We start from the raw sequence: 134,765 nt of genomic DNA, 5'->3' as shown, positions 1-134,765 counted from the left end.
TCTTTATAAAATTCTCTTACACTTCCGTACACTTGGTCAGAAATATTGAATGGCTCCCAAGTGCTTGCTGATTAAAATGCAAACTAAATCTGAATTCAAGGCCTTCTAAAACTTTTTCCAACTTTGAGACCATCAGAAACCTGCTCCAACTAAAACGGGTTTATTCACTGCCCTAACACATTTTGTTTTCTAGTTGGTCAGGTTTGACCCTTTCTTCAAGGTCCATTTCAGATTCTATGAAACTTTGTTGGACAAGTCCAATCCTGAGCAACCCCACCTTTCTTGGAGCTTTAGTATTATTTACAGCGGGTCTCACCCACTTCTAAGTACAGGCTCACTTTTGAGTTTAAATCTCATTCCCCCAACTTAACCTGAGACCTCAAAAGTGGGAACTTCAAATCCCTGGTATGTAGCATGTCGGGGAAGAAAAATCATCCTCTACTCTTCAAGTTCTTCTGGATGGACTAATAATCAAATTAAGACAAGAATGATTAGCAGGAGAAAGACAAATTTAACTTTAATAACATGTATAATGTCTGTATATATGGGAGAGACCCAGGAAAACTGAGTAACCAATATGGTGGCAGCCATCACCTTAAATGCCACCTTCAGCTGACTACGAAGATACTGGGGGTGAAGAGTAAGTTCCTGGAGGTCCCAGGACCAGCACAGTAAACAAGGAGAATATTGTTATGCAGATTTAAGTCCTAGCCTACCTCTTGATAGTGATGACAGGCCTGGTACAGTGAGGGAAACACCCTTACAAACGAAGATTTCCTTTACAAAAGTAAATATCCTTTACAAAGAGTAACTTCCACTTGATTTTCAGAGCTCCTCCCATAATCAATATCCCAAAGTGACATATTTGGGGGTGGCAAACTCTGCTCCTCTTTTAGCGCAATGTCCATTTGGTTTTCAGTAATGTTTGAGGATGAAGGTAGGGATGAGATGGGGGATTGTAATGGTGGCACTAAATCTTCTATTTTGAGGTTTGGACCTGGTATCATTCGATTTAACAAGTGTAATTTAGCTTGGGACTTTTTAAAAGTTTTTTCTCTTTTCTTTGCCTCCTTTCTGCCAAACCTTAATGACTGTGCACTATACATGCAGACCAGTTTCAATGTTTCTGTTTACTTCTTCTGCCATGCAGGCCCTATGACTTGGGAGAGGTTTTGCATCTATATGGGATCCACTCCTGGTTCCAACTTAAATCTACATAACAAACTCCTATGCAAAGGTTGTGATAAACACTTTAACCGCACCTTCCCCCACCCCACCTGCCACCACCCCAACAACAGGCCTGAAGCAATTTACATCCCAATTAGAAAATATAAAAGTTCAGACAAAGACTCAACACAGTAGTCTCCAGCAGACTCTGCCTAGCCCACCCCCCCCCCTTACTTTAATAAATCTTCCTTCTGTATTTCTGCCTGCCTCGCGAATGCTTTCACAACCCGGAAAGCCAGCAGCCACAGCTGGTCGCACTTGGACTGAACATCCCCCAGAACTTCCAGTGTAGTTCTTTAGCAAAAGGTGAACCCAAACGACAATTCTCTCATAATAGCCCCAGGAAAATGTCTCTGTGAAGTTCCAAACCACAGCTGTGGGTACTTCCCATGCTCTTTATCGCCAAAAGACCGAGACTAGAGCAGCCAGCTTGTAGAAGTTTGGCTGAGGCAGGTGGCCAGGGTCTCTCACTGGGGACAACCAGACTGGATGTAAGGTAGAGTCACTTTCCAGACTTTGTCATGTTAACAGGCCTCAAGACTGGCCCTCCTGAGAGAACACATGCAATCACTTCAATCAACAAAACCCTTCAAGTGTCTATTATGTGGGAAGCATGGCTTTGGTTGAAGAGAAAAGATATTCCACAAAAAAGGAAACCTGACATTTTAAAGGCTGAGCTTCTGGTCCAAAAAGTGAATTCCAAAGAAATTCAGAAAAAGAAAGAGATCACTCTGGACCTTCCAATATTGGGCCCTCCTTTCACTTGTTATACCTTGATCGTTCCTTTCTCTGCTTGTGGTGAGAGGGTGCTGGGGTGGAAAGGAGTAAGGGACCAGGAGACATTTGTGGCTCTCCTTTCTCCCTCTTCTGTGCTCCCCTGCTTTTCAGACTTCTTCCTCCAAATTCATTATTGACTCCTAGTGATTTCACAGCAGGGGAGGATCTGGATTTTGAGACACAAATTGCATTTTCGATCAACTAAGCTAGCTGTCATCCTCCCTCAGGTCCAGAACTAAGTATGTGGGTTGAGGTAGTGACAAATTTTGGTGACAATAATTTCCACTAATGTCTGTTCACTGTTAGATTGATTTAACTGGATATTCATTGGTTGTTCTGATGATTTTCACTATCCTTTTGCTCTCGCACTACAGCCCTGGCTCCTGGCTCAGAATGGCCCATAGTCCCCTTCTAGAAATTGCACCCGGAAGGAAAAATAACTTCCATCATGCTACCTGTAATACTGATGGGTTGAGCTTTGGTCTTTGTCTTAACATGAATGTCAGAGTCAGATCAAACCACAAAGTTTCTTCTCTCAAATTACAGAGGCTTTGTAAGATGGGTCAAGCTAAGCTTTCTAAAATGGGCCAAGCCTAGCCCAGGGGCCAGAAAATTCTGGTTTGTAGAGAGTTCAAAAGGGAAAGGTGTCCAGTGACCACTAGGTATGGTAGCAGAACTCTTGGATCCACAGCCATTCTTATTCTAGTCTATAGGGACATCAAAACATAGCAAGTAACCCCATGATCCAGTGCCACCCTTCCCATTTCCTAAAATCTGACATCTACATTATAATGTGGCACATCTGAGCTTACAGAGCACTTTTACATCTATATCAGATGTGTCTACTTCTCACTACTAAATGAGAACGGCAGGGGATGTATTCTCCATTTATAAACAAACTTCGTAAGCTTCAGTTTCTTCAAGGCGACCTGCACCAATTTCACATGACCAGTAATTGATAGAATCAGAACTAGAACCAGAAGTTTAGCCTCTGGTCCTCTTTCCATTGTACCCAGAGATCTCCTCCCTCTCTGGCCTGACCTCCCATAGTCTATGCCCATGCAGACCCTCGCTCTTTTCTCTTTTACTTCTGGAGCTTCTCTGCTATTCAAATGTATTTTATGGAGATACATTGGTAGTGGAAATTTTGATGATAAATCAATGTGGAGGGAAAAAAAAGGGTTCTGCAGAAAGTAACCTCACAGGGTGATCTGATACATTTCTATCTGGGCAGGTCATGATGGGTAGTCACACCCCAGTCCTTTAACTTCTTTACATAGTAAAAGGTTTATCTTTGCATTAAGTAACCCGTCTATTGTTTCTGTGCATCCATGTTAACACACCTTTGAAATAAGCCATAACCACCCTCAAGAGAGCACATAATCTTGTTGTTAACTGTCCTGTAATCCAATCTCCCCTTGCTTTCTCCTACTTCCATGTAATCTCCCTTCTGTTTCCTCCTTAATTTCAAATGCATAAAGGAAACTGCAAACTTGTTCTCTGAAGCATTTATCTCAGTCTGCAAGATCTTACATCTAGGTGTATTCCTGTTTGGCTCAAATACATTTTTATAAAAATTCTCTACAGGTTTGGATATTCTTCCATCGACATCAGTGAAGATCTCTAGGCCATCACTACACCAGTATTTTAGACTGAGACATGGGAGGACTGAGTTTCTTTGAGCGAATTCCTAAGAGAGAAAAGAACAGTGCTAAAGCTATCCCCAAGGGTCATGGTGATCTTGGCAAGCATTTATTTGTTTTATCTCTCACAACTCATGTAAGTCATCCATACTTAAAGCTGCAGGTTTCACTGATTTCATTTTACCGATAAGGAAATGGGCTTAGGGATTTTAAATAACTTGCTCAAGGTAAGGTAGGAGACTCATATCTTAGATGGGACTCAAACTCAGGTTTCCTAACTTCAGATCCAGTGCTTTTTTTTTTGTTCCTCCTTTGCACATGTTGTTTCCCTGTGAGTTCCCCTGGGGAAACCTATTCACCCTGGAAACTCTGAGCTCACTTGTAGCACATCAATAACTCACCCAGCCACATGATAATTCTCATTTCCCCGCCATCACCACCCTCTTCAATGCTGCCTGTTCTGCTCTTTACTGACGAGATCTTTTCTCCTATCCCTTCCTTCTGTACAAATCTTTCTGTAGAGTTTCTACTATGGAGGCCAATCCCAGAAGAAGACAGAAACTCTCACTGAATGCTTCTTAGTGGCTGCTTCTCTTGATTTCCAATACATTTGGGCCCTTCCTTCTAGATGACGGAAAGAATTTTGAGCTCTGACCAAGCCTTAGTTTCTCCATCTGTGGTCCTAAATATTTGCATACCAGATAGGGAAACAGATGAATATTGACCATCCCTATGGAAGAACATGTGCAAGATTGCATCATGAAGAGGCAAAGATGTTATGCTGAACAAAGCGCATTGGCTAGAAACGATCCCAGGCATTTCACATACTGGGTGCTTATAACTTCATCTTCCTCCCAAGCAAACTAGTTGTTGATACAGTCCTTAAGCATGAGGTGTGACCTGGACATGCTTCAAAGCTTAAGCTTAGTACCCATTCTGAGTCTTGCTTCCCTTTCCAGTCTGCAGTGTGGGTGCCTCCAATTATTACAACCTCTCCTCCTGCCTTCCTCCCCCTGGGAAAAGGATTCCCCAGCAAGTCAACAGACAATTAATTATCCAAGTCAAAAATTAACTTTGACTTGTGGGTTTTTTAACTGAGTAATGCCAATTATTTGCCTCCACTCAGGTTTGCTTTGTTGCTGGGAAACCCACAAGAAGAAAGAGTGACTAGCACTTTTGGTTGCTCATTAGTTGGTGCTGAAACAGAGGCTAAATGAGTCTTCCCTGAGGGTCCACCTCTCTCTGACCAGTATACCCCACTAGAAAATCATCTCTGCTGCCTGCACGCCGCAATCGGCAACTTCAGGTAATGGTGAGGGGCTTGTAGTTAAACCAAGGCACGAGGACCCCCAGCTCCGAGTAGCTGCTCACATCCTGGCACATGTTTGATGCAAGAGGCTGTGTGGCTCACTGTGGATCAAGGCTCACGGTCCACAGTGCCCACACCTCTGAGTGGACTCTTGGTACTTCCTTCTCTCCCAAGGACATCCCCACCAGTGCGAACACACAGCTGTACACAGATGACAGGCTCATGGCAGCTTTATTGCCTTAGCTCTCTGGCACCACCTTCTGCAGCACTGAGGATGTTCTCAGCATTTTCCAAGTAAGCTTTAGGTCTCTAGGCCTCGGAGCGAAGCTGGATTTCCTACCTCTGTTCTTCCATCCTCGAGAAGGGAACGCTTCCATCTCCCATTCCTGACTTCCCCAGTCCCTAACAGGGCTTGCCAGTGACCACATCTGTTCTACGTTCAATAATCTGTACTCCTTTTATAGTGTCCAGCAAAGAAGGCATTCAATAAACACTCCGTAATAATGGAAGAGGTTCTCACTCTTCTAAAGCCCATTCCTAAGAGGCTCTACCTCTTCTAAAGCCCACTCACTTAAGGATGCCTTCCCCTAATAAAGCAGAAGTGGAGCATGGAGCTTCCCTCTCTTGCCTCAAACACAATTGAATGCGCTCACCTGTTGGGAATGCCGCAGGCAACCCAGCGAGTGGACAGCATGGCTTTAGCCTACCTTATGGCTTTGCTACGGGAGAACAATGATCCTAAAGCCCGGTCAGTACATGTGCAAAGTGCCACCAAACAGCTCAAATGCTCAAGCCCCAGACAGACTTTCTGAAAACCTTCTTTGTCTAAGTTCATAGGTCCAGGCTACAAACTCTGATGAGAGAACCCCAGCCAGGCCACTTAACACTCAATCACTGTGGCATCTCTGCAACACGTCTCGGTTTCCAGACGGTGATGCTGGGCACTGATGAGAGTCAGAGCTGTTGGTTTCGGGTTTCTCAGCCATGTTATCTAAGGACCGGCTGCTTGGGATTTGATCGGGGCTGGTTTGGGAGAGAGGCAGACGCCGTCTTTTCCCCAGAACAGACTACTCTTTGAGCTCTGCCGCCACCCGGACTGGGGATGGAAGAAAGAAAACAAAAATCCCCACTGTATGTGGTTGTCCGGAATTTAACTTGGCCCGGGAGAGGGAAAATTAAAGAGTCACACTGCTCTCCTGCTCTTAACGCCCTCTGCAGGCAGCGAACCTCATTAACACTGAGGCTTGTAAGGGGTGTGAAGGGCTTAGGCGCAGGACAAAAAAAAAGATTTCTGACCCTCTGAACCGTGGGGGAGGCTCTCATCTCCTTCCTAGGTCCACACTAAGTACCCAGTGGGGGGTCTGATTTAAAGTCAGTTTGCAAAAAGTCATTGAAGCAATATTCTCATCTGGCTAAGCTACGTAAAAAGGAGATGAACCTAATTTAGTGATTTGGACCAAGGACAGTTAGTGAAACTAGTGATGTGAGGAGAAGGTCTTTGTTTTGTTTCCTGCCCCGTCGTGTATTAGCCGCATACGCGGGGTGTGTGTGGTAGAGGGTGGTCAGGGCAGGTGTTTGGCATCAGGAACGGTTTTTTTGGAGAAAGCAAAGTGTGGAGTTCTTCCTAAACGTTCGTGTTACCCTGGCGCTTCTAAAAAAGTTTTTCGCCTTGACATTCTGCTCTTCGGCCACGCTCTTACCCTCAGTGCAGGTCAATGTGAGGTGTGCATGGAAAGACTTTTTGTTCTATCATTCCAGGTCTTTTTAGGAAACATTCACACTCTCGATTTTCCTTCAGAGTATTTAGAAAGTGAACTCAGAAACTTCAAATCACTCTCTGAATTACTTTTCACATCTAGGTCAGCTACCCTTTGCTGTACATTTTCCAATCTCTGTGTTATCTTGGCTTTCTAGGTTGAATATTTTGCTGTGAGGTAACTTTCCCCTTAAATTCCGTAGTATTCTCAAGGAAGATTAGTCCCGATGGTAGAGATCTCTAGGAAAAGAAACTCCCCAAACATTCTTACCATTAGTAGTTGGAGTCATGGAAAAGCATGAGATCACACAGGCAGAGGACATGGAAGACTAGTGGAGAGAGCCCAAGTCAGAATCCTGGGAACAGCAACACTGAAGGGATGAGGGAGAGGAAAAGGGGCCAGAGGAGGAGCAGTCACGGGAGTCAGATGAGGCCAGACAGGTAAGGAGCAGGAGAGCAGGGGCAGTGTCTGTGCAGGAGTGGGCAGGGTGGCACCCTCAAACGCCACTGCTCAGGAGATGAGGCTGGGCAACTAGCTGTGATGCACGAGGAGATGGGGAGGGAGGGGCTCCAGGGGGGTCTAGTCAGACTGAGGTGAAGTCAAATGCAGAATCCCAGAGATGTTACAAAGGGTTTAAGCAGAGAACATACAGAGAAAGAAGAGTTTCTTACAAGGTCATTTTGTGGGGAAAGAAGTTCATTGCACTGGCATGAAACAAGGACGAGAACATAGCTATTTTCTGCAGAAGCTTAGGTGGTGGCCTTCTCGGGGGACTGAGACAGGAGATGTAGGGCTGAAGTGGGGGATCAGTCTAATTTAAGTAAAAGAACTCCAGACCGACCAGTTTAACCTTGACTCATTATTGAATTTGGGGCCACATGAAATCTTATGAAAGTCTCATGACAATACTACATTAGAATCATTCGGATTCTAGATCCCTTTATTTAGTATTTTATTATCCCTTTCCAAATGTCAAGGCAAGGTTGCCAATTAAGAGGCTCTGGACCAGTCAACATAGCAATAGCAAACTTATACTAACTTAAAATTAGCATTGATATTGTTAAATATTAAGGTGCTTTGTGGATATGACAGTCGTGAGCCAAAAGGGGAAGAAAATGTCAAAAAAACAAACAAAAAAAAAATCACAAAACCAACCCAAAGCCCAACCGAAACTTCGTGGTCCAATCTGGAGTCATTGGGATGCAAGAACTAGAGACGAACCACGTGGGGATGCAGTGGCTGACTGGGGGGATTGGGCAAAATGTGCACAGAACTGCTCTGATTTCTTACAACCACATGTTAATCTACAATGATCTAAGCTGGAAAGATACACTAGCCCCCCCCCATCTACTCCTGGGTGTACTTTCCAAGATGCCTGAAACCACAGATAGTCCCAAGACACACACACACACACACACACACACACACACACACACACACACATACACACACACACATATACTGTGTTTTTACTATGCATACATGCCCCTGCTAAATTATGCACAGTTACAACAATATACTGTAATAAACATTATGTGAATGGCTTTGGGGCCATCATTAAGTCAAATAAGGGTTACGTGAACACAAGCAACTGTGATACCATGGCAGGCGATCTGATAACTGGGACGGCTTCTAAGCATATACAGCCTGGATATGCTGGACAAAGGGATGATTCGCGTCCTGGGCAGGACGGAGTGGAACGGCGGGAGATTTCATCGTGTTACTCAGACTGGCATGCAATTTAAAACTTATGAATTGTTTATATCTGGAATTTTCCATTTAATTTTTTTGGACCATGGTTGACTGTAACTGAAACTGGAAAGTGAAACCACAGATAAGGGGGTACTACTGTAGATAGATAGATAGATAGATATGAGTGAGTTGACTTACCAAGTATATTATTTTATAATAAATATTTGTCCAAACTAAAAAAAATACATATTGAGCACCCCAACTTGAAATGACTCTGTAACAATAACCTGAATTCCAATATTAAAATGGCCTATTTCTCAACTTCATGTTCTTTGCTGTGTTCATATTTAATTAAAAAGGAAAAAAAAAACACAGAGGCTGGATCAATCTTTTTTTTTTTAAAGGCACAAGAACCAAAGAGGAAGAGATGCGAAGATCTGCAAACAAAAGCAGTAATGGCTGCCACTTGAAAACCAAGCTTCCAGCGCTCTGTTATGGCAAAGGCAGTGGGCTTCTCAGAAAAAATCTTACCCCACACATACTTACATACCATTTAAGATGTGAATATTATCATCTGGTAGTTCAAAAAAAAGGGGGAGAGAGGGAGTACATTGTTTCCAAATGAGGATGTCCTATATACAAAAACGAGGGTATACTGTGATGTCACCTTAGACATGAGGTGAGTAAGTAATTGCTCAGAAATCCAGGTTGTGTTCACACTCACTATTTTGTAGGGCTAAATTGAAATTAAGCTACCAGTCAGTCCAGGAGTGGAATCCTTCACAGCTTAGAGCCATAAAGCAATGCTTTCATGTAAAGTCTTAAAAATAAATAAAACAAAAAACAAAAAAACCAGCCCTTTCAAAACATTTTCTCATAGTGCCTTCCTTCAAATGGCAGCCAAACCCTCCCCCAGCTCCACCTCTTCACCTGCCTGTTTCTTACTAGTCTGCCCATTCTAGATCCACATTGGCTCTGCACCCTTACCTACTTGGGAAGTGAGGATGGTACATGAAGCCGATGTGACTTGCCGCAATCCTAGACATTCTGGCAGTCAATTCACCATAATAACCGCCTCATCCAGACCTGCCCGTAACAGTTCTATCACTTGCCCCTCATCGGCTCCCTTCCATCTTTCCAAACGTTCACTCTTCTCATCAAGCTCATCATCGTATCAACGCCCCATCTCACTTTCAATGGATGGCCTTGACTTTATTTCCTCTATGAAAAATGAGGCAATCACCCCTTATCTACTCTTACTGCCTCCATTAGCCCTGGCTCTCATTCTCCTCCAGCATCTCACTTCACAAACATCCCCTCTCATTTGTCTATCTTCAATACCTTTCTCTGCCTTTTTCTGTTCAGTCTATAAATATGATTACATTTTCCCCAACCTAGAACCATCAAAACTCCTCTTCTTGGTTTTATCAGCTCTAAAGCTACTTCCCATCTTCCTCTTTGTCTCATCTCTCAACCTAATATGGGCCGACCTCCATCCCCACTTCACTGAAATTGTTCTAAATTCACCTGTTACTAAATTGCCAAGTCTCAATTGTAATATACCTTATTTGTCTGCAGCATTTGACACTTCCGGCCTCTTATTCCTTCAAGTTCTAATTCCTCTAGGCTTCAAAAAAACTACTTTCTTGTTATTCAGACCATTCCTTTATTACTAGGTAGCTCCTTTGACCAGTACGTTCCCCCTTCTTGGTCCTCTTCTCTTATTTCTATATGTTTCTCATCTCTGATCTCATCCACATCCATGGTTTGGATCCATAATTTCAATTATTTTCTATATGCTAATAAATCTCAATCTTTAATCTTTTTTTTTTTTTCAAGAAAAAGAAAAATTGGAGAAAGGGAACAGGACTTTATTGGGGAACAGTGTGTACTTCCGGGACTTTTCCAAGTCAAGTTGTTGTCCTCTCAATCTAAGTTATGGAGGGCACAGCTCAGCTCCAGGTCCACTTGTCATTGTTAGTTGCAGGGGGCACAGCCCACCATCCCTTGCGGGAGTCAAGGGGTCAAACCAGCAACCCTGTGGTTGAGAGCCCGCGCTCCAACCAACTGAGCCATCTGGCCACCCAGTAGTTGAGTGGCAGCTCATTGACTTCATTCTAGTTGCAGAGGGTGCAGCTTGCTGGTCCATGTGGGAATTGAACCGGCAGCCCTGTGGCCCAGAGCTCGTGTTCTAACCAACTGAGCCATCCAGCTGCCCCCTCAATCTTTAATCTTAACTTCTCTTCTGACTTCCATTACCCTATTCCCAAATGTATTCAAAACCTACTAATTCTCATATATGCTAAGTCTCAGTTGATGGTGTCACTATACACATGGCTCCCCAAGCCACAAACTTTGGATTTAGAGAACTATCCTTAATTCTTCCCTAACCCTCACATCTCATCCATCACAAAGAAATGTTCATTCTACTTCTAAATGTTTCTCAAATCTTTCCTTTCTTCTTTATTCCTAATGTCTCCATTTAGCCGAGGCCTTGAGATTCTGTTCTGGATAAAGTCTATAGCCATCTCCTTTCTTCTGTTCCTGTATGCAGTGAGTGATGACAGTACAATCTGCTTTGTTGCAAATATTACAGTAAATCTCAACAGCCCAACAAGTGTGGTGCGGGTGGAGAAGCAATGAGCATCCTCAAACTGGGCTGAAAAGAACATAGTCAGAATCTATTTTATGTTTTGAAAAATCACACAAATTTCATGGATAAAAACATGACTTATTACTAAGTGACTCATACATAGGCTATAAATTTTAAAAGGCAAAGCAGATGACACTCATCGCTCTTAAGATCTTTTGCATCACCCTTTCCCTTGTTCCTGCAGAGACCGCGGTAAATCCTGGTGTTAAGTGCCTGTGCCTTACCTTGATCTTCAATACAGGATTTCCCAGGACATAAATAGTGCATTTATTTACTATTGTGATGCTTCCTCTCCACCCCTCATTTTTAAGAGTTTGTATTCCAAATTCTTTTTTTCACGTATGAATTGATATTACTAAGTATTTCTGATTTTGGTTAATTTGGGTTTTTCCTATTTTTATGTAAACTCAAATGTTTTGAATTGATGCAAAAGATCATGAAATATTTGACGAATTGACATTACTGTATTAAGTGAAATTTCATACATTTCTCGTGTCTTATGTTACGTGACTTTGTCTCCTGTCCTTGTACTTCCCCATTTTCTGCCATGCCTTCACATATTGTCCAAACTCTTGTCTGACTCCGAATTCACTTTTAAGATTCAGCTCAAAAATGACCTCATTTAAGTCATCTTCTCTGCTTTCTATCCTATGCGCCTTAACACTTTGGAGCACAAAGATTATTTTCATGTTCTCTGTAAACTTAAGATCCAGCTCAATTTCTAGTACATACAAAGCACCTCAGAATAAAATGCTGAATGAAGGAATGAATGTATCTTGGAATCTGACAATGCTGGGCAATTGAAAGGAAGTCAATTGAAGCCAAAATATGGATGATAGTTAATAATAACTGAACGCCCACTGTTGGCTAGGCACAAGACTACAGCCATTTTATCACCATTAATTCTAGAATATCTTCATCACCCCAAAAAGAAACCCTACACCTATTAGCAGTCACTCGTCATTCCTTCTCTTCAGCCCCAGCAGCCACTAATCTACTTCGTTTCTATGGATTTGCCTATTGTGACATTTTGTGTCTATGGCATTATATGGGGCCGTTTGTGTGTGGCTTCTTTCCCTTAGCATAGTGTTTTCAGGGTTCACCCATGTTGCAGCATGTGTCAGAACTTCATTACTTGCTATGGCTAAGTAATATTCCATTGAACGGATATACTGCATTTTGTTTACCTCTTCACCAGTTGATAGACATTTGGGTCATTTCCACTTTATGGCTATTATGAATAACGCTGCTATCAACATCTAGTTACAGGTTTTTGTGGGGATGTTTATTTTCATTTATCTTGGGTATATACCTGAAAAGTGAGATTGCTGGATCATATGGTAACTCTAACTTTTTGAGCAATGGCCAGACTGTTTTCCTAAGCAGCAGCAGTGTTTTACCATCACATTAGCAATATTTTAGGCTTCCTCGTTTCTCCACACCCTCTTAGGACTAACTTTTGTATTACAGCATCCTAGTGGGTGTGAAGTTGTGTCTCATTGTTGATTTCCATTTCCTTAATAACTAATCATGCTGAGTATCTTTTAATGTGCTTATTGGCCATTTGCCTATTTTCGATGGAGAAATGTCTATTCAGATCCCTTGGCCAATTTTTGTGTTATCTTTTTATTGTTGAATTGTAAGAGTTCTTTATATATTCTGGATACTAATTTTCTCTTTCTTACTCCCACCATCACATGCTGAAGCAGGTAGCTATATCTCTATTTTATAGAGGAAGAGACTAGAGCCTGGAGATTTTTAGTAAGAGGATGACTGAATCTGCATTTGTGATCCTCCAAAGCCCAGGCAGGCTCTTTCCACTCCCCTATACTGCTTACTGGAGATGGAGTAGCTTTAACTGACTGTGAGGGCTAGAGAGTAAGTACATCGTGGGTGGTTAATATGAAGCTAATCACTGGAATTGAGGCCTGGATGCTAGTAACTATCAATAGATTGCTGGTCAATGGTGGTAGGCCTCAGTCATATATAAATTAAAAAGTGGGATAATGATTCTTTCTTACTCTGAAAGATTCTTTCAGAGAATCTTTCTAAGATTCTTTCTTACTCTGAAATTCTATGATTTAATAGTCCTTTGTGTTTTGCCTGGCATCAAAACAGCAAGTTATGAAAAGCCAATTCCTTAAATGTTAGGAAGAAAGGGTCATCCACTTACGGATATGTACCTCTAAAGCCCAGGACTGGTCCGTCTGCGAATTTCCGTCCAATTCACCAGTGAAAAAAACCTGATCTGGGGGGCGGCCGGATGGCTCAGTTGGTTAGAGTGCAGTGCTCTTAACAACAAGGTTGCTGGTTCCATCCCCACATGGGCCAGTGAGCTGCGGCCTCCACAACTAGATTGAAAACAACAACTTGACAGGGAGATGATGGGTCCTGGAAAAACACACTGTTCCCCAATAGTCCCTAACAAAAATTTAAATAAAGAAATGAATAAAATTAAATTTAAAAAAGGTAGCATTTTATTCCTACTGACCATTTAATCACCACTTTCCTTAACACAAATATGAAAACCTGAGCTCTTTCTTTGTCCTGGGCAAATCATGATGATGCCATACCAAGCTAGGACCAACTGATCTCGCAGAGGCTGTCCACAATGATACACAGTCATTCTGCCCCAAACGCACAGCATTTTGCCTAAAAAGGATATAGATGAGACAAGTGGATCGAGTTCTAGTGCCATCACCGCTATTACCTTCAACCCCAGGTGATTTCAAGGGAGGCGTTTAGGAAAACTTTGATACCTGTACAGGACTGCAGAGATCATGGAACAAGTAAACTGAGTCATTAACAAAGTATGTGGTTTTAACAAGAAATTATATCAAATATATGGTGATGGAAGGAGAACTGACTCCAGGTGGTGAACACACAATGGGATTTATAGATGATGTATTACAGAATTGTACACCTGAAATCTATGTAATTTTACTAATAATTGTCACCCCAATAAATTAAAAAAAAAAGAAATTATGAAAGAACTCGGAGTCTATTTTCAATTATATATTTTATTGAAAAATAGTTAATTTAAAATATATAATTTTTTTTTTAAAAAAAAACATGTTATTGGTAAAATACTGAACTTTTCATACAAGGATCATTTAAGTTTTACTCACTCTCACCAAAGTGGCATCATTTTGCTTAAGAGTAGGGTCTCCAGCGCCCTCTGGTGAAACTTCCTGAGATTGGGTCCAAAAAGGAATTCAGGCCCCACAGCTCATGACTGAAGAAAGTTCAACAGCAGAATTACTGCCTATTCACATTTGACAGTTGTGCTCTGTTGCCTTTCCCGTCTGCCTAGAGAAAGGCAGCCTCAATGATGCCTTTATCTCCACAGGGAAAGTGTTCCTTCTACTGACACTCAACAAGCTCATAGCAAAAGTCCTTTCTTCCTAAGTTTTCATCGTCACCGGCTTTTTAAAATTTTTATTTACTGATTTTCAATTAAAGTTGACAGTCAATATTATTTTATATTAGTTATGGGCGTACAGCATAGTGGTTAGACATTTATATAATTTATGAAGTGATCCCCATGCCCCCAATTAGTCTAGTGCCCACCTGGCACTATGCAGTTATTACATTACTGACTATATTCCCTATGCTGTACTTTACATCCCCGTGACTATTTCGTAACTATCAATTTGTACTTCCTAATCCCCTCACCTTTTACACCCAGCCCTCAAACCCCCTTCCCATCTGATTGTCACTGTCTTCTTTAAAAAAGCAAAAACATGTCATTATAAATAGAAATAAGGGGTAAGTCTCTAAGTAATTTAGGTTATAATCTAGGCCAAAAAAACCCAAAAAGGTTAACAGGACAGCAAAAATTATTGATAAAGCTTAGCATGAGAGAAAGGCTATTTTGGTGGTCCCAGATTCTTCACCCTATCTTTATAACAATGGATACCACCACTCTAGTCAACTCTGCCTCGTTTCTGGGAGAAGACGGCCGTGATCTCGGGTTTCAGAAAGCAGACTCGGTACAGGAGAGGGCCACTTCTAAAACTAAACATCAGCAAAGTCTAAGTTCATTCTCCAGACCAAATAGTTTGGACTTGAGGTTCTTCAGTTCTCCTTGGATCTTATGTGCCCGTCTATTGCTGTCACGGACCTCACACAGAATGGCGAGATCCTGGTTTGCCCGGGAATTAAGAGTTGCCTAGAGATTTGAAAAAAAAGAGGAAATGGTTACAGCATATGCCAGGGGAGAGACATCAGCCATAACGACTAGGCTACACTGGCTCCTTTTTATGAGACTTTTGGCACACAGGATAGATTTAATCCTTCGTTTCTTCAGTGACTAATTAAAAGAAGGAAAACATAGAGTAACATTAAAGCAAAAAAGGCAGGAGACTCTCTGCTTTCCCATACAACAGGAAAGGAGCCTTGAGATAGAGATCAATGAACAATTAACAATGAGTAAAAAGAAGAGACCAATATAAACATTACTGGTAAATTTACCAAAGAATGAAAGAAAGCACCTTTTCTTTTCTATAATCAACTTTGTTTGGAATGTAGTGATCACTAGGATATGTGGACGACTGGTTCAATCTCTTTTAAGAAGGCGTTGAGGCAACTTTGATTCTAAATAAGGCTGAATCTGAGAGGGAAAAATTACTTTTACTCAACTACTCACTTTCCCCATTTGTAAAACAGTTTTTTTAATCTATTAGGTTGGTGCAAACATAATTGCGGTTTTTGCGTTGTTTGAGTGTGCCTGATATTGGAATACATTCTTAAATAAATGTAGTTATATTATATATCATTTTAATGCACATTTCTCGCTTTATGTTTTTTTGCTAATGACTTATTACTTGCTGTTTATTTTATATTTATTTTAGACGATGGAAATGTTAGAAAAAAAGCAAATTCGAGCAATTTTCTTATTCCAGTTCAAAATGGGTCATAAAGCAGTGGAGACAACTTGCAACATCAACAACACATTTGGTCCAGGAACTGCTAACAAACGTAGAGTGCAGTGGTGGTTCAAGAAGTTTTGCAAAGGAGACGAGAGCCTTGTGGCTGGCAATCGGACCGTAGTGGCCAGCCATCAGAAGATGACAACGACCAATTGAGAGCAATCATTGAAGTTGATCCTCTTACAACTACACAAGAAGTTGCCAAAGAACTCAATGTCGACCATTCTATGGTCATTGGGCATTTGAAGCAAATTGGAAAGGTGAAAAAGCTCGGTAAGTGGATGTCTCTTGAGCTGACTGCAAATTAAAAAAAAACGTCATTTTGAAGTGTTGTTTTCTCTTATTCTACACAACGACAACAAACTATTTCTCAATCAGATTGTGATGTGCAAAGAAAAGTGGATTTTATATGACAACCGGCAATGACCAGCTCAGTGGTTGGACCTAGAAGCTCCAAAGCACTTCCCAAAGCCAAACTTGCACCAAAAAAGGTCATGGTCACTGTTTGGTGGTCTGCTGCTGGTCTGATCCACTACAGCTTTCTGAATCTCAGCAAAACCATTACATCTGAGAAGTATGCTCAGCAAAATCGATGAGGTCACCGAAAACTGCAATGCCTGCAGCCGGCATTTGTCAACAGAAAGGGCCCAATTCTTCTCCATGACAACGCCCGACCGTACGTTGCAAAACCAATGCTTCAAAAGTTGAACAAATTGGGCTATGAAGTTTTGCTTCTTCCACCATATTCACCTGACTTCTCGCCAACCAACTGCCACTTCTTCAAGCATCTTGACAACTTTTTGCAGGGAAAACAGTTCCACAACCAGCAGGATGCAGAAAATACTTTCCAAGAGTTCGCTGAATCCCAAAGCTCGGATTTTTATGCTATGGGAATAAACAAACTTATTTCTCGTTGACAAAAATGTATTGATTGTAAAATGTGTTGATTGTAATAGTCCCCATTTTGATTAATAAAGATGTGTTTGAGCCTAGTTATAATGATTTAAAATTCACGATCCAAAACTGCAATTACTTTTGCACCAAACTAATGCTTCTTGAATCGGGATAAAAATTTCTAGGTTTGACTTAGATGAAAGTATAATGATGCAGTCATTCAATTATTTCAGCCTATTTTTGTCCTCCCTCTACTGTGTCCTTGTTAAACCGATTTTAGTGAGGCTTACAGGATGGTGATCCATTAGCACCCGCCATCAGGGAAAGAGCACATCTTTCTTCATGACGTATTGTCTCACTTGCACCCCTTTTCTTCCTTTTAGTATTCAGGATCAGCAATTACCTTATAGAGCATTTGCTCCAAGTCCTTCAGTTTCTGCCGGAGAATCTTAATATCTGTCTTAAAACCTTCGACTTCCAAGATACGCCGCTTCTCCAAGGCCTCGTAGCGTTTTGTCATTACCTGTAAACGCTTCCCCATCTTGTTAGAGCGATCCTAAATTTTGGGAAATGAGAAGGCATTTATGAAGATGAGGGAAGCACTTCTTGAGCCATTGCACTTCCCACTCCATCATAAGTGGCCGAGAATTTTGTACCTTGAAGATCTCTTTCCTCACTCCTTCTTCCTCACGAATTCGTGCAAGTTCTTCTTCTAGGGAAATGCACTGCGTTTGGTACATATTAGACAGCTTTTTCTCTTGCAGTAACTTATCCTTTAGTGACTGCAGGTCAAAAGGGAAAATAATACTCAGTTCTATAATTTAGGTCGTTTAAATAGCATTTATGTAAAGAAAGAAAGGAAAGAAAGGATTTCCAGAAGTACAAAATGAGTTAAGGAACAAGAGAACAAGGAACTTCGGAAAACATTTGAAAGAGGATTCTCTTAACCTTTTTCTAAAGTGTACACAGTAGAAATTCTTTAAAATAAAACACATTACTTTTGGCTCTGGAAGAGTAGATAATGGAGCTCAGAAGTATCCCAAGTAAGCATAATGACAGTCGGCCCTCCAGCAGTACCCACAGGTTCTACATCCAGATTCAACCATGGAACAAAAATACTCCACAAAAAAGTTACGCTGTTGCTGACATGTACTACCTAGTTAGGACTACTGAACATGTACAGACTTTTTTTTTCCTTGTCATTATTCCCTAAATAGTACAGTATAACAACTATTTTCATAGCATTTACATTGCAGTACGTATTGTAAGTAGAGATGATTTAAAGTATACAGGAGGATGTGCATAGGTTATATACAAATACTATTCCATCTTATATATGGGACTTGAGCATCCATGGGTTTTGGTACCTGCAGGGGGCGGGGAGGTGTCCCGAAACCAATCCCCTGCAGATACCAAGAGACTACTGTATATGTTTGGGACACGTATCTAAAGTTCTTCTTTAAAAAGGAAGAAACATCAACAATGCTTACTATACATGTTACACTGAGTACCCAGAATGATCTTAAAAAATCCAAATTGGATCATGTTACTTCCTTACATACAGGCCGAGGGGAAGAGCATTCCAGGCGAGGGAAGAGCAAGTTTAAAGGCTCTGGAGTATGTTTAAGGAGAAGGATGTCACGGTTATAGAGAAACAAGCAAGGAGGAAGTGGAACACAAAAGGAGATTCTAGTGAGCAGCTGCCAATCACAGAGCGCCACCCCTCCAACCTCCTGGGTACCACTTCCTCCTTTAGCATACTCCGGTTGAAACTTGCTCTTCTCCTACGTCTGTATGGCAAGCTCAGTCCCATTTTTCTGGTCTCAGTAAAAACACCAGACTTAAGAGTAACCTTGTGCTTCTCTACAGAACTAGACTTCCAGTAACTACATATAATCTTCAAATACTCCTTTTAATTCCTTAATACCTTTTTAAAAATAATCTATCACTTTCTTGGTTGTTAATGTTTCTGTTCTTTATCATCCATTAACATGTAAATGCCATGAAGGCAGACCTGATGTAACTTATTTACTGCTGTAGCCCCAGAGCCTAGTCCCTAGTAGGAGTGAAACAAATATTTGTTGAATGAATGAACCAACAGTTTCATTTTCTAAATCCCCACACACTGTAAAGAGCTACTCTTTGAAACCTATTTCTTGAGGTTGTTGCTACATCTGCTTACTGTACCGAATGGATCTTGTATGACAATTCTTAGGTTCTTTGGAGTTCTGAGTTTTTTCAACTCTTCCAGAAAAACACACAATTTTTGTAAGATATACGGAAGCTACCTTAATATATTCATTTTGCTTATAATGACTCTCATGAACTGGCCAAACTTTTCCAATTTTATCTTCTTTCTTCTTACACTGTACCCTGTATTGCTTAATCTTTGACATCAAGTGATCCTTTTCAAGCATCCATGACTTCTCCTTATTTTGGTTTTCAAATCTGAGTTGCAAAAAGTCTTTGGTGCTCTCATAGAGCAGTTCCTGGGTATGATGGAGACTATGAAAGAAAGCACAAATGTGGACATGCAGACGCATACACAGCAATATGATATACAGTTATTCCAAAAAAGGTATGTTCTTTAAAAATTGTACAATATGTAAATTCTGTAAAATATTACTAGCAGTTTTTAAAATATGCTTAATCTGATCACTGGGAATCTTACATTTTTTTAACTAGATAAACTATAATGTATATACCCATACTCACTGGTTTACAGACTGGTCTTTACAGATATTTTCCCGAATGCTAATTTCAGGTTATATAATTAGAAGGACTATAGACATATTCACACATAGTCTGCATAAATATGGACTATTCCAAGGCACTAGACTTTATAATAAAGAATGAAATCATGGTATTCTGACTGAGAGTTAACACAAGTTCTAAAATGTCAAACACAGCTTTGCTTTTTTGGTTTATGCTGTGCTCCACACGTAACTGCCTGATAGCAAATCTTGTCTTCTTTTCAAGATCAACTTCTTCTATGAAATCATCTCGACAACTTTAGTCCACTTAATTTCTTTATTCTCTGAAATTCTTTATCAGTTTAAATCTGTACTCTTGTGTTATAATTCAACACTTGCTTCTATACTATGTCATGTTTTAATGGTCGACACGCATGTTTATCAACCTGAGTGAAAGTGTACACTTATTTATCATTCATTTTTGCCCTGCAACCACCAGATTGTCAAGGATAGCAGCAATTACTGGACATACACAGGGTACTAAATAGATTCCTGCTGACGACTGAGATTTAGGAATAGACAAATAATGTTTCTACCTTCAACTAAGAATATCCTTAGAAGTAAACAACCCATCAGTTTAACAACAACACTTAGAAAAATACTGTCTCAAATAATCAAACTGCTTGTTTGCAAAGAGTATTAAGTACTGTGAGGCAATCACTAGTTTTCCACTGAACAAATGTCAGATCCACTTAGTTCTTTTCATGAGTAATAGAGTACACACATAAGGGGAAAATGATAGCATGATGCTAGGCACAAAGGAGAGTAACTGTCAGCAGATGGGGAAAAAAACCCACATATATATATGTATATTTTGTATTATTTATACACACACACACACACTCATATATGTATGTATGTATATATCAGGTATATGTATGTGTGGATAAAGGAGAGATTGATTCAATTACCACAAGGCTATCTCTTGCTTTCAATGAGTTATTTTATTCTACCTGACATTATGTTCTCAATTACAAACTGGGAAAGCATGGTCTTGTTAATGTACAAATGGTTTGAAAGTGACACTGAAAGGTCACTCATTAATGGTTTTGGATTTCATGCCATTCAATATCCTTAGGATGATGTAATAGAAAGAACTGATCATGTACTCAGATATGCAGACGATGCTCAACTAGGATGGTTACTAATATTCTGGAAGACAAATATAAAATTACAAATTACTGTGACAAAAAATATTGTTCCCTTAGGCTAGGGGGAGGGGGAACAAGGACATAACTACAGTAGATGGTGATAAGTGCCATCATAGTGCTAATCTTTATGGGAATGTGGAGGAAGAGAAAATTCTGCCCGGGGAAGTCTTCAGATAGGGGTGACATTGCATAACAAGGTACCTGCCACATAGCAAGTGTTCCATAAACAACAGATATTACTAGTTTGGCTGAAGGACAAAGTGAACTACAGCGACAGAAAACGAAGTGAGACTGAAAGGTTAAGTTGGTGCCAGGTGACAATGCATGCTAAGGTATCAGGACTTTATCGTAAGACAAACAGGGAGCTATCAAATGTTTCTCCCCAGCTGATAAGTCCTAATGGAGGACCTAACTCATAACAGTGAGGAAGACTACTCAGAGGGAGCAGAGACGGGAAGAGCACTTATATTATTGCAACCATTCAAACAAGAATATCACTTGAACCAATAGAGTAAGAATGAGAGGGCAGAGAATGGATTTGAGAGGCTTCTCAGGGTTACACTTGATAGGGTTTGGAATTAGGGAATAAGAGTGGGGAGTTGAAGATAATTCTGAGGTTTCAAGCTTGGGAAATTGGATGGATGTGGTATCATTAAACTAAATGAGAAAAACAATGTAGTAGTAGGTTTGAGATGGTGGAAGGAGTGCTTGTTGGGACAGAGAAACAGTTTGGTCTCAATCTTGGTAAATTTGAGGTGTTCAAACATATTCAACTGAAGATGTCACAGCACAGATCTGGCCACTGGAGCCAGACAAAAGGCTGAGGAGGGTTAGATAGGTAGAAGAACCAAAAAAGACAGGTGCTTCAGAAATCCAGGGAGATTAATTTCAAAGAAGGAGTGATTAGAGGTGTCGAATACACAGAAAGATACTAATTATAACGACAACTGTAAAGAGGTAACTGGTCAGAGAAATTACAGATGACCTCAGAGTGACATCAGAGAAGTCACTGATGACCTTAGAAAGGGCATGCTTAGTAAAACGGTGGGAATGAAATAACACTGCAGAAAGGTGAGGGAAGGCGGGCAGGTAAGGAACCAAAGCTGTGAGTACAGAGAACGTGTTTTCTTTTTTTTGTTTTGTACAAGTATATAAAGTCACATTTTTCCATACTCATGAAAGGCCAAATAAAAGAAAAGGGTCCCAGTGGCTCAGGTGGTTGGAGCGCCGTGCTCCTAATGCTGAGGTGGCCAGTTCTATTCCCAATATTGGCCAGTGAGCTGCGCCCTCTACAGCTAAGATTGTGAACAACAGCTCTCCCTGGAGCTGGGCTGCCATGAGCAGCTGGAGGTTGGCATGAGCGCCGTGGGCTGCCGTGGGCTGCTGTGAGCTACCGTGTGCCACCATGAGTGGCCGGCAACTGCCAGGGTCTGCTATGTGTACATTTTTTTCATTTTTAAAGATTTTCTTGGGGAAGGGGAACAGGACTTTATTGGGGAACTGTGTGTATTTCCGGGACTTTTTCCCAGGACTCATCAGCTCCATCCAAGTCAAGTTGTTGTCCTTTCAGTCTTAGTTGTGGAGGGTGCAGCTCAGCTCCAGGTCCAGTCGCCGTTGTTAGTTGCAGGGGGCACTGCCCACCATCCCTTGCGGGAGTCGAACCGGCAACCTTGTGGTTGAGAGGACGCGCTCCAACCAACTGAGCCATCTGGCCACCTGGGAGCTGAGCGGGGAATGAAGCCCATTGACTTCATTCTAGTTGCAGAGGGCGCAGCTCGCTGGCCCATGTGGAAATCGAACTGGCAGCCGTATTGCCCAGAGCTCGCGCTCTAACCAACTGAGACACCCGTCCTCCCCCGTATTGCTTTCTTGAACACTCACTTTTTGGTAAGCTCTTTGATTCTGTCCTGATTTCTCTGGTGATGAACTTGTATTTCCTCAAGGCGAATCCGTCTGTCCTCCATAAGCCCTTCAACTTGCTCTTTAGAAAGTCTGGTCTGTTCTTCCAGCTGAGCCTGCAGTGCTTCCACCTAGATAGGCCATGGGGGAAGTGTCCAGTTCTGCCTTGCTTCCACTCATTTCTTAACTCTACAAGCCAGCCTTTCTCCAGAAAAATTTAAAAACAAACCAAAAACCCACAAACAAACAAAAGCACAGCAGCAAAACAAATAGAAGAAAAGCCTCAACTATATTCTTCATTTAGTGTCACAAATGAGGTTAGGCGACACAAGAAAAGACTGCTCACATGCAGCAAAGCACCGACATCACACAGAGACAGCTAGAAAATCCGTTTCCCCACCCCAAGACTCTCACCTCTTCCCCACAGCCCTTTTTGGACTTTCAGGACTGTCTCCCTTTTAAGACTCCTGACTTGCATAGACATGGAATGACTCTTCTCCTTGTTTTTAATTTAAAAAATGGAACAAAGTGAGTATAATGTAACTTCCTTCTCTGAGTCTGGCTATCATGATATTGGCCACAGGTACAACCTGTCCTTTAAATCAACAGAGCCCCCTGAGAATGACAGGAACTTGAGGGCAATGAGATGAAAAATCATGGTTGCAAATGATACACAATTACCAGGTGGTAAGAAGGTGATTCATTACTTCCTTAGAACATATGCACTAAATAAACTGACATACCCTTAAAGGTTGATCTATCAGCACAGACAGCTGCACGTCTGTTTATCCCCCAGGCCAACCACAAAGGGAATTCTTACTCTATGATGGTTTTGTTGCCTAGGGCATAGCATATAAGCGGAATGAACTGAAGATTCAGAATAGCATCTCCAGAATGGTTGAATACAGAATAATGGTTGTAAAATATAAGCTGCTTTAAATTAGGAATATTCTCAATTTTCTTAATTACATGATGCCTAGATGTAACATGTGTCCAAGGAGATACTTATACGCCAATGAAGGTATGTCACACAAAGCTAAGCTCGTGGACAGAAACTGTCTTGGTCTGACAAAATTAATTCTTTACCTGTAGGATCAGTGTTTGTATATCTCTTTGGTATTGCTCAGAACTTTCTTCCTTCTCTCTCACTGCTGGTTTTCTTTTGCTTACTTTACAATCTAAAAGAGAAAACAAAAATGAAGACCTTTACTTAGCTTTTCTTTCTGATATTCAAGTATCAGCATTACCTTTGCAGACTTCATTTTCATTTATCTATAACAGAAGGAAAGGAAGAAAAAGGAAAACATACAATAATTCTAGCGCTTAATTTTTCAATAAGGGAACTCTGCTAGGATGTCACCTGGATAATAATATCCATTTTTCTGAAGAATAAACTACGAAATTTTCCTTTGGAGTCGTATGTATTTTCTTTGCAAAGTCTTATTTAATCAGAAAGGGTAAGGAATACGAAAAACTAAACCTAAACATTTTGGTTATGATGTATCACCCAATTTTTAAAAGACAAAATTATTTTACAAATAAGCAACACTAAAATTGCATGGAACAAAATGTAATTCCTTGGATAATTCAAGAAGCTCATGCTAAGAGAGTAGATCTTAAAAGTTCTCATCACAAGAAAAAAAAATTAAAACTATGTGTGGTGATGGATGGTAACTAGACTTATCATGGTGATCACTTCGTACTACCGTGTTTCCCCAAAAATAAGACCCAGCTGGACCATCAGCTCTAATGCGTCTTTTGGAGCAAAAATTAAAAGACCCGGTCTTATGATAGATAAGACTTATATCATAGTGAAATAAGACCAGGTCTTATATTAATTTTTGCTCCAAAAGACGCATTAAAGCTGATGATCTGACTAGGTCTTATTTTCGGGAAAACACGATATATACAAATACCAAATCATTATGTTGTACACTTGAAACTAATATAGTATTATGTGTCAATTATATATCAATAGAAAGAAAGAAAGGAAGGAAGGAATGGAGGGAGGGAGGAAATTGGGATTTCCATTAAAAGAGAGTGAGAAAACGACTGAGACTTAGAGAGGCTAAGTAATATTTTGTGATTCCAGAAGTTGTCCAAATTTGTTTCATGACTTATCACCGTAAGCATGTTAATTATATATTTATTTCTACTCTATTAAAACATCATGGAAAGGTTTTTAAAAAGCTCAGTAAGATCTTAGACTACCATTCATTATCACTGTACACTAAGAAAAAATTTCTAATTTGCAGTTTTTGAATTCTGAATCAACGAGAATTTATAATATGGTTGGTACCTGCTCTGAAAGCTGACGATTCATTCTGTTCACATATACCTACAGCCTTCATAGTCTTTTGGAGAATGGTGACCTGAAAAAGCAAAAAGAAGGTATAGAAATAGCCTTCTTGTAAATGTAATTTTTTAGCTTTAGTTCCACAGATCAAACACTATTCATAAATGAAATTGGTCAAAACTGACAAAATCATATGAGAACGTCATACATATGAGACAAAGTAGACAAAGTAACAAATTGGATAAAACCCAGGATTGGTGATTTAAACTAAAAAAATAAAACTTCAGGGTAATTTAGCAATACCTGCTTTAAAAAAAAGGGGTCTTTGACAAGGGCCTTTAGGAAAGTGCTGGAAACACAGAAGTATACACATGCTCACTGAGGCACTGTTCATAGAAGTGAAAAATGAAATCGTATACACACATATAAATATTTCTATATGGATGGAAAAAGAACTTTATCTTTGGAATACAGATTATGGGAGCCACTACTTTTATGGTAGATTTCTGTGTGTTTGTTTCTAACAAAGGCCCTTCTTTACTTTTGTAATAGGTATAAATGAAGATTACAAAAGAAACCTGAGTATTGAAACTTGCTCCCACATTAAATCTGCTCCCGTTTTCCTCTCTCATCTCATCTAAAACACATATTCCTCTGTTGCTTTAGGTTTCCAAGTGGTGAAATGGGTAAAGAGTGCTACTTCCCAAGGATTGTGAAGAAAAGAATAAAATCATAAAGCTCTTTGTAAGTATAGAAAATGCTTTGTAAACAGGGAGACACGGGAGGGAGTACAATAGCTAATTCTCCTAACTTCAGCAAGCACCAAAATTGCTCTGATTCTGGACGCTAGCCTGTATTCTGAAAAAGCCATGTTTACCCTGCTGTCTGTAACAAATATTACTTACTTTGTTGGGAGGCTCCTTGTAGAAATAGGTCACTTCTCCAGTGTCAGTTCCCACAAGAGCCAAGAGAGTCTGAATCTTTTTCTTGTCTTCTAGCTCCCTGCAATTCTCATAGAGAGTAAGCACACATTGTGTCCACAGTAAGTAAAATTTTCTGTTTGAAGGTCTCTCTTCTGACTTTTTAAAACAATAGTAGCCTCAAATTAAAATTGAATAGGATTTATCTAGACCTTAGCTCTAATTTTTAAAACCAGGTACTTATATTTAGGAATTCAGAGAGAAGTGGCCAGAAACAAATTTCTCGGCTCTAGAAACGCAGTAGATGCTGGGATACACTGCTCAGGTTCCCCTCCCACGACTGACGGGTTCATTCTCCCAACTGCCAGCAACGTTGCAAACTGATGGCTCACACCTCAATCTGTGCCCAGAACTGCCATGGGTTGAGGGCGCCTGCCTTACTTGATTACATGCCTCAGGGACAGCCTGCACCCAGTGCCTGGCTAATGAGGGGTAGGAAAGCCCAATCTCCTTGCCTCGATTCAAGATATTTCAGAAGGGCCTTCCCAACTTTAGAGCGCCCTGTGGTATTGGCTGAGTCTGGGTGTAACTGAAGCACAGTTCAACTTCTGCCCAATTAGACTTGCCTTATTCCCTCATAGGCAGTTATTCCTGAGAGCACTCCCCAAGAAATTTCCTGCAAGTAAATCTCCTCTGTTTCCCAGGGAACCCAACCTAAGACAGTTATATCAGAAATGGAGCAAGGGGGACCAGCCCGGTGGCTCAGGCGGCTGGAGTTCCATGCTCCTAACTCCAAAGGCTGCCAGTTCGATTCCCACATGGGCCAGTGGGCTCTCAACCACAAGGTTGCCGGTTCAACTCCTTGAGTCCCACAAGGGATGGTGGGCAGCGCCCCCTGCAACTAGCAACGGCAACTGGACCTGGAGCTGAGCTGTGCCCTCCACAACTAAGACTGAAAGGTCAAACAACTTGAAGTTGAACGGCACCCTCCAGAACTAAGATTGAAAGGACAACAGCTTGACTTGGAAAAAAGTCCTGGAAGTACACACTGTTCCCCAATAAAGTCCTGTTCCTCTTCCCCAATAAAAATCTTAAAAAAAAGAAAAGAAAAGAAATGGAACAAGGAAGCAAACTCTAAACTCTAAAATGAGATTTCGGAGCCTGTGATATGGAGATGACTTATAGGATACAATGTTCTTAGCAACAAGACAGATGGGTCAACACGGTATAGCTTAAACAATGAAAATAAATCAAAGATGGAGAGAGGCTGAGTGCTGTGCCCCATATAAAAATCATGATCTCTGACCCATTTTCCACATCTCAGCCAGTTTTAAAACCCAGAGACTATTACCTGAAGGAGGAACTAGGTCTCCCAGAAGGTAGGACCCGGTGACACCACAATAAATGCACACAGTAATGATCCGCCCCCATCCTTCCCCAAAGGGCCTAGGGCCAATTATTCAAGTAATTGTACACGTGGCAAAAGGAAATACACAGGCATTCCAAAGATGACTAGATATGGTCTGAGTTCACACTGACACCTGGTGACCCAAAGCATTATCACAAGATTGGGGCTATGGGGACCATGGAATAAATGAAATTTTGGCCCAGGTGCAGCTCACAATAGGTCCACTGGACCCAATTATGGTCATTTCCCCCATCTCCAAATGAGTAACTGGAATGAACACATTTGAGAGTTGGATAAACCTCCACATTTGTTTCTTGGCTTCTGGGTTAAGGCAAGTAGAGGCCTCTGAAACTGCCCCTCTTCACCCCAGCCAAGAGGATAAATAAAGACCTAAAGGATGCAGGGCTGGAGGTCTCCATCAGACCCTCACTTCCCTCACAAGTATGACCTATGCAACACCAAGTGGGTACCAGTAGACTCATACAAAGTAGGCCCCAATTGCAGTCGCTGTGTCAGACGTAATATTTGCTAGAGCAGATTAACCTGGACTTGGGTACGTGGTATGTGGCTGCCCATTAAGCTAACGTACTTCTGTCCATTCCTAATAAAGCCACAAGCAGTTCTCAGTCACGTGATGAACAACACTATTTGTTACAGTCTTTCTTTAGGACCATTGTTAACTTTTCTGCTCTTTATCCAATCAGTCCAGAGGGCCCAGGATCTGGCCATTCTAAGATCACATTCGTTCACTATTGATGATATCACATTAAATTGGAACGGATAGATAAGAAATGGCAAGCACATTAGGACCCTTGGTAAGATACATGTGCTCGAGAGTGTTGGAGGTAAACCTTACAAAGCACATCAGTGAAGTTTTAGGGGTCCAATTTAGGCATGCCAGGATATGCCCTTGAGAATAAAGGACAAATCATTGCATCTCACGCCTACCACTACCAAGAAGGGAGCATAATTCTGAGAAAGACTCTTCAGGTTCTAGAGACAACATGTTCCATACTTTGGAATACTGCTCTGGCCTACACTTCAAGTGACATGGAAGATGAGATTTCAATGTGGCTCAGAGTTGAAATACAGAAGTTCTGCATCAGGTCAAGGCTAAAACTATTAGGGAGACTGAATCAGTAATCAAAAACCTCCTGACAAACGAAAACCCTGGACCTGACGGCTTCACTGGTGTATTACACCAAACATTTAAAGGACTAATGTCAACCATTCCCAAACTTTTCCAAAAATTGAAGAAGCGGCAGCACTTCCTATCTCATTCATTTTATGAGGCCAGCATTGTCCTGATACCAAAACCAGACAAAGACATTACAGGAAAGCTACTACAGACCAATATCCCTTTTGAACATCGATGCAAAAATCCTCAACAAAATACCAGCAAACCAAATTCAGCAGCAAAATAAAAGGATTATACACCATGATTAAGTGGAATTTATTCCTGGAATGCAAGCATAGTTCAATATATGAAAATCGATCAACGTGATACACCAAATTAACAGAATGAAGAGGGAAAAAAACACAATCATCAATTAATACAGAAAATGTAATTTACAACATTCTACACCCTTTTGTGATATACGAATTCTGACAATTAAGTTCACAAACTTGTTGCAACGATATTGCTAACCTTTTATTGATATCAGAGGGATTCTTCATTATGAATTTGTATCAACTGGACAGTTAACCAAATTTACTATTTGGAAGTGCTGAAAAGACTGTGTGAAAAAGTTAGATGACCTGAGCTTTTGGCCAACAATTCAAGGCTCTTGTATCATGACAATGTACCAGCTCACATGGCACTGTCTGTGAGGGAGTTTTTAGCCAGTAAATAAATATTACAACACCCTCCCTACTCACCTGATCTGGCCCCCAGTGACTTCTTTCTTTACTCAAAGAGAAAGGAAATATTGACAGGAAGACATTTTGATGACATTCAGGACATCCAGGGTAATATGACGACAGCTCTGAAGGCCATTCCAGAAAAAGAGTTCCAAAATTGCCTTGAAGGGTGGACTAGGGGCTGGCGTCACTGCATAGCTTCCTAAGGGGAGTACTTCGAAGGTGACTGTAGTGATATTCAGCAATGAGGTGTGTAGCACTTTTTCTAAGATGAGTTTGAGAACTTAATTGTCTGACCTTCGTAAACGCTCAACAAACTAGGAATAGAAGGAAACAACTTCTACAAAATAAAAGTCATATATGAAAAAGACCACAGCAAAGTCAATGGTGAAAGACTAAATGTTTTTCTCTAAGATCAAGAACAAGACAAAGACGTTCACTTTCACAACTTCTATTAAACACAGTACTGGAAGTCCTAACCTGAGCAAATAGGCAAGAAAAAGAACGAAAAGACATGCAAATTGGAAAGGAAGAGTAAAATTATCTTTGTTCACAGATGACATGATCTTATATGTAGAAAACCTCATGGGTTCCACCACAAACAAACAAACAAACCACAAGACACAACTCTTAGAACTGATAAGTGAATTCAGCAAAGTAGAGCACAAATTCAACGTGCAGAAATCAGCCACATTTCTGTACACTACAAGGAATAATCCAAAAGGAAATTAAGAAAAGAATTCAATTCACAATAGCATCAAAAAGAATAAAATATTTAGGAATTAACATAACCATGGAAGTAAAAGACTTGTACACTGAAAAAAGTGCTGAAAGAAATTAAAGAACACATAAATAAATGGAAAGACATCCAATGTCCAGGGATTGGAAGACTTAATACTAAATTGTCAAGATTACCCAAAGCAAACTATAGATTCAGTGCAATTCCTATAAAAATCACAATGACATTTTTTGCAGAAATAAAAAAATCCATCCTAAAATTCATATGGAATCTCTGGAGACTCCAACATCAAAACAATCTTGAAAAAGAACAAAGTTGGAGGACTCACACTTCCTGATTTCAAAACTTACTACACAGCTACAGCAATCAAAACAGTGTGGTAATGGCATAATGACAGACATATAAATCAATGGAATAGAGAGCCCAGAAATAAGTCCTACATATATGGTCAAATGATCTTCAAATTTCAATGGGGAAAAGACAGTCTTTTCAACATCTGGTGCTAGAAAAACTGCATATTCATATGCAAAAGAATGAAGTCGCACCCTTACCTAACACCATATACAAAGATGATCTCAAAATGGATCAAAGACTTAAATGGAAGAAGTAAAATTATAAAACTCTCAGAAGAAAAGATAGTGATATTGCAGGCAACAATTCCTTGAATATGACACCAAAAGCAGAAGCAAGGAAAGCAAAAATATGAAAATATGAAAATTGGACCTTACAAAAATTAAAAACTTTTGTGCATCAAAGAACACAATCAACATAGTAAAATGGCAACCCTCAGAATAGAAGAAAACATTTGCAAATCACTTATCTGATCAGGGATTAACATCGAAAATACATAAAGAACTCCTAAAACTAAACAACAACAAAAACAAACAACCCAGTTCAAAAATGGGCAAAGGACTTGCATAGCCATTTCTCTAAAGATACACAAATGACTAATCAGCACGTGAAAAATGCTCAACATCACTAATTAGGGAAATGCAAATCAAAACAACAAGATACCACTTCACACCCAGTATGATGGCTATTATTAAAAAAATAGAAAACAAGTGTTGGTGTGCATGTGAAGAAACTGAAACCCTTGTGCATTGCTGATGGGATGTAAAATGGTGCAGACAGTGTCACAAAATTAGCATCTGATCCAGTAATTCCACTTCTGGCTAAATACACAAAAGAACTGAAAGCAGGAACTCAAACAGGTATTTGGGCACCAATATTTATAGCAGTGCTATTCACAATAGCTAGCAGGTGGAAACCACTCAACTGTCCACCTACAGATGAATAGATAAACAAAATGTGGTATGTCCATACAATGGGATACTATTTAGCCTTAAAAAGGAATGAAATTCGGACATATGCTACAACTTCGATGAACCTTGAAAACATGCTAAGTGAAATAAGCCAGACACAAAAGGCAACATACTATGATTCTACTTTTCTGAGGTTACTAGAATAGTCCAACACATAGAGACAAAGCAGAATAGTGGTTACTAAGGGCTAAGAGGAGGGGGAATTATTGTTTAATGGGTAGAGCTTCTGTATGAGATGATGAGAAAGTTCTGAAATGTAGAGTGGGGTATGGCTGCACAAAAATGTGAATGTACTTAATGTTACCTAACTGTACACTTAAAAATGACTAAAATGGAGGCAGCCGGATGGCTCAGTTGGTTAGAGAGCAATCTCTCAACAAGGTTGCTGTTTCAATTCCCCACGGGATGGTGGACTGCACCCCTGGCAACTAAAGATTGCAAACGGTGACTGGACTTGGAGCTGAGCTGCGCCCTCCACAACTAGATTGAAGGACAGTGACTTGGAGCTGATGGGTCCTGGAGAAACACACTGTTCCCCAATATAACCACCCCCCCAAAAAAAAGTAATTGCAGTTTTCGCAATTTTTAAAACAAACAAACAAATGACTAAAATGGTCAATTTTATGTTAAGTATATTTTATCAGAACTAAAAAGAAGTGCACTGCGCTGGCCACTCAGATGCCACCGTCAGGACCAAGACACCCCCAAGGTGCTGAGTGCTTCTCAGGACTTGGCTTTGGCTGACGGGGGCTGCCTCTCCAAAGTTCACAGCCCCTCCCTGGTGGCAGCCTACATCCCACGACAGATCTCTGTGGGGGTATAAAGTCTGACTCCGTGGCCTCTGAAAGGCAGTTTTGCCTCAGAGTTCCCCATGGGGTTGGCTAAAGCCTGCTATCACGTGTCACAGTTCAAATTTTCCCTTTGCCCAACTCTGCTCACAGATGCTATTCCTGCGAGCCTCCTTACTAACCATCCTGCAGGCAAATGTCCATCTCAGTCCGTTTCCTGGGGAATACAACCTGAGAGTTACCACCGAGAACTTGATCTTGTCGCGTGTAACTTAGAACTATAACTCCAACATTTCCCTTCTCCCACTTGGTACCTGATTCTCAGCCGGTCATTTTCTGAGTAGAGGCGCAAAACATGTTCCCGTTCCTGGAAGAGACAGACCTGCATATCACTCAGAGCTTTCTGCAGTTCAGCAATCTCCTTCTCCCTCTGCTGCAAATCCCATTGTAGTTTGTGCTGAAGGAAAAAAAAGTAGTTGAAAAGATAATGGGTTTCACAGAAGTAATGTCTTCCTGGATATGGAAGAGTCAGTTTGTGTAGAAATATTACAAAGTGAATGGTCTCACTAATACAGAATTCAAATAACAACAAGTTGTGTTTAGACTCGACTTTAAAAGCTATAGGGTAAGTGTGATGTATGCATATAATGACAAAGCTCTCTTATCTTCTTTTTAGATGACAGAACCCAGAACACCATATGATTCACCCTTCTAGTCACACTTAAAAAAAATGCTTTCTATGTAATAAGCATTATGAAATTATTGAAAATAAAGATAAAAGGTATTTTATGGAGTGACAGACATGCAAACAATGAAAATTACTTAATGGAGGAATACACATGGTAAAATGGCAGAGAAAGAAAGTACAGCAGGAGTAAAATCTCTGATCCAATCAGGGCCCCAAAGGGTAGGTAGCTCTGCCTTTTTGGAAAGTCAGAAATCAACCTACCAAAAAGTTAAAACTTGAAAAATGTAGACAAGCAGAGGGTGGGCACTCTCAGGAAAGAGAACAGGAATACAGAACCAACAGACTCTTATATGTTTGAACAACTACGAGTTTTTCCGTGTTACTGGACTGAAAAATGAGAGACAGACTGGAGAGGTGTGAGACTGGAAGCTGGGATACTGAGTAAGGAGAACATTTCAGTGGCTCAGGTGAGATATAGTCTGAAGTAGGGTGAGGCAATATGATGAGCATGTTGGAATGGATTAAGGGATATTTAGGAGCAGAATCAACAGTATTTACATGATTGAATGTAGGGGCTGAGCGGAATTGTAAGCAATGATACCACTAACCAAGACGCAGAATAAGAGAAAGTTAAAAATAAGGGATGGAGGGAGGGAAAATGGTAGTGGTCTCTGTGCATGTGTGGGCAGAGTGGACAAAGCGAGAATAGTTCACATATGTACATATTGTCATGGAGCTCAGGAGAAAAGTGAGTCAGTGTTAGTTATTTTGTACATAATCACCCCATATGGAGTAGTATGGATAAAAATGAGATCATTTATGGTGGAATCTGGAAGAACTTTGACATTTAAGACTGATGAAGGGGAACTGTCAATGATGACTGAGAAGAACTGTTCAGAGAGGTAAGATAAAAACAAAGAAAAATGACACAGAAATCAAGAAAGGAAGAGTTTTCAGAAAGCAGAGGTCAACAGTGACAAACACTGGAGAGGTCACAAAGAGATCATTCTGGCAAATGGGCACTGGAGACCACAGGAGGAACAGTTTAGTGGAATAGTGAGGATGAGACCAAACTGCAGTCAGAGCGTCATGAGTGGGTGATAAAGTCACACGATTCCAGAAATGGGACTGGGAGAAGAAAGAGCCATCTACAGCAGAGAATAGGTGGAGAGGGAAGCACAACTCAAGAAGTGGTTTTTCATTAAAAAGTCAGCAAAGACGAGTATGTTTATTATATACAGTACTGAGGAGAAAAGGCCAATCTAGGCAAGAGGTTAAAAATAGAACACACAGAGAAGAGCGATGATGAAGGGTTTCTTAGGACAAAAAAGAAATGGGGCCAGGGACAGTGGTGGACCAACTCAGCTTGAAGAGGCAGAGATATCTTATCCCTGAAGGTATAAGAAAAAGAGAGATGGGGAAGATGTAGGTAACTGTGGGGATGGGCAGGAAGGAGTTCACGCATGATGGCTGGTGCCTCCTCTGTGACCTAGGAAGCAAGACTGCTGCCTGCTGAGAGGGCTAAGGGGCTGGAGGACAGCAGGGGATGTATGGTGCACATGCCGAGGGAGAAGGAACCAACTGGACCGCTAAGGAAATGGTTGTGGAGTGACTGAGGACACAGGTGAATTTCTTTACCATGTTTTATTCTTTAATGTTTTGTGACCTTTCTAGGACAGTGGTTCTCAACTAGGGACCATTCTGCCTATACCCCAGGAGAAATTTGGCATCGTCTGCAGGCACATCTGATGGTCACAACTGGAGGTGGGTGTGTGTGTGTGTGTGTGTGTGTGTGTGTGTGTGTGTGTTACTGGTATCTAATAAGTAGAGGCCAAGGAGGCTGCTAAACATCCTACAATTCAGAGCACAATCCCCACCACAAAGAATTATCGAGCCTAACATATCAATAGTGCCAAGGCTGGGAAGCCCTGCTGCAGAGACTAAGGTGCAGTTCCAGCGAGGGTTTTGCTATGGAAGTGGAGCACGAGAATAAGGCGTAGTTATTGCTGAAGTGAAACACGACAGGGTTCAGGTTAGCAGGGAAGGACCTAACGTCAGAAGCTGACATGCAACACTCACAAAACTGCCAAGTCAAGGAGCCATGGAGGTAATAATGAAGTTAAATGAAGTCAGGTGAGAGGGGGTGAAAGAACCAGAAGTGAGAGAGAGACTGAGATGTAAGAGTTAAGATTTTAGAGGTGGCTGGGGTGGCCGGGTGGCTCGGCTGGTTAGAGCGCGAGCTCTGAACAGGGTTGCCAGTCCAATTCCCACATGGGCCAGTGAGCTGTGCCCTCCACAACTAGACTGAAGGACAACGACTTGGAGCTGATGGGCCCTAGAGAAACACACTGTTACCCAATTAAAAAAAAAAAAAAAAGTTTCCCTGTGTTTTGGGGGAAAAAAAGATTTTAGAGATGGAGCAGTTTGCGGGGGATTATGATCCAATCAGGGCCCCAGAGGGTAGGTAACTATGCTGGGGTAGAAAGGAATAAAAAAGAATTTTTTTAAATAAAACATCTACTTATGATACAAACTAGTACTTCTAAGATCTTCTCTGGTAATGAATAAACCTAAGTAGAGTCCTAAGAGGGCATGTAGCATCTTTTGCACCTGTCCTTCACAAGCTTCTCTATACAGCTCCAGTTTCTTCAGTAGGTCCTCATTTTCTGCCTCACACTCAGCCATCTTCTTTTGATAATATTCCAGAAGCTCCTGAGAAGGGCAGAGGATGGCCAGACGATCTTCGATGGAAGGCAAGGGAGTTGACTCCGGTGAATCTGAGAAAGACACTCCCTTCCACCTGGTGGAACCACTGAAGGCAGCACCATGTTTGGAGACAGTCGTCGGCCTAAGTGAAATTAGAAAGGACACGTATTCATTAAACTGTCTAAACGTTAATGAGACATTATAAGTTCTTACATAAAACAGGGGTTTATGTTCTTAAGGTGCTTATAATTAAGGTGCTCATAAACCTTAAAAATTTGATGCTACAGGTTAGTGAATAATCTTATGAACTGCTTTCCAAGTATTAGAGGTTTAAAGTTGAATGCAAAAAATACATGTAGAGTATAAAAACATCATTTAAAAAAACAGAATATAAAGTAAAAAGATGCAACAGAAAATTTAATACCACAAGACATACAGCACCAGGAACACTTATACATTGCTGATGAAGTGTAACTTGGTGAAACTGCAGAGTAAACTGGCAGAAGCTACTAAGACTGCAATTCCTCGTCCTAAAGAAACTCATGCACCTATGTACAAGGTGACACATAAGAAAATGTTGACAGTAACATTATTTGTAATAACAAAAACAGTAAGCCTTCCAAATGTCCATCCAATAGGATAATAAACTGGGGTATGTTCATTCAATGGAATATTATTCAAAGTTATCAGAAACTGTGAAATAGATATACATGTATACATATGAATGAATCATCCAAACAATACTAAATGGAAAAATGTATGTAGACGCATATATAAAAGATATTACCATTTATTTAAGATTGGAACTTGCAAAATGCAAGTATTTTTAGGTATAGGTATACAAGTGGCAATATTAAGGAAGGGAATGATAAATATGAGAGTCACAATTAGAAAATATAGCCTAGTTACAAACCACACAACCACATCAGGTCGTAATGTCTAGCACTAGAGACGTCTGAATGACACAGACGAAGACTAGACAAGAACTAAGGCCAATCAAAGGCTGGACAAGAAGTTTTGTTCTTTGTTTGCTTTTAGCAAACAAGAGACTTAAGCTAAAATAATGAAAGTTAGAAAATAAATGATATAGAAGAAACCCTCATGTGAAAATTAATCCACATTGGCTAACTGCCTGCAATTTACAACACAACAAAATAGGCAGCAGAGTGCAGACCGTTTATGCCAGAAGCCCAGAATTGTAGTTAACGAGGGTTATGGTCAGCATTTTAATAGGTGAGCCTGTGTGGAACAGATATTAAAATGCACTTTCAGCTAGCATGAAGGAAAAAAACCCACTATTTTCTCAATCATTAAAAGCCCATGACAGAAACACTATTTCACGTGATGTTTCATGTTTTCAAAGGGGGTTACCTGACAACAACCCTGGGAAATAGGTTAGTAGGTGAACTTAGAGGAATTTCTGAGATTGTACAGATGAGAGCTGTGGCAGTGAGGATGAAGAAGATGTATCACATAGCAAGGTGAAGGCAGAACCCGAATTAAAAGTCACCTGTGTATGCTGGTTGTTTGCTCTGCAATCCAGGATGCGCTGGCACTGTACTAGGCCCGCTCACACTGCCTGGACTTTGGTATTAACATTTAGTACGTCCTGGTTTTCTATCTAAATTTCACATAATAAGCATAGAAAACAGAGTCTAATATAGTTCAAACCCAGAGTTTGGAAGTCTGCTGCCAAAACCCTTCTAGTTCCTAAGCTAACTTGTTACTAAGGCTACAGAAGTCTTGATTCTTTATTTTAACTCAAAAAATAAGCAAATGTCTTACTTTCTGCAGACAGGGGTATGTGTCGGGGTAAAGTTCATGCTGTCTTTTCCACACCTGCCAAAGACACAAAAATTCAGAATGAGAGGTCAGGAACAGAACGAACAGTAGAGACTACACTGAGTGGTTCCTTCTCCAACATCACATGAGCCTGCTATGAGAAAGGGATGTTTTAAAATGCAGTTCCAAATCCTCAAGTTCTATAACTTTTGAATTTTCATAAGGTATTCTTTCTCATTATTTTCAAATAAAATCAGAATGGTATTTAATATTTGGATGGATAACACAAACAAAAAGAAAGCCTCCTTAGTGTAAGGATTATCTGCAACAATGCAAAATTATTATTAAAATCCTTTCAGTGAAATTATAGGAGAGGGAGATGCAGAAAGTTTCTAGAAGAGATAGTAAGTGGAAATTAAGGTAGAGGACCCATTATGCTAAATTTAAGATAAATACAAAGTGATTGATATTATCTTTATTTAGTGTACTATTATTTCATTTTAGAAAAAGAAAAAAAATTACTTATAAGTTTTAAGTTTCATTCACAATCTCCATTCCAACTGATTAGATAGATCTTGAGTGCCTCTACTTTGAATAACATTATCAGAGACTTTCAGGAAGATAAACCCTCTCCTCCAGGATTCCAATGTCACTTTGGTGAAGTCCTTCCTGCTGCTCTGGCATTGCCTTACCACCTTCTCATCACCATCTGACATGTTGTGTTTATTTTGTGACTCTCCTCACAGGAATATGGAAACTCACCAAGGGCAGATTTTTTATGTCTTTGTGTTCACTGCTGTATCCCCAGTAACTAAAGTAGTGCCTGCTTCATAGTAGGTGCTCAACAAATTTTTTTAAATAAAAACAAATTTAAATCCTCAATATGAATTTGACTCTGTTCAACATCTTTTTCTTCTACTGGTCAGTCTATCCGATCTCGTTAGAAAACCTGTTTCTGATTCTGTCACTCCATTTGCTTTCTCTTACCAGCCGACCCTTTAAATATGACATCTCTTCTTATTCTACTTGTTTCCTTCAAATTTACCTCCTTCTACAAAACCTCCAAATTCAGCCAATTTGCCTCTTGTGAAAAATAATCTAGAAAATAAAAATGGTAGCTGGGTTGGTATGGTAAGATTACGGGTGACATTTTTAGAAAGTTTTATTGAGATGTAATTCACATTCCATAAAATTCACTCATTTAAAGTATACATAGATTCACAGATTTTCGTGTATCACAGATAGGTCCAATCACCACCACAACTGAATGCATAACTTTTTTATTTTTTTTAAGGTTTATGAAGGAAATGCAAGTCAACGTATTTGCACATAAATATCCAGGTGTAACTCAGCTTTGTTTTCATTTCAGATTGCCTTACACAATTACTTTTATAGAGAAAAGTCACAATTTTGCTATTGGGAGCCTTATGCTGTGCTTTGACTCATTGTTTCTTGGGAGCTAATCAGCAAAGGGTGTGAGGAGGCTGGGGCACTGCACAAAATGTGGAATGCTTCAAGAATTTGCGTGTGATCCTTGCACAGGCCATGCTAATCTTCTCTGTATCATTCCGATTTCAGTATATGTGCTGCCGAAGAAAGCACCAGAGCATTTTCTTAATCCATTGAGATTTTGCTTCCTGGCAATTGTCCTCAGTTTGGCTCAAATAAACTGATTAAAAATTCTCTAAAGGTTTGGAATTTCTTATGTCAACAAACAATGAATAAAAGGGCAGAGCATAATGTATGATACCTACAAGCACTCAATAAATGCATATTATTATTTTTACTGAAAATATTCCTCTCTTGGTTCAAAAGGTTTCGTCTTCAATTTTCTTGACTATTTCCTCTATCCATTTTTCAGAAACATTATTGCCACTGCTTTTATGATTACCTCCATCATCAAAACCTGACTACCTGGCATAGAGTAACAACTACTTGTTGAATGAACAAATGACCTCTTTCAATGTCCTGATTTGAATTTCCAATTATGTAATGGGCATTTTCACATATATGTCCCATTGGAGCTTGAAATGTTTAACAAAAAGAAAAAAATCAAGTCACATTCTTTAGCACCTCAAAGCTAACATTTCCCAAACCTAACACATCATCGTTTTCAACCAAACATGCTCCTTCTGACTTTCCTATTTTAGTAGTAGCATCTTCCAAGCAACTTGGATTTGAAAATTTAAATTATTTCTTTCTCTTGACCCTTTCATCCAACCATATGAAAATCATCTATATTCTATCTCAACAATAACCATTCTAACTGAGAATTTCCATATCTTCTTACCCACTGTACTACAATGGCTTAATTATTCTCAAAATTAATAATTTTAATTAATTACTAAATTTTTAATAATTTAATCTCCCCTGGACCATCTTCTCAAAAATCATAAATTTCATAAGCAGCTCCTCATGGCCTAATACATTAAATCAAACTCTTCTTAGAGGTCACTACTTCTAAGGACCAAACCTATCCCTCCTACCTCGTTTCCCCTCTACTCCCCTAACCTCAGTTTCCAGATAACTTTCTTGCGTCCACACTTTGTTCCTCCCGATGGAACATAGCTCCCTCCACTCATTAATTTCATTTAATAAAATTCTGTCTGCACACAAAAACTCAAACACTACCTCCTTCATCTCTTGCCTGAGTCTCTCCATCCAAAATGATCTTTCCAAATGATCTAACTGTAAAAGAACTGCATTTGTAATCCTCTACAAGTTAACACATTAAAGTTCTCTATTGCTGTCATTTCTCCCAAGATAGTGCATGTTCTTTGCAAATAGAAACTGTGCCTTACTCATTATTGTATCTCCCAAAAGAACAATGGCCTTGCTTATAAATTAATGGGTTTCAGCTAGCTTCTATTCCTCCATCTCTGCAATATCCTTGTTTAGATATACGAGGTGTGATCAAACAATATGGTGAATGTTTAAATAAAAAAAAAAGTGTATTACGGTAAAAGACCCATTGCCATTAATCCCCCTCAACATACTCCTTCTTGTTTCAAACACACTTATCCCATCATTCTTGCCACTTTCTGAAGCAGTTCTGGAAGTCCTCTTTCGTGAGTGTCATTAGTTGGGCTGTTGTGGCTGCCTCGATATCCTGAATCATTTTGACTTTGTGGAAGAGCTGGAAGTGGCACAGTGAATAAGGTGGGTGAGGACACACCATAACGTTTTTATTCGACAAACTGTCATACCAGAAGTGATGTGCCACACAAAGCATTGTCATGATGGAGGATGATTTACAGCACACTTTAAAACACACCTTCTCCCAACCGTAGCTCACACCCAACTGACTGCACCAAACAAGTTGAAACTTGTCACACACTGTTACTGAGGTTCTACGCGCCGCTTCCGGTATTGAAGATCCCTGCCTTTCCGTTGGATGGCACTCGGCTGCAGCATTCACCGTATTTTATGATCACAACTGTGTCACAAATCGCTTCTGATACAATTTGTCAAATAAAAATGTTACGGAGTGTCCTCATCCACCTTATTCACTGGATCTGGCACCATGAGACTTCTGGCTCTTCCCCAAAGTCAAAATGATTCAGGACATCGAGGCAGCCACAACAGAGCAACTAAAGACTCTCACAAAAGAGAACTTCCAGAACTGCTTCAGAAAGTGGCAAGAACGATGGGATAAGTGTGTTTGAAGCGAGAAGTATGTTGAGGGGGATCAGTGGCAATGTAACTTTTACCGCAATAAATTTTTTTATTTAAACATTAACCATATTTTTTGACCACACCTTCATATTTTTTTATAGCTTGTCTTCTTACAATTAACCTTTATTTAGCATTCAGACATTTACTATTTTATCTATGCCCACAACTCTGTTAAGTATTTTTATTATCCTTTAATTTTACAAGTGAATAAATTGAGGCTTAGACTAGCGTGGGGGGAGTAAATACCAGAACCCAGCTCCAGGACGTCCAAATTCTGTACTTTTCCCATTTCATCCCATTCTTGACTTCCTCATCTCTATAGCTCCCCAATCCTCCAGCACCCTCTAAATCTTTCCCTTTGCAGATTCTAACTTTTCTCTTCCGGCCTCAGCCCTGCTGCTAACGAACCCCATGTTTCAGGCTCACATCCCTCTCTTCCGTACTGCTTCCACAGTTACTCCTCCCTCACCAGGTTTTTCCTTCCCAAGTCCCCTTGCCTAGCCCTCTCACCCGAAACCAGAAACTTCATACTCACGCAACACTAAAACCACCGAGGTAGAGAATCCAACCGAAAAACAAATGTTAAATCAGGGAGCGCCGCAGCGCCACTGGCCGTGCACGAATCCGTCCAATCATCCAAAGGTTTACACGGCCCTTTGGACTGCGCACCAATAAAAAGGCTATTTACAAGAGGCACGCCCCCTCCATTCCCGCCCTCCCTCGCTCGCGTCTTACCGCGCAGAGATCGTCGGGAAATGTAGTTTCACTTCTGCACACAACTGTCTGGGCGGAGGATGAAAGTTGGTTTCAACCCAGCTCATCCCAGGACTGGTAGTAATATGTACGATGTTTGGGGTCAGAATGAACTAGTTCTGGGCATCCCCCAGTTTATGCTTGTTCAACTAGTTTGTTTTCATGAAAAATGATGCAGAAACGCTATGCATAGTCATGGAAAGGATCACAGAATTATTATGTCTTATAATGTGCAAGCTTATCCCAAGAAGGTGAAGATTCTAAGACAGTTTCTCCTACATGACCTGGTGTCCTAAGCCAACATAGGAACTTTGGTTCAACTTGTACAGTCAGGGAGTTATGTGTCTAAATGCTACTATTTTTGTCAGATAGCAGACACTACTTTCTTTTCCTGAGAGGTGTGAGAAATTGGCTATAATAATATAAACTAGTTTAAAACTCAGTTGTAGTCTCATTTTTCCAGAAAAGCAAGGTGTCACAGGAGTAGGGGGAAAGGAACCTTAGTCTCAGAGCTGCAGCTACTGCTATGGAAAAGCTGGAACTCACTGGTGTAAGACCTAAAAATGCCCCAAAGAAACTTGCCATCTTCTCTGAAATCTGCCTTTTTCCCTGTTGTGATTTTCTCTATTAGTTATATCAAGACCTTCCCAGACACTTTGGCTCAGTATTTTTATCTCTTTTTTGGCCCCTACATTTAAAAAAACCAAATCATAGTGATCTTATGTTCATACTGGTTCTCAAATATATATCTTCCTGTTTATTTCCACTCCAGGTCTCATTACCTTTCAGTTGAACTACTACAATAGGTTTCTAACTAATGTTTTTGCTTCGAGTTTTTCCTTCTCCAGTCCATTCTATAAAAGATTTTTTTTTTTTAAGCACTCTTCTGGACGTGTCACACTCATGCTCATAGACTTTTGGTGATTCCCCACAACTAGAGAATGAAGTCCAGATAGTAATATGGCATTCAAACACTACTATAGTCTGACTCTATAATAAATAACTGGTTAGTCTGACTCTATCATAAATAACTGGTTATTTCCTGAATGTAGCGTGTACTTTTCAGCGTTGTCTCACACTCTTCCTTTTATTTGGATTGACCCTTTCCATGAATCATCACCCATAAAATTCCTACAAAGGCCAACGCAAGCACCATCTCCTTGATCGGAAGTAATCCCTCTGCTTTGATATTCATGTACCAATTTGTCATTGTATGTTTGTTTATAGCATAGCTTCTGTTCAAATGTCATCAATCTTGAGCCCTTCTCTGACTACCCTATACTCCTTTACCACCCTCCCTTCTCTCCTTTTCAAAAGACCTTATACCACCTAAAATAGTATATATTTATTTACTTGTGCTTATTATTTTATCTCCCCTCACCACTAGAATGTAAGCTCTATGAGTGGAGATAATTTGTCTTTTTGTTGTGGTCATATGTCCAGCATATAGAAGAGTGCGTGGAACATAGCAGATGCTCAATAATTGTTTTTGAATGCATGTATAACATTTCTCCCTACATGTGCGTTGCCTCGCCTGTTAGGTTGCTCTTCTTTCATTCTATATCTAGGTTAATGTGTCATCATTCATTCAAATGCCAAAGTGTCATTCTCAACCCATCCATCTCTTGCAACCACACAACATCAGATTGATAATTAACAACAAAAAAAAATCATTCCGGTGGCACAGGATGAATTAAGAACAATGCTTGAAGATCTGGGAGGCTACAGTGATAATTCATATGAAGGCAAAGGCCTAAACAAGGGTGGCAATGATGGAAATATGATGAAAGAAATGGAAGATATTTAAAAGTTCCAACTGACTGGACCCAGGATAGGGAAGCTAACTAGAGAAGCTGACATTAATCAGAATGGGAAGTACAAGGGGAAGAATATATTTGTAGGCTGTGAGAAGAGCAGCTGGGGAACACTACCTTAATATATTCTCCTGCCCCAGGGTTTTGCTTTCCTACCCCGCTTAGTCCTGGGGTGGATACATTTGACTGTTCTTGCCAATAATCTTACCTCTTTTTCTTTGCCTTCCTGTTGTAACTGTACTGATAATCCCTGCATTTAAGATTATTCTTACTATCCACCTTCTATGTATGCTGCTGGAGAATGGCTTACATTTATGGGAAATGATATCACCATAAATTTATGGTCTCCAACCTTAATTAAGCTCTCAGAAGTAAAGAACAACACTTCACAGAAAGTGTTTGCTCCTCCTCATTTCCACAGCAGCCATTTTAGACATTCATCATTTGCCTTAAGCCCCCAAGGCAGCCCTCCCAATACCTTCCTCTCTATTTCTCAATTCACCAACTGTCTCAACTTCTTGGCTTCTCACCCACTTACTTATCATTTCTGTATTTTTACTTCCTTCCTTCTTTCCCCCTGCTTTACAAACAGATGTGTTCCGTTCTCTTCATGCTCGCCTTTCTTTTATCTCTTTAGGGGCTTTGGTTTTTCTCATATATTCAACCTCCATTTTTTCTCCATTAGTTCTTTCTTCTCAGCACTTAGACAAACTTATCTCTCCTAGTTTGTAAAAACTTTCTTTGGTTCTACTTTGGTAACTTCCATCTTCCCATACCCTGCTTTTCCTCTACAACCAAGGAATCTTGAGTCTATGCTTGGATCCTTTTCTTCACCTCCCAACTCACTGGAAACTGGATTTTGACTCTGTAACTTGCTCTATGATCTACTAATTGCTAAATTTAGTGATAACTTCTTATCTTGTCTTATCTCACACGATCTCTTTCTGGCATTTTACACTGTCACCAATTTTTCACCTTTTCTCCAATTTTATTCACATGATGACTATGAAAACACTCTCAGATCTCTCTCTCCATTCATTCTTAGCATTGTATGCTGGTTTTTCTTCTTCTAGTGAAGGAACCATTACCTTCCTGGAAAAAATTAACTTTTAATTAGGTCCGTACAAATAACTAAAGAGCAAACTTTTAGTTTCTCTTAGTTGTGCAGGAGAAACCATAGGCTTCCCAGCAACAGTATATCTCAGATTAAGAACCAATATAATTGAAGGAGCATGTATTTAGTATGCTCCCATCTTCATTTAATGCTAAATTTAAGAAATAACAACTCTTGTCCTCTGAGAGATCACAAAAAAACAGGCAATGCACATACAAACACATTAAAGGAAATATGAGTACACAAAAAATACATAGCTATTCAGGGAGCCTACACCAAGAAAACAAAGAAATAATTACTAAGCATATTTTAGTTTTGAAAATCCACAGAGTAGACAGAAGATAGAAGACTAATATTTATCATCTCTCTATTATTATTATTATTATTATTATTATTATTATTATTTTTACTCTCATGTCTAGGTTGGTAAATAGAGAAAAAGGTTTCTGTTACCTGTCTCCTGTAAAGTCATGTGTGGTATAGGAAATTATTATTAAAGTCCTTGAAATAAATTTGGGCTAATCCAAACCAATTATGAGAAAATACTTCACTCAGTTTTTTAATTAAAAGCTCTTGGTACATTACTTCACAAATTACACAAATATTTTGGTAAAAACATATTTAGAGATTAAAATATGTTTTACCTAGCTAAATGATTTTTTTTACAGTACACTTTGAATGTTACACTAGTTAGTCTATGGAATAAACGCAATTTGTTGTTTACCCGCACTTGCAATAGGGGATATCAAATTAAAATTCCAAACTAAATCATAATCCAAGAAAGACAGCAAAGGACCTTGTAAACTGAAAAACACAGACTATTTCCATAATATATATCCATGGTCTTACTGCTGACTAGAACAATTCATAATGCACCCAAATTCATTGATAATCTTGTACCTTGCCTTACAACAGCCCGTTAGCTCCTCAGTAGAAAAGAATAGGTGATTAGGAATCCATTAAAGGTCATGCAAGTGTAAATAATATTCAAGTAAATAATACTAATGTCTTGGGTAGAACAGAGCTGTGTGCACTTTGAGGGAAGGTAGACAGACTAAAAAGGAACGTGCAAATAATCTGATTGTAGATACTTTAATGAAGGGAGGACAATAGAAAGTGATAATTGACAAGTAGTTTCTGTAGACCTCAATTTTAGGTGCAAATATTTTCACTCATTATCTTGAAGAAGAGATAAAAAAACTTGTTTCAAAAATTGTGGAACTTTAAAACAATGGTGAAACCAAGGATAAAGTTCGGTTAGTATGGGATAGTATTCCCATACTGGAGAAGAAAAAGAACGCATGCACAGAAGAGCTTTGGTTAACAGACTACATTTATACCAGAATTTTGAACGTAGTGACTAACAGATCTTTCATGTAAACATTAAGATGTATAAAAGGAAGTTATTAAGGAAAGGATTAGTTCAACAATGCATGGCAGTATTTCATAAGAATTTGGAGATAACTTATAAATCTCAGGTTTACATTATGTTCAATGGCTCTGAACATAATCTAGGTAAAGTGATCTAAAGATTTTTAAATGCAGTATTTCAAATGATGATTGTTTCCCTGCCCCCTTCTTTTACCTCCTCCCCCACTCCAGCTCAAGCCGTTGTTTCTCAGTCTAGTTGTGTAGGACACAGCTCCCTGGCCCATGCTGGTATGATGAGCTTTGCGCTCCCCGGGGCTGAGGTAGTCGGTCGCCAGTCATCGGTGGGCCACTCACAGCAGCTCTGGCTGGCTGCCGGTCACTCTTGCTGCTGCCACTCACACCGGCCGCTGATAGCAGCACACAGTAGCCCACAGCAGCCCAGTTCCAGGGAGAGCCGTTGTTCACAATCTTAGCTGTAGAGGTGCAGCTTACTGGCCCATGTGGGATTCGAACCAGCGGCCTCGGGCGTTAGGTGCAGGGCACTCCAACCACTTGAGCCACTGGGCCCGCCCACAAGTATGTATTTCTATTAATTGAGTCTGTTGACTTTTACTTTCTCTAGTTTGTTGTATAAATAACAATTTTTGTCTGTTTTCTAAATACTAAATCTGAGTTTTCTAACTATAATGCCTTTTCCAAACCCTATTCTGACACACAAGTAAGAAGCACTGGTTTAAAGTGATGTTCAAACATAGCACTGGTGGGAGCTAAATGGAAATGTTTACTGAACTGAATTGTTGAACGTAATCGAATTCAATCACAGATCACCAGATGCAAAATAAACTGTCATTACTTTGGCCTAAATGAATGTAAAGGTTTGTTAACTATATTTGATTTCTTGTAATGTTAAAGTATGTAAGAGAACCCATTTTAATGCATTTTGGAAGAATCTAGTTTAAAATTTAAATGTTTAAATAGTTAATAAGCAAAGACCTGTTGCTGAAACTGTTGCTTTCATAGGTTATTTACTTTTCTTTTTTAAGCAGGTCTCCCCTAGCCTTTCCATCCCTTATTATGTTAATTCAAATTATAGGACAAACCAGCAGTTCTCAAAGTGTTGTCCACAGATCCCTGTTTGTCCTCAGACCCCTACTGGTCCCTGAAATACTTTCTGAAGATCTCGAAGTGAAAATTGTTTTTATATTAATACTAAGATGCTATTTGCCTTTTTTACTGTTGACTTTTGCACTGATGGTACAAAAGCAATGGTGGGTAAAACTGCTGGTCCCGTGGCCATGAATTATGGCAAAGACACCAAACTATACTAGTAGTTATTGTCTTAATCACACACACTCATGGTTTGTTTATTGTTTTTTTTAAGCCAGTTTCATTTAAGAATTCCCATGATGAAGCAGCAAAAATGATTAGTTTTAATACACCTTGACTCTTGAATATATGTCTTTTTAAATAGTCTGTGTGATGAAGTAGGAAGTACACATGTAGCACTTCTGCTGCACACAAAAGTAGGAGGGCTTGCTCAAGGAAAAGCACTTATGAGCTAAACTGGCCACTTTTTTTATGGAATATCAGGAGGCCTAACAGACAGACTATGGCTATTCAGATCTAAGTATTTGAAAGACATTTTCTTGAAAAAGAAAAATATGAGTCCAACTCTTCAATGGAAACAACTAATGTTATTTGATGATGAAAATTTCAAATTTCAGGTGAAAATTATAGTTTTGGAAACTTGTTTCTGTCACTAGGAGTTTGACAAATTTTCAGAAGATCAATGAGGATATCTTTGTGATTTTTATAAATGATGTATAATGATATGTGTCAACATTAGGAAGATCTGTATAACTCAGTGAACCAATATTTTCTAAACGATCAATGAATGATGTTACAAAATCATAACTGAGTAAAAAAATCCATTCAAGGGCAATGTTGACTACCATTCTAATGTAACAGAGTACAAAACATCCATCGATAAAGTTTAAATTCCACATTGCCAACCTTTAAGAAATAACAGTTATCTGAAAAAGCTAAATATTTAAAATATATTTCTCCCTTTTTCCAACTACATATCTGTGTGATGCTAGATGTTCTTCATATACTTCAACTAAAACAACATATCATAACAGATTGAATGCAGAAACAGATATGAGAATCCAAATTGATCCCCTAAGCTAAATATTTTAAATTTTTTCAAAAAATGTAAATCAATGCCACTCTTCTCATTAATTTGTTTTGGAAAATATTCTTATTTATAAAATATATTTATATTAACGTGTGTAATAGCTAATTTTATGTGTCAACTGGGAGCGTGTCTTTGGATGAGATTAATATTTAATCAATGAATTTTGGGCAAAGCATATTTGCCTGCCATACTGTGGGTGGGCCTCATCCAATCGTTGAAGGACTGAATAGAACAAAAAGCCAGCCTCCCAAAACAAGATGGAATTCTCCTGCAGACTGCCCTCAGCCTTCACCTGTGCCATCAGCTGTCCTTGGCCGTTAGCCTGCCAGCTCACACTGCAGATTTGGGACTTGCCGCCTTCATAATCGCATGAGCCAACTCCTCATCATAAATTTCTTTCTATCTATATACATATCTTATTGGTCTTGTTTCTCTGGAGAATGTAATCCAACATGTAATGGGTTTATTATTTTTATTTTTAAATGAATATTTTAAACATTTAGTTTTAATTTCTAATATAATAAATACCTATATGTAATCCATAAACAAGACCTTTTTAGGGTTCCCAATTATTTTTTAAGACTGTAAAGGGGTCCTGAATCCAAAAATGTTTGAGAACCACTGGTAAAAACTCTGTTTAAAATAAAATGGCCTTAAAAAGTAATTTTGGGGGCAGCTGGTTAGCTCAGTTGGTTAGAGTGCAAGCTGCACTTAACAACAAGGTTGCCAGTTTGATCCCCACATGGGCCACTGTGAGCTGCACCCTTACAACTAGACTGAAACAACTATTTGACTTGGAGCTGATGGATCCTGGAAAAACACACTTTAATAATAAATAAAAGTTTTAAAAAATATTTTTTAAAAAAGAACTGGTTAAATAATGAAAATAACACCTTTAAAACTACAGCTATACTCAACTGTTCTGTCCAGAGACTCAAATACTATGGACAGTCAATTTAACATCTTGTGTGGAGAATACCCTCATAGGAGCTGATAAAACACGACTTTTGCACTGTTACAATAGTGATTCTCAAAGGGGTGGGCATGAGGGTGAGGTTGGGTAAAACTCCTTGAGGGGAGCATCAGAATCTGAGGTGGGTAAAACTGGAGAAGGATTTTCCATCCCCAGAAGAGATATTTACGGCTCTTCTCTTATAGACTCACTGATAGCAGAAGAGACTGCTACAGATTTCTCAGGAGTATCAAAGCAAATACAAATGCCTGAGAATCTTACTCTATGATTTTATACTCTACTAGGGAAATAGTTTAAAATAACAGGTATAAAGTATTACTTGAAAGAATACAGGAAATAAATGGGAACAATCAAACCTTTTGGAAGTTTGTGCTTATACTGAGAGTCTATCAGGGCCTTGCTGCTCTAATAATAATGTTAAAGCAAAACCATTATATTTTAATTCAACATTTCATGAAATGAATTATTTCAATATTATTTGTTTTACTTAGAATTTCATTATTTCTCCCTTTTTGTGTGAATAATATGGTGTCCAGATTTAAGTAGTAAAAAATCCTCGATTTTGTTGTGTCTCATTATAATTGTATGTAATGAATCACACCTTTCTTTCTCTACATCTCTTTGCAGTGTTATATTGTTGCTCTTCCTGTCAAGAAATGGAAATAATTTTACTACCCTCTTGAAGCGGGGCTCGCCTGTATGACTTGCTTTGATCAACAGAATGTGATAGAAGTGACCTTGTATATTTTGGAGTCTAGACTTTAGGCCTAGGCATCCACTATCATAGTCTTGGAATGTTAAGATGACATACTATGAAAAAGGCCTGTCTACCTTACCAAGGATGAGAAGTCATGTGAACTGAGCCTTCCCAACCAACATGCCAGATATGTAAGTGAGGTCATCTTGGATCCTCCAACTGCAGTCAAGCTGTCAGATGACTGTAGCTGCATGAATGATCCCAGGTGAAACCATGAGATCACCAGATTGCCAACCCATAGAATTGTAATAATAAAGTTTTCATTTTCATCCACAAAGTTTTGAGATGGTTTGTTACACAACAAAGGCTAACAAACAGAACTATTCCCTCAAAGTGTTTGTGTATGGGGTTTAGACTGGTGGATATGAGCAACTAACTTTTGTGGATGCTATAATCAAACAGAGGGATATTACATATCACATCCTAGTAGAGTCTCAAATAAAATTTATAGTATGCAAATGTAGGACGAGGCAATGAAACACAAGGTAAATTTATTGGGTGGATCTATTCATTCATTCAACAGATATTTATTGCACACATTCTAAATACCGAGCACTATTCTAGGAGCTGGGGCTAGAAAGTCAGTAAGACAGACACTTCCCCTGACTTCGTATAGCTTACAGTCTGAGGAAGAAAGGCAATTAAACAAGCAACTTCAAAAAGTTTGAAAGTACAGGCTCCTGCTGACTAAACAAATTTAGAGTATTAGGAATGGCTTTCCAGAGGAAGTGGTCTTTAAGTTGATACATGAAGGAGGAGTAGAAATTTAGTCAGAAAGGGGATATGGGAAACTGTGGGGTGGGGTCAGGAGTACAAATATGTTCCAACAGAGGAAATATTATTTATAAAGGCTCAGAGGTGAAAGTATGGTGCATTAAGACCACTACAAAAATTTCTGTGTAGTGTGTGGAGAAGCATATGAGATGAAGGTTGGGAGTAGGACAGCAAATAATAATAATTCGTTTGGAGGTGTTGAGTTTAGCAATGAAAAATGACAAGATGAATTATAGATTTTATACAAAGCAATCTGACAACTGAATGCAGGGAGATTTGACAAGGGCAAGAGCTGAGCTGTTAACATAGTTCAGATGAGAAAGAATTTCAATTAGGACAGTGATAAGGATGGAGAGACGTGGGTGGATTTAAGATTTTTAGAATCTCCAGACTTGAAAGACAATTGTACAGGGGTAGTAACGGAGCAGGAGTTAAGGATTATTTTAGATTTTTGCCTCTGGCAACTGAGTAGATGGATGAAGTCATGGAAACTGGAAACACCGAAAAAACAGTGGGGAATTAACTGTGAGTTCAAGTTTACCAACTGGAGTTGTCTACTAGGAAGCTACATGTACTGCCTTACAATTTAGGAGAGAAGCCTAGGATGGAAATAGAGATTTGAGAGTCATCAGCCATAGTTGGCAATTTAGGTCCTGGGGGTAGCTGAGAGTGCACAGGGAGTATGAGAACGAGCCCAGGGAAGTAAGTCTCCCTTTCAACAAATACCAGGAACTACACTCTCACGGTTTCTTTAGTCCTTTCTACGTTATTCGCCATGATTTGGAGGAAGTGGAGATGGACACAGGCACAGAGATTTTGAAGCAAGGTCGGAACAGTTGCGGTAACTTTTACACCAAATTGAGAAAGGATTTCTGAGTATGTGGTGCTACAGGAAAATGATTGCTGTTGCGATGACTTGGGGGTTGGCAACGTTGGAAAAGCAAGGTCAAGAGCCGCTGGTCCTATGCGGGCAAAACGTAATTCTGCCGGCCCGCAGGATTTGGGGCATGGGTTCCACCGAACTTGTTGTCATGGAGACAGGCGGATATAAAGTGGTCAAGAGACACTGTCGGAAGACTTAAAAAAAAGAGAGAGAGAGAGAGAACTGAAAAGGTTAGTTACTTGGAAAATGTCAGACAAGTAGGTTAAATTAAGCCGCGAAGCATTAGCAGTAAAGGAGGGTTAAGCTGGGTTTCTTTTTCCGTCCATTTATACACAAAGGGGAACCGGACCCACCTCACCGGAAGCAGAACCTCTGCCCTACGGGCCATTACACATTCCTCCGCGCCGGAAGAGCGCGTGCTGACTCCTTCCGAGGGCTTCGCGTCTTAGGCGAGACAGCGGGACCTTCAAGGTGCGCGGCTTGGAGTGGTCGGAGCGCGCGGAACTTTCACGGACAAGGAGACAAGGAACAACGCTGGGCTGCGGGGGAAGGGAGAGAGGAGGACGGTGGTTCACGAGGCGTCGCGTTGCCGCGGAGGGATTCTGTTTCTTGGGGTGGCGGAGGGATTTTACAGTACGTTAACTTCCGGAAAGTCCTGGCCCCGTGAGGAAAAGCCCCGAAGGAAACAATAACAAACGAGAGGAGGAAGCGATTCTGGGGTTCCTGTGTTGAGCAGTTCTTGTCGGAGAAGATGAGCTTCGGCCCCTGTCAGGGGACGTGAAAGGCTTTGGTGGGCTTCAGCCGGCCTTTCTCCACCTGTTTTCCCCACTGGGGCCCCCCGGGTATTGCCATGGCGGCTGTGGGGACGGGGGGCTACGCGGCGGAGTTCGTGCCCCCCCGGAGTGCCCAGTCTTTGAGCCCAGCTGGGAGGAGTTCACAGACCCGCTCAGCTTTATCGGCCGCATCCGGCCTCTGGCAGAGAAAACCGGCATCTGCAAAATCCGACCGCCCAAGGTACCGGCCTCTGAGGAGCGGGGAGAAGAGAATGGGGGAGTCGATACACTTGGTTTAGCTTTACTCTTCCGCTCCTTCTGCCCTTTCGTATTCACTGTCCTTCATTTTTCTCAACAACTAGAAGCCAAGTTTCTGGATGTGTTTGCCTTGGTTTCTTTTGATATAGGCTTGTCTGAACGCGGGAGTGGTGTCCCTGGGGCCTTTCCGCCTAGAACTTGGGAACGGATACTTTTCTTCTTTGGATTGTGGGCAAGGATGACAAGGCTTTAGGCCTTTCGTTGGCGGTTAAGGTGTTTGAAGAATTATGGCATGACACGTCCTACACTCATGTTCAGTCCTCACTACGGTACGATAGTAAAAACTGCCCTCCGTCGGCTATTTATCCCAGCCCTATGAACGCTTAATTTACTAAATATTTGCAGGCCTCATCTCAGGGCTAAGATTTCTTAGACGGTAATTTGAGCTCTAGTTGTCCCCTAGGATGGGATCACCAAACAAGAACCCCAGACTGATTACTGCCGCAGTGAAAAAGTATTCCCCAGTGAAAGAGAAGGAACAGCATTTAATTTTGAAAGTGTAGAGGTTTAGGAAGAATTTGTCAGTGATGGATGTGGAAGAAAACGTTGAAATCTTTTGATAAAGGGAACCGTGGGTCAAAGATTTACGAATCGCAATTATTGCAAATACCTGGGTTTCCCTATAGGTTAATTATTCTCAGTCTTTAAGGTAAGGAAAGCAGATACTACCCCTTGTTTGGGGGAAATAGTGCCTCAAGAGGTGGAGTGATTTGCTCAAGGTCAAAGGATTTTTTGACCCATGAGACCAGCGCTTTCCAAATGATGTCCCTGGTGCACCTGCACCAGGGTCAGCCGGCTGCTTGTTAAAATGCAGATTGCTAGGCTCGGTTCCCAGACTGGAATTATAATCGTTTCTGAATGTGGAAAGTCTGGAATCTGCTTTGCTCGCAAGCATTCGCACGTGATTTTTCCCCCGTCCTAAAGTCGTTTTATTTAGATTTCAAACAAACCAAAGAGAAGAGGTGACTATAAGTTAATCCATTCACTCCGGAGCTGGGAAACTTGCAGATGATTCTTAATGCGTATTCAAGTTTGTGAACTATTGCCTTAACGCTTTTTAAAGGGATGCCTTGCTTTATGTTTTGTCTACTAGTAATAAAAATAAAATATTAAGTATGTTACCCATATTGCATTTTAAAAACAGCTACTGTAATCAGACTACTGTAGTGGTGTGCACCACAGTAAATAAAAAGTTGAGATGAGTGGGAGGAGGGAGAAGCTAATTTAGCACTTCATTTAATATTCTTTGAAGCCCTAGTAGGTAAATAAAGTCTCAATTTATAGATGAGGCAAGTCTGGATAAGTTAACTTATGAAATGTATGATTTGGGGCATGTGGCAAAGTAGATTTTGTACTCAGGTCAATCTGTTTGCTTCTAAAACCCAGACATGCCATTCCCATTATAATAAATGAATTTGATTAAAATTATAGACTGTCATTTAGAAGCAAAGCATTAACAGATAATTGCTATGATGAGTGATGATACTTGCATTGCCATCCTCCAAAAGCTTCACTTAACTCTTTTTCTATCAAAATTACCTAATATTGACAAAAAACTTAAGCACTGCAGTGTTTCCTAAACCATATTTTCATCTACTCTGTCTTCTGTGAGTTAGAAACTCTGTTCAGGGTTCCTTTTGGTTAAAGACAAAAACCCAAAACAATATAGGGTTTTTTTGTTACTTAAAAGAAGGTTGACAGACTTTATATATAGTCATGTTATTGAAAATTTCAATTAATTTCATTTCAGTATTTGTGGATTTTTTTAGTTTCCAAGGTAAGATAAATTTTTTTAGTACCCAGATTTTTAAACATATTTATTATTTAAACCAAATCAAGCTATGTTCTCTAGAACCCTACTTGAAATATGCTATCTCATTTCAGTTATACCACATCCCCAATCTGGAAATTGTCCTTGTTCTAGTGGGTTTGCTTATTTTTATTTATTTTTTTAATATTTGGGTGCCCACAAGCTGGGCTTTGAACAAAACATTTATATAACGTAGACTGTAAAGTGCTGTGTCACATTACACATGAATGAAAGAAACATTACCCAATTATATAAGCACTTTAAAATACTACTTTTTAATCTTTAATTGTACCCATTTTTGTTTCTTTCAAATTCTGTTTTCCTTTTTAATTTGTAAACTTGAATGTTTACTGGGCACTGTATTGAGATACATGAGCTCACTGCATACCACTTGAGTAACTGGGGATGTAATTGTGGACTATAAGTAATGGGACTGGTGAGATTTGACGATTTATAGATAAAATAATTTTAACACTAAGAATGTTAGAGATAAGTAATTGGAGATACTAAAAATATTACTTTCTGTCTCTACAATAAAGAAGACTTATAAATTGTTGTTATCATCATGATTTCTGACAACTCACCCCTTAAATTGAAAGAAGGAATAATGCATTCCTTGCTTGTATACCAATATGCTTAACAATCTTTCTATTTAGGATTGGCAACCTCCATTTGCATGTGAAGTAAAAAGCTTTCGATTCACTCCCAGAGTCCAGCGCCTGAATGAACTTGAGGTGAGTGTTATATCACCACTTCTGCCTCCTGATTCAATCTTTATGTCAGGGCTCCCAGTAGAAAACTTTGAGAAACTCATGCACGAGGGCTCAGAATTCATGTTAGTTAATTGGGATTGAATGGAAGGAAATTTCTGATTAAAAAAATTATTTCAAGTAGCTGTTATAGTTTTTCCACTTAACTGGCATTATGGGAGACGATCTGGAATTCTTAAGTTGTACTTTCTTCAGTGCTTATTATTCTAAAATATTTTGTTAATGTTGGAAGATCCCGCCGCCTGTGGTCTTTGGAAAATGTTTTTTAAAATTCTATATATATTAAAAAAAACCCTAGTTTTCAGCGGTGTTTTTTTTTGGCTTTAAAAGAACTTTTCCAGGACTGTTAATCTGATTTATTAAGATCTGACTTTGACTATCACTAATCTCTCTAAAGCATTGTTTTTCTTGTCTGTCAGATTTTCTGTGTTTATTTTTCAATGATTCCACTTATCTGAAATACTTTTTTTATTTATCAATTACAATTGATACTACAATTGATAATCAGTATTTTATATTAGTTTCAGAAATACAGCATAGTGGTCAGACATTTATATAACTGACAAAGTGATCCCCTTGCTAAGTCTGGAACCAACCTGGCACCATACATAGTTATTACAATATTATTGACTATATTCCCTATGCTGTACTTTACATCCCCATGACTATTTTGTAATTACCAATTTGTAGTTCTTAATCCCTTCACCTTTTACACCCAGCCCCCATGCCAGATTTTCAGAAGATTCCTCAGTGTGGTTAAACACTGTTTCAGAGTACAAAAGAGAAATCTTAGCTAAAGCTTAATATGTCATGCTGAGGTTTCTTTTTTTTTTTCTTCATGCTCCTAAAACATTTCCTGAGATTTTAATACATATTTTATTTCCTTAAGTCTCTTGTAATTAGATACTTCCCAAAGGATCTTAATATCAATCAGGTAGAGAGTTACTGTATCTTAAGTATGTATATTATCTACCGATGAAATGGCAGATTCAAAATGCTTAGAAACAAAATAATCCCATTTACTAAATTTTCTAATTAGCTTAAAGTTAAGCAAACTTCCCAAAATTGCTTTGATTGATAATAACTGTTCACATATTTTAGAGTAACTGTTTTTACTTTAATGAATAAAGTTTATTAGAAATATTTTGCATGTTTATTATTAGCTTGGTTTACAAGCTTGGACTAAGTAATAATGTAAAGTCTGAATTTTTTTAGAGAAATGAATACCTTTATTAAATAAAACACATTTATTTTCAACTGTAACATATTTCTAATTTCTGTATTTTAATCTTAGGCAATGACCAGAGTGAGACTGGACTTCTTAGATCAATTAGCAAAATTTTGGGAACTTCAAGGATCTACTTTGAAGATCCCTGTGGTGGAGAGAAAAATCCTGGATCTGTATGCTTTGAGCAAGGTGAAGCTTTTACTTGGTTTAGAAATTGGAACAGAGATTAGTGACTTTATAAAATTAGGAGTTTCAAATAAACTAGATGGAAAACATCACTTCCTGTGTAGGATTTGTTTAATAATGAAATGCAAGCATGACTAAATGGAAGTGGGAGATCTAAAAGTTATTCGTCAAATAAACTACTTTATAATTTATTATGATAGTAATATTTAATGATTCACTCAAATTAGTAGGCTTTGTGAGACGCGATAATACAAAAGAAATGACACAAACCTACCAGTATTTTGTGTTGAGTGTATAATGTCTTATGTTGAACTTGTTATCTTTTTCTGATTTATTAATTGTAAATTTGGTATATTAAACAGATTCTTACATGTGGTTCATATCAGTTGCATTAATACCTGTAATAGCGTTAATGGATAACTGAGGCCAGCATTATCCAGTAGAATGAACAATAGCTCAAAAAATTAAAGGTGAAGTGTTTAGACTTCACCTGTTTGCTTAAATTTACTTTCATGGAAAAGGTTTTACTTTCATGGAAAAAAGTGATCATTGAAATTATTTTTTATAATACGTTTTAAAACTAACGTCAGATCAGAATTCTCTAAAAATTTTGTTTTTTGTTATATACTAATAATTCCGGGAAATGTAATCTTATACTAAAATACAGTTCTAGGTTTGTTTTATCAGTCCGGTAATGATGTCAGTAATTAAGCACTGTGCTAAGAATTTTCTATTTCAGTTGTATGAAAATCTTAACGCTACCAAAGGGCAAATTACAGTGGATTTGAGGGGTGGGTTTGTATCTTATAGCGAACCATTAGGGTAAAAAATTTGGTTTAAGAATTCTCTTTTTTGACAATTAAAAGATAAACATTAGATTTACTCTGATGGTAAATTAGGTTGCATTGTTGGTTTTACAGAGTTATAGGATTTCAAAATTAGAAAGGGGCTTTAGAAGTAACCTAATATGAGTACCTTCTTGTTCACAATTCTGTATAACATTTGTCATCTGGACTGTTTAATGCTGTCTTGAAAAATCCAGTTCCTTTTTGTGCAAAGGGAAAATGCTAATATCTTGTTCAAGTACTTAGAAAATGTATTACAAATATGTTGATTAAAGGTTAAGTTTGATTGTCCTGAGGCTTATTGCAGTCTTACCTTTAAGTCCCCATGGACAGTTCTTTCCTTTAACCTTTGAGAATGCTTATAAAACTAAAGATTTAAAGATAAAAGGCAGGCAAATTTTAGCATGTAGTAATTTTGTTTATACTTCATAATACTTTTGTTCCCTAAATGTCACCGTGAGATTGCTGCCTCTCGATGTACAGTTGGATAAATCTTTATATATGTATACACTTGTGGAACCTCTACTCAGATCAAGATATGTAATAGAACATTTACAGCGCTCTAGCAGGCTCCTTTATCTCCCTCCCAGTACTTCTCAGAAGTAACCACTGTTCTGACCTCTATCACTGGGTAAATATTTCATCAGCATGCCATTTTACTTTTTAGCAAGAGGCTCAGGCTGAAAACTGCAGAAAATATTCAAAGTTCTGATATTTTTAGGTTATTAGGTATGCCTTTAAAAAATTTTTTTAGCTGACAGCTGATGAGCAACTTTTGAGTTTGTGTTATTATAGACATGTTTGTTTTTTTAAAGAATTTTTATTATTGGGGAAGGGGAACAGGACTTTATTGGGGAACAGTGTGTACTTCCAGGACTTTTCCAAGTTAAGTTGTTGTCCTTTCAATCTTAGTTGTGGAGAGCGCAGCTCAGCTCCAGGTCCAGTTGCTGTTGCTAGTTGCAGGGGGCACAGCCCATCATCCCTTGCGGGAGTTGAACCGACAACCTTGTGGTTGAGAGGATGCGCTCCAACCAACTGAGCCATCTGGCCACCTGGAAGCTGAGCGGCAGCTCATTGACTTAATTCTAGTTGCGGAGGGTGCAGCTCCCTGGCCCATGTGGGAATCGAACCGGCAGCCCTGTTGCCCAGAGCTCGTGCTCTAACCAACTGAGACACCCGTCTACCATGTGATTTTGAAACACTTCAATTCAACTTTTTTTTTTTTTTTTTTTAAAAGATTTTATTGGGGAAAGGGAACAGGACTTTATTAGGGAACAGTGTGTACTTCCAGGGATTTTTCCAAATCAAGTTGTCCTTTCAATCTTAGTTGTAGAGGGTTAGTTGTAGAGCAACCTAGAGTTGCTCAGCTCTAGGTCCAGTTGCCGTTGTTAGCTGCAGAGGGTGGAGCCCACCATCCCTTGCGGGAATTGAGGAATCGAATCGGCAACCTTGTGGTTGAGAGCCCACTGGCCCATGTGGGAATCGAACCGGCAGCCTTCGGAGTTAGGAGCAGGGAGCTCCAACTGCCTGAGCCACCGGGTCGGCCCCCTCAACTGCTTTTTAATGAGAAGCACATTTTCAGTCTTCTGAGTCATTAAATTGTTATTGTGATAGTTTCCTATTTTGATTAAATCACTTTGTCTCTTTCCCTTATTTTTGATAAGAATGTTACTTGCAATGTATAATTTAATGGAGTTTTACATTAACAGTTACTGGTTTATAATCAGTGCAGCAAGGAACATTCATTCTAGGCCTTTGAAATTATTATTGTTATTTTTTTTATTATAAGACCAGGTTTTCCCTCCCCCCTTTCTATTTCACCTCCCCCCCCCCACTCTGGTTCAAGCCGTGGTTTCTCAGTCTGGTTGTGTAGGACACAGCTCCCTGGCCTGTGCTGGTATTAGGAGGCTTGCGATCCCCCCCGGCTGAGGCAGTCGGTCACTGGTCAGCAGCTTACGGCAGCTCTCGCTGGCCGCCGGCCGCTCATGGCAGCACACAGTAGCCCATGGCAGCTCACGCTGGCTGCTGGCCACCGGCTGCTCCTAGTGTTTGCTGGCCACTCACACTGGCTGCTGGCCCAGTGGAAGCACTCAGCAGCTCACGCCAGCCTCCGGCTGCTCACGCAGACCAGCTCCTGGGAGAGCGCCGTTGTTCACAATCTTAAGCTGTAGAGGGTGCAGCTCACTGGCCCATGTGGGAATCAAACCTCAGCATTAGGAGCACAGCGCTCCAACTACCTGAGCCACTGGGCCGGCCCAAAGTAATATATTTTTAAAAAAACCAGCATTCTCCCTTCTCCACCTCTCTATTCCCATTTCCACTCCTCAGAAGTAATCAGTTTCACTTCTTTTAGTTATTTCTGATTTTGATCTTTGTATTTCCAAATAATATATTCATTATGCTATTTCTTCATTTTTCAGTTTTAAATGTTATATACTGATTTTCTACTGTTAGAAATGGGGGATGGTGTAAGAAATCTAAATCCTCACATATTTCAGGTCCCGTACTCCTTTCTAGTGTGATTCGATCAATTTTTACTAAAAATACTATTTGTACTCAAGCCTTGTAGTGTGCTGATTGTTTCCTTATACCAGTTTTTATTTTCCTTGGAGTTAATAAATCCCCTTCCCTTTTTTCATTTTGTATGTTTTCTTTGTAACTTTGAAAAATGTATATTCTGATTTTCCAGCAGAAGTATAACTTTCTCAGTATGCTTTTACCCATCAGATAATCTATCAGTTTCATTTCTTGGAGCCATTCCTCTGGAGTTCTCTTTCTTGTTCCAGCCCAGGCTGGTGGTTTTTTAAGGTCAGCTGTCAGCCTGGAACTTCCTTTCAATATTATCATTCTGGAAGTTCCTTTTACCTTTCCTTGTTTCAAGTCTTCCTATTACAGGTAACCCCCGCATAACATGGTTGTTAGGTTCCTAAAAAAATGACGTGTTATGCGAATCCGTGTCATACGAAACAAAGAACTAGTACAAAAAAGGGGGCTAGGATTAGGTTCCAAAAATTAAAAAAGCATACTATTACATTTTTATAATTAAGAGAAATGTCTTTATTAAAGCAATTTTCACCAAAAGTATAACATAGTAATATGTATTAAATAATGGTTTCTTCGTCATCACTACTAAGCACCATTAACTGAGGACATTTTCTTTTTGACAAGATATCTTCATCCTCAGAAGTTAATACTCCACGAACAAAATGGATTTAAAATTCTGCAGTCAAATCTGATAGGACATCCACGCTCAAATGAAAAATTTCAAATGAGATATCTTTTGCTCTTAAAAGCTCTTATGCTGCGCGTTGTTCAGGGATTTCTCTGATTCTCAAACAATGTTAGAGTGAAACCGTGTTCTAGGATGCCGTGTTGTACAAGATTTTCCCTCAATTCTCAAACCGTGCTAGAACTAAACTGTGTTATAGACATGCCATGTTATACGGGGGTTACCTGTACTTTGTTTACTCCTATTTTGGTGAAACATTTCTTCTCCTAGTTTCATGAGCAAGAAGGTAAAGGAGATGTAAATTTTTTGCTTGTCTAAAAATGTTCTAAAGCTTTATTAGTAGTTTGGTGGGGGTTAGAAGACTAAATTATAAATCATTTTACTTCAGTATTTTGACTGCTTTACTCCATAATCTTCTGGCTTACAGTGTTGCTGTTGAAAAGAATGATGCTATATTAATTATGATTCCTTTGTATGTGACTTTCTTTTTCTTGAAGATACTAAGATCTAATCTTTATTACCAGTGGTTTGAGATTTCACAGTGATATGCTTTGGTACGTGTTTATTTAATATTTTTATTACACTTGATAATCTCCAATCTGAACTCATGTCTAAGTTCTTGTAATTCTTCTTGTATTCTTTGACAATTTCTTCCACTTTTTTCTCTCTTTGAACTTTTATTAGTTGGATGTTAGACTATTAGGCTGATTAGACTATGAGAATGATCCGATAGTTTACTTACCTATTTCTTTCTTAAGGTAGAGTCCCTTTTCAAACTCTCCTGAGAGTAAATCTCCAGTCTTCTGCTGCTGGGGTTAGAAAAGGAGAGTTGCCTGGCTGTGCTGACTTGTGGTGGTCTAATTGCTTTTGTACAGGTTTTCAGCCAATCCTGTTCTCTGTTCATCGCCATCCCTAATTTTACAGGTACTGCTGCTTCCATTTCTTAAGTCTATACAGGTTCTATGTTGCAAAAGCTTCTCCTTAGCTTTCTTCTATTGCAGGTGCTTGATTTTTTTGTTTTGTTTTTTGCCTGCTAGGTTTTCACTCACACACCTACTTTCTCTTGGTCTGTTTTCCCTCTTGGGAAGTATGCCTTTGTGTTCCTTTTCTGTCTTCTTAGTGGAGTTTTGAGAGGGAGCTTTTAAGTATAATACTGCTAATGGTTTATGTCTGTTAAAATTATCTGTTACTAGCCAGACTTAGTTTGTTATTGGACGGAAATTTTGGCCTTGATCGACATTACTCTTTGGTCAGTTTTGACTGAGGGCTTCTCTTCATTGTGTTCAAGCGCGTGTCATGTATCTTTATAGGGCATGGTTCTTAAGTGATAGATTTCTAGTGAGAATGCTGTGATATGTTGCATGGCAGATGCTTGGAATAAATAAATGGTTTATAGTTTGAAGTTATGTGTGTAATCCTTGAATCTGTCAGCTGGAGAGAAACAAGTGTAAAGTTTTGTGTTTTTATAGTATTAGGCTTGGTTAGATTGTTAGGGTATTGTGCTTATGAAGCCAAAGTCACGGTTTTGATTTTTTGTGTGAGATAGCTTTGTCGTATTCCTTGGCCATACCTCACTATGCTGGCTGTCGTTTTCCCAGCTGTGGGCCAGTAATCAGAACTGGATAGGAAAGCATGGCTGCATCCATGCAGATATATCAGTTCTAATGGAAATTTAGCTTGAAGTGCTTGGACTACAAAGCAGATTATTACGTAATGGTGATAATTGCAGTGGATAATAAACATTACTGAGAGGACTTCTGTTTCCTCTCTGACTTCCTTTACTACTCCTCCCCACTTGTCAGCCACATTGGCTTTCTTACTGTTCCTCAAACACTCTAGGCATGCTTCTTAACTTAGGGCCCTTGCTCTGGCTATTCCCTGCTTGGGGAACTGCTTTACTTCCTTCACATATTTGCTCAAATGTCACCTTCGTAATGAGGCTTTTCGTGACTGTTTAAAACTTCAATTTACCTCATTTTGCTACTCTTGAGGCCTTTTAACTGTTTTAAAACATTTCTTCCACAGGATTTATCACTTCAAAATTTATATATTATGTTTAATTTCCTGTTTTCTCCCACTCGAATTTAAGCTCCAAGAGGGCAAAAATCTTTGTTTTATTCACAGATAAATCTCAAGCACTTAGAACAGTAGTTGACAGTATAGAAGCCCTGGAAAGTTGTGAAAGAAAGGTGTACTCATTCATCCATTTGCTTCCGTACAGCCTGTTATCTAACCCCCCCATCATTCTGTCTTCTACACTACAAAGTTTGAATAAGAAATGTGTTTCTTTATATAATTTTCTCCTGTTAGCTCTTAACAGAGGAGCTTCTCTGAGGGTATGATAAGAGAAGCTGAAGAATTAAGAGATGTGTTCAACTCTTGTGCATGTGAACTTACGTGTTTCTATCAAGCTTTCAGCTATTTCACTAGTGGAAAGTCTTGCTTTGACTATAGGTTCATCTTTGTAGTAGCATCCTAGAGCACAAGAGTTGGTGACATTTCTCTTCACTTATTTATAGCATGTGCACCCCCCACACACACACACTCATTGGCCCATACACACAAACGTTTATACTATAGCTAACATTGAAGTAGCACTTACTGTGTCCTGGTTCTTTTCATGTTTTATTTATTTCATTTGTCTTCACAGTAGCTTCATAATGAGGTGCAGTTACTGCTGTTACTACTTTTTTTAAATAATAGGAATCAGAGATGCAAATTATATAACTCAAGGTCATACAACTGTTAATTAGCTGAGCTGGGATTTGAGCTCTGGTAGTCTGGCTCCAGAGTACATACGCTTAACCTTTTTAGAAAAATTATGGTAAAATATACATAACATAAAATTCACCATTTTTAAGTGTACAATTTCATGACATTGAGTACCTTCAAAATGTTGTACAACCATCACTACTATCCATTTCCAGAACTTCCCCCCTCCCTGTAGCCCCTGGTAAAACCTCTGTTCTACTTTCTCTGTGAATTTGCTTACTCTAGGTATGTCATGTAAGTGGAATTATACAACATTCATCCTTTTGTGGTTGATTTATTTCACTTAGCATAATTTTTTCTGGATTAATCTATGTTGTCACATGTATCATAATTTTATTCCTGTTTAGGTCTGAATAATATTCCATTGTGTGTGTATACCACCTTTTATTTATCCATTATTTCTTGATGGACATTTGGGTTGTTTCCACCTTTTGGCTGTTGTGAATTACGCTGCTGTGAACATGGGCGTGCGAGTAGCTGTCTGAATCTCAGCTTTCAGTTCTTTTGGGGATATATCTAGAAGTGAAATTGCTGGATCACATGGCAATTCTGTGTTTAATTTTTCTCTTTTGTATAGTAAAATACAGTAATGTGTATTCAAAGAGGATAATTATTTTGAGTTCAAATAACTATGTCACAGTCCTCTGTATTCTGTTGTCAGTGAAACTGAAAACTGCCTATATTTTAGAGTGTGTGAGATGTCATATCAGCTTCTGGAAGATAGGGAGCCTTGATACATATATATTCTGTACAGTGCCAGATTTGATGTGAGCATTCAGTTAAATTGGCCAATTTATCTCATCACTTACTACCTTAATACATTCTATGCTACATTCCAGTAAATATGCTCTAATCTGATGTTTTTACATCATTCCCTTATAATCTTCCATGCAAAACTTTTCTCCTTTTGAAAAATTATAGCCTCTTTTTTAAAATACCCTCTGAATCCATTGTTTGGTTGATATTTTTGTTAAATTTTATAAGTTATTTGGTACATTTTCTAATTTCAGGATCATGTTTCTTTTGTACTATATAACTTACATTTATTCTCATATCTATTTTTGGTCTATATTCCTATTTTGTATTTTGAGTTCTTTGAGGATATGGGGTACAGATATATGTTTAGTTTTCTCAAGGTGTATAATGTACAAAGTGTAAATGTTTCATTAAATGTTTTTAAATGCCTGGTTTGTTTAAGGTAGGCATAATAACAAATGATAGTTTAAAATTTCCCAAAATCGCCGTCTCATTCGATATTTTAAAATGTTGGCAGGTTTCCGTTTTGTCAGATATTTGTTGAAAGGAACTATGAAATCTGGGCCTAGAGTAATTTTTGTATTAGCAAGTAAGATGTATCTACCTTCTTTCCCTAAATAATTTTTACTTTCTTTTCAGGTTGTTGCCAGCAAAGGAGGTTTTGAAATGGTCACCAAAGAGAAGAAATGGTCTAAAGTGGGTAGCCGCTTGGGATATCTGCCAGGAAAAGGAACTGGGTCTCTTCTGAAGTCACACTATGAAAAAATTCTCTACCCATATGAGCTTTTCCAATCTGGTGTCAGCCTTATGGTGAGATGCATCATTTTTTTAGGAGTGGGTAATTCCAGTCTGCCAAATGTAAACTTTGGACTGTTTTCACCATAATAAGTTAGTAGTTGACTATGCATAGCAAGTTGAAAAAGATTTCTCCCGGTACCAGAATTTGGGGGAGCAAGGTGTAGTTTAAAATCAGCTATTTTTGGTGGTTTACAAGATAAAGGATAATGGGAATGCTTTCTTATTTATTTAAATAAGTCCTTTTGTTTAAGCTTTTTGAAAAATTCCTCCTCTTGGTTTCATTTATTTTTTTAAACAGCTTTATTGAGGTATAATTTAGTGTAGAATTCACCCATTGTAGGTACATAGTCAGTAAGCTTTAATAAATTAAATACCACAGTCTAGTTTTAGAACACGTCTATCAGCCCCAGAAGTTCTTTGTGTTCCTTTGTAGTTGGTTCCTGCTCCTACCTCCAGACCTAGACAACTCCTGATCTACTTTCTGACTCTATAGTTTTATCTTTTCTAGAAATTTCACATAGATGGAATCATACAATGTGATTTTATATCTGGCTTCTTTCACTTAGCCTAATGTTTTTAAGGCTCATCCATGTTTTAGCATGTATTAGTACTTCGTTCCTTTTAATGGCTGAATATATTCCATTGTATGGATGGAACACGTGTTTATCCATTTACCAGTTGATGGACAGTTGGAATGTTTCCAGTTTATGGCTGTTATGAATAATGCTGTGAATATTCATGTATAAGTCTTTGTGTGGACATATGTTTTCATTTCTCTTGGGTAGATACCTAGGAGTGGAATTGCTGGGTTATATGGTAAGTTTATGTTTAACTTTTTAAGAAACTGCCAAACTGTTTTCCAAAGTGGTTGAACCATTTTACATTCCCACCAATAATGTAGAGGCTTCCAGTTTCTCCACGTCTTTGCCAGCACTTGGTATTGTCAGTTATTTTGCTTTTAGTCATTCTAGTGGGTGTGTAGTGGTATCTCATTGTGGTTTTAGTTTTCATTTTCCTAATGACTAATGGTGTTGTGCATCTTTTCATGTGCATTTTAGCCATTTGTATATTTTCCATTATGAAGCGTCTGTTCCAATCTTGTTTTTTTTAAATAGGTTGTTCTCATACTTGTTCTAAGAGTTCACTGTATATTCTAGATACAACTTCTTTATCAGAAAATGATTTTACAAATATTTTCTCCTACCTAGTCTGTGATTTACCTTTCCCTTTTTATAATGGTACCTATTTGAAGAGTAATTTACTGATTTTTTTTTTCCTCCCCATTTATGGATCGTTTCTGGTGTCATAGCTAAGAAATCTTTTCCTAACCTAAGACCACAAAGATTTTCTTCTTTCTTTTCATCCAGAAGTTGTATAGTTTTAGCTTTTATGTTTAGGTCTTTGATCCATTTTGAGGGTTTTTTTCCCCCCTGTATAGTATGAGGTCAAGGTATGTAAGTTTTATTTTGGGGGAAGGGTATATGACTATCCAATTGTACCATCACCATTTGTTTAAAAGACTACCCCTTTCCCATCGATTTACTTTGGTACCTTTGTTGAAAATCAGTTGACTTTAAATATGTAGGTTTATTTCTTGTCTCTGTTCTGTTCTTTGTTCGCTATAGTTATCCTAACACCAATACTATGCTGTCTTCAGGTACTATAGCTTTATAGTAAGTTTTGATATCCAGTAGTGTAAGTCCTCCAGCTTTGTTCTTCTTTTCTCATAATTTCTGAACAATTTGCATTTCCACTTAAGTTTTAGGATCAGCTTCTCAGTTTCTACAAAAGCCTGCTAGAATTTTGATAGGGATTGTCTTGAATCTGTAGATCAATTTGGTGGGAGAATTGTCATCTGGTTTCACGTAGTATTAGTGATTTATTGGAAATTTATTATTTTTCCCCCCGAGTCTTAAACCTGATCTCTTATCAGTGAATCTGGTCTCTTTCTGTGCTTTGATTCTTTAGGGTGTACAAATGCCTAATTTAGAGCTTAAGGAAAAAGTGGAGCCTGAGGTTCTTGGCACTGATGTCCAAACTTCCCCAGAGCCGGGCACAAGAATGAACATTCTGCCAAAGAGAACAAGACGGGTCAAGTCTCAGGTATCAATTTCCGTGGGCGATTTTAACAGGAGTTTTCAGTGCTTTGACTGCAGAATTTGGTTATGTGAGGTCATTTACATACTTTTGTTTTTTAAAACTTGAAGAGACCTATTTTTCATTTACTTTCGAGATGAACAGGGAAGAAATTATAAAATTCAGTCTGATTTGATTTAAAAAGCTTTTTGTTAGTTTTGAACAGTTCCTGTCAGGGATGACAAATCAGAGGTGACTGGATACTGTAGGGCCAATTTCACAAACATGCTAATGAATTCTAGTACATTTTATTTTCATGGTTAGCAGAAGTGAGAGGACTAGGAAAGTGGTTTTATACTTCACTTGTCATTCTTTTAAAAACTGGAGAATAAGTTTCTTAGTATCTGGATCATTCCAACGTAACTTCTACTTAGATAGTGATCAGAAGAAAAGTGCCCTTCTTTTTGTCTGCCTCTCCCACCCCATTCCCATTTCTTTGTGGTCCTCAAATTTGTATTTTGTAAGGTTTTTGGTAAAGGTCAATCTGTAGGCTGGGACAGTAAGGTGCCCTTACAATGCTGAGATGTGGTCCATTCAAATTAAACATATGAGTGGACCAAAATAGCAACTTAACTGGATTCCAATCATTGACTTTAACGTGTCTAAAAAAACTGTGTGTTAAAAGAATGGAAATGGTTTACATTGAAAGTGGGAATAGAGAAGGGAGATCATCTACCACAAGAGACATTGTATATGGGGTGGTAAGGAGTCCTGTCACTGGAGAGGTGGCCAGTGATACTTTATCCTGCTTTTCTAGAGCTCAGGGGATATCTCTCCATGCCATGTCTCCTTTCCTTTTCTGAGTTTATGCTTATTAAATAGCCTCCTGATTAATAATTTAGCTTCTTAGGTATTTTGATAGCAATAAGGTAGGTGTCTTGGATGGGGAATGTGAATTTAATGGAAATTCATTGGAAAGTGATAGCCCCACTATGAATTGGTAAGCTCTGGTTTAGTCATTAAGTGATTTTTATTACTGTGGTTGATCTCAGAAGTTCTGATCATCTTTGGGTACATAGTGATAATCTATTTCAAGACGTGAAACTCTTGAAGACTAGTCTCTTTGACATGATAACTCAACCTGAAGAGTTGCCCTGGGTGGGCCTGTCTAATCTATTGCCAGCTTGCAATGAAATCCCTTTTGATGTTCCTTCTAAATTCTTTTTTCATCTCTTCCTGTCTCTGTGGACAAAGTGTACCTTTCTCTCCAAAGATAATCTGCTTCCATCCTTTCTGGCTTTTTTAGTGATTTCACTATATCAGTTGTAAAATCTGTCTCTTCTACCTCCTCTGTCTCCTAAATCTCCCCTCCTCCCATGTAAATGTGTTCAAGTCTCTGTCATCTTAAAAACAAAAGCCTTCTCCATGAATAGTGCGCTGCTCCTTGCCTCTTTTCATGGACAAGTTTTTTGAAAAAATAACCTATATTGTCTGTTTTTTCAGAATCTATTTAGTTTTTATACTCTGGAATCTGACTCTAAGCCAAAAAAGTTCATTGAAACTGCACTGTACAAGTTACCACTGAGTTATTAATTGTCAGATGTTGAGAACTTCTTTTCATTTCGTATCCTACTTCATCACTGGTCATGTATACATTTAATATGGTGGCTTATTTCTCTCCTTGAAATTTGATAAACTTGATTTTTTTTTGTGGCTTCTGTAACACCTCTGTTGATTTTCCTCTCCACTCTGACCACTCCTCAGTCGTGTTTGTTCTCTTCTCTGCTCTTCACGTGGTAGGTTAGTCCTTTTCTATCTTTCCTCTCCCTAGCAATCTACCTACCCTGTGATTTCAGTTACTGCCTATACACTGAGGCCTCCTGCATGTACCTTCACGTGCTTTTCTGTTCACGAGGGTGAGGGTGTGTGTGGACATACACGTGTACTCGTTGGGGGCCACAGCTCAGGTGTGCCAAATTCAGAATGTCTCAAACCAAACAGGAATCACCTTTTCTCAGTCTGTTTTTCCTTTAATATTTTCTAGCCTGGTGACAGTGACAAGCACAACCATCCAATAGTCTCAAACAAGAAACAAGTTATGAAAGTTATCCTACTCCTCTTTCTTATCATCTTTTATCACATTGCTTACCATGCTCTGTTTTCATCTGTGACGTCACTAGAATGCGTTCCTTGAAAGCTGGGAGCAGAGTTTGTCTATATGAAGAATTAACAAATCCTTAACACATTTCTACTTTAGAATGAAGTCCATAATGCCAATATGTCCTATTATTGAGGATACTAAGTTTAAGCTTTCTCCATTATAAAGTACGTATTCTCTTTGTAATAAAAGTAATCAGAGTAAATGTGCGACAGTGGGAATAACCTCTTTTCCAGTTTTATCCAGTGGTTTTAACATTCATTGATGATCCTTGCCTGAATTAGTTATGTTGGTGGTTGCAAACTGGGTGGTTTTCTACTTGGGTCATTCCTTCTGCCTTTATTAGTTAGCCTTTTTCTTTAAAGAGCAACCCATACTTTTTTTTTTGAGCTGTATTTTTTTATACAGTAAACTATATATCTTAAGTGTACATTATGATGAATGTATATACCTGTGGAACCATATCTGACCCCCCTGCTTTTTAGTATCATTGTTTAAGATTATGGGCTTGTTTATTTATTAGTTTCTGGTAAATCTTTTTTTTAATATATAATTTATTATTTTTTATTCCTTTTTGATAATCAAATTGTTCCAAATTTGGCTAATATGAGCCCTTCAGTCTGATTCTTGATGTTCTTTTGACTTTTCTCCATCAGTTTTTGAATACAAAAAAGGTTCATTGTCTTCTTATCCTGCCTTAGACCTGGAATCAGCCATTTATCCAAAGAATCCTGGTTCATTTTACTGGGAAGAGGTATTTAGAAACCAAGATCTGAGCATGAGGTGTACTTTTTCCTCCTGGGATACCATTGTTTATAGGCCGTTTTAATGTCAGGGCTGGGAAATCAATTTTAAAATTATTATGACTTAATATTTTTAGTTCATCCTGATAATTCCAGTTCTAATCCAGCCTCACAAAGTTCTTTTAGTTTATGTTACAGTTCTTTTCCTAGCATTTTGAGTTGGGAACTTCATTTATTTCTATTCTTTTGTTTTGAGTGATATGTTTAAGACTGTAAAATTTCCTGTGATCACTGCTTTAGTTCTAGAGATTCTGATATATAGTCTTTTTATTATCATAATTTTAAACTTTTTTTTAAATTGGGGAATATTGGGAAACGGTGTGTTTTCCCAGGATGTCAAGTCATTGTTTTTCAATCTGGTTGTGGGTGGCGCAGCTCAGCTCCAAATCAAGTTGTTGTTTTCAGACTAGTTGTGGAGGGCGCAGCTCACTGGCCCATGTGGAACTCAAACCGGTGACCTTGGTGTTATGAGCACTGCACTCTAACCACTGAGCCAACCGGCTGCCCACCGGCAAGGGTCAAGGGTCAAGCCGTTGTTTCCCACTGGCCCATGTGGGAATCGAACCACTGGTGACGTTGGTGTTATGAACACTGCGCTCTAACCAGTGAGCAAACCGGCCGCCCTATTATCATTTTTAAGTAGTAAGTTTAAAAATTCCAGGTGGAAGGGCCTTTTGATTTTTATTTTATTTCTAGTTTTATTCCAATTAGATCAGATAATGTTATTTTATTATTAATATTTCTACTTTTTGGAACTTTGTCTGCAAAGATTGTAAGGATTGATTAAAATCCTTTGACATAGCACACATTATATACTCAATGCTAGCTTTTATTATTACGTACTTTGCTTTAGTAGTGGTAAAGAGTGTGTAGTGTTACGTTTATCAATAAACTAATTGTAGAGGTTGATAAGTATAGCCAAGTCAATTTACTAAAGAATTTTGAAATGCCATTTTGGTCAGTTTGATCTTTATATGACCTTTTATTCTAGTCTGCATATATCAGCTGTTATGTAGCCATAGACTAATAAAGTAGTCAGTTTTGTCCTGGTTTATTTTTATTCTTACTGACTAAGGATATATTTTAAATAAACTTTGATTATTAGTCTACAGTCAGAGAGATTAGGGTTCACCTAAATTCAAGATGTAACAGTGGTGTCTGGCAGGATGCGCTAATCTTCAAGTACTAGAATACCAAATGACGGCTTAAACATTGACACAGTTCTCACATAAGATTTTTGGAGATACAGGTGGTTCTAGGATTGATATAGCTACTGCGCATTGTCATCAAGGGCCTCTGCTTTGTTTTCTTCAGTGTGTGGATGATACAGCTCCTAATTGCAGTGTAGCTGCTGCAGAGTCTGGCACTATGCTTTCACCAGGCTGAGACTCTCCTAGCAGTTTGGAAGGAAATTGGGGCAAAAGGGCTTACTCTTCGAGAAGCTTTCTCTTTTATCAGAAGATGAAAATCTTTCCCAGAGGCTTCCAGTAGGTCTCCCTTCTCATTGGCTAGACTAGGATAACATTCCCCCCCGCCCCCCGTAGTTATGTCATCACCAACAGAGAGAAATGGTATTTTCATAATTGGCTTAGGACAATCATACTCCTCTCTTGGGGTGGGCATATTGCTCTCTAATCACAGTTAGTGTTTATTAGCAAGTTAGAATTAGAGATTTCTATTGTGTTATTACCAGTTATTACCAGTAGTGTCTGTCTCTGCACAGAACCTAATTGACAACTGTGCTTTTATGAAAGATAGATTTTCTTTCGTGGGAAGGGATCTGGCTGTTGCATAGTGCTTTGATGACACGTATTCAACTGTTGTAATCAGGCAGCCAGTGGAATTAGAAGAAATCAAATATTTTTTTTCTTCATTTTGAAGAGGTTCTTGAAACTTTGGTAAGAAATGTGTGAATCAGAATAATTAGACTAATGTGAGTTTTATTTTTTAGTCAGAATCTGGAGAAGTAAATAGAAACACAGAATTGAAGAAACTTCGTATTTTTGGGGCTGGGCCTAAGGTCGTGGGCCTGGCAATGGGAGCAAAAGATAAAGAAGGTAAAATATGTTATTTGGTCATGAAAAGAAATAAGGTACAACAGTATGATTATGACATGATTCAAATAATATTTGAATTGCAGTCTGCCTTAGGCTTTTCTTAAGAATTGTAAACTTGCAACATGATTCCTAGACAGATTGCCTTTTTTATGGCAGAATCTTAAATTTAAGGTGTGAGGAGCCACATTATGTTGAATTTTCAGAATTGTAAATTTTCAACAGTTCCTAGACATGTCACCTTTCTGATGGCAGATAATCTTAAATTTAAGATGTGAAGAGCCATATTATGTTGAATTACTGGAACATTTTGGAAGAGAAATTTTCCTCCTGCATGTCTAATATGTGACAAAGGAATTTATTGTAGTTTTTAAAGGCTAGTTTATGAGAGAATGGTGAAATTAATGGTTCAACTGGTGATCGAAAGCTTTTAAATTCAAAGCGAAACAGAGGATTCTCTGACTTTTAGTATCAAAAGATAGTGGAGAGTGCTTATGACTTAAATTCTAACTATAATGTGAGATATGGATAATGTATTACAGAATTGTACACCTGAAATTGATGTAACTTAAGTAACAATTGTCACCCCAATAAACTTTAATTAAAAAAAAATTCTAACTATAATTTTTATATTTTCTATAAATTACCTTGATATATCACTTCATTTAAATAAACTGAGGAAAGCCTACTATTCTCAGCTTAGTGTGTTTGAAATTCTGAGTAAAATTCTGATGAAAGATTAAGGTCTACTTTTCTGTCTGTATACGTGTCAGTTTTAAAACTCAGTTCAATAAAGATTGTGTTGGATATGTTTTTACTGTATAAGAATTTAATGAAATATTATAAGCACAAGTCATATTAACTATACATTTTATGATCTCAGTAATTAAGTCATAATTCGGATTGAAGACTGAACTCATGAGGGTCATATAATATTGTTCGAACATTCTCAAAACTTGATAGGACTTACAAAATACATTATAATGTTTATTATTACCCTTTTAAGAATTAAGCACTTTCATTATCTTTTCCATTCTTGTAATTATTGTATCGGCTGGCAGTGATCTGAAAACTAGTCTCAAATTAGTCACTGATAAATACTACATACAGTCGGTATAGAATTAATAGTTAAGCTCTCTGGAGCTTTATTGCCTGAATAGAATCCCAAATCTGCCACTGACTGGCTGTGTGATTCCGAGCAAGTATCTAACTTCTCTGTACTTCCGATTCTTTATCTTCTATGGGGGATAATAGTATATCTACCACATAGTGTTGTGAGATTTTAACAATTTAAACAATTTTAAATAGTGTCTGGTCCAGAGTAAGCTCTCAACATTAGTTTTTACTATTATTATATAACTATTTTTATTTTAAGATGAGGTCTCCCGAAGACGAAAAATTACCAACAGGTCAGACGCATTTAACATGCAAATGAGACAACGGAAAGGAACTCTCTCTGTTAACTTTGTAAGTGTTCTGAGATGTGTCAGGAGGGAAAGGATTTATTTTTATTTAGTTTTGCACTTTTTATCTTGCTCTAGTATCTTGGTATGCCGTTTAGTTAATTCATTTGATTAGAAGACTTGATGGTGACTCCAAAGTTGCAACTTTGGTTTATGTAATGTTTTGCTTTGTCCCATATACGTAGGCTGTTCCCCTAAGTCATCGACCTTGTGAGTAACTAAGTGAGAGAATAAATATGAAGCTGTAAATCCCTGAGCTGTATTATAGACAGTGCTCAGTATTCATTCTCTACCAAAGAGTATTTGTATTTAGGAAGGATGACATGGTATATTTTAGCTCTGTAAATTGCCTTTCAAGTACCCTAGATTTGTGGGCTCTCTTTACTCTAATAACTTGATGTGCTGTTAATAACATGCCTATTAGAAGCTCTGAGGAAATGCAGGAAGTTCTATGAAAGCTGTTTGAATACAGTTATTTAAAAAAGTATTCAGTATTTAAGTTATGTTTATTTTTTAGTGTACGTTTTGTTTCAGTTGAGTTCCTGGTAAAAATTTAATATTACTTATTACAGAAAATACACTTTCACTTTGTTTTTTAACAGGTTGATCTCTATGTTTGTATGTTTTGTGGTCGGGGAAATAATGAAGATAAATTGCTTTTGTGTGATGGATGCGATGACAGCTATCATACATTTTGTTTAATTCCCCCACTACCTGATGTGCCCAAAGGAGACTGGAGGTGTCCTAAGTGTGTTGCTGAGGTACAATTTACGGATTCTTTATAAACTAAGAACAATATCACATACATACACACATAGAGTAAACACATCCCTCAAAGCTGCTTCCACTCTCTCTTTGTTTCTCAGTGTTTAAAATCTCCCGGATTTTTAAACAGTGACACTGAATGGAACTGTAAAAACTGTTTTGTGGCACCTTGCCTTCCAAAGTTTCTTTTTCTGACTATCGTTTGACAGATCTGTTTATTGCCACAGATGAATGAAACTTTTGTTCAGAATGTTCATATTCCTGGAAAACAGTACAAATGAAGACAGGCTGTAGGGTATTTCTGTTTTTTTTTTAAATTAAAAGTAAAAGTCACACATGAAACTCTAAAACTTAGGAATTGTGCATTATTTTCTTGCCACCAGATGAAATGATGGTGTCTATTAGCTTGTTTGAAAGATTATAATGTCATTGTCATGAAATAAATGCCTAGGCTGTTTACTTATTTTAACAAAACGGGACAGGAAGGGAAGGAGTTGGCTGTATATAGAAAGCATATATAGATGTATTCAGAGGTCTTTTATGACCTTTGAATTATTTCTTATTCTCAAAGTTGGGTGATTCAGAAGCAGTTCTATGCGAGTATTTGTGTTAAGATATTGGTCATGATGATTATGAAAAGAAGAAAAAACATTCTTCTAGGTAGATATCCTAGCAATTCACTGTATATACACTTATGAATTACCTTCTTTCCTTCATGAACCTTTATTAATATGTTCTGCATAGCTAGATGTCCTGATATTCTGAGAATGATAGGCATCCCTGGGCTTGATTCCGAGTGAGTAGTCCTCTAGGTGCCAGAGCATAGTGCCAATTCCAGTTTAAAGGTGTCTTACTACCGCCTTTCTACAGGAAAACTGAAAAATGCAGTTAAGGTTCTAGAACTTTATTTCCTGATTCCATGTTGCAAGTAATTAGTACTTGTTTTGCTGTCTATGGTTGATTGGATTAGCTTCACCTAGGGAAATGATCAAAGAAGATAGTACCTGAAAGTTCAGTTTCAGTGAGTTAATCTCAGATATTTTTTCTTTCCAGGAATGTAATAAGCCTCGAGAAGCCTTTGGATTTGAACAAGCTGTACGAGAATATACACTTCAGAGTTTTGGAGAAATGGCAGATAATTTTAAGTCTGATTATTTCAATATGCCAGTCCATGTGAGTATCTGTCTTTAGGTCAGTTTGGGGAGATAGGAAGTCTAAAACTTTTGGTTTGCTTTTTACTTACGTTATTTTGTAGAAAACAGGGACCGCATGAAAAAGATGATAGACCACCAATTCTGAAGCCTAGAGGCCTGGAATCTGTTTCTGTTTCTTTCACACACTGATGTGGCAGTATCCACTCTCCTGTTGAGAAATCTACTTTGATCTTTGAATTGTTTATTAGCTCTCTATGAGTTATCTTTTACAGAAAAGCATGAAGTATGTGGTAGTTGCTGCTTTTGTTCAGTTATTTGTAATACGAGGTTTGCTTCTTTTCTTAAGGGATCTTAGACATTTTAAAATTTCTAGCAAAAAAATTTGTAAAAGCTATTAAAATTGGGCCTTGATTTTTGTGTTTCCCTTTTCTTCCTTGATGGCCTAGGTCATCTTTATCTGTCTTGGTAAACAGCTTGCAGAAAAAGGCAATTCAAGTTCATTATGTTTTTCTGAACATCTGAGTTGTCTTGAGCTTTTCCCCATCCTCAGTGGAAAAAGCTAGGACTCTGGGACAGGAGAAGGTTTTATGTTTTATCAAGGGTTTGTGTTTACTTAACTTGCATAGTATGTTACAGTGCGTTATGGTTATAGTGAGTTAGTAACATACAATCTTTGTTTTCCTTGTGTAGATGGTTCCCACAGAACTAGTAGAGAAGGAATTCTGGCGGCTGGTGAGCAGCATTGAAGAAGATGTTATTGTAGAATATGGAGCTGATATCTCCTCAAAAGACTTTGGAAGTGGATTTCCTGTAAAGGATGGTCGGAGAAAGATGCTTCCAGAAGAAGAGGTGCAGAGCAGATAATAGTATCTAAACTTCTGCTTATCCCCCAAGCTGATTTAATCTTTTCATGGTTGAAAAATCACATTTCTCTAAACATGAGGGACCATGTTCATTTAAAATATTAAATATGTAGGATTTGGACAGTATAAATAATCTTCAGGTTTAAAAACAATAAATTCAAAGCAACTTTAAAAATTACTTAACTTTGCATTTTAAAACCAATTTAATTAGTTTAAAACTAACCCCATTTTTTTAAAAAAAAACCTGCTTAGCTGTTTCTCTTTGAAAATCTACAAGGTGATTTAAGATTTAAAAAGAAAAAAAAAATTACATTTCATTGTTAAGTCCACAGTTTAGATTCCTTCAGCATCTGAGCAGGTAGGTTTTCAAATATATGTTTAAACTGTAACATATAATGAAGTCCCATCACATAGGAGATGACCTCTCTATGTAGAAAGCTGAATTAAGATGATCATTCAGTTCTTTTTACTTTAGTCCTTGTCACTTTTTCTGTCCCTCTATAATTGGCAGTGATTAAAAGTTTTATCTCCTATTAAAAGACTTATACATAGTTTTTTAAAAAGTTACATAGTGCAGAAGGATTACAATTAAAAGTATAGCCACTCCAGCTCTTTTAAGGTTACCATTTCCATGGTAAATATTTTTCCATTCTTTTACTGTTTTCTTATGTCTCATGTCTTTTGTTCCTGTTTCTCCGTTACGGTCTTTTGATGTTAAGCAGACATTTTTCATAATACTATTTTAATTCCTGTGGGGTTTTTTTTTCTATATATTTTTGAGTTATTTAGTGGTTCTGCGAATTATAATATGCATCTTTTTTTTAAACAGCTTTATTGACAATGTACATCTTTAACTTATCAAATACAACAACTTCGAAACCGTGTCTCTTCATTTCTTTCTCTCTCTCTTGTGCATTGTCTACATAGTATATAAACACGACAGAGCAATGTAATTATTGCTTTAAACCACCTTATTTATTTTTTTAATTGAGAAGAGAAGAAATACACTTTTTTACATAATTATTCAAATATTTACCATTTCTGGCGCTCTTCATTCATTCTTGTGGATCAAAGTTATCGTGGGGTAATTTTCTTTCAGCCTGGTACTGCTCTTATTTGTAGTGCAGGTCTGCTAGCAACGAATTCTTTCAGTCTTTGCTTATCTGGGAATGTCTTTATTTAGCCTTCTTTTAGTTTTTCAAGAGTAAATGGCTTCTCAGTTTGGTTTTTGCCTTTGGTCAATTTCTAGTGCGTTGAAATGGTTGTTTTCATAATCTTTCCCCCCCTTCTTCCACTCCCCTCCCCAACCCGGTTCAAGCCATTGTTTCTCAGTCTAGTTGTGTAGAACACAGCTCCCTGGCCCATGCTGGTGGTATTATAAGCCTTGCACTCCCCACCCCTCCGGCTGAGGCAGTCGGTCGCCAGTCGTTGGTCAGCCGCTCACGGCAGCTCTCCCCGGCTGCCGGCCGCTCATGCTGGCTACCAGCCACTCCACCTTGGCCGCTGGTTGCTCCTGGCAGCACACAGCAGCCCACGCCGACCTCCAGCTGCTCATGGCAGCCCAGTTTGAGGGAGAGCTGTTGTTCACAATCTTAGCTATAGAGGGCGCAGCTCACTGGCCCATGTGGGAATCGAACCAGCGACCTCAGTGTTAGGAGCACAGTGCTTCAACCACCTGAGCCATTGGGCTGGCCTTGTTCTCATAATCTTGTCCAGATTTATCCTTGTTTTCTCTGAAGGGGAATTTCCCAACCTCTTCACATTATCATTTCTGGAAGTCCTTTCCGATAAAAGGTCTCCCTCCTACGCAGATTTATAAGCTGATAGAGGAAAACCCTATTTCATCTTCGTGTGTCCTTACAGATACAATGTATCTATACAGTAGTTATATGTCATGCATACGGAGTTACATATTCCTTTTTAAACAGAACTGGGAGTATTAACTTTCATGGTTCTGTACCTGGCTTACCTTATTTATTTTTTATTTTAATTTTAATTTAATTTTATTTTTTTTACCTTTTTTATTTTTGGAGTCCCTTCCTGGCCTGTCCAGTCCATTCTAATTCCTTATAGCGTTACCTACCCAGTTTATTCATAGTACCATCTTATTTTTTTGTTATGTTAGCCATCCATTCAGAAATATCTGAGCACTTGGTATGTACTGAATGAAGTTTTTGGGGTTTTTTTGTTTGTTTATTATCGAATGTTGTGTCTTTTGGCTTTCTTCTTATTTTAGCCTTACTGATTTTTTTTCCTCCTTTGATGGTAAAACACAGGTTAGGATAATCAGATTAGGATAATACCATGTTTCCCCGAAAATAAGACTGGGTCTTATATTAATTTTTGCTCCAAAAGACACATTAGGGCTTATGGTCAGGGGATGTCATCCTGAAAAATTATGCTAGGGCTATTTTCCGGTTAGATCTTCTTTTTGGGGAAACATAATACTGATTTGAGAATTGAGAATAGACACTGGGTTTTACTAAGGGAGAAAGAAATGATTACAATGGGTGGAGAACATAGATTATATGTGGATGGTTTCTGTAGGAGGAGTTCAGTGTTGGAACGTATACAAGTATTTGTTCAATATGACTGAATTAAACCTGGATTGTATAAAGTATGAAGAATGGCATCAGTCTGGGGTTCTTTGTATCCTTTTCATTGGCAAATGGTAGGCAGTTATCTAATTACTGGGAAAAGACTTCACTTTATAGCTCTTTTTCTGAATTATTTGCTGTTTTGAATGTTTAAGTTGTTCTTGAATAGATATTTCATCTTGTAATCTTAGAAGGTTACAGAGTTTTTAAACATTGTCAATCCTAGGTAACTAATATTAATAATGTAAATATTAATCCTTCATATTTAAATTTTGTATGAACATTTCATTTTATCTATTTCTGCTTTTGCACCATTCACCTTCATGTAAGAATGTGGAGAAATGCTGGGCTTGAAAGACACCACCCATAGTATGAAGAGATAGGTGATACAGCTTTTTTTTCCCTAGACTGGGTCATGGATTTACTATTTATTTTACAAATAATAATGTTTAACTCAGAATTCTGTTTTTATGTTGTAAGATAGAATGAGAGAACACATTTAGCACAAAAAGATTGTAAGGATTAGTTAGAAAATGTGTGTAAAATCTTCAGACTTTTTATACTTATATTTTATGTCAGTTTGATACTCTCCTCTGAAAGTTACTCTTTTAGAATGATAGATAACTACTAGTTTTTCACCGGGAGTTGTACATTTGTGTTAAACCTTCTGTATGAGTTAGCCTTTTGGTATCTGATAGCACAGTTCTCTGGTACCATAATTCAGTGGAAAAGTACTTTCAAAGTTAATACATTTGTCTTATGAATACAATGTGCTTTACAAACAGGGCTTCTGAGGAATAAAGATAGCATGGAACTTGAAACCTTCCTTGGAAACATTTTTTCTTCTTATCCTTATTCCATATTAAATCATTGAATCCTGTTAATTCATTCTTCATTATTTTCTATAGGATTGGCCTCTTTCCATTCCCACTACTACCATCCTTGTCTTGGTCCTATGTCGGGATGATTGCCATGGTCTTTCTTACATAATGACCACTTGTGATGGGGATCCCCAAGACCATCTCCAGGTTCAGTGATTTTCTAGGAGGACTCATGGCTGTGATTTATTACAATGAAAGGGTACAAAGCAAAATCAGCAAATGGCAAAATGCACGGTCAAAGCCCAGAGAAAACCAGGTATAAGCTTGCAAGAGTCCTCTCCCAGTAGAGTCATACAGGATGCACTGCATTACTTCAGTGTCAAGTTGATGACAGGTGAAGGTTGCCTACCTACCAGGGAAGCTCATTAGAGACTCTGTGCTAAAGGTTTTTATTGGGGGATGGCGACATAGGCACCCTTTGCCCAACATACAGCAAAATTTTATACTCCCGGAGAGAAAGAAGTATGGGTAAGCCACATTGCATAGTCTGTGCACTGTGAACCACTCGATCATTGTAGGGCACTGTTTACCATGAAAGTTCTAATGCCACCCAAGGGCCAAACTTTAAGCAGACCTTTTGAAGGATAGCTGTCTTAGGCCTGCTATATTAACTGTTTTCTGCTAATTGCTTCTCTGCAGTCTTTCTTACATATTTCATTTAAAGTTTTAAGATTGATGAGTCTTTGGGAATTTATTATCTAATTCTGCCTACTCTTGTTGAAATTTTCTATAATCAAAGTTTAAAAATATTTAAGATACATTTGTTTTAGTTTCCTTTTGACTATAAGATTAAATTCAAGCTTCTAAGTTTGAAATTTAAGATTAAATATACTATCTTTTTTCCTAGCCTTACTTCCTGTATTCCTGAGTATGACTATTCCCTTCACCAGCTAGAGTATATTCTGTCTCTCTGTCATTTACCTTCAAATTTTGTCTATCCTTTCAAGCTTTACTCATGTTCTTCCTTTTCCATGAACTTTTCTTAACAATGCAAACCCACGATGATTACTATTTTGTTGTCCTCTGAAGAACTATAGAATTTACTCTTTTGTCTGTATTTGGAATTTAACGTATAGTGCCTTATCTTGAAACTTTTTCTATGTAGGCCTGTCTCCAACTAGATTATTTTTATCAGCCAGCCAGCTGACCAACCAGCTAAAAAATGTATTGAGTAGTATTTTTTGAAAGCCTTTTTTTTTTTTTACGCCCTTTGAGTGTAAGTGTCGTATCTCTTTATTATTTTTTTTATTGAAATTCCTAGTTAAATCTATGTTGGACTTTATCCTCTGATACTTTTTTTTCCTTTTTTTTTTTTTTAAAGTTTATTGGGGTGACAATTATCAGTAAAATTACATAGGTTTCAGGTGTACAATTCTGTAATACATTATCTATATATCACATTGTGTGTTCACCACCCAGAGTCAGTTCTCCTCCTCTGATAATTACACTTTTATAGTTTCTGTTTGTCTAGTTACAGATTCAGTCTCTTCAGCTTTGTCATTGGCTGTTTAACCTCTTACGTTGAGGGTTTTATTTTCAAACTCTGTATTATAGAAAGTCTCAAATGTATAAAAGTAAACATAATAGTTTACTTCCCTCCCTCAGTACTTGGCATCCAGGTTCAACAGTTATGAACCTTCTAATGGGAGCCAGTTAGATTCTGCTGGCTGTTTCTACATTCAGTCATTGTGATACCACATATCCTCTGGAAAACTCACACTGCATTCTTGCAAGAATGGTAGTGAAAAAGGCAAATAACATCTCAGAATTAATTATAAAATAGTTGGACTTTGCAGGTCTTCTTAAATAGTCTTGGGCTTCCCAGACCCTGCTTTGAGAACTGTCCACAAGGATGATAAGAACTTTGAGTCTCTACCTCATATGTCTTTAGGAGTGGGTGTTTGAAATTTGAAACTCAGTGATAAGTGCTTATTAAATTCAGTTAGAAACCTCTATGAAAACAGACAACTGCTTTCCTTTTTTTCTGTCTGTATTCCCTTTCTTTGTTTCTGGAAACTGGGAATTCTTTTCTCTTTTGAATTCATCCATGAAACAGATGTTTTTGTTATTGTTACAATTTAATATTTCTAGGTGAGCTGATAGTGGGGGGTGGTCGTGGTGACTTGCAGTATTATCTGTCTTCAGTGTTGCCACAAATTCAGGATAATGTATCTCATTAGGTCCTCAGTATCTGGCACCGTTCTGAAAATAGTGATAGACATTTTGGGAAGTTATGCTACTGGGGATCAAGTAGAAATATAATAGTGATCTACTAAAATGAATCACTATTGATAAGCTAGGATGAGTAATAAAAAGCCTTGGTTATATGCTTCAGCATAAACGAGGTATCTGAAGTAAAGGGAAATCTATTATAAATAACACCTAGACAGCAGATAGGATTCACTATTTAGGTATATGTTAAATGTATTCAAGAGCAGGGAGCACAAACTCTGGATTAGATTGTAAATATGAAAGTTTTACTTTTTTTTTTGAAGACTCCCTTGAGATTTCTATTAAGCACTTGTCATTTCTGATACCTCATTTACGTTTTCTTTGCAGGAATATGCGCTTTCTGGTTGGAACTTGAATAACATGCCTGTTCTAGAGCAGTCTGTTCTTGCACATATCAATGTAGACATCTCTGGTATGAAAGTGCCATGGCTCTATGTGGGAATGTGTTTCTCGTCTTTTTGCTGGCATATTGAAGATCACTGGAGTTACTCCATCAATTACTTGCACTGGTATGTACAGTCTTTGTTAACAGCATACATACTTAGTAACCTTTTTAAAGATGTAGTAATATTAGGTGATATGGAGAGCTGAATTTCAAAGTATTTCCTATCCAAAAGTAGGACAATATATTGATGAAAGAAGTCTAAGTGGTCTAAGGATACATCTCACACACCTTCCCTTTTAAAGTATGTACATGCCCAGAGCCTAGAAGTTTAGACCAAATGAACACCTGTTTGGTATACATGAAAATTACTTTGGTATATCTTTTGATATGCAAAGTAGGACGTTAAAAGTTTATATACTGAAGATCTAACGAAATCTTTAGAATTTGAAATATTCAAATGATTTTTTCCTTTTAATAACATTTTCCCTAAAAATGCTTAAGTTACATGTGTATTCATTAAATTCTTTTGTTGACTTTTTGTATCTCACCCACAGCTTTTATTTACTTACCCAGTTCCTTGTCCAGGTTATTATTTTAACTAAATGATACTTTTTCTCTCCATTTGAAAATAATACTCAGATAACACAGGAAAATAATACTCAGATCACAGTGGAAAACTCGAGTGATTTTCTTTCTCTGCTTTAGTGCTGGGCTGTGTAATATGATAGCCTCTAACCACATGTGGCTATTTAAATTAGTTAAAATTAAGTAAAATTAAAAATTTACTCAGTTGGGTTTCAACAATTTCTAGCCTAGGCTTATTTCCTGGCATAGTAAAATTGAACTCAGTGAAGTTATGTAAAGGTATTCTAGAGAGCACTGACTTTTACTTTGATCATTGTGGAGGTAATTAGAATATACAATTCCTTCCTATGAATCAAGGAAGTATGTCAGTATCCTTTGGAACAGTGTGTATTTTTCATACAGTATCTTTCCTGTGTGCAGGTAGTATTTACTGACCCACCTTAAAGAGTTCATGTGTTTAGAATTACTTTTCTAATAGCAGTGATAAGTATGTATCTGTCTATCCATACGCTCTTACCTCCTATTATGAGATGGTTGGAACGCTTCAGGGCATGTAATCTGTGGCCATGGAACAAGACAAAGTTAATTGTAATTTAGTGGATTTGAATCAGAGACTCTTGCCTCATTGGTACCATGGTCTACCTAGCTAAACAGTGATTTCTTTTGCTAGGGGGGAGCCAAAGACATGGTATGGTGTGCCATCTCATGCTGCAGAGCAACTGGAGGAGGTGATGAGGGAGCTGGCCCCTGAATTATTTGAATCCCAGCCGGATCTTCTACACCAGTTAGTCACCATCATGAACCCCAATGTGCTAATGGACCATGGTGTGCCTGTGAGTCTTTGTGTCTCCCTTCAGTATTTTCAATTTAAAGTTATTTTAGCTTTTGATTAGATAGAATCACAACATATGCTTTGTTTTGTAACTGGATATAAAAGATCATATCACCTTCTAGCTAAATTAGATTCATATTCTGAAGGGAACAACATTTGATTAAGAAAGGGGTACTTTAAAGTATGAATCATACTTTATATATAGCTATCTATTAAAATAGCCTTGTTTTCAGTAAACAATTATATCCCGGTTTTTACAAAAATCTTAATTCTTTATTATCCACTATTTAATCAAAGTTTAAGCATTTTAAGTGGTAGTTTTAATAACTAATACTTTATCCTTTTAGAGATCATGTAAAGATTTCACAACTTTTTTTCATATAAGATGATGAAGTAAACATATATGAATACCTTTTCTACTTTTCCACTCAGTTTTGGAAATGATTAAATTTAAGCTACTAACATCTGATAAAGTATAAATTTAATAAGTTTGTTACATATAGTTAGATATTGTAATCTTAATGAGATAGTACATTAGTAGTAGTGCTACTTTGTCTTTAAGGAGTGAGTTTATACTAGAATCTGGGACTTTCCAAACACACTTCGTATTACCATAAAACAAGGTGAGATTCAGGAAAACTGATATTTGGGATGTCTCCATATTACATATGAACTAATCAATTACTTAGTTTCCAAAAAAATTAAGAGCAGCAAGTTCCATCCTTTACCTCTATTTACAACACAATGATACAAGGAATAAAAATTTCTTAATTGTAAAAATTTTATCAAGTTAGGAAACTGGTAGCTCAGTGGGAGTAATGTTTTCTCTTTTGAGAATTTCTTTTGGTGGCTAATTCTTGTCATGAATTATTATACCTTGTTATCAGTGACCATTTTAAGAAGGTGGAATTCTGGCTGCTGCTTAAACTTGATTAGCATCATCTGATGTGTGTAGATTAATGCTTTATTGTTTTTAAGTTTAGAAAATACTTCTGAAACTGACTGATGAAATCTGTCTCCCTTTTTTTTGTTGTTTTTATTTTGTTTTTTTTGTATCACTGTTCTCAATTTGCATTTAGGTGTACAGGACCAATCAGTGTGCTGGCGAGTTTGTTGTGACGTTTCCTCGTGCCTATCATTCTGGATTTAATCAGGGCTACAACTTCGCTGAAGCTGTGAACTTCTGTACTGCTGACTGGGTCTGTTCTATAGCAAGTAACTGTTGTACGTCTACTAACATCCCTGACAAATGCACCTTAGTTGCCATTTTCCTTAGTTGGGGAGGTTGGGTTCGTGAATATTTCAGTAGAGACTGGAGTGGCTGTGGTAATTTAGAAAGTTCAGTTGGAGTTCCCATTACAGTTTTTATTTGGAAGATTTTGTAGTTCTTCTGATTCACTCATTATTTTCCCCATCCTGTTTGAATTTTAAATGGTTAGTTGATATTTTCTGAATCTTTTCTCAGAGAATATGGTTCCTCTAAGGTCCTTGCTTTCTCTGAGCACTTTTGGATTTTGTAAAGATACCCAGATGTTTTCAAGAATTAATTCTACTGTATTTTCAAATATCTAGCTCTGTGACTTTTATTTAAAATAATATCTTTATTATTTCCTTCTGATGGATAATTAGGTTATTTTATTCTTCCTGCCATTTTATGTTTTCTATATTCCCTTTTTAAAAATCTATTCTAAAGAGTAACTAGTATTTAGATATCTGTGGGCTCTACTTCTGTGTAAATGATGCCAGTGATTATTATTTTGCTTTTGTATGAGGTAGTTACCAAAAAAATAATTAGTTATAATTATGTCATATTGGTTGGGAAAAGACTGCAAATTTATAATACACTCTTTGCCTTTAACTTTCTTTTAGTGATAGTTTTTGCCACCTCTCAACATTTGGGGGGATATTCTTTAGTAATACTGGATCTTATGTTTTCTGTGGGTGCCTTAATTAAATTTCATGATTCACCATTTTTTTTTCCTTGGCTAATGAATGAAATGATATAATGAACAATCTTATTTGATGTAGTAATTTTAAACTTTCTTAAGCTTAGGAAGCAGCAAGAGCGAGACCAAACTTAGGACTTTGCCTTGGGCTTACGCTCTATTTTTAAAAATTCAGCTAACATTTGTTAAGTGTTTATGATTACTTGCTCTTTGGCAAGGTGTAGGGTGGGAAATGGAGATTCAGAAATGAGTTAGAAATGGCTTCTCCCTTTAATGTGTTCACTACTATTGATGTTTGATCTTGGGCAGCTTTTATTTTTTTACCTTTCTTTTTCAATTATAGTTGACATTCTGTATTATTTTATATTAGTTTCAGGTGTACAGCATAGTGGTTAGACATTTATATAATTTATGCAGTGATCTCCCTGGTAAAATCTAGTACCCACCTGGCACTATACATCCTTGGGCAGCTTTTTAAACTTGGGCCTGTTTTTTTATCTGGTATGTAAAGATGCTAAGATTCACTTAATAATCTTGAACAAGTGAAATGATATATGTGAAAGACCTGGATACTCTTGAGAAGAAGAGTATGTTATAAATGCAAAGTTATGTCAGCCTTATATCTAGAATAAAATGATAGTACTAATTTTTATAAGCCACAATGGATAATCAGCTCTGTTTTATGTGGCTTCCTCTCATATTGTAATAATTGAGAACTGTATATCTCACAGCTTTGTTTTCTCTTACTTGCCCTTGTATTAAGGCCATATGAGTAATGTTTGAAGAGTAAATATGTAAAAATCAAATGAAAGAGTTGTATATCATTAATAGACAAATACTTTCTTATCATAAGTTATATATATATTTTCTTGGGAAATACTTTTTTCTTTGGAAGAGTATGGAAATACTGGTTTATTCAGAGATAGTTTCATACTCCTGAACTGTGATTCCTGTTATTCCTTTCTGAAAATGGAGGTGAATTCTGGAAGGTTCTTAACGGTCCATTTTCTTATTTTTTCTATTGTACATACAGTTTTCAAAGACAAACAAAAACTCTTTTTAGCCACATAAATTTTTCAACTAGAGTGTAGGAAAGAAGTTGGCAAGAGAGAAAGAGAGAGAGAGTGTGTATAGTATAGCTAGTATTTTCATTTGGTTTAAAACTTGATAGTTAAAGAAATTTTCAATATTTAACTCATGGAATGTATCTGTTGATTTATGAAAAGTGATCATTTAGTGACTTATTTCACTTTGGGAAAAGCAAGTATATAATCGCAAGATCTATTCTGAATTTGTATTTATTGTAGGCCAGACAGGTTTTTTGTTTTTTCAAGGAGTGTGCAGCTCACAGTGGCCCATGTGGGGATCGAACCGGCAACCTTGGTGCTACCAGCACCACACTCTTAACCAAGTGAGCTAACCGGCCACCCCCAAGTCAGGTTGTTTTTAAAAGAATTCCTAAATGCAAAAATCTAAATCATCTTTTGCTTTGGTCCTTATAAAAAAAATTAAGTCAGTGTGACTTGCTTAAGTAGTACTCCCCCATCTCTCCCTTCTGCCCTCCTTTCCTTCGTTCTTTCTGTTTTACTTCTAATAACATCTGTGGAAATGTCAATGCTGAATATGTCCGCCGAACCCTTTTTAGCCTGACTTTTTTTTTTCTTTTTCTCATAAGGGTAGCCTTGTGTTAGACTGAAAGATCTAAAAGAGTTTGCTACCTCATTTATGTATATCAAGGAACTTGTACTTCTTGATGTAGATAATGAGTAGCAAGTCAGCAGCTTATGCCTGAAGCTCAGGATCTAAAAATTAAGGGAATTTTCTGTAGGAAGTCCTTTGAAATTCCTGCTGGGCCATGAAGGTTTAATATTTACACTTGCCCTTTATATTCAAATGGTGTTTGTTATTCTGTCTTCTTTACAATAAAGGAGAGGATCTGGCGGGTAAATATAGATTCTGTTCTGGAATATGCTATAAGAAAGTAATTTAATTCGAGACTCTTGTTTCAGTTGCCAATTGGACGACAGTGTGTCAATCATTACCGACGATTAAGGCGCCATTGTGTCTTTTCACACGAGGAACTCATTTTCAAAATGGCAGCAGATCCAGAATGCTTAGATGTAGGGCTGGCTGCCATGGTGTGCAAAGAATTGACTCTCATGACTGAAGAAGAGACACGATTAAGGGAGTCTGTTGTACAAATGGTGAGTTTGCCGAGCACATTTCCTGTATTTGCTATTGCTTATGGAATGTGAAAAATTTAAACATATAGAAGAATTCATTTTCATCTTTGATCCCTTTAGAAGTTGAATGCAAAAATCACTAGTTTGGAAAACGTTTCATATTTTTAGACTTGCTATTTTGGTTTCAAGTTGAAAAAGTATTTTTTTTAACTTTTTTTAAAAATTTTTCATTGGGGAATATTGGGGAACAGTGTGTTTTTCCAGGGCCCATCAACTCCAAGTCATTGTCCTTCAATCTAGTTGTGGAGGGCACAGCTCACTGGCCCATGTGGGAATCGAACCGGCAACCCTCTTTTTAAGAGCTTGCACTTTAACCAACTGAGCCATCCGGCCAACCGTCCCTGGCTATTTTGACCTTTGTAATAACTTCCTTGCATTGTTAAAATAGTTTTATCAGTCAGATGTGCATTCCTAGACACCAAGTTTTAGTCTTCCCCACTTAAAAAATATTAGTAATGATTATTTTTAGAAAATATTTTGATGATGTGCCATTGTACCTCCCATGTTTATATCTTAACTCAGAGATTTACCTGTAAGAAAAAATACATAATAAATTAAGTTAATTGCTGCTTGAAAGACTAGAAAGACTTGATCTTATGACATAAATTGTATTTCAGGGTGTCCTGATGTCAGAAGAAGAAGTGTTTGAACTTGTCCCTGATGATGAGCGACAGTGTTCAGCATGCAGAACCACATGTTTTCTCTCTGCTCTCACTTGCTCCTGTAATCCTGAGCGCCTTGTGTGTCTCTACCATCCGGCTGATCTGTGCCCCTGCCCCATGCAGAAGAAATGTCTTAGGTATCCAGAAGTTTCTCGTGCAACTTGCATTACCTTCTTTTAAACCCCAGTATTGATGCTGCTCTCTGTAAGTCCTTCTCTGTGTCTCGGCTGGTGCCTCCTTACTCGAGGACCACTCCTTTAAATTTGGCTCTCAACTTGGCAGCAAAAATCAGTTCTTTACCAGTTGATTTCACATGTCCTTGTCTGCCCCTGTGGTGGAACTCTGGCTTTGTTGATTTTCTCTATTTGTACAGGATCCCATTCTTCGGGCTGTTATACTCTCCTTAAGCTGATTATACATAAATTTAATTGACTTTCAATTTGTCAGTGTTTGAAGTTTTTATTTCCATGTTTTTTGTTTGTTTTGTTTTTAGATATCGCTACCCATTAGAGGACCTCCCTTCTCTGCTATATGGTGTGAAAGTCAGGGCACAGTCCTATGACACGTGGGTCAGTCATGTTACAGAAGCATTATCTGCCAACTTCAACCACAAGAAAGGTTAAGTCTCCTCCTTTAGTTTGTATACACTGGAAATTGTTTTCACTTTGAAAGAGGCCTTGTTTTATGTGTTTTGCTCCATTAAGCAAAAATCCTAGGCTTCATATGATATTTGAGACTAGTGGATTAGTTGATTATAGTCCTAATTTTTTATTTGAGAATCTTTTTTTAAGTGAAAAAAATTGATATATATATATATATGTGTGTGTGTGTGTGTGTGTATATATATATATAAAATAGGACAGATAACTAATTTGCAGTAGATGCATATTTTAGGAAGCCATTGTTACAGTGGACTAACATTAAAGACTTACTGAGATAGAGAAATTGCCTTACCTGAGAGACATTGTCTATAAGGATGAGGAATAAGCACCTGGTCATAAAGTTTTATTGCGTTGGTGAGATTTTGCACAGCTGCAGTGTGTTTTTGCTAATAGGTTGATGACTCCCTTGAGAGAGGTTGGTGAAGATTTTTAAATGACTTTTTATATCTGTGGTCATAGTATGTGGCTTTTTATTTATTTTTACAGATTTGATTGAATTACGAGTAATGCTGGAAGATGCTGAGGATAGGAAGTACCCAGAAAATGATCTCTTTAGAAAACTCAGGGACGCTGTAAAAGAAGCTGAGACCTGTGCTTCTGTGGCTCAGCTGCTTCTGAGCAAAAAACAGAAACACAGGTAAGACTAAGAAGAGTTTAATTCTTCAGTGGTTTTCTGCTTTTTTCACAGTAAAAGCCAAAATTTTAACCGGCCAGTGAGGTCCTGCATTATCTTTGACCTCTTGTGGCCATGTCCGTCCCTCCTCTGGTAATGACCTCATTTATCTCCTGCGCCGCTGCTTTCTTGCCCCACTCTGCAGTCCTCTTCCCCGTAGTGTTCATGCGCACCAGTGTTCCTGCTTCGGGCCCTCACACTTGCTCTTTGCTCCGTGTGGACTTACCGTCCCCTGATATCCAGGTGGCTTGTTCCCTCACTTCTTTTAAGTCTTTTTTCAGATTCCACATTCTTCTAGAAGCCTTCTCTGACAACCCTTTGTAAAATTGCAACCTTCTTATTCTTCTTTTCTGCTTTGTTTTTCTCCTAGCCCTGTCACTTGTTGATACACTAATTCACTTATTTATTGTCTGTCTCCTCCTTTCTTGCCTAGCCCCACTAGAGTGTTTGATAGACTAGAATGTCATGAATTTTTATCCTTTTTTTTCATTGCTGTATTTTTTGTTCTTAGTACAATGCCTGGCACATAGTAGGTGTGCAATAAATATTTGAATAAATTTACAATATTACAGGCTGAGGGTAGGTTGTAGCAAAGAGTAATAATCTTCGTGGATGTAGAGGAAGCTGTTACTAAGGAGTATAGAAGAATGCATCCTTGATTTAATGTGTTACATTTTCTGTGGTATCATTTCATATTCATTCCATTCCTTGTATCTGAATGGCTTTTTCTATAGCAATTCACATTAGGTTTTAAATTACTTTGTGCATTTTTTATCTAACATTTCATCTGAAAACTTTCCTTAGAGACATTGATCAGCAAATCTTCACCAGTCATTGGGTCACTGACCCCCTTAGAAATCTGGTGAAAGCTTAGGAACCCTTTTTTAGGTAAATGCACATACAAACAAAATTTTGAATCAGTTTCACAGAGGATTTATTGTCTCCTAAGCCAGGTTAAGTGCCTTGTTTCTCATTTTAATCTTCTTGAGATAGAGGATTCTGTTTTATCAATGAACGTAATACTTTACTGTGAGGAATTTATTGAATATTTGAAATATATAATACTTGTTAGCTTGGAAGAACTATAATTTGGAGAGATGAATCTTTAATCATTAACTAACGAGCTAAAAACCAAATTTAGAAGTGATCATCATTGCAAGGGGAATCCTTTAAATACTAGTATTCTTAGAAGCCCCTTTAATATCAGAAGGATCGTGAATTTTTCTTACTTATGTCATATTATTTTACATCAGGCAGAGCCCAGATAGTGGGAGGACTCGGACCAAACTGACAGTGGAAGAATTGAAGGCCTTTGTCCAACAACTTTTTAGTCTCCCTTGTGTCATCAGCCAAGCTCGACAAGTAAAGGTGGAGTATTACATTCTTTTCTTGGGTAATATCCTTTGTAGTATGCGCTATGGTTTTGGGCAAACAGAATAGAGCGTTTAGACTAGTTTTTTTGTTCTGTTTGTTTCTTTTCTCACTTAAGTGCTGCTACTTAAGATTTTTTTAGTAGTCGGTAAGAATTTCTTGATTTCTTTCTTAGCCTGTAATTCCTCCTTTAGTATTCTGGAGTTAAAACTAGCTTAGAGTTTTCTTTTCTGTATTAATTTTAGGTCAGAAACCCCATTTAACTTAGGTATAACTGAAACACACGAAATTGGTTAAAAGAATCTGAATGTATCAGTGAGTTTTTACTTAATAAGCTTTTAAAAAGGCAGAGCTCTGAAATTACCAGGGCCCTAATGGTTTAATGAATATGTAAAATCCAAAAAGTATATATCAAATATAGTAATTTGCATAGTTAGTAATCTTTTGATAGTTTGTGGTGTGTTTTTGTGATTTGGTGGTGGGTAGGTTATCTAAAATGGTTTTTATCAGGGTTATCAATTTGTGTTTTTGTCTTATTCTGTGTCATAAGAGCATTTTGATAGTTGACCATACTTTCCTTCCTGAGAGATTTTTCTCCTCTAAACATCTGTGACACCACACTCTGGTTTTCTTATACAATTCCTTCTCTTTACTCTTCTTTGATGATTGTTTTCTCCTTGGCTGGAGTCTCAACCCCTTTTTTACTCTTGGTCCTAATATCTTATTTCTCGAGTCACATTAAGTATTACCTATATCCTGTTGAGTCCCAGATCTTCAGCTCTAACTGCCTTTGTTCTTTTCCAAGACTTGAACATCTAGTCGTATACATTTCTCTTTGGCAGACTAAGGCATCTTAAAAGCCTTTTAATGAATCAAAATCCTTGATTCCTTTATTTCCCTTATACGCTACACCCAATGTCTATAAACAAGTGTTGCTATTATCTCTAAAATGCATCCTAAAGCATATCATTTGTCATCAGCTCCATTGCTTAAACCATGTTCTAAACCGCAGCCTCTTAACTGGTCTCCCTTCTGCTCTTGTCCATGACAGTTCATTTTCATTTAGTACCCAGAGTGATTGTGTGAAGTATAAATCAAATCATATCACTTCCCCATGGTTAAAAATCCTCCAGTGGTTCCCCAAAGCCATTAGAATGAAATCCAAACTTAGAATCTACAGTCCCTTGTCTACTTTTCTCTCCCATCATCCACTTTGGAACAAGACACCAAGCTCATTTCTATTTAAAAGCTTTTGCAGTTATTATTTGTCGTGTCTGAATTGCTCTTTACGCAGCGTTTCATAAGGTTCCCACATCTACCTTCTCATTTTTGTTTCGGTTCATCTGTCTTCCAGATGACCATTGCAAAATAATATGTGCCCCCTTCCAGTCATTCTCTATTGTGTTGCCCTATTTCATTTTCCTGGCACTTAAACTAACATTTTATTCATGTATTCAGGGGCCACTTACATTGAAATGTATGTTCCTTGAAGACAAGGACTTTGTATGTTTTGTTTGATACTGTGTCCCTAGAACAGTGCCTGCCTGCATCTAAGTCAGCAGTCATTAAATATTTTTAAATTAATCATATTTTAAAAGTAGGAATGTGTAAGTCATTACAGAGAAGCATATTTATGCCCTTCACTATCGTATCTATTTGGTACTATGGTGGTGAGATTATTAGATGGTCTAGAATTTGATAGTTCTATCAAAACTGTGTCTATTCTGTTGCCTATCAAATATGTATATTACATACTCATTCTGTGTCTTTTAAATTTACTTCTTATTTTTATTCTTTTGATCTTTTCAGAATCTGCTTGATGATGTGGAAGAGTTTCACGAACGTGCGCAAGAGGCCATGATGGATGAAACCCCAGATTCTTCCAAACTCCAGCTGTTAATAGACATGGGCTCTAGTCTCTATGTGGAGTTACCTGAATTAGCCCGACTAAAGCAAGAGCTACAACAGGCTCGATGGTTGGATGAAGTGAGACTGACTCTGTCAGATCCACAGCAAGTCACTTTGGATGTCATGAAGAAATTGATAGACTCTGGGGTGGGGTTGGCACCCCACCATGCTGTGGAGAAGGCCATGGCTGAACTACAGGAGCTCCTTACAGTCTCTGAGCGATGGGAGGAAAAGGCTAAGGTCTGCCTACAGGCAAGGTGAACACATATGTTGGTGACTGTTGCCTGTTTAATAACTAAGAGAGTAGAACGGGAGGAGGAACAGAAGGGTCTGTTTCATTAAGTATTTATTTAAATGTTTTGTGCCTTCCCTGATCAGTCAGTAAGTTATCAAATGAGTCTGCATGTAGATAGTTTTAAATTTTATGTGCATACTATATGCAGAGTACTTTGTTAGGTACTTTAAGTGATATCAGGTGGTATTTTGTTTAGAGCTTTCCATTACTGATATTATTGCTAGGAGCTAAGAAATATAAAGCTTATTACACTATGTTATTAACTGAGAGGTACAGAACAGTGCTGTAGGAATTCAGAAGAGGAGAGATGATTGTTAGCTTGGGTGGTCAGAAGACAATCTTGAGAGAAAAGTAAGAACTTAGGTAGATTCTTGAAGAATGAATAGGATTGAAACGTGGGGGAGGGAAGGGAAATGTCATAAGCTAAGTTTAAGGAATACCTAGGGTATATTCATGTGACAAGTTAAATGGGCTTTATTGGAGCGGAGGATTTATGCAGGAAAGTAATGAGAGGCAAGCATCAGGCATGAGAATGTTAAGCAGGAGAATTAGCATTGGTACCCCTTTGGATTTCTGAGTTGTAAGTAAAGCATTCATCATATTTGACTGCATATATATCAGCTAATTTGGCTGTAATGTTCTTTTCAGCGGCTAAGGTTAGTATTTATATAATTTCTATTGTGAGGATGAGGAAACTGATTCATAGAGAGATCACATAGTTATTAAATAACACAGCTCAAATGTAAAACCTTTCCATTTTATTCCAGAGTCTCTATGTACTTACTTATTTTGAATGGATTTGGTAGGGGGAAAAAATTCTTTGATTGTTTAATCAGCATAATTCTTCTCAGCCAAGAAAATACTCCGTATTTTGCTCTGCAGATGCTATGGAGAATATATACTATATTCATAGCTTCTTATCCAAAATGTTCAAATTATTCTGTGTCTTCAGATTCATGACAGTTAATTCCAGGAGGTGGGAGTATATCAAATGGGAAAAACTAAGTAACTTTGGAGTGCAAAACATGGTTTGCATTCCAAATATTATTTGTATATCTGATGCAACTGATCATAGTCTGAATGAAACTTTTTTGGTAATAATATTTGAAAACTCTTTTTTCCATTTTCCTACACTTAGTCACCAGTTTTGGGTGATTTTGCCTCCCAAATGTCTTTCATATGTATCTTTTTCAATTCCATTGTCACTGACCTAGTTAGAGTACTCATCTTTCCCCTTGACCATCACAATTCAGTGAGTATTTACAGAGTACCTACTACATGCCAGGCATTAATTCTAAGTGTTTTGCAGGCAGTAGGGGAAAAGACACACGGGGTCCCAGCTTTAAAATATTAGCGCCAACATTCTGGTGGGGAGAGAGAGTTGCGTAAGTGAAGGAATGAATAAATTTCAAATATTTAATGTCATGAAAAAAATAAAATTGGTAAAGAAGAAGAGGGTGATGGCATCGGTGGGAATAGTGGGAAATAGAATCTTCCCCTTTTCTAACTGCCCAAATCACCTTTCTGAAACACATCCTTAATATTCGTCATTTCTTAGCGTTGGTTAACTGCTGACCATTCTTTTCTTGATATCCTCCTCTTTGCATTTGACCTTCTCTCTCTGACTCTTAAATAATGGCTTTCCTCAAGATTCTGGCCTAGACCGCTTCTTTGCTCATTTTGTACATCTCCCTGGAAATTGCATCTAACTTTTTGTCTCCATTTACCATCTTTACGCTGATTAACTCCAAATTCTCATCTATAACATAGATATTTTTTTTTATAGATACCATCTGCCTTTTAGATAATTCCATTGGATATCCCATCAGTACCTTAAATTCCTATATCCAAAATTAACTCCTTCCCATAATCTCTTCCTTTGTTCCTTTTTTCTTTGAAGTGTACCATCTTTCACTCATTTGAACAAGCCAGTACTTTGGAAATTAACCTTGACCCCTGCCTTCCATTTCCTTACCCTCAAACTTAGTTAACTACCAACTCATGCTGATTCTGTTTCCTCGATGTTTCTTTCTTTCTTTTTGTCTGGGCTGCTATCGTATCTGGTCTGGGTTATAGCAACAGGGTGAGATCATAGATCTCACCCCTTTCTAATCTATTGTTCACAATGCAACTAGTATTTTCCTAAAATACAGGTGTGACTATCTGACTCTCTTATTAAAGTCCTTCATTGTTTCCCATTTCCCTTGGGATGAAGTTCAAATTCCTTAAGCTGATTTATAAGCCAAGCTGTAATCTAGCCCCTTGCTTAAATAGCTAGCCTCATCCCTTGCCATTCTTCCTCTTGCATTCTATGTTCCAAACATGGTGACTCCCCACCGCCACACACACACATCAGTTCCTCAAATGTGCCATGTTCTTTCTTGTCTTTGTACCTTTTGCCCTCCTATGAACGGTCTACTCTGTGCTCATCTCCTGTGGTGCACCTCTACCACCCTTCCCTCCTCCTGGCCCTAGGTTTCCTGACTGATTCCGATTCAAAAAGGGTAAGAAAGCTTAGGGATCACTTCTGGGAATCCTTCCTTCACCTGCTAGTCAGTCAGGCCCTCCTAGTATATATCCTGACAGTATCTTTACTTTCCTCTATCATTGCACTTACAGTGCATCATAACTCCTTATTAATAATCCCTCCACGAGATTAAAAAGTTTCATGAGGCAAGGACTCTGTCACTTGTGTGCATTAATCTCTAGGACCTAGCACAGTGCCTGGCACGTAGTAGGATTTCATGGATGATTACAAAACTTTTCCTATCCTCAGTAACTTCCCATTGCTTACATAGCAAAATTCATGGCTCTCAAGACAAGACCTCCTAATCAGTTTGCATCTTTCTTTCCTGCCAAATCCCCCTACTTCTTGCTTTTTACTCCTTCCCTCCCATTGGATCTTCACACCGATCCCTCATCTTCAACTAGTACCAACTCACGTTTCTCTTTGTCTTTGTTTATTATATTCCTGTATATTTTTTTTCCTTTAACCTTTCACTTGACAAAATCACATTTCTTAAGGGCCTAGCTCAAAGCCTTTCTTTATCCTCCTAGGCAGAATTAATCACTACCTTTAATAGTAGTGAGCCTGTGGTAATTGTTCTTAGTGCCCAGTACTGTTCTTACCTTGTTCTCTGATTAGTTGAGGATAAAGGTCTATATTTTATTCATATTTGTGTAACTAGGTGTTAATGAATATAGTTGAATTAAATGTACATAGTCAACGTTAATAAATTTCTAGACTATTGCTTTCTACATTGCTATCTAATATATATTTGACAATTTCAGGTACTGTGGAGAACTAAAGTAGAGGAAATTTAGTATAGTGAAGAGCATGGGATCTAAGACATGTGTGTTTTAGCTGTGCACATTTATACATTAAATGACTTTGGGGAAAATAATTCCCCAAAAATAAGACCTAGCTGGACAATCAGCTTTAATGCGTCTTTTAGAGCAAAAATTAATATAAGACCCAGTCTTATTTTACTATAAGACCAGGTATGATGTAATATGATACGATATGGTATATATGATATGGTATGATATAATATACCAGGTATAATATGATATAATATAATATAGTAATAGTATAATATAAGACCAGATCTTAACATTAATTTTTGCTCCAAAAGACGCATTGGAGCTGTTTGTCCGGCCAGGTCTTATTTTCAGGGAAACATGGTAGTTACTTTGCCTTCCTCATAGGATTGTGGTAAGAATTAAATGAAATCATGTATATGAAAGTTCTCTACACATTCTAAAATGTTATGTAAATGTTAGTAGCAGTTTGACTTTTCCTCATGCATCAGCCTCATTTTTATATTTTTTAGACCACGGCACAGCGTGGCTAGTTTAGAAAGCATCGTGAATGAAGCTAAGAACATTCCAGCCTTTCTACCCAATGTGTTGTCCCTGAAAGAAGCCTTACAAAAGGCTCGAGAATGGACAGCTAAAGTGGAAGCTATTCAGGTAAGGAGCCTTTAGAATTATCCTACCATTTATATAATGCTGTTTCACAGATGAATCCTTTAAGCCTTTAATTTTTTAGAATAGAATAACCATGATAAAATAATTGCACTACTTAAAATTCACTTGTTGTTCCATCTGATTTTATAATTCAAAATATATACTAGCTATTTAAGCATTACTTGTTTCTCTTGACTCCCTGCTGTAAAAGGTGATGGAATTAGCTATTTATTTAACTCTGAGCAGTAGGGAGTTTATACCTTGCTGTATTCTTTGAATCTTTTGTCATATGCACAAATTACTTTTTAAATAAGAGGCAGAAAAAGCAAATGAAATTAACATATGCCGAATACCAAATATTCATGGTACTATTCTAGTTGTTTGGGAGCAGAAATGTAAAGCAAGGGTGTAAAGATAGGACTCGGGCTCTCAGAAGAGCATATTCTCTCGTTGGAGAGACATGTATATTTGTAATTCAAAACAGAATGAAATAAGTGCTAGACAGAGATGAAAGTATGGTTGAATACATAATATTTCTTCTGAATTATAAAAACCATTCTTCTGAATTATAAAAACCAAGCAGCATTTACAGTGTTCAGTATATAAATACTCTTTATTATAGAACTATACTCAGAAAAAGGAAACCAGCTCTCTTCTACTGAACTGCTGCACCAAGAAAGAACATATTCTAGGTGTCAAGTTCTAATGACTTCTTTTTTACTTTCCCTTCAATTGACTTTTCCTGGGACCTGCTTAGCTGCAACTCTTTCTTGCTATTTTTAAAAATTATTTCTGTTTTCATCAGGACAGCTCCTCTGTTTGTTTCATCTTTGACCTATTTCAGGCAATTGGTTGTCCTCAAAATGTCTGATAATCCTTAGTTAGCTGTTTATTTATGACTGAAGGACTAAGTCAGCAAATACAGGTAGCTGTCATGTGTTTCCTCTGTGGTTTTGAAGGACTTTTTGTCCACCAAACTCTTCTTTTCAGTAGGACGACTGATTAGTAGACTCGAAGTAAGTGGACAGCTTCTGTTCACAGGCGAACTCTTTAGGATAGCTTAGGAGCAGGCTTTGTCTAGGCTTAGAACATCACAAGATGTTCTGTGGTTAAATGGTTATAGTTGGGCACAAGAGGGAGTACTAATCAATGTGGTTTTTCTTGACCCTGTCTGAATCTGAGTTTTCTATTTTCTTTCAATTAGCTGTCGGTTCTTATTCTAATACTATGGTGATTCAGTTATACCATTACAATGCCTTAGGGCTAAAACCTTCTTACGTACTATTCTTTTAAATAAAAGTTTCTTGCCTATGTATTTTTTCACATGTTTCAGTATAACTTTTAAAATGAATTTGTAGGCAGATAAGTCAGTTAATACATGGGAAATAACCTTTTAGTATAATGTCAATATTTAGCACATAATACTATGCCTTTCCTTCAGAGCCTCTGAGTAACATTGAATGTTATGGGAATATAGACAGTTTCTTACAGGAATACTTTCATGTCTTGTCTGCTAGGGGATTCATCCAATCCAAGATATCACTCTGAATTATTGTCTGCAGGTTGCCAACCCACTTCAGGTGTTCTTGCCAAGACCCTGGAATGGATTACATGTTAACCCTCTCACCTGAAATGATTCAGTTATTTAGTAAATTTAAAGCAGTATGTAAGTTCTAAAAACAGTGACTTCCTTACATGGAAATACTGAAACATTGTGACTTAGAGGGAAAATACCTATTCTCATCTGTGTTTGTATAACATAAATTGGAGGTGGTTATTAGAACTAAAATACTGCATTATAGTTGTTGGAAAAATTGTGAAAGAGTTTGAAACGGGCAAAGAGATGTCCTTTAAGTGGAATACTGGATGTGGTCTAGTGGACACTCCATAATTAGCTGATTCTAGGAGTGTATGCCTTACATTTTCTTTGACGAAGCTATTTTACAGCTGTCAGTTATTAAAAAATGATAGCAATACAAATGAATTATGTCCGTAGAAAGTCAATTAAGTTTGTCTTTGGATATGGAACAATTGATTTCCACACTGTAGAAAAGATAATTGCATTGTCCTGTATGACATTAAGCATCTGTTTCCATCTATTAGCAAATTCCTCTCCTCATTCCTAATTACGTACCTACCGTGTTTCCCCAAACATAAGACCTAGTCTGACCATCAGCTCTCATGCATCTTTTGGAGCAAAAATTAATATAAGACCCGGTCTTATTTTACTATAAAATTATATTATACCCAGTCTTATATAAGACCCGGTCTTATCTACTATAATATAAAACCAGGTATGATATGATATATAATATAAGACCGGGTCTTACATTAATTTTTGTTCCAAAAAGACACATTAGTGCTGATCGTCCGGCTAGGTCTTATTTTTGGGGAAATATGGTATGTCTATTCTTTAGATTGTGTTTTGAATTAGTTTTTACATCTTACTGGTCCCCTCATTGATTAATAAAATTAAAATCTTTGCCAATGTGAATTTACAGAAACGATTTTTAAAATTAAATTTATTGGGGTGACATTGGTTAATAACATAAGTTTCAAGTGTACAATTCTATAATACATTATATATTGCATTTACACAGAGTTTTTATTAATAAAAGACATTGATAGCTCTATTAATTGAAGAGATACAATTAGGATTAATTAATAATGTTTGATTAAAAAACAGTCTGAACTCTTTGTGAGGTCTTCTGACAACATATTGCCAGATTGCATAAGAAAATGCAAATCGTGTGAAAATGTATTTTTGTTTTTCAGAGTGGCAGCAACTATGCTTACTTGGAGCAGCTGGAGAGCTTGTCTGCCAAAGGGCGCCCTATCCCTGTGCGTCTTGATGCATTGCCCCAAGTAGAATCCCAGGTAGCAGCAGCTCGGGCATGGAGAGAACGGACTGGACGTACCTTTCTTAAGAAGAATTCTAGCCATACATTGTTACAGGTAGAGAACAGTTTACTTTATATATACATTCTTCAACACCCTTATCAGAAGGTAGCAATGTTATTGATGGGGTTTGTTTTCACTTTATCTGGTCATGGTTATACAAGTGATTCCTGTTAGGTAGTATCAAATGTTGACCAAAAATTGGAGCTTTAGGCAGACTTATTTCCAGTTCATCTTGTGCTGTGTCCAGAAAAAGCAATCAGCCTGGATCTTAGCCTGTTGTTAATGGACTCTGTCACTGAAAGATTTTATTTCTCAGAAGCACAAATTTAAATACTCATTATCCTGTTCATCCTGAGCATTTAAACATACCGTTTCCCCGAAAATAAGACCTAGCTGGACCATCAGCTCTATTGCGTCTTTTGGAGCAAAAATTAATATAAGATCTGGTATTATATTATAGTATATTAATTATATAGTATTTATATCATAAAGACCTGGTCTTGTTTTAATATAAAATTATATTAAAATATATTAAAATTTATATTAAAATAAGACCGGGTGTTATATTAATTTTTCTCCAAAGGACACATTAGAGCTGATGGTCCGGCTAGGTCTTATTTTCGGAGAGACACAGTGGAACTTAAGAGCATAGGCTTTGGAATAAGATGATTTCATGTTTGAGGACAGCCTCCCTAAGGACTAATCGTGTGTCTTTGGGCAAGTTGTTTCCTTTCTGAGCCTCAGTTTCACTTGTTTGTAAAAGACAGGTAACACTACCTACTTCCAAGGGTGTTTGTGAGGATTGAGTTAGATCATGTGTATAGAGTCCTTAAGAAAGTGCCTAGGACTGGGTGGGTGGTCGATTAATGGTCCCTTCTATTATTTGCAGTTTTAAAATTGTTTTTAAAACCAGAGCTCATTATTTGATTTTATTTTTGTAGGTGCTAAGTCCCCGTACTGACATTGGTATATATGGAAGTGGTAAAAACAGAAGGAAAAAAGTAAAAGAATTAATAGAAAAAGAAAAAGAAAAGGATCTGGATCTTGAGCCTCTGAGTGACCTAGAGGAAGGATTGGAGGAAACCAGAGATACAGCCATGGTGGTAAGAAATTACGTAATGCATCTTGCGTTTGCATGTTGAATACAAAATTCTGTGAAGATGTTAGCAGATTCACTGTTTTTATGTTCTTAACTGTTTTTATTTTTCTATACTTTGTCTTTGGCCTACGGTTATATATATTTCACATGTTTTTAAATATTTATAATCAATATATAAAAAGTTTATTCTGCTCTCTCCTTAAAATTGTCTTTTCCATATCTCTGTTGTTTTTAATAGTTGTCTAATATTCTATCAAATTGTCTATAATTTGCTGAACACTTTCTGATATTGAACATTTGTTTGTTACTAAGTGTTCGCTAACATGGCTGTCAAGAAGTGAACTTCTTTTGTATACCCTTTTTCTTTTGTCAAATGATTTCGCTATACTTGACTCTTAGGAATGGGATTACTGGGTTAGAATTATAACATTTTGTGATGCTTGATACTGTTGTGCTTTTCAAAGGAATTGTTATCAGCTTACTGATAACCAGCTACCGTTTAAAATGTCTCCCTTCTCAGTAGCATTCAACAGTAGGGTGAGTGCTCAATAAAATATTTGTAGCTAATTATTAGAATTACAGGGTTTTTTTGGAGAGTAGGAGAAATAATGTTAGGATTCCTAAGAGCCTGAGGAACTCGAGAGAAAATAAAAATGAGTTTGGGCAATATGTAATAGTAGGGAATTGCATACATTATGTAACTCGACATGGCTGTTTCTACCTACAGATGATCCTGTTTAGAAGCCCGTGGAAATGACTGCTTATTAGAGAGCCTGCCTAAACAGGCCAATCTTGCCAGACAAGTAGGATGGGAAATTATTTCAAAATTGTTTCAAAGCTATGAGAGTTTACAAGATAATTAAATTTTCTTTGCTTTTATTTGTTGAAATGAGTTACACAAAATCTTGTTATGATTGGTTATTCTACTTCTATGCAAGTTGGAGAAGCCTTCTAAAAAGAACTAAAAATTGATTTGTATAGAACTTACCCCCAGGGAATGAATTACAAGGGGATGAAGAACTAGTATTTATTGAGTGTACCAAGTTAGGCATTTTGATGTGTACTTTATTTAATGCTTAAACAACAAAATGAGGTTGGTGTTATCCTCATTTTTCAGAAAACTTGTGCCCCAGATCAAGTCTGTAAGCATAAGAGCCAGGCTTCATATCCAGGTTGCTTGACTGTATCCTACAAAAGAATTGAAAGTATTCTGCTGATGTCAGTTGTCAAATATGGTAGCACCTTGCCCATTTCACAGATGAGGAATGTTTGCATGGAAACTGTCAGGCTGCCCCAAATTTAGGAAATGATTGATATCTGATTATTTTTTAAAGGACAACGCTTTGTCACATGAGGTCACAACTTGGAGATGATTCAGCCTTGAGGATTTGGTATTTTTGGAGTATTTTGCAGTGACTCCTTACAATTAAATGTTTGTTGTGTACAGGTGGCAGTTTTCAAAGAACGGGAGCAAAAAGAGATTGAAGCCATGCATTCCCTCAGAGCAGCCAATCTAGCCAAGATGACAATGGTGGACCGCATAGAAGAAGTAAAATTTTGTGTTTGCCGCAAGACAGCCAGTGGGTTTATGCTACAATGTGAGCTCTGCAAAGACTGGTTCCATAACAGCTGTGTTCCCCTGCCTAAATCAAATTCCCAGAAAAAAGGGTCTAGCTGGCAGGCTAAAGAAGTAAAATTCCTTTGCCCTCTTTGTATGCGGTCTCGAAGGCCAAGGCTAGAGACTATTCTGTCACTTCTGGTATCCCTTCAGAAGTTGCCTGTACGGTTGCCTGAAGGAGAGGCCCTGCAGTGTTTAACAGAACGCGCTATGAGTTGGCAAGATAGAGCACGGCAGGCCCTGGCCACTGATGAACTGTCCTCTGCCCTGGCCAAGCTGTCTGTGTTGAGCCAGCGTATGGTGGAGCAGGCAGCTCGAGAAAAAACTGAAAAGATCATCAGTGCAGAACTCCAAAAAGCAGCTGCCAATCCAGACTTACAGGCAAGTTTAGGATTTTCTTTCTATTTCTGTTACATGGGATAATAATATATAAATAGTAAATCAAATCTATCTTCCCAGTTGATGAAGAAAACAACAGTAAGTTGCCAGCAACTATATTATCCACAATATCTTCTTTCTTCATATATCCCCATAGGGTTTTCTTTGGATACATACCTTGGCCATTTTAGTGAAATACGACCTGGAAATATCATTCAGGTTGATCTTGGCATCACAATCAAATAATTTGACCTGTACTAACTGGTGAACTGTCTTAACCACTTTGCAAGTTCATTACATTTTGGTGGTCGTAATCACATATTACTCATGTTTATTTAGTATGTCTCTGTTCATTTTGAAATTGTTTGTTGTTTAGGGACATTTACCTAGTTTCCAGCAGTCTGCTTTTAACCGGGTGGTGAGCAGTGTATCTTCTTCCCCTCGACAAACAGTGGATTATGATGATGAAGAAACAGATTCCGATGAAGACATTCGGGAGACATATGGGTACGACATGAAGGTAATTACATGATCAGGTTGTGTGGGTACATACCTTACCTCTGAGTTTGTTTAAAAGTTACTGAACACTCATGTTTGAGGCCTGAGAGTGGAAGAAAAAGTTAGTCATCTACTTATCTTGAGTTCATGATGATAGCGTTTTTCAAAGCTGCAAAACATATACTCCTATATTGATGTAACAACAATTGTTTTTAAAGGATGGAATTTTCTAAATCTATTTATTTTCCTCACCTTGTAACTCCCTATAGTTTAGAGGGATTAATTAGCAAAATTATGCATTTAAGCTACTGAAAGCTTTCATGGCTGATTTCAGTATTTTTTTTTTTTTGGGTTGTTAACGTCTGTATAGTTGTATTTTAAGAATCCCATTCTGGCTGTGCTTTGAGTCCTTTACTCTGGTCTCTGATCTGGATGGTGATAGATAGAGTGTCATATTCAGAGATGGGTCACACTTGGGCCTGCAGTTTGAATTCGCAGCTACAGTTGCATTCAGAATATATTATTTGCCCTCAGTATTATTTTGATAATGACTGCACACTGTTGGTGAAGAGGAAGTTTTGTATGTTTGTTTTATGTTGGATTTTATTGACCTTTTGTTATTTCATGTCAGGCCGAAGTCCTTTGTTTTTAACCTAGTAATATGACTATTTATTGATTTGTTTAGAATCTATGTCTGTAACCAGGGTGTTTGCACTCTTAACATATGAAAAAACTAGAGAGCAATCTTTTCCGTACCTCTTAACTATATTTTCTCTGTCTTTTCAGCATGCAGATTAGGTTGGTAAGCTCATACCATCAGCATTAAAACTCCCAGGATACAGAATTAAAACCATCCATTATAGATGCTTGTAAATTGTCTGCTGGAAAATATTTTTCTCATGATAAAAGTGGACCTAAGGGATGTTTTATTGAGGAAATTTTTAGTTATATGAAGTAAAAACTTGAGAAAAGTTGAAACTTGAATTACCCTGTTTAAATAAGGCTCTAAGCACCTTGTTACTCTGAAGTTAATGACCATCTTTGTTGATAAAGTTGTATAGGATGACCAGGAGCAGTAAAAAGGGGGTGCAGCCCAATGCCTCATATAAGTTAGTTAGCTGACACTAAATTGCCTGTTTGCCATAGCTTAGAGGCCTCCAATAATCTGGGTTATCTTTCTAGCACATTAATAATCAACCACTACTCTAGAATTGCTGAACAGTATGGACTTTGCTTGGAAGCAAATTGGTAACCTATGAAAACAAAACATCACAAGTAGTACATGATTTCAGGGCTAGGGATCAAAACTGGTTTGATCTGGTTTATATGGATGGAGTAGTCCTTTTTCATAAAATTTGTATGAAAGTCTCAGCCTTCATTCTCTTATTTGGTAGGGGGTATTGGCAGGGTAGAAGAATAAAATTATGGATTTTATAGTGTTAACAATGTATTTCACAGCTTAGAAGAGTGTAAGAATGGTGACAAGACTTACGGTAATTCAAAGTAAAAGTTAACTTTGATGTAGGTATCTTTGCGTTAAAAAAATTATGCTCCTGAGTATTTTCCCATAGAGCAAGCACTTACTGTAATAAAATTTTTCTTTGCTAATTCATTTGCAGTTGGCTTGGTGATTTTTCCCTTTGTATGACGTTCCCCTGGCTGCAACCATAAGTTCATCTTTAAAATAGTTTTAATTGAATATCTTTGCTTGAGGAAGAGCCTCTTACTGGTTTAGGAAGAAGAGTAGGTAATTATACAGAAAAATAAAATCAGTCATTTGATCTTAGTAATCGTGCCATTTAAATGTTTTTATTTTTTTTAAAGATTTTATTGGGGAAGGGAACAGGACTTTATTGGGGAACAGTGTGTACTTCCAGGACTTTTTTCCAAGTCAAGTTGTCCTTTCAATCTTAGTTGTGGAGGGTGCTGTTCAGCTTCAAGTTGTTGTCCTTTCAGTCTTAGTTGTCCTTTCAGTCTTAGTTGTGGAGGGCGCAGCTCAGCTCCAGGTCCAGTTGCCATTGCTAGTTGCAGGGGGCACAGCGCACCATCCCTTGCGGGACTCAGGCAACCTTGTGGTTAAGAGCCTGTGCTCCAACCAACTGAGCCATCCGGGAGCTCAGCGGGAGCTCAGCTTAAGGTGCCATGTTCAATCTTAGTTGCAGGGGGCGGAGCCCACCATCCCTTGCAGGACTCGAAGAATTGAACTGGTAACCTTGTGGTTGAGAGCCCACTGGCCCATGTGGGAATTGAACCGGCAGCCTTCGGAGTTAGGAGCATGGAGCTCTAACTGTCTGAGCCACCAGGCCAGCCCCATTTAAATGTTTTAAACAGATGGTTTGTGCTTTACATTGTTTGATTACTTCATTGTGCATGTAATATGCTTTGATCACCTCTAAAATACTCTGAGCAGCAATTGAGAAAATCATTACTTAGGAAAATATATATTAATGGAACAGTCTGTCACAGATCTTTTGTGATTGTGTCTGGGATAACCTTTCAAATATTCATATTATTTTCTTTTGAGGCGTATTGTTGACTTTTACTGAAACTGTTCCTGTGTATCATAGTTTGTTTATATTTTGCAAATGCTTGTATATGCATAATTACCCATCAGAAAGGAGTAGCTATAATCTCACAGAAGTTTTTTTTCTTTTGTATTTCAGTAATTGCTTATTTTAGAGAAAGGCAAGTTAAGCACTTAGATTCCTTCTCCACCCTTGTTAATACTTGCATGGCTTGATCTTTAGTGGAAATAGAGTAGATTTTGTCTTAGACTTTAGTCTGACCTAATACCAGGTAAGATGAAGTGACGGATCTACCATGTTTCCCCGAAAATAAGACCTAGGCGGACAATCAGCTCTAATGCGTCTTTTGGAGCAAAAATTAATATAAGACCTGGTCTTATATTATAGTAAAATAAGACCTTTGTGTTGCTGGGACTGGGACTCTACTCCAGGGGTTGGTAAACTTATAGTAAAATAAGATCAGGTCTTATATAAATTATATAATTATAGTTATATAACTAATTTATATAAGTTAATTATATATTAAGTTTTGCTCCTTTGGAGATGCATTAGAGCTGATTGTCCATCTAGGTCTTATTTTTGGGGAAACACGGTATATATAAAACACATTTCTCCCTGAGAGGCTATTCTACCATTCTTGCATATTTGCAAAATTACAGTTTAAGTGGGCCTGAACTGTCATTTTCCTCCTTGGGAAAGTGATTTGTTTAAGCTTCCTGTTTATCTGCCTTTTACTTTTAACCTATCTGTGTCTATATATTTAAAGTGTGTTTCTTATAGACAGCATATATTAGTAGGGTCCTTTATTGTCTGTATTTTGCATATGTATGTATAAAATAGTTTGTCTTGTTTTTTTAATATTACAATCTCTATCTTTTTAATTGGGAGTATTTAGTCCATTTATATTTAATGTAATTGTTGACATGGCTGGTTTTAAGTCGACCATCTTGCTATTTATTTTTCATTAAGTTCTTTGGTTTTTTGTTTCTCTTTTGCTCTTTGCCTCCTTTTTTTTGGGTTAATTGAAATTCTAAAAAATGTTCCATTTAATTTTTTTATTGGCTTTTTATTATACCTCTTATTTTTTTCAGTGGTTGATCTAGGGCTAACAATGCATCTTTAACTTACCTCTTCACATTTCATGCTTCACCTTGGGGAAGTAATCTTTTTTAAAATTTCTTTTTACCTATCATTACTTTACATCGTTATTTTCTCATCACTGTCCTTTCCATTTTGAAAGCTTAACAGAAAGTTCCCTGTATGAATTACAACGAAATGAGTAGAGTCAAGGTCACAAAAGACAGTTCCAGTCACTAAGAAGAAGTATCTGGGAACTAAAATTGTAGTAAAGTAGTACTACAGTACTCCCATCTGGTGCTTTTCAGGACTTAAATTTTGACTAGGGAAGAAGACTTTTGAACTGCTATTCCTAAATTTTCAGTGAGTGGCATTGTCTTCCAGAATCCTCTTACAAAACCCTTTAAATATCCTGTTTAATTAAGGGTAATCTCATGATAAGGATAGTCCTTTCACGCATCCTACAAAATCAGGTATTATGTAGTCACTAATCCGTTGTCTCTCTTCCCCTAACCCATTCTTTTATAATTGACTTTGTGTTGCTGGGACTGGGACTCTACTCCAGGGGTTGGTAAACTTTTTCTGTAAAGTAATGTATATTAATATACATTATTATGTAGGTAGTATGTTAATGTAATAATGTATAGTAAGTATTTTAAGGTCTCTCGTATATTTCTCTTTCTTTTTTTAACAGTTCTTTAAAAACGTAAAAATTATTCTTAACTCACATTCCATACAAAAAACAGGCTGCCAGCTGGGTTTGGTCCACAGGCTGTGCTGTGCCAACCTCTACACATTTGTCCTTTGCCTGCTGCCTCCCTTCTGCCAATAGAGAACTTTAGAGAAAATTAATGGTCTGAATAGTGAGAAGGGACTTGATTTTTCCCATTTTATTCTCCATTCCTGTCATCATCTGAACTGCATGTTTTTTTGGTGTTTTTTTAACCCTGGCAGTGGCAACTGTTTCCAGTTTCTAGTTGTTGCTTTTTCTACACACACCCCCCAGCCCTAAACCAACCACATCATGTTCCATTAGAGACAGCAGAACTACCTGGCGGTGCGTCCTCCTCACAGATCTGTGCCCCAACTCTCCAGTGATCCTCCTCTGAGTTTTTAGGTTGTAATAACCCCACTTCCCTTTGTTACCTCAAGCCCTTTGAATGACAGCTCTTTTCTTGCAATTATCTTGGTGTTACCTTAGTGTTTTTCTTTTGCCTTTTCAAGCCTTTAATAATACATTTAACCAGTTTATTTTTTTTTACATATTCCTTGTTGAAATACATGTGATTTCTGTCTTTCTAATTGCACTCTGACCATTAAAGCTCTGACATGTGAGTTTATGGAGGCTAACACGGTAGAGAATCATCGGAGACCTAATCAGAGCTGTCAGAATTGTATAATTTGAATATGGTCAGTCAGGCTCTTCACTGTCTTAAGTAAGAGCAATTGGTAAGCTTCCAGGTTTGAAAACCTTTAGAGAGGATTAAATGATTTGTGTCCTTAAGATATCACATCTAAACCTGTCTTTTCCTCCTAAGTCCATTTTATTTTTTTCAAAGGGTCAGAGTTCTTAAATTGTGGGTATAGGAGTTTCTGTGAGTTGTAGACTATAGAAGGTAAATTACTTAATAGTAATTTTGTAGCTTTATTATCTCTGTGGATTATTTTTGAGCTTTACTCTTTCCCTTTTGGCATGAAACTGGTCATTACTGTTCTTTCCTCTACTGGACATTTTCTGTCTTATTTAATATTAACATGACTTTAATTTTAAAGTCATATTTTTCAGTGTAATATTAGAAGTTTTAACCTGAAAGCCTGTATTTAAATCCTTGTCATAGGATAAGTGGTTCTAATTCTGAATACCCCTCTTTGTTTCTTCTTCAGGACACAGCTAGTGTGAAGTCCTCCAGTAGTCTGGAACCCAATCTTTTTTGTGATGAAGAGATTCCCATTAAGTCTGAGGAGGTGGTCACACACATGTGGACAGCGCCTTCATTCTGTGCAGAACATGCTTATTCTTCTGCTTCTAAGACTTGTTCTCAAGGTATTACCCTTTAAAACAGAGTGGAGAAGATAAGCCTGAAACCAGTGAGAAAAAAACATTGTGATTAACCAAGACTATTAATCTCTCTTAAATACAAATGTTTGCCATGAAATGCTGCTAGAACCTGAAAATGCAATTTTGGTTAGGAAAAGCTAGTCACTATTTGTATTTTCTGTCATTAGGTGATAACCTGAAAATTTACATAAAATTATTGAATCCTAATTAGGAGAACTTTAGAGGCCATCTAGTCTCATCTCTTTTTTTTTTTTTCATTTTATAAAATAAGGTTTAATTATAATAACTATCTTTAATAACTATATGTTTACCCTGGGAAATGCACAAGTATAGATATTGCTAGTTTTAACATTTATTAGAAAGGTATACTCTTTATATTACTACAAAAAGATAAGCCTCTTCTTCCCACTCTAAAAATCTCTTCTTTATTGTAAAGAATTCTCAGTGCACCTGAACTGAGACTCCGGAGCACTCAGCAGAGGGGTTTGGGGTGACTGACCAGAACCAGTAGGATTTCTCTCTCCTTAGTTAGGCAACTGAAAATAGGAACTCTAGTTCTAAATATTAGAAGCGCTGTCTAAATATTAGAAAAATAAAGAGGGAATATAACAAGCTGCTTCCAAATACACACCTGGCGTGAGGAACAGCTTGCACTTTCACCCTGTGGCAGCTTACGGATTAAATCTTCTTTGGTTTTTAATCTTCGGGTTTGTATTTTGCCAGTCTTTTCCTCAGGTCTTTGATTTGGTCTTTTTCTTGGTAAAAATCTCTTTTGTCGTCGTTCTCAATCTAGTTGTGGGGGGGGCGCAGCTTATTGGCCCTTGTGGGACTTGAACCGGCCACCCTGGTTCTGTACTGTGCCCCCCACAACTAGATTGGGGAAAAAAACAAAATGATTTGACATCCTGGAAAAACACACTGTTCCCCAATATTTCCCAATAATAATAACAACAATAGTAAATCTCTTTCGTATTTCGTTAAGCTGTTGTTTCTTGGAATTTCTTATCTAATTCCTTTTCAGCCATGCCCAGCTGCTCCTGAGCCCTGAGTAGGTCGTGCTTCGTTGTCGCTAGACTCTCCTCCAGGGACTTCTGGTTTTTTGCTGTCTTGTCATTAAGTGTCTTCTGAAACTCACTTTTTTTTAAAATACCTTTTATTTATTTATTTTGAATATATTTCCCCCTCCTTTCTTCTGCCTCCTCCCCCCGACTCCAGTTCAGGCCGTTGAAACTCACTCTTGAAAGTGGCAAAAAGTCCTTTTGATTTCCTTGATCAAGCTGTAAATCTTGCAGTGCTCTTTCTCATTTTGACTCCTCATCCAGTGCATTTGTAGCCTGTATTTCAGTGGTCTTCAGGCTTGACTTCAGTTTCTCCTTCTTAAAGTCTTAAAATTTCCTTGTTTTACGGCTTTATGATATCTACGATGGGCTTTTTATTTGGAGATGTAAATTCTACAACTTGTTCTAATAATTCTGTTTCCAAGTGCAGAGGTATCTGTAGCTTGAGATACCACTTCTCAGCTTGTGAGAAAAGCTGTGCAGAAGTAGCACCTTGGGATAGGCCGTGCAGATGAGCTCAGACTCCACCTCACTGTGGACAATGTAAGCCGCTCTGCAATTTGGGGATTTTATCTAGTGAAAGTTTCCTCCACTAGCCTGCTCTCCTTGAGGTCTTGGAAGCAGGAATATACGGTTTTGAGTTTAAAGGCTCTTTTTGAATGAGCAAAATGTATAAAATTCATAACTTCATTTTGATGGTGCTCATTTAGGCCCAACTCTGCCATTGCAGCAGGTGGGAGTCACAACCTCAAGGAGCGGGAGCGGCCAGGCGAAGCCTCGCTGAATCTGCGATCACAGAGGGTGGTTGGACCACAGAGGATGAGGAGGGAGGTTAGGCTCTTCTCTCACTTGTATAAAATCTCGAGAAGTAGTCATTTAGCCTCTATCTGTTCATTACCAGTTGTTGAGGAACTTGCTGCTTTTTAAGAATATTCATTCTGATTTTGGAAAGCTTTAATTGTTAGAAAGTTCTTCCTTTCCTTGATAGATAATTTCTGTGTTGTGTTCACTTTTTTTTCCCTCCAGTGAAACTAAGTCACACTGTTTTAGGTGACACCTGTGAAAAATGGAGGGTGTTTATCTCTTCACAGTAAAATTCAGAATTTTATGGGACAGCGTATTACAATTAACCATTGAAGAATGAGGGGTTTAGGGGCACCGGGTCACCGCAGTTGGTTCCTATATAACGTAAGTTGGCTCTGCATACACAGATTCCCAATTTTGGATTAAAAATACAGTTGATCCTTGAGCAAGGTGGGTTTGAACTGCACAGGTCCACTTCCACTTATACATGGATAACTGTTTTGGTCCATTTAAATGCGTTTTTTTAAAAATCCACGTATAAACGGACCTGTGCAGTTCAAACCCGCCTTGTTCAAAAGTTAATTGTATTGTCTGTTTATTAGGAAAAAAACCGTTTATTTATCTAGGGTAGCTATATGCTTAACCTTTTGGCATCCTCTAAAAAGGAGAGAGCGCATGGGTTAAGAAATTGTTTCTTATTCCCCTTCCCCTTCCATCACGGTATAAAGGATCAAGGATCAATAAGAAACCAGTTTTTTACTCTAAACCAATTTTTTAAAGTGGGCATTAGAATTCTAGATCTTTCTGTTCTTTGTTTCTAATTTCATTTTCACTTTCGTACTGATGCAATGAATCCAAATACATCTAAGTAAGTATTGGGGGAGGAGGAACCATTCCCCTAAATTTTTTCTTTGAAAACATTGCATTTTTTCCCCACAGTTTTCATTTTCTGTTTTTTTGTTTTTGAAAGGTTCTAGCACCCCGAGGAAACAACCTCGGAAGAGCCCTTTGGTGCCCCGAAGTTTGGAACCTCCCGTGTTGGAGTTGTCACCTGGGGCTAAAGCCCAGCTGGAAGAACTTATGATGGTTGGAGATCTCCTAGAAGTATCTCTGGATGAGACTCAACACATATGGCGGATTTTGCAGGCCACACACCCACCCTCTGAAGACAGATTTCTGCATATCATGGAGGTATAGATTTAAAGCACACTTAAACAGTGGTTGTAAAACTGTTTAGGATGCCCAAGTTCCTTGGAGGTACCACAAATGCTGGCAAGAGGGAATGGCTGAATGGGTAGTATTCTGGCTATCCTACTTTCCTTCCCATTAAGTCAAAGTAGTTCTGCTTTGTCTTTTATGTGATATTTAATTGGGGGGGGGCGGGAGGCCATTTCTGTTAAAAAGAAAGGGGAGTACTGAAAACCACTGTTTGTTCTAAACCAGTTATTTAGAACACCTCCCTCTATTGAAAAGCCCAAACGTTAGGCAAGGGACAATACAGTGGTCAAAAAAGGAAGCTTGCCAAGGAAATAGTTAAATAGAAATGGAGAGGTAGAGTCCACATACGTATATTACACTTGCATAACAGTTTATAATTTATACAGTATTTTTATATCCTTGATCTCCACTGTAGTCCTGAAGAGGAGAGCAGAAAGGATAGACAGAGTAAGCATTTAGCCCTTCTGCATATGAAGAAATTAAAGAACAGAGAAGTGGAAACTTGCCTTAGGTCACTCATCTAGTAAAAACAGAGAGACCTGGATTCTAATCAACTCTGGAATTTAATTCCCCGTTCATTTCATTATTTTTTACTTGTTTCCATGTAATGGAATAATACAATGTTCACCATCATTTGATACTGTTTTTCCCCGAAAGTAAGACCTAGCTGGACAGCAGTCAGCTCAAATGTGTCATTTTGGAGCAAACATTAATACAAGACTGTGTCTTGTATTAATGTTTGCTCCAAAAGATGCATTAGAGCTGATTGTCTGGCTAGGTCTTATTTTCGGGGAAACACGGTATAGGTATACTTAGCATATGGCTTTTGATTTGGAAGTCAGATTGAAGGTAGCCTAAAATAAATCGAGTTTTCCAGTCGGCAGAGCATTTTTTCACATTCATTATCTCATCTGATCCTCTTTATTTTACATATAAGGAAACACAAAGTATTGAGAAGTTAAATATCTTATTCAAGATGTGATAGACATCTATAATGCAGTGTTTTTTTGGATTCTGCAGATTCTTAGATTCCTGTCAAAGATTTTCCAGTCGCAAACCTGTGGAAAAATGAATTCTCAAGTGTTGTTTTCTAAGTAATTGTCAAGCTTATGTTTTTTGGTATTTCTTTTTTCTGCCTCCCACTTGTTTCTGTTACCAGACATACGTTGACTATTAAAATTTTTAATGTTTATTACATTGGCACATAATAGCAATAATACTAGAAAATAGAAAAGAAAAATAATAAATTTTTTTGCTTTGTCACATCAACAATTTTCTAGCCCTTGCCAAAGTCACTATATCCCTCTATAATGAGGTCATGGATACCATTTTATATTTTAAATAACCTTTTTTTTTTAATTTATTTATTTATTTATTTATTTTAAGATATTAGCCAATTGCATCTGACATTTTTTTTTTTTTTAACTTTTTTAATTTATTTAAGTGTGTTTTTCCAGGACCCATCAGCTCCAGGTCAAGTAATTGTTTCAGTCTAGTTGTCGAGGGCACAGCTCACAGTGGCCCATGTGGGGATCGAACTGGCAACCTTGTGCTCTAACCAACTGAGCTGACTGGCCGCCCCCTTAAATAACTTCTTAACCTCCAAGAATTTACTGAGTTAATAAAATACTTTAGTAGTGGTAAATGAAGACCAAAAAAGTTATTACATAACTTAGCATACATTTAGTACATTTAGCTTTCTGTGTATGTTTTCATCTCTATTAAACAGAGGTACTACAGACTGTATTAATATATGCTAACAGTGAATTTTTTTTGTCCCCTTTTCCCCTAGCAAGCTAGAAATAAGTGAGACATTTTATTTAGGGCTTGCTCTACTGTTGAGTTATCTTCATCGAATATTATATTTGCCTTCTTAAAATGTCTTTTAAATATCTTTAGACTATTTATTGTGATATAGGGTACACAACACAAAATTTACCATTTTAATAACCCTTTTAGTTCACTTGTGTTAATTACATTCACAATGTTATGCAATGATTACCACTGTCTATTTCCACGGGTTTTTAAAGATCCCAAATAGGAACTCTGTACCCATTGAACAATAAATCCCATTTCCTCCTCTGCGCAGTCCCCATTAACCTCTTTTATACTCTGTGTCTATGTATTTGACTATTCAATATACTTCGTGTAAGAGAATAAAACTTTTTAAATGTGTTGCTTTAAAATTGTTTCTAATTCTGTATTTTTAAAGGATGATAGCATGGAAGAGAAACCATTAAAAATAAAAGGCAAGGATTCTTCAGAGAAGAAACGGAAACGGAAGCTAGAAAAAGTAGAACAGCTTTTTGGAGAAGGAAAACAGAAGTCCAAGGAGTTAAAGAAAATGGATAAACCTAAAAAGAAGAAATTAAAATTAGGTGCGGAAAAATCAAAGGAGCTGAACAAACTGGCCAAGAAACTAGCAAAAGAAGAAGAGAGAAAGAAAAAGAAGGAAAAGGCTGCTGCAGCCAGAGTTGAACTTGTCAAAGAGAATACTGAGAAGAAGAGAGAGAAAAAAGTGCTGGACATCCCCTCCAAGTATGACTGGTCAGGAGCAGAGGAATCTGATGATGAGAATGCTGTGTGTGCAGCACAGAACTGCCAACGGCCCTGCAAGGACAAGGTGAGTTCTCACTAGGTGTAGTCAAATGTGAGCCGGCAAGAAGCAGCTTGTGGAGATGTTTGATAAAAGATAGTCTGTTTTTGATCCCAGGGTTTGGGGTTCCAACCTAGTATGTTTTCTACAGTTTCTGTAAACTGTTTTGAATTATGAGGCGGCTTAGTAGAAGAAACGTTGTTTTTAAAAAATCATATACTTAGTGAATATAATGAGACAAGAGCAGAGAGAAGCTGTGTGATAACCTGGAGGCAGCAGTGCATTTCATAAGCAGTTGGCATAACAAGTTTCAAAATGGTCTTGTGCCTTCCTTGTAGGGTGACTTGGGGAACTAAGTACCTTGTCAGTTAGCCACAGTGGCCTGAAAAAATCCTGGGCCAGTATTCTAAGAGCTCTGGCAAATAACATTAAGATTTGGTCTAACAACCTAAAACTAAGGGGTTAAATCTTCCCTTTCGGTCTGTGTCTTATCCACACTCAGTCCTCTGCACTCTCCTAAGTGGAATATGATTTTTTCAAATTCCCTTATAAAAAATAATAAACAAGGTGTTACTTTAAATTTTTTAGCCCTAAATTTTAAGTATGATTATTATGTGTAATGGCCATTCTTTCGGTAACATAAACGTTCTGAGAAAGATGGATGGACTTAATGAAAAATCCCAGTTCATTACATGACTGGAGGCATCTATTATAGTTCCCATCAAGATTATTTGTAAATTCATAGTTTTAATGTTAATTATGCTTATTATACTACTTGATATTTAGAGTTTTAATAGCTTTTCAATTTGAACATACGAACAAAATAAATATAACTGCATTATTATTCCCTCACTTCCCTCCTCAGTCAAACACTTGTTAGAGCTTGAAAAGGTCCCATTGTCCAGGGCTCTTCATTTTACAAACAATGAAACCAGGACTCAGTGAAGATAAATGATATGACCAAAGTCACAGAGCTAATTAGTGGCAAAACCAAAAGTAGAAGCCTGGTTACCTGGCTCGCAGAACAGGTTCTCTCCATTAATACCCCACCCCACCAGTAACTGAAATGGAAGTAAAAAACACATTCCAAAGCTTCATGACACTTTCCGTATACATATTAAAGGTTTTCCACTTATTTTTGGAAAACAAATATGTAGTAAAATATATATTCCATAGTCTGACCTTTTTGTGTCTCCTTCCAATCCTTTTTCTATATAGTTTCTATAAGTTTATTTTATATCATGTCATACTGTCTATTCGCTTTTGTATCTTTATCAATTTCGTAAGCATTTTTACATATTATAAACATTAAAACATTTTGGTAGATACATTATATATGTGTGTACTATTTTTATCTTTTATTTTGAACTTAAAATGATGAAAGGTTAACTGTTTCTCTTTGGGTACCAAAGTGTTAGCAACACCTTCTCTCTTTTCTTTCTCCTTTAATTAATTTTATGGTAGTTTCAGTACTGTCAGCAAAATACGTATCCTTTTCAAGCTTTATTATTATCTTTCTTACAGTGTTTATAACCATCATGAGCCTTTTACTTTCTGTTTTTTCTCCTTTTCACTTTCTGTTTTTTCTCCTTTTCACTTAGTCTCTTCCCTCTCTGCTCAGAATTTTAAATATAGTTTAGTTCATCTATTATCCCTATTATTATCTTCAGGTAGTATATAAACACTACAGGGAGAGTTATTTTCTTATCTGCTGTAAAGTTGTTAAATTAACCCATGCCTTGCTTACACTTGGGGTTATGCGAATAAGTGAAATAATCTACATGAAAGCACTTGTTAACCGAAAATGCAGTGTAAATGCTAAGATGTGATCATTATTTTTAAATGAGCTCTGATATTTGCTCCTAACATTATAGATTTTTTTTTGAAACTCATTTTAATGGAGCAAAAGGAGATTTAACTGAGTATTCAGAGAAAATATATTTTAAACTGTAAAGACACATACAAAGGTTAGCAGTGTGTGCTTTAACCTGCCATTAGTAAATGTTGTATTTCTATAATGTGTTTAATTTTAAACAAATTATTTTAGATTTTAAACATTTTGTTCATCACTACTGTTTTACAATTTTTGTCATTCTCTTGAGTGTTCCTGACACCAGTTTTACTACATAAAAGGTGTACTTCTTTAAAAACTTTGTAGAGAATTTTACAACTTTCTCAATTTGAAGTACAGTGTTTCTCTAAGAAAACCAAATTAATGCATGGCACACATCTTTTGAACATAATGATGACAAGAAAATATTTTTTAAGGAAGTCTGTGTTCTTTAAAATACACAGCAAAAAAATAAATAATTTCTAGGGTTAGTTCATATTTAGGTAAATGGACATTTTCCATTTTTCTAACCAATAATTACTATTAACTTTTTCCCCAAAATGCAGATTGAGAAAACTTTGAAGGATTACCTAGCCTTAATTTCAAGATGTCTTAGAAAGACAAAAGAAAAATATATAAGAATAATGTAAAAGGTTTTTTTAAAAAAATAATCTCTCCGCATCGTCAGGTTAACTCCAAGATGAAATTAATTTTTAAAATAATAATGAAAAATTATTTTTTAAAATTTAGTTTTAAGGTTCAGAATCTTTTTTTGTCTAAACTCTGCCCCTTTCATTCAGTCTTACAGGTACTAAGAGTAAAACAAGTTAACTTGAAGAAGCATTTTTTTTTTTCTACACGAGACAGAACTTTATTGATACAGGGCTTCCTGGGGAGGGGTGTGTGGGCCTCAGGGCAGGGCCTGTAGCACCATGATGGGGGTGGCTGGGATGTTGGGGTCCCCCTGGGGCAGGCTAGGCAGAGGTTGGGGTGGATCTTCCCAGCTCTGCCCCACTCCTGTAGCTGGTCTGGTCAGGGGGAGGGTGTCGGGGGTGCTGCTCACCCTGTCCCCTTGGCAGAGACAGATCCCTTCCAGCTCAGAGTGGAGGGCTAGGGCCGTGCTGGAGGTCAGGGTTAGCACCGGCTAAGCCCCCTCGCCCACTCCCATTCTTCACAGTACATATTCTAATCAAAGGTGGGGGGCGTGTGGGGGATCCCTAGGGGTGGGTGAAAAGGACACTAGTATGAACAGTTGTTCCTCCTCCAACCCGCCCTGGTTTTTTCACTGTGGACTGGGAGAGGCTGAGGAGGTGCCCCGGGGGTGGCCAAGGCACATATTCTTTCAAGCTAGTATTTAAGTAACTTGTTTTGTTTATTAGAATAAACATTTAATCATTTATTAAAATAGACTTTTTTCCCTTTACCTTTTATATCCTCTTCCTGTGGGCCTTTCCCTTACCCCTTACTACTTCCATAAGAAGTTTGACATGGTAAATAAAGAGAGATTAAGTTGATAAACTTGTATCTCTCCCTTTTACTATTTGTTAGTAGTCACTCTGATTTAAAAAGCTTTTTGCCCATTAGTGTTGGCAGACTGAGAGGTTAGTTACTTAATGCTGAGATCACCAAAAAATACACACAAGGATTCTGAACATAACGTTATGTTGTATTTCATTAAACAGATTGTTTTAATTTTTCAAACCTGACTTTTGCAAGGAACCTTGGTACAAAAAAGATTGAATGGCAAAATAAAAAGCTCAATTGGGTAACTAAGCTAAGAATATCAATAAATCACCAGGCTTTCTTTTTTCACAGTGCAATAATATGCTCTAAGGAATGAACAAAATATGCCAAATATTTTTCTTAAGTGTAATTATGAAACCATACAGTAAAACCTGAAACGTCAAACTTACATTATTTCCTCTGTTTACTATATTTTTCTTTTAAACATTCAAATGCAAGCCCAGTAACCTATTTGTACAATAATGTTAAATCTCTTACCAGTTGATATTTGAACAGCTCAGACCTATAAAGTTTTTAAATAATTATTTTTGTGATTTGATAAGTACATCTCCCAGAAATAGTGACGGGAAATTATCATTAGAACTTAATATGCAGTTAGCCAAATTCTGTGTTCTTGAGTTTTTGAGCTACTACAGTCTGTTGCCTGTGTGTCAAAATTTTCTGTGGATTCAGTTGATACTCAAAACTTTAGTTTGCTCTGTGATCCTGTGGATCTTTTCAAACAACTGTAGTTTGACTGTTAGTAGATGAACATGATAAAAAGTTATCAGTAAGAAAAGGACTGTTTTATCTCTGCTCGATTATCAGCGTAAATTGTTATCTAACCTATAGCCTGGGATAGAATCTGTGTACCAGTGAATATTTCAAGAAGTTACATGCTTTTTGGAATTGTGGGAGAACTAGGCCTAGGAATGCACCTCCAGCCAAAATCACAAAAGGGAAGATGTTGTCTTCCTTATTTGAGAGTGATAGATTTAATTTTTGGAAACTGGAAGCCAGTGAGTATAGTGCAGAATTAGGTTTTGAAAGACATGAGACCACTTTTCTTGGCAGAAAATACTGGTAAATTAGTAACTTTCTTACCCTATGGATTATCAAGACTGGGGACTGGACTGGATTAAGAGGATTGGAGGTAGGAGTAGAGTTATCTTCATTCAGGGGTGGCATCACAAACAGGATAATATCTCAAATCTGGGTGGCCCAAAGAAACAGTTTATCTTTCCAGTTCCCTTCACTGGCTCCAAATAGCCAAAACACTTATCCTGAGTTTACCTGTTGTCAAATTAGTACTGTAAATCTTCACCTGCTTGCAGTACCTTTATTTTGTTGCACAGAAGTCATTATCTCCCTTTTCTATCCATTTTGATCAGTTATTTTCTTTACTACAGACTTCAGAAGCTAAACATTTACACAATTACAGAAAAAAGCCATTGTGTTTTAAGAAGGAATTAAGTTTCTCTGAATTTACAGAAAGCAATATCACAAAGTGTCAGTGATGATCAAATTTATAATATATAAGAAATAAGTAAAATAATTTAGAATATGTAAGAATTACATGGGGGCTGTAAAAATGTAGTCTTCTGGTTTGTACCCCCAAGATATTCTGAATCTGTAGGTTTGGGATGGGTTTCAGCTACACTTTCAGCAGTTATTTCAAGGTGTAAAATGTTTTGTGTAAAGTAGGATAATGAGTAGAGCCCGGAAACTGTGATATTAAAAAGTGCCTCCACTATCCCAGGCAGTAACTAGGTGTTTTGCCATATATTATTTCATTTGATCTCCTAAATAATTCTGTCAACAAGATGTTATCGCCACTTTACAGATAAGGAAATTGAGCCTTAATGAGATTAAATGACTTGCCATAAATTATACACATTGGAACTCAGAACTTCTGACTGAATTCAGTCATCTTTATACTACACAACATAGTTTCTTAAACTGTAGAACTCTAGAATAGGAACAGTAAAAACAGAAAGATTATTTTGACAAATGATTTCTCCCACCCTTTATAATAACCCTAAAACTACTAACATGACTGTCATAGTTTTGACAAGTTTTTATAGTACATGGAAACTAATTTTGAAAACTCATTTTCCCTGAACTCATTTACCTAGCTAAAACCTCCTTCCTGTTTTTTTTCCATAAGCTGTGCTGGCGTACTTACTTGATCCCTTCATACTACTTACTTTGATATCTGGCAATGCTCATTGTTTTAAGTGGCTTCCGACATTGCCAGTGCAATGGTCAGCTTTTGTACTGGGGAGAGAAAGAGTAGCTCTTTTAATTTTAAAGGTTCTCGTCTGTCATGACATCAGCTTTAAAAACTACCACAGTCACCTTCCAAATATACAAGCCAGAAATTACCTTATTTTTAACTCTAGGCCCAAGGCTTAAAGTCACCAAGTGACAGTCCCTTTCTAGCCTCCTGTAATCACAGTATTCTCTGAGGGGTCAAAGTTCGCCTGGCATCTGCCACTGACCTATCAGTTATCCACACTTTAATTTTAAACTCCAGAGTGATCTATTGACCTGTGTCTTTTGACTGTTTTAATTGGTTAATTTGTAAGATTTGACCTCTGATATTTGCTAACTTTTTATAGGGAGTTGTATTTGTAACGGAAGAAGAGAAGAATAAAAAATATTAGTTTTAAAAGTGGCCTATGTGACTGCTTTTCTAAAAAGGTATTTAATGCTCTTAGTACTTTGGCTTATCTCTTTGAAATAAAGTTAATACACAGGATTGCCTTCACATTGTTGTACTCTGCCTTTCTTGATTGATAATTGCATTATCTTAGAGCCTAGAAATTGTTAATATTAGCTAAAACTACTTGGCTGCTCTATTAGAAGTTCCTTTTTTGTCAAGTTTCTCTCAAACATGTTTGTGCCTCACAAGGAGCCCCAGGTATTATGAGGTAATGCAGTACCTACAAGGCCTCATATAGTGGACACATTCTGGTAAAATACACTTTTGGGGTATTCACTTCCTAGCTTCTTTCTTTAAAAAAGAACCCCATAAGAAGTCATTGTCTATCTCTGGACATCCTGATAATTTGCTATCATTTAAGCCAAGAAAGCTTTTTGGTTTGCTTTTATTTTAGGCTCAGTGATTATGTAGTTTAACCATTTCCCAATCTTGTCTTCTGCAGGTAGACTGGGTACAATGTGATGGTGGCTGTGATGAGTGGTTTCATCAAGTCTGTGTGGGTGTATCTCCAGAAATGGCGGAAAACGAAGATTACATCTGTATAAACTGTGCAAAGAAGCAGGGGCCAGATAGCCCAGGTCAAGCACCAGCTCCCTCCTTCATAATGAGCTACAAACTACCAATGGAGGACCTTAAGGAGACCAGTTAGCAGATGCTGGGTTAGTTTGAGACATGGGGAAAATGGACCACATTGAGAGACCTTAGGCATCAAGTCAGGTGGTTTAGATCCACTCAGTGTTGCTTCCAAAGACGAATGGCCTTCAGAGCAAGTCCTCTTAGCTGGCTTCCTCTTTGCATGGATTGTGTGATCTACATTCTGTGTCAGCACATCTGTGCAGAGGGTGTCTTCTTTGGTACAGCAGCCAGTATTTCAGTTCGTGTCTCCTCTGAGTATGGTTTGTTAAATTAAGGCCAGACATTTGATTGAGCTCCAGGGTGGCCGGCTGGCATTAAATATGTTGGTGTGCCGCAGGGCGTGTAGGGTGTGGCTTAGGGCCAGTTGCTAGCAGTTAGAGGTTTACAGCCTGGGGTAGCACCATCTGGTGGTGCTGGTTATTGTATCTCTTTAGTTAGGATAGTTGCAGAGGAGTCAAGAGTTCTACTTTTTTCCCACTGTTAACCTGGCATTTAATGCCCTGCAGATACAACTAGGAGAGGAACAGGGCTGAAGTTAACTCCTGTTAGATGTCTTGGGATTGTAGCACAGTCCGTATATCTCAGCTACTTGTGCTTGTTTGTACCAAGAAGAAAACCCCAAATGAGAGGCAGGTCACCATATCTTCCTAAGGAGGAGGATGGCATCTAGTTCAGAAATCTGACTAGATTGGATTCTGGGAAGAGGAGCTTGTATTATTTCTAGGCAAGGAGCCTTTTTTGGCTTAGAGAAGTCTTGCTGTCTTGGGTCTACATTTTAGAGAAGAGCAGGTACATGGATCCAGGCTTCGGCAGAAAAGAAGAAGACAAGCCAATGTTTTACTGAGCCACAGTGATGCATGCTTTTTGGGGAGCCCTGCACTCCCCAGTACCAGATACCACCAGGCTTCAGGCATGGCCGTGAGCAAGACCAGCACATAACAGCTTTTGCCTTGCAGCCCTGACGCCATGTCTACTGTGCCCAACAGGCGATTCATTCCTGATTGTGGCCACAGCAGATGCTGCTGAGTAACACCATGGCTTCATCAGAGGATGTCGGGCTGGAGGACCTTGGGGTGATGAAGTTGTTTTAGTAAATCCATTTTTTTTAAAAAAAAAAAAGGACTTGTTTTTACTTTTTTCTAAATGTCTCTGACTACTGACTATTCTATAAATAGATTATTTTTCCTTTTTTAATATACATATATCAATATATAAATATATATATTTACTGTTACCAGCAGCATATGACAGAGTTTCAGTATCAGAAATCCATTTGGGGGCTTGCTTACTCTTTTTTTGCTTTTCAATAAAGAAATCCCATTCCTTCCTTGTAGTACAAGGAGTTAGCACTTCCTTCTCCATCCTAGCCTGACCAGATCTTCCATATTGTTTTTGTTCAAATAAATAATTATATTTCCTTTGTGTGTTGGGACTTGTCCCTGTCTCTTGGGAAACTTGGTCTTACTATATCTGTGACAGCTATTTTATTTTGTATGTGAAATGAATGTTTGAAACTATGGTGCTGTGTCTCCTCCCTCCTGTTATCTGTTCTTGCTAAGGTGTTAGGTAACCTGTGTGGAAACTCTCATTGGAAGGGTGAGAAGGGGACTAATTTTTTTTTTTTTAAGGAAAAAAAAAACAAGCTAAAAAAATAGTGTTTGTCTTCACTATCCTGTGTCCCTTTAATTTGGTTTAAAAATCTGTGGTTTGACTTAAATTCATCAGTTTTACTTTTAAAAGGGGGGCAGTGAGGTGGGCCTAAAGAATAGCTTATTGTCTCCCCTTCCCATTTTGCCCCAATTTGTTTTAAAGAAATGTCTTCTAGTAACTAGAAGTGAAATGTACTGTCCAGTTACAGTTTGAGTGGGTACGAGATTTAACTCAAAAGGCATCTTACTGAAAAGAAAAAAAGCTCTTCTATAAAGTCCAGTTGTGTAAGTGCTTTCGCTGTTGTTCATACTACCTATTTTTTTTAGTTACTCTTTCCTTAATCGTATATAATATTTTGAGTGTTTTGACCTGTTAAGAGGTTCATAAGCATTGCTCTGCAAGTGTCTTGAGAATCTCATGTCAATAAAGAAATCCCATTGTGTGGGATTTAAGATTTCAGTGGATATTGCAAGATAACTAACCAATTTCATAAGTTTCCATTTTGCCAAGCTATATAAAGATATTACTTAGTTAAGAATTTCATTTGGTTGATGTTATAGAAGAAAGCACAATATTTTTTGCCTTTTGGTCTTTGTAAAAATCTTCCAATACTTGTGGGTTAAAAATTGAACGCAGTTTTAAGTGATGGCTGTGTGGAATACATAAAAAAAGTTCTATTTTCCCTTCCTAGTCACCCATTAACTACTCAACCATCAGTGGAGGGGCATGAGAAAGCTGGCTGAGGTGCTTTGCTTCCTGGAGTATGGTAGATGGATATAGGTGGCTGTTTAGGGAATACTTTATGTTCTTAATAAGGTATTTGCCTTCTAGAGAGAGCTGAGAGAAAAAGGCTGGGCAGTTTCCAACCATGAATAATAGCTTCCTGTTTTTCTTCTGACATTTTGAAACATATGTATCATTTAATTGATACTGTTGGAGTTTCTGTATTTATTTAAAAGTCTTAAGAGGATTTGGTCTGACTCTTGACCATAGAAGACCAAGGTCAAGAACAGGTGAGAGAAATTAGTTTAAGAGAGAGAGAAGAAAAATTGTGTACAAATCTACAATTTTGGAATTGAACTAAGATTCATCTATTTAAAGAATGCTGATACTCTAATACGAAACATTGGTTTCAGTTAGAGGAAATTACTGTTTACAACTTAAAAATGGTAGGTCTTTGGTAGTTTCAAAGTGTAGGTCATTGGAACTATGCAGACCCAAATTTACAAGTACAACTAAAGCATTGGTAGTTCGTCGCTTTCTTGTTGGGGGAGGGGCTGTTTTCCCCTCACAGGTGTTTAGTTCCCTTTCTGATAATTACTGCAACAGTGGTGTTGAGATGTAGCTACTAGGCTCACTGAGTTGCTGCAAACCAGCTTTGCACTATGTGATTCAAATTTGTGTCTCAGTAAAATTATAAATTACTGTATATCATACTTTGAATAATTGAAAAGGCAAACATTAAATCTGTGATTGCATACCATGTACTTTAATAATCAAAACCCTAGCAAAGGCTAACAGACTTGTAAAATTAGAACAATATTGCCTGTGCTTCACATCTGTTCTGTTTTGTTTTTTGTTTTTTTTTCCCTTTAGCAAATGTCCTTGTTTTTCTTAATTTTTAGATTCTGGGTGTGATTCAGCACAGATAAAACAAACTCACTGCTTGTCAGTATTTTAATTCTATAGTCATTTGTGTGAACATCAGCCAGACCTTAAGATAAAAGGAAAAATCAAGATCTTTGAAAGAGTAGGATTATCCACCTTTTAAAGGAGAAAGTGACAATTTGAAGTGGAATTTGAACATTGTAAATTGTGGGAAAAGTCTGTCAAAGCCCTACATATAACCAGGTTCAATAAAGGTTTATATATGAACAGGTATGTAGAAAGTTGCCTTTGCAGTAGGTCCTTAAGTATAAATTTTAAAAAGCAGGCAATTGATTTAGTGTCCCCCCCCACCCTTTTTTTGAATTGAAGCATATCATTACTACTTCGGATAACATAAGAAGGAAAGAATAGATGTCAGTATACTTTGGAATTGCAGCCTTCTTCGCCTTGGATCATATCTAGTCACCACTATGCAACAAGTGATGTGTACGGACAGGAAAGGTTAAGATGGGTTTTTAAAGATGTATTCTGCCTATTTCTTTTGAAATATTCCAAGATACCTAAACAGGAATGTCTTGTAAACCTCAAGACCCTCTATTGATTATTCCCTTACATATTTATTTGTCAGTGAGACACTTAAATATAATATGGATTCTAATTTACCAGGGTTTTTGGTGGTGCCTTATGAAAAGTATAACCTGATTTCTTGTTTTTTGAGCATGTTTTGCAATTTTCTTTGTTTTCTGAAAGAATATTAGATATGGTTATTTGCATTACATCTAAAAATAAAAAACATTTTTGTGTGTGCTCAGGTTACCCCCTCCTTCGTCATTTACATTGGTGGCAACTCTAAATGGTAACCAAGTAAAAATAAATTTTGATGATGAATACTAATGATCCTGAGAAAAAGGAGCAATTATATGAGAGCCATTTTTGACCTGTGCCAAAGCAGTTTCTAGTACCGTGTTTTCCCGAAAATAAGGCCGGGTCTTATGTTAATTTTTGCTCCAAAAGATGCATTAGGGCTTATGTTCAGGGAATGTCATCCTGAAAAATCATGCTGGGGCTTATTTTCTGGTTAGGTCTTATTTTCAGGGAAACATGGTATTGCATTTGCTGTCAATAAAATAAAGAACTGGTCTCAAATGATTTGATCAGTACTGTGATTAGCCTAAGACATTGCTGGAAATAGTGTTTTCAGAAAGTGTGAAGTCTGTCGAAGAAGTGATTTCTGAAGATTTCACCCCTAAACAAGAATCTAGTGATGACCTACAGACATTTCCCCACCTTTGATTCTTGAGCAATTTATTCCTTTGCAGCAAACCATTAATAGGAACATGAAGAAATACAGTTGACTCTTGAACAACACAGGTTTGAATGGCATGGGTCCACTTACACATTTTTTTTCAGTAAGTACTGTAAATGTATTTTCCTTAAATTTTCTTAACATCTCTAGCTTTATTGTAAGAATACAGTATAAAATACATGTAACATACATTATATGTATTAATCAACTCTGTATGTTATCAGTAAGGCTTCCAGTCAGCAATAGGCTATTAATAGTTACATTTTGGGGGAGACCAAAAATTGTATGTGGATTTTTCAACAGCGGGAGGTTGGCGCCCCTAACCCCCACGTTGTTCAAGGGTCAACTGTACTTTCCTTTGGCTTAATGCTTAAAACTAGTTCAAACTGCAACTTACTTCAGTGAAGTAGCACTTTTTTCTTATTGCCAAGGTTACAAGGCCCTGCAGCCATTGCTAAAAATGTTAAGGTTTGCTTGCCTCAAACATGAAGTGTTGGGGAGGAGAACTGGTGGGAAGGTGGAAAAATCTGGTTCTCAATTTGGAAAGGAATTTTCTTGCCAACAAAGAAAACTGAAACTTCATAAGGTGATGCATTCTTTTTAAAATTTGTGGGATCTTCCCAGTTTAGATCAAGTATTTCTTGGGACCTCGGCACTGTAGTTGATAACAAAAAACTGATGATCCAGAATCTCTTCATGGAAAGCCTACCATTAATTGGGAAGTCACTAGATACATTTAGAGAAAATTACAAAGAATAGTTAATATATATGGGAATAAACTTAGAGTGATTTTAGAATTCAATATTTTTACATAGTAAAGTTCCATGAAATGACTAGGCAAGGATTTTCTCTAACCTTGTCTTTGGTGCTAGGTTGTGTATCTTGTCAATGGAGAAAAAGGCACCACAAGAAGCTTTAAGAACAGGTTGGTGGTTCTGGCAGGTGCAGCTTGTATTAAGGAACCCTGGTGAGTCGCCAGGGACAGGGATGAATTGAGAATTTTCTGTAATGTAAAAAAACCCAAAACTTCAAAAGCCCAGATGAGGACTGTACTATTACAAAAGGTAAAGAACACCGGATTTAGGAATCAAGTCTGGGTTTTAGTTGTAAGTATGATCTTGTGTTAGCTACTTAGCTTTTTTTGAGTCTCAGTTCCCTATCTATGGGTTAATTCATTTGGATACAAAAACATACAAGTTACACAGAGGGTAAAACATGATGATTTTTAAGGATGTTTCTTATTAAAACTTTTACAGAATTTAAAAAGTAAGATATGGAGAGATTTTGGATAATACAGTTCAAATCCTCTATTTAATGATGGAAAAATCTATTCAGTACTTCTGAGGAGGGAACATAGAGCCTAAATTGAATATCTAGTCTATTTTTAGAAAACTTAAGTATTGGTCATTAACATCCACAATAGAGCTTACCCACAGCCCTACCTTCACTTGGGCCTGAAGTTTGCAGTTCATCATGGCCTTGAATGTACTTCGCATGCCCCAAGACCCGCATCTTGCCATTCTCTTAGTGCCAAAGTCTGGAGGTAAGGTGCGAGTATCAGGCACATTTTGACAGACCTTACTGTGCCCCTCCCTCCTCCCAAACTGACCTGGCCTTTGTAAGCTTTTTTCCTTCTCCAAGGCCAGGCCCCTTCCCTCTCCTTACGAGACTGCACTGCTGAAACTATTGGGCCTCCTGGACAGTGGCAGCTCTAGTCCTGGCATCAGCGTCCTGTAACCCTGTCATCCTATTGGGCTAAGCTTTGTTAAGACCCCAAACAGATTACCACTAATACTCTTTTTGGAACCGGAACAATAATTCAAACACATCTAGTCTTGGGTAATGCCCAGTGCTTCTGTTTATTTTGTCACAGAAACATCACTCCAGAGTTGCAATTGGAACATTGAGGATGGTTTAATTCACTTTGCTTCTCATCTCTGTAATTCATTGCTGCCATCTAAAATAGAAACCAATCAAATATAAACCTGTCCAATCATCAGTCCTCTTTCCTCATATTCCAATACTGTTACCTGCTATCCTCAACTCACGGTCCCACTGCTGCCCTTAAATAAATGTCCCTGCTTTTTCATTAACTGGAATCTGGCTCTCAGCCACATTTAGGATTATTTCAAATGGAGGGTGCCCATTTTCTCACTATTACAAAATGAACGGATGGGTTATAGGGGCTTGTTAGCCCTATATTCCTGATCCATTGCCATACTTTTTTTTAATAATTGTTTTTAATTGGGGGATATTGGAGAACTTTTTCCAGGACACATCAGCTCTATGTCAAGTTGTTTCAATCCAGTTGTGGAGAGCGCAGCTCACTGGCCCATGTGGGACTTGAACTGGCAACCTTGGTATTATGAGCACGGTGCTCTAACCACTGACCAAACCAGCCATCCCACTGCCATACTTTTGAGGCCTGTGCTATTCAGCTGTACCATCTATCCTCATCACTGTCACCTCTGGTTACTCATATTCGTTGAGGCCTTTGGTGGTTCTTGGGCACCTGTACCCCAGGCCTTCTAGCATTCTGGGCCATATCATTGATCGTGGGCGACCTTACAGTTTCTGAACCTCCACCTTCAACAGTCATTTTCACACCAGTCAGCAAACCAGTTCCAAGGCCATACCTTGGACTCTTGTCAAAAACTTTTTTCTGAAATGTTGAAATTCTAAGATCCTATTCATACTGCGCTGGTTTTTAATGTGTTGTCCTTTGATGTCTTCTTCTCACTGTATTTGCTCACTTCAGGAAACCCCCAGTTCCTCAGTCACTTTTGTCTTCCCTCTGGCTTCACTTCCTTTTCCATTTGGCGTAGATTTCATGGCCTATTAGCCACTTGTGGCCTGTTTCCCCATCACGCTGGCCCTGCAGAAGCTGTCTGGGGATCATTATCGCTACCTGCCTTTGTTCTCGTGGGCTGCTGAATAGTACTGAGTTCACACCATTGATTGGTAACACAACAGATTGACTCATGTTAGGCTGTCAAAGCAGTTTAGCAGCCCCAGTGGTCCAATAACGTCTTCCATTCTTAAAGGCTATTTCAGACTTGCATCACTTGTCAAATCCCCATCCTACCACCTCTCTTCCCTCAGCAGAGGCCTACCATCCTAACAGAGAAACTGAAGCTGACAGAAAAGCTCTAAGCTTCCCTTGTCACCTATACCATCAGCATCTCATCTCAGAAGAGGTGTCTGTCCTCTGGCCAGCACTATGAATGGACAGACAAATAACTCAGTGAATTCCATCCCAACTCCTTAGAGACTTTATTCCATCAGTCAGCCCCTCTCCTTTACCTTCAATGTCTCCTCGCTTCCTCATTTAGCATATAAACATTCTAGAGTCTCCTGTATTAATATTCTCCCTTCAACCTGCGTTCCCTCTGCTGGTCTTTTTCTAATTTCCTTGGTAGCCAAGCCCGATTTGTTCTCTCAAATCACTCCTCAATAATTGTAATTTTGATTTTACCCTCAACATTCCACTGAAATTACTCTTACTAAAATTTAACTACATATTGCTAACTCCAATGAACACTTCAGGTCTTACTTGACCTCTCTTCAGCGTTTGACACTATTGTCTTCTCCCTTTCAAAAACTCCATTGGCTTCTTGGCCACTACTTTTTAATAATTTTAACTTTCTCTAGCTGCTCGTCAGTCAGTCTCCTTTTCTGTTTACCCCCTTCAAATGATGCCATTAGAGGCTCCTTTATATTCTCCTTGGATGCCCTAGTCCACTTCCAGTTGCCACTTTTCAGGCATTTCCCAAATCAATATCACCTGCCCATGTTTTCTTTCTTTGCTCTTTAATCAACTGTCTGATAAACATTTCCACTTGTGTTTGTTTTAATCCCTCCAAACTCATTGTGTGAAAGACCACATGTACCTCCTTCCCACCCCAAACTAGTTTCTCTGTCTTCATTCCCTATTCAAAAGAATAGCTAGTTGCCCAAGCCAAAATTCTGTGAACCATCCTATATACTTTCTGATTGCTCACTTCCCCTTTATTAGATGATCACAAAAATCTTTTAGATTCATCTTTTATCTCCATCTCCTTTGTTCCCATTGTGATGTATTAGTTTAAGTCCTCATATTTTACCTGGAATTCTGTACTAGGCTTTAGTCTGGCCCATTTTTGGCTTTCTTCTAAATTACTATTAGAATGAACCATCTAAAGAGCCAATCTGTTCATTACAGTTTCCCATGGAATCTGCCCCTTGGTGTGTATGCTGGGAGAGCTTCCCTATGTCTTTTGATTGAAGCATTTTATCCATGTACATTTAAAGTGATTATTGGTAGGTACATAATTATTGCCATTTTATTATTCATTTTTATGGGTTCTTTCCCCCTTCTTCTTAAAGAAGTCCCTTTAACATTTCTTATAACATTGGTTTGGTGATGATGAATTCCTTTACCTTATTTTTGTCTGGGAAGCTCTTTATGTCCTTCGATTTTAAATGACAGCCTTGCTGGGTAAGGTAGTGTTGGTTATAGGTCCTTACTTTTCATGACTTTGAATATTTCTTGCCAATCCCTTCTGGCCTGCAAAGTTTCTGTTGAGAAATCAGCTGACAGTCTTATGGGAGCTCCGTTGTAGGTAACTAACTGCCTTTCTCTTGCTGCTTTTAAGATTCTCTCTGTCTTTAACCTTCGGTATTTTAATTATGATGTGTCTTGGTGTGGGCCTGTTTGGGCTCATCTTGTTTGGGACTCTGTGCATTCTATGTCTATTTCCTTCACTGGGTTAGGGAAGTTTTTACTCATTATTTCTTCAAATAGGTTCTCAATCCCTTGCTTTCTCTCTTCTCCTTCTGGTACCCCTATGATGTGAATGTTGTTAAGCTTGATGTTGTCCCAGAGGTCTCTTAAACTGTCCTCATTTAAAAAAAAAAAATTTTCTTTTTGTTTACCAGTTGGGTGTTTTCTGCTATCTTGTCTTCCAAATCACTGATTTGATCCTTTGCTTTATCTGATATGCTGTTGATTCCTTCCAGTGTATTCTTCATTTCAGTTATTGTATTCTTTTTTTCTGACTGATTCTTTTTTATGATTTCTGTGTCTTTTTTTACACTTACTACATTTCTTTATTGAAGTTTTCACTGAGTTCTATTCTTCCCCTAAGTTAATTGAGCATCCTTATAACCAATATTTAGAACTCTGTATCTAGTAGATTGCTTGCCTCCATTTCATTTAGTTATTTTTTCTGGAGTTTTCTCTTGTTATTTCATTTGGGACGTTTCTTTGTCTTCTCATTTTGGCTCTTTCTTAGTGTTTGTTTCTGTGTATTAGGTAGATCTGCTACATTTCCCATTCTTGGCAGGTTGGCCTTATGTAGTACCGTGTTTCCCTGAAAATAAGACCTAGCTGGACAATCAGCTCTGCGTCTTTTGGAGCAAAAATTATTATACCCAGTCTTATAGTAAAATAAACACAGGGCCTGTGAGGCCCAGTGCTGCAGTCTCCCTGATCACCTGCACTAGTGATCCAGGAGTGTCCCTTATGTGTGTGCTCTTCTGTTGTAGTTGAGCCTTGATTGCTGTTGGCACATCAGTGCGTGGGGTTGACCCTCAGACTGACTGGCTATGAGGATTGGCTACGACCACTGTATACATTCTGTTGTGCAGCAGCTGCCCCCCACAGAGTGCAATTCACCCCAGTGGGGCTATTGTGCCTACCAACACCACCCTTTGGGTGTGCCCCCTGTGGAACTAATCAGGTGGTGCTCTGTTGTGGTCTGAAGCTGGCCACCAGGTGTGTTTGTTCTAGGGCCTCATAGGATGGGCTCCAGTACAAGATAAAGTCAGCTGCTACCTGTGTTGGTCTCCTGGCCTAGGAGGAGCTACAGAGCGATCCACAGCTGGTAGCTGTATGTGCTGGACCTAGAGGTACATGGGAGAGGCCACTCTGTGAACCAAGGCCAGCTGCCACCAATACCAATCTGGGGCAGTTTAGCAAAAGGCACAGGGCACACCTTGTAGTCATGTTTCGTTATCAGTATATATTGAGTATTACAATTTTAGTACAGTTTTTTCCTTTCTTAAAATGTGTATACGGGAGTGACCGGTTGGCTCAGTTGGTTAGAGCGCGGTGCTCTTAACAAGGTTGACAGTTTGATCTTCACATGGGCCACTGTGAGCTGTGCCATCCACAACTAGATTGAAACAGTTATTTGTCTTGGAGCTGGTGGGTCCTGGAAAAACACACTAAAAATAGATTAAAGTTTTTTAAAAATGTGTATACATTTTTTTAATATATATTTATACCTATATCTATGTCTGTATCTATATCTATAATTTCCATCCTATATCATGTCTTAGAATTACATAGCCCTAAGATTTCCAGGCAGCCTAATGTAAACTTTTCCATGCTTCTGCTGCCATTAGAGTAGTACCTAAACTATTCCTATAAGATGGCTAATGCTTGCCTGAAAAATATGTCTGGGAAATATTATGTATAAATAGCCTAGTTCCATCTTGTTTTTTCAAATATTACTAATTAAGCTACTATTGCACGATAAATATTTGTTTACCAAGAAATGATTTTTCTGTTTTTGAGATGGCTGCAGTTGTGGGGAGATATTGAGACTATGGGAGATGAGTGGACAGGCAGAGTGAGAAAGAGGTGCTGTGTTGAGTTCACATGAAATTCCCAGTTCCCAAGGTATTTCTCAGCTAAGCTGTGTTTTTTCAAAGTTTTATCTGCACCCTCTCTGGTTGGCAGAGAAGGGACGAAAGAGAGAAATTTTGTTTTAATCTAAAGAACAGAAATTGTTCTAGAACAAATGTTTCTACAATAAAGATAGTGTTAGAATATTTTGATGGGGTTGTAGATGAAGCTGGAATGAAATATGAAAAATTCTGTTATGAGGGACTACTGATATCTACCAGAAATTGAGGGATAAAACACTCGCTCTTTTTCAAGCCATTCCTTTCCAAATGATCAATAAGCACTGCTTTTAGGTCACTGTGGGGCAGGGGGGAAGTCCCCTTTCTCTCCTTTGGTTCTTTTTGCATGGATGGGTAATCAAATCAACAGGAGGCAGACTGACAAGAGAAAATCAAATTTAATATTGTGCACATGCAAATCCCACATATATGAGAGGATCAGAGGTAAAAAGGGGGGTTGAGATATATAAGAAATCGTGAGCTAGGATGAGGTAATGCACCTTGGGGGCTTCAAAGTTCATTGCATGATGATAAGAAGAGCACATGTTTAGTAAATAGAAGTTTGCCCTGCCCTATAGATACCATGTTTCCCCAAAAATAAGACCTAGCCAGACAATCAGCTCGAATGTGTCTTTTGGACCAAACATTAGTATAAGACCCGGTCTTATTTTACTATAATATAAGACTGGGTCTTATATAATGTAATATAATATAAGACCGGGTCTTATATTAATGTATTAATGTTTGCTCCAAAACACGCATTAGAGCTGATTGTCCGGCTAGGTCTTATTTTCGGGGAAACACGGTAGTCAAAGAAGTTATCTCTTATGGGCAAGACCTTTAATTCAAATTCTTCTAGGTATTTGGGGGAGAGCACAGAAGTTTCTCTGGAGCCTGAAGCTAAAATTGACTTAAAGTAATCTGCATACCACTGAGGCACATCTTGGGGTGGTTCATTCTGAACCCCCACAGTTCCCTCCTCTGAAATTTCTCTGGAAGTTTCACATATTAAAAGCTGAGCTGGTTGCTGTGGAGAGAGAGAATGTGTTAGTAAGTGAGTGGTAAGGGATCTGCAAAGGGAGGAAATAACATACGTTAGAATGAGAATGACTAAACAGAAAAGAACAAATCAAAGCATGCTTCCGCACACCCCATTAAACCAGTTCCCCAAGCCTGGCAATATGTCAGTCCAGTAAAATGTCTTTGCTTCATTTATCTGATGGAAGATATTAATCCTGTCTTTTAACAAATTTTAGTTAGATACTACTTGTCCTGTCTGGTTTACACAGAAGCAGCATTTTCACCAGTGATCACACAAGCTCCTTCTTGTTGAGCTGTCAGTGTGTCCAAAGCCCATCTATTTTGGAGAACCACAGAGGCTAAGCTGTCAACTTCTAACTGGAATATTTTGAAAGTTTGCATGGTGGTATTAAACTCT

General features: G+C 37.8%; 2 protein-coding genes, 1 non-coding gene and 1 pseudogene across 3 annotated transcripts; 1 reads left to right on the top strand and 3 right to left on the bottom strand.

The window, feature by feature from the left end:
* Positions 1–14,734: 14,734 nt before the first annotated feature.
* CCDC77 (coiled-coil domain containing 77) lies at positions 14,735–41,516 on the bottom strand. Its single transcript, XM_033116270.1, has 12 exons — positions 41,406–41,516; positions 37,199–37,252; positions 35,318–35,555; positions 32,334–32,476; positions 25,888–25,984; positions 24,986–25,058; positions 23,773–23,864; positions 22,669–22,817; positions 19,172–19,388; positions 17,540–17,665; positions 17,287–17,439; positions 14,735–15,229 (listed from the first exon to the last, which is right to left on the bottom strand). The coding sequence occupies exons 2-12, from the start codon at positions 37,234–37,236 to the stop codon at positions 15,083–15,085; spliced, it is 1,473 nt and encodes a 490-aa protein (XP_032972161.1). The 5' UTR covers positions 37,237–37,252; positions 41,406–41,516; the 3' UTR covers positions 14,735–15,082.
* On the bottom strand, positions 38,693–38,797 carry LOC117029534 (U6 spliceosomal RNA). Its single transcript, XR_004424270.1, has one exon. It is a non-coding gene; the product is annotated as a U6 spliceosomal RNA (small nuclear RNA).
* Positions 41,517–51,919: 10,403 nt separating the features above from the next.
* KDM5A (lysine demethylase 5A) lies at positions 51,920–124,162 on the top strand. The gene is given in 29 exon segments (XM_033116795.1): positions 51,920–52,396; positions 52,399–52,520; positions 55,064–55,141; positions 56,472–56,594; positions 64,833–65,003; positions 66,960–67,094; positions 71,980–72,085; positions 73,458–73,549; positions 74,148–74,306; positions 75,364–75,483; positions 76,155–76,313; positions 82,365–82,546; positions 83,678–83,840; positions 84,919–85,038; positions 87,795–87,989; positions 88,646–88,827; positions 89,184–89,308; positions 89,839–89,989; positions 91,279–91,393; positions 93,206–93,561; positions 97,433–97,571; positions 100,344–100,523; positions 101,411–101,572; positions 103,016–103,567; positions 103,941–104,084; positions 109,549–109,708; positions 112,556–112,776; positions 115,016–115,426; positions 121,901–124,162. Coding segments are annotated over 29 exon segments (5,070 nt in total). The 5' UTR covers positions 51,920–52,356; the 3' UTR covers positions 122,108–124,162.
* On the bottom strand, positions 110,167–111,957 carry LOC117028361 (leucine zipper transcription factor-like protein 1; annotated as a pseudogene).
* Positions 124,163–134,765: the final 10,603 nt, after the last annotated feature.

Source organism: Rhinolophus ferrumequinum, chromosome 10 (genome assembly GCF_004115265.2).
Source record: "Rhinolophus ferrumequinum isolate MPI-CBG mRhiFer1 chromosome 10, mRhiFer1_v1.p, whole genome shotgun sequence".
Taxonomy (NCBI): Eukaryota; Metazoa; Chordata; class Mammalia; order Chiroptera; family Rhinolophidae; genus Rhinolophus; species Rhinolophus ferrumequinum.
Note: the sequence above shows the minus strand (reverse complement) of the source record. Positions and strands in the feature narration are given on the sequence as shown.

Coding starts and splice junctions, on each gene's coding strand:
- CCDC77 (XM_033116270.1), bottom strand. CDS start 37,236: ATGAACTTTACCCCGACACATACCCCTGTCTGCAGAAA. Junction 17,666..19,171: donor AGCAAAATGAATATATTAAG/GTAGCTTCCGTA, acceptor TTTGACCTGCAG/TCACTAAAGGATAAGTTACT. Junction 15,230..17,286: donor TGGAGCAAATGCTCTATAAG/GTAATTGCTGAT, acceptor TCAAATCTCTAG/GCAACTCTTAATTCCCGGGC.